Raw genomic sequence first — 121,475 nt, 5'->3', positions numbered from 1 at the left:
GATACGAATGTATAAGTGAAACCTACGCATAGGCAAAAAAAGTTACCCCTATTAGATGAGCACACTGCAACAAAACTTTGCCAATTAGTTCGAGGGTTTGCTGTGATAAGAAAAAAAAACTCTGAGTCACTCAGTAAGCGATTGAGAGCAAGAATTTCTCCATGCAATAAAGTCAATTGAATTTTCCAAAAAAATACAGTTCTCAGAAAAAAGTCCAATTACAGATTACTTACATTGGAAACAAATTTATGGATTTCTAATCTTCGTATCTTTTACGGCTAAAGTGGCTGCAATATAGATCCCTTATCAAAAATTCGCCCTTATATGTAACTTAGAGGTTATGTTGCAGTGTGCATTCATCTTAAATGTAAAATTAAGTGCCAATATAACACCATTAGTTAGTGCTTAAGTTTGTATATTGTGTACTGAAGTAATTCCACTGTTTTTCGTAAGTAATTTATGGATATTTTTTATGGATTATTGTAACAAAATAGTACTATAGTATTTAATATTTTTGAGTAATAGGTAACTATTATGCTATAGATAATAATAAGTAATTGGTTGTAAGTTAAATGTTTTAAGTTAGCAAAAACTTGATTGAGAGAACTACCTTTAGCAAATTTCTAGTAGCGTCGAAAACCACCCGGAGCTTTGTTATTTACGGAAAATTCCAGTTTGGTTGCTGATGCTGTCGATTGGTTCATGTTTTATGTACAACAGAACTTATTAATTTATTTAAAAATCAATTAATAGTTATAGGTATACCGTTTCACTGAGACGGCTCGTGAAGTAGGACGCGGCTTGCGAGAGGTTGACAGTTGACATAAAAATCAAAGAATTTAACTGGCGCTGTCAACCTTTCACAATCCGCAGCCTACCCCACGTGATATCTTAGTGTATTTTAATATTGGATTTGATTTAGCCCTAAAGGCATGTTTAGATAATATTACCTATAGTCCGTACAACATGACTCCTCACGCGCCATATTAACTCTATGGGTCAACTGTCATATCAAAAGTACGGTTCACCATTAAAATAAGGATTAAAAACGTACTTTTGACATGGAATTTGACATCAAAGTCAAAATGGCGCGTGAGGAATTAAATTTTACGCGTTATATAGACAATGAGTTAGTATGGTTGTGGCCGCGTATAATTTTTTTTTTGCTCACGTGTGCGGTGTTAGCGTGCGTTTCCACTCAATCGGAGCGGAGTGGAGATATGTTTTCGACCAATCAAATCATCGAGAGATGACGTGGTGAAATTATCTCGTCATCTAACAATAATCTGATTGGTCAATAGAAGGTGTTCAATAGAACGTGGAATTGTTGAACTCAGTTCCGCTTCAGTGGTAACGCACCCTGAATTGTAGTCTAATTAAGGCGTAACTGCTGTCACTAAATGTGGACAGCTACTATCTTAGGCCGACCGTATATTATCAGCTGTCAGAAATATTCAGACGCGTTAATATCGAGGTAATAGAGAGGGGAGTAAGTCGGATATTTCGATTTTTTAAACTACCTTTATGTAATGACATAAATAGAGCTCCGAGACGTGGTCGTTCACTATGGGCCTCATAAGGGGTTATTCCCGTTGAGTCACACCCCCGTGTGTAACACTGTGACACAAGGTGCCTAAAATTTCAAAACATTCCCGTTGAGTAACACTGTTACACAACGGGAATTAATTTGAACTTGTTGGCACCTTGTGTCACACCTACATAAATACATATTATTGCGCGTGTATCAAGTATTAACTGATTGTGCACTTTTCCGGGATGTTATTTATTTATAAATACAAGATGGCGGACATGAATTTTTTTACAAAAAATTGACATGGGTGTCGTTTTTAGGGTTTTCGAGGGTGCTGAATTTGATGATGACATTTATTCTGAAATCCAAGATGGCGGACATGATTTTTTTTACAAAAAATTGACATGGGTGTCGTTTTCAGGGTTTTAGAGGGTGCTGAATTTGATGATGACATTTATTCTGAAATCCAAGATGGCCGACATGGATTTTTTACAAAAAATTGACATGGGTGTCGTTTTCAGGGTTTTCAAGGGTGCTGAATTGGATGATGACATTTATTTTGAAATCCAAGATGGCCGACATGGATTTTTTTCAAAAAATAGACATGGGTGTCGTTTTCAGGGTTTTCGAGGGTGCTGAATTTGATGATGACATTTATTCTGAAATCCAAGATGGCGGACATGATTTTTTTTACAAAAAATAGACATGGGTGTCGTTTTCAGGGTTTTCGAGGGTGCTGAATTTGATGGTGACATTTATTTTGAAATCCAAGATGGCCGACATGGATTTTTTACAAAAAAATTGACATGGGGGTCGTTTTAGGGTTTTTGAGGGTGCTGAATTTGATGATGACATTTATTTTGAAATCCAAGATGGCTGACATGGATTTTTTTACAAAAAATAGACATGGGTGTCGTTTTCAGGGTTTTCTAGGGTGCTGAATTTGATGATGACATTTATTCTGAAATCCAAGATGGCGGACATGATTTTTTTTACAAAAATTTACAGGGGTGTCGTTTTCAGGGTTTTCGAGGGTGCTGAATTTGATGTTGACATTTATTTGAAATCCAAGATGGCCGACATGGATTTTTTACAAAAAATTGACATGGGTGTCGTTTTCAGGGTTTTCGAGGGTGCTGAATTGGATGATGACATTTATTTTGAAATCCAAGATGGCCGACATGGATTTTTTACAAAAAATAGACATGGGTGTCGTTTTCAGGGTTTTCGAGGGTGCTGAATTTGATGATGACATTTATTCTGAAATCCAAGATGGCCGACATGGATTTTTTACAAAAAATTGACATGGGTGTCGTTTTCAGGGTTTTCGAGGGTGCTGAATTGGATGATGACATTTATTTTGAAATCCAAGATGGCCGACATGGATTTTTTACAAAAAATAGACATGGGTGTCGTTTTCAGGGTTTTCGAGGGTGCTGAATTTGATGATGACATTTATTCTGAAATCCAAGATGGCCGACATGGATTTTTTACAAAAAATTGACATGGGTGTCGTTTTCAGGGTTTTCGAGGGTGCTGAATTTGATGATGACATTTATTCTGAAATCCAAGATGGCGGACATGATTTTTTTACAAAAAGTAGACATGGGTGTCGTTTTCAGGGTTGGATTTAAAATTAAATGTCATCATCAAACTCAGCACCCTGGAAAACCCTGAAAACGACACCCATGTCTATTTTTAAAAAAAAATCCATGTCGGCCATCTTGGATTTCAAAATAAATGTCATCATCCAATTCAGCACCCTCAAAAACCTTGAAAACGACACCCATGTCTATTTTTTGTAAAAAATCTATGTTGGCCATCTTGGATTTCAAAATAAATGTCACCATCAAATTCAACACCCTCGAAAACCCTGAAAACGACACCCATGTCTATTTTTTGTAAGAAATCCATTGTGGCCATCTTGGATTTGAAAATAAATGGTTCATCAAATTCAGCACGCTCAAAAACCCTAAAACGACACCCATGTCTATTTTTTGTAAAAAATCCATGTCGGCCATCTTGGATTTCAAAATAAATGTCACCATCGAATTCAGCACCCTCGAAAACCCTGAAAACGACACCCATGTCTATTTTTTGTAAAAAATCCATGTTGGCCATCTTGGATTTCAGAATAAATGTCATCATCAAATTCAGCACCCTCGAAAACCCTGAAAACGACACCCATGTCTATTTTTTGTAAAAAAATCCATGTCGGCCATCTTGGATTTCAGAATAAATGTCATCATCAAATTCAGCACCCTCGAAAACCCTGAAAACGACACCCATGTCTATTTTTTGTAAAAAATCCATGTCGGCCATCTTGGATTTCAAAATAAATGTCATCATCAAATTCAGCACCCTCGAAAACCCTGAAAACGACACCCATGTCTATTTTTTGTAAAAAATCCATGTCGGCTATCTTGGATTTAAAAATAAATGTCATCATCACATTCAGCACCCTCAAAAACCCTAAAACGACACCCATGTCAATTTTTTTGTAAAAAATCCATGTCGGCCATCTTGGATTTCAAAATAAATGTCACCATCAAATTCAGCACCCTCGAAAACCCTGAAAACGACACCCATGTCTATTTTTTGTAAAAAATCCATGTCGGCCATCTTGGATTTGAAAATAAATGTCATCATCAAATTCAGCACCCTCGAAAACCCTGAAAACGACACCCATGTCTATTTTTTGTAAAAAAATCCATGTCGGCCATCTTGGATTTCAGAATAAATGTCATCATCAAATTCAGCACCCTCGAATACCCTGAAAACGACACCCATGTCAATTTTTTGTAAAAAAAATCATGTCCGCCATCTTGGATTTCAGAATAAATGTCATCATCAAATTCAGCACCCTCGAAAACCCTGAAAACGACACCCATGTCTATTTTTTGTAAAAAATCCATGTCGGCCATCTTGGATTTCAAAATAAATGTCATCATCCAATTCAGCACCCTCGAAAACCCTGAAAACGAAACCCATGTCTATTTTTTGTAAAAAAATCCATGTCGGCCATCTTGGATTTCAGAATAAATGTCATCATCAAATTCAGCACCCTCGAAAACCCTGAAAACGACACCCATGTCAATTTTTGTAAAAAAATCATGTCCGCCATCTTGGATTTCAGTATAAATGTCATCATCAAATTCAGCACCCTCTAAAACCCTGAAAACGACACCCATGTCAATTTTTTGTAAAAAAAATCATGTCCGCCATCTTGGATTTCAGAATAAATGTCATCATCAAATTCAGCACCCTCGAAAACCCTAAAAACGACACCCATGTCAATTTTTTGTAAAAAAAATCATGTCCGCCATCTTGTATTTATAAATAAATAACATCCCGGAAAAGTGCACAATCAGTTAGTACTTGATACACGCGCAATAATATGTATTTATGTAGGTGTGACACAAGGTGCCAACAAGTTCAAATTAATTCCCGTTGTGTAACAGTGTTACTCAACGGGAATGTTTTGAAATTTTAGGCACCTTGTGTCACAGTGTTACACACGGGGGTGTGACTCAACGGGAATAACCCCTCATAAGAAAGCTCAAGGGCTTAGCGGGCCATGAAGAGAGCTATGCTTGGAGTTTCTTTACGTGATCAAATCAGAAATGCGGAGATCCACACGAGAACCAATGTACCCTACATAGCGCAGCGAGTTGCAAAGCTGAAGTAACAATAGACAGGCCACATAGTTCCAAAAACCGAGAGGTTTGGGTCCCAAGATGCAGGAATGGCGACCTCGCACCGGAAAGCACAGCATTGGAAGGACCCCCAGATGAACAGACGACATTAAACGAGTCGGAGAGAGTCGCTGGATTCAGACAGTGCAAGAGCATGGAAGTCCCAACAAGAGATCTGTGTCCAGCAGTGGACGACTATCGGTCGATGATGATGATGATGATAGAATGTGTGTTAAATGATCTTTCTTCATTCCATGAAACCCAGATAGGGTTTCATAAAATGAAATTGCCATATAACCCGATATAATCACAAACGCAAAACATAAAACAAAACTTTAAGCACCGTTTTTTGGAAACCGCTTTTACTGACTTATAAGCTATCTCGATTACCATTGCAGTATTACTATAAGCTCCTTAACTATACTCTATCCACAGAAAGAAGTTAGAATAGCGCGGTTCTCTGTTACGTAATCCCATACAAGTGATAGAGGCAAAAATCTCAGTAGGCTTTAACCATTTTGAGTCATCAACCAATCACAAACATGTTTTCGGAAACATTCGAAATTCAATTCGAAAATATTTTCAAAAAACATTCGACATTCAATTAGAAAACATAGTTTCGTTTGTGATTGGTTGGTATCTCAAAATGGTTAACGAGATTTTTGCCTCTATCATTTTATGGGACTAGATGATGCCCGCGACTACATCCGCGTGGATATAGATTTTTTATAAATCCTGTGGAAACTCTTTGATTTTCCGGGATCAAAAGTAGCCTATCCCTGGGATGCAAGCTATCTCTGTACCAAACTTCGCCATAATCGGTTGAACGGTTGAACGGATGGGCCGTGAAAGGCTAGCAGACAAACAGACAGACACACTTTCGCATTTATAATATTAGTATGGATTACGTGAGAGCGCTAAAGTAACTTCTGTCCGCGGATAGGGTATAGTAGAAAATTAGCGGCCCTGTAGTCTGAATGTCTAAAATATAATATTGTATTGTACTTAATTATTGTATCAAAACAATTATTGTTGTACCTGGCGTGTGTTTGTTACCATTTGTATTCGTTTTGGAGATCTTTGTGGAGTGTTAAGAATAAATGGATTTTTATAAAAATGTCGTCGAGTTTTATTATAGTCGAGCGACGCCGGGGCAGGCTAGCTATTCTCGAATATAATGTTATAAATGAAATCCCTTGCAAAATTATTAAATTCACATTATATTACTTAATAATAATAATTAAATTAAATACATACCTACAACTTAAAAATAAATATCACTAAATTGTTCTAAGTGTTTGCTAGGCGGTTAGGTTAGTTTTTCTTCTTCTTTTGGTCGTGTAGTAGACCCATCTCCTCTTGATACTTTCGTATTAACTGCTCCTGAACATCGGGCAGGCAGGGCGAGTAGCGACTGTATTCCATACTGAATTCCCCTTTGCCTTGCGTCATTGATCTGAAAATTAAACAACCATGATGAAACACGCTAACCAACAAGTGCGAGTTAGACTCGCGCACTGAGGATTCCGTACAGTCGTATTTTATCGACATTTTGCACGATTAATCAAAAACTATTATGCCTAAAAATAAATAAAAATCTGTTTTAGAATGTACAAGTAAAGCCCTTTCATATGATACCCCACTGGTATAGTAATCTTACTTTGAAAGTTGAAAATAGCAATATTTGTTCATGACCAAATTTAATTTTTTTGTGTGATGTAACCACAAATTCACGTTTTTCAGATTTTTCCCCGAATGTCTGCTATAAGACCTACCTACCAAATTTCATGATTCTAGCTCAACGGGAAGTACCCTGTAGGCTTCTTGACAGACAGACAGACAGACACCAAAGTGATCCTATAAGGGTTCCGTTTTTCCTTTTGAGGTACGGAACCCTAAAAATATGAGTGATATTGGTACAGATTCTGAGCACACCAAATTTTAGAGTATTCGCATCCTCTTCTTACTAATGTAATATGAAAAGGACAGACACAGTTTGACAGTTTGAAATTTAATTTAGGGCTATCAAACATCGTGACTTTAGCTGCCAGTCACGAGCCTACTGTTTAAATTTGTAGCGTGCACTAAAATTTAGCCTTGTAATATTCATATTGTCCTTTTTTAAAATCGATTAAAATGATTTAGATAACAGTAGTTTCTCCGAAATAGTTACGCAAAACATGATTTTTATACTATGCTAAGATCACATATAGAAAATCACCTCAATTCCCCAGCATATCCAAACATATTGTTCAAAGGTACTTCAGCATACAATGTGGTCCATCCTTCCAAACCTTCAGTGCCTGTGACGATGCCCCCTCGTTTGTTTAGCTGTCCCAATACTGTGCCGTGGAATTCCTCAGGGATTGTCACTTCTACAAACATTATGGGTTCTAAGATCTGCCATGCGCCATCTTCGAATACTAAAAGGCAGAAAAATTAATTTTTTTTTGAATGTTCAGATAATATTATCTCGAATTGTCATTTCCAAAAAGTCTGTAAATACATTACCTTCTTTAACTGCCCCTTACGCAGCAAGGAAGAAGCTCAATTCACTGTATTCCACGATATGATGCGCACCATCTTGCAACCAGAATTTTACGCCAGAAATCTCTCGACAGGTATTCTTTCTTAACGCCAGGCACGAATCGCTTTGGAATGCACCTATTGTTTCATCGTTTCCAAAAAATATGTAAATACATTACCTTCTTTAACTGCCCCTTTCGCAGCAAGGAAGAAGGCCAATTCACTGGAATCTGTAGCCGGAATTTAACGCCAGATATCTTATGTCCCGACAGGTATCCTTTCTGGCAAGTGTCGATGAATCCTTTCTCAACGCCAGGCACGAATTGCTTTGGAATGTACCTATTGTTTCGTTTCCAAAAAATATGTAGATACATTACCTTCTTTAACTGCTCCTTTCGCAGCAAGGAAGAAGGCCAATTCACTGGAATCTACGATATGATGCGCGCCATCTTGTAGCCGGAATTTAACGCCGGATATCTTATGTCCTGACAGGTATCCTTTCTGGCAAGTGTCGATGAATCCTTTTTCAACGCCTGGCACGAATTGCTTTGGAATGTTCGTACCTATTGTTTCATCTACGAATTCTAGCACTGAAAAGGGGACATAGATAGTTGTTACCACGGAGAATCCACTTTAGAGAATCAAGTTTGGTAGTTTGTCAAAAAAGTTGATGTCAAGCAAATATTGGATTGGTGTAACAAACCAACATAATATTCCGATATTTATGACAGCAAAATCGTTTTAATATAGTAACTATTTATTTTATTTAAGCCAACTTTGCCTACCTTCACCTTAATTAAACTTGCTCAAAAATTTACATTTGAGGTTCAGAACCTATGCTCGTATTACAAATGCGAAAGTATGTTTGTCTGTCTGTCTGTTAACTTTGTAGAGTCAATCGTCTTAGCCGATTTCGTTGAAATTTGGTACAGATAGCTTGCACCCCCGAGGGGGACATAGGCTACCTTTTCATCTCAGAAAATCAAAGGGATTTTTTAACTTAAATCCGAGTAGGAGTTGCGGGGATCATCTAGGAATAAAAAATAAAGTAAGAAAAGCTAACCTGTATTTTGGTGTGGCGGTAAAGGCTCCATGATTCCAGAAACTCGCGCGTATTGCCCCGCACCTCCAGACTGCTTCTTGTGAAGGTAGTCGAAAGGACACGGTGACATCATAGTTTCTCTGTTTGAAATAAACATCTGTTTTAGATAAATCAATAATTTCGATCGATATCTTTTTATCACCCAGAATGACGTTTTAATCATCCCTCTCTGCATCTTATTGCTCACTAGCTTATGCTCGCGACTTCATCCTTGTGGACTACACGAATTTCAAACCCCTATATTTCACCCCCTTCGAGGTTGAATTTTCAGAAATCCTTTCTTAGCGGATGCCTACGTCATAATAGCTATCTGCATGCCAAATTTCAGCCTGATCCATTTAGTAGTATCAGCTGTGAGTTGATAGATCAGTCAGTCAGTCAGTCAGTCAGTTGCCTTTTCCTTTTATATATTTAAGATTGCTAAGGGTCGTGACAAACGTGGGGTCTGACAAAAGCTCACAATCAGAAAATAAAGGTATGCCAACAAGGGATAGAGAGAAGCATGCTGCACATCAAACTGAAAGACAAGTGGAGACTGACCAAATTAGAAAGATCACAGGTGTGACAGATGTCTCAAAAAGAATCAAGAAACTTAAATGGCGTTGGGTAGGCCATGTGATCAGATCTCCAAGGGATAGATGGACCAAAGAGGTCACTTACTGGTACCCCAGAGATGGGAAGAGAGCGAGAGGACGGCCACAGAGGAGATGGGAGGACGACCTGCCAAAGGGTTGGCGCGGACTGGCGTTAGATAGGAAAAAATGGAGAAGTCTAGAGGAGGCCTATGTCCAAAGAGGACAACCTGATCTGTAAATTGCTGGTGTTACCAATTTTTAGAATAAATTATACAGGATAGGATAATTAAATAATAGGAAATAAGAAATTAGTAATACGGTTAGTTAGTAATATAAGATGTATAATTATTGTATCAGAGAATAAAGGCTATTTTATTTTATTTATTTATTTAAGGGTTGTGACCTCTTCCCATTAATCATATAATGGTAGGAGTTTTTTGGGGATAATAATGCAGTTAGCTCCTAGATCTTCCAGACTCAACTAACCGTACAGGATTATTTTATTAGTGAGTTATATAATGACCAGGACCGGCGGATTGTTGTTTCTGTAAGCCACGGAGGAAACGAATAGGTCATCTATCCAATTACCGACCTGAATCAACGTCGCCTTATCAGCGCAACCAACTGATATGCACAATACCTCTTTTCATCAGGAAAAGCGTAGTGATTTAACACAATCACCGGATGCAACTGTCTTCATAATATTCTCAATGGTGAATAAAGTCTGACTATCACACTTGGCCATCAGTGTGGTGAATTATGATCTCAACCCCTCATTTTGAGCGGAAACTAGTACTAAGTAGTGGGTCAACAATGGTTTGATGATTTTTAGTCTGACTTAGGCTGAGATCTATAGAGCGCACTTTGACTTTGCTCAGACTTAAGATTGAGTTAAAACGAGACAGATTTATGTTAGAGATATAGCTCTGTCTCGTTTTAACTCTGTCTTAAGTCTAAGCAAAGTCAGAGTGCGCTCTATACATCTCACCCTTATAGATTGAACCTACAACTCGAATGTATAAATCAAAATCAAAATGTTTTTTCCGTTCAATTAAACTTTTGAAAGTAGGTGGACGGACGACATCAGACGAGTCGCAGAGAGCCGCTCGATTCAGGCGGCGCAAGACCGTGGCGTGTGGAAGTCCCTACAAGAGACATATGTCCAGCAGTGGACGTCTATCGGTTGATTATGATGATGACGATAAAGTACTTTTAAACCGTCAAATGCATCTACAATACCTGAACGCAACTTTAGGTTTGCCCAACTCGACGGGGCAGTTGTATTCTCTCTCCATCCTCTGCGCGTAGATTTCTAGATGCAGTTCCCCCATACCGGACACAACTGTCTCTTTGTTGTCACCGTCGTAACGGAAGTGGAATGTCGGGTCTTCTTTTGTGAATCTGTTACAATTTCCAAAAAAAATAATTAACCAATTTTGGGAGTGAAGCTGCATTAACATATTATGCGCAAAGGCTAGTTTAAGATATACAGGGTGTAACCAGAACGCTGGCAAAAACGAAGACAGGTGATAGTAGGTTAGGTGGTTATGTTCAGTGATATGATACAACAAAAAAAAAACGCTGAAAAAAATCTATATTTTGTAAAATTTCACGATATATTGCAAATAAAACATCTGACTGACGCGACGGTAGAGGTCAACGGACGTTGCGTAAGTAGGCCACTCGGAGTCAATGCCGCGTCGCAGGCGGGACGTTGACCCGAGTTTTGCACGCTATACTTTGCGGGTTTGAAAAATATTAAATCACTAAACTACAAAATGAGGTGGATGGTTATTGGTATTGGATTGTGTTTAGGTAGTGTAACAATAACGCTAACTTTTTGCTAGCGTTCTGGTTACACCCTAATTATGGGTAATTATGCTGAACACAATCTTCAAACTAAATTAAAATATGTCTAAATGATACTACTCTCCCTTTCATAATGCTCCCTGCGGAAAAGGATAACACTAGATTTACACCTGTCAACTTAGTTTAGAAATTGTTTACAACAGAATTAGCCATATTAACCGTATTTGTAAAGTGACCTTAAAATTACAAAGATTACAAAGAAACATTTTGTGACACTGATTTATAAAATTACGCACCTTGCAACAGCTTTCGAAAAATTATCCCTATCCTTATTATTCTTTGGCTTAATAGACATGGAAACCACTGGATCTGGTATATGGATGGACTCCATTGACAGGTGTAGTTTGACATCATTCACAAACGTGTCCCCCGACGCGCAGTCTACGCCGAACAACGCGAATATATCGCCCGCTAGTACCTCGTTAACTTCTTCCATGTTGTTTGAATGCATCCGTACTAGACGGGAGATTTTGACCTGAGAAAAATTGGATTTTTATTGAAACTATTGCTTATTACCTGACTATGTCAACGCCAAAAGGAAGGGTTATGATTTTAGCAGTCTATATACGTATCTATGTATATTTGTATCTATGTGGGTTCCACCATAGCGCCCAAACTACTGAGCCGATTTTGATGAGTGAGCTGTCAATAGATTTGTTATTATGGTCCGGGTGGCGTAGGCTACAATGTATACGAACAAAATCAGCATGACAGATGTTACATCTAAAAAAGTCGGGTCTCTGAATTTTTTTTTGTTATCGTATCAAGTGAGATATCAAATGAAAGAGGAGGAAATTCTGAGTTCATAAATATAAATATAGTAGAATATTAAGAGAGCGACAGAAAAACATATTCAATGTTGCATATAACAAATATTCAACTAGCGCTGTCTATTTTCAGTTCTCGGGTACTTAGTAGTCTGGAAATTACTGTAAAACAAAATTCATACCTTCCTTTGAGTTCTGGCATTGAATATATTCTCTCCTCTTTTCAACATGCCCTGGTAACATCTCAAATATGTAAGCTGTCCAAACTTACTCAGCTCTAACTTAAATGCCAACCCCACAAATGGCTTCGAATCGTCTCTAGAAGGATCTAGAACTATCGTTTCACCTTCCGAACCTTTCCTTTCACCCAAAATGGCTGTGTTTTCTACTTGGCCCGGATGTGGCAAGTAATCTAATACAGCGTCCAATAAAGGTTGTACACCCTTGTTTTTTAGCGCAGTCCCCAATAGGATCGGTGTAAATGTACGTTTCAAAGTAGTTCGGCGTATTGCTTGTTTTATTTCTTCTACTGTGGGAGTTTTTTCTTCAAGAAATAACTCTCCTGAAAATGTTTTTTGTTTTGAGGTTTGTACAAAATAAGCTTGTATCCTTTCAGAGATTTAGGGGATTGGTAAGCTGACATAGAAAATGTCGAAAATTTAAAAATGCGCAATTTTTAATTCATCATCATCATCATGATCAACCCATTGCTGGCTCACTATTGAACACGGGTTTTCTCTCAGAATGCCATAGTCCACCATGCTAACTAAGTGCGAATTGGCAGACTTCACACACCTTTGAGAACATTATGAAGAAATCTTAGGCATGCAGGTTCCCCCACGATGTTCTCCAGTACAAATAAATTTACCTAAAGACTCGTCAACATTAGAGAGCTGCTCAATAAGCTCATGCCGTCTCTCCTTGACTTCAACTCTCTTGTTCTGAGGAACCTCATCCAACCGCACTACCTCGCCATAGTCGCCGTCGAAGTACACAGCTCTCTCCTCCACAAGGTCCAATATCCCTTGGCACTCTTTCTCTAAGCCTATGGGAAGGTGGAGGAATGCAGCGTTGTGTTTCATTTTGGATCGCATTTGTTTTAATACCCTGAAATATTATACATAAAACGTGTACTTAACCAACATACCCAATGTGATTTCCTATTGCCCCCTATTTAATGACCTTGGGATCGATTCACATTCGCGTGCATTCGCAATTTATTCTCGGTAAAAATTTGTCCTTATTTTGAAATTTTTGAATTTTGCGTCGATTTGCTGCCAAGGGAATCTTAAAATATGAATTTTGAAAAATTCTTTCTTAGTGAATACTAAAAAAGTTTTTTTACCAAGAAAATTTTAATATAAAAATAACTTTTATAGTATAAAGAGAAACACAGTAGTCCGACGCCTTTGATCTTTAAATGACGACCATGACGACTCTTCAACATAGGGCTCCAACTGCGTATAGTCCGCGACAGGTTAAGATGGCAATCGGGGTATTTGGCGGGGGTTGCCCCACACACCCGCACGTCACCCGCGCTCGCCCGCACCGGATCTCAACCTGTCGCGTACTATATGTAGCCCAATTCGGGCGCTCTTTCTTCCCACTTGCCGCACAATTGCACTGACAGCTTCGTCGAATCTCTGTATGTAATACCATATCCTTACTGTGCTTCTAGAGTCTAGACCCACTGGTTTAAACTCTGAATTGTCTATCAGTCAGTGTACGAATTCATTGAGTTGTCGTCGATCACGTAGAGAAACTCAAGGCAATATAGTTCTCTTCAAATACAGTAGATTATAAACTTTTAAACATTTTTGGACAAGGGATTTTGAATAGTCAAATTAATATTGAAATTCCACTGATTGTAAACTATAATTTACTGTTAGCAACTTCCTGCCGATTCCACAAAACTACCCTCAGTCGTATATAAAAACAAAGCGTTTGGGCGATTACAGGTGCTTGTAGCGAACAGATGTATAATTGAATCTGTGTTAGTCTTTATAAAGGTTATGTAAGCCATTTTTAAGTGTTCCCCTAAGTGTTGATTTTGTTAACTGAAATTATTAATTTGGTTGAGTAAAACACGTGAGTTCTTTTTGTACTCATTTCAAGTCCATTTGTATGTAATTAAACTGATTTCTTTTTCAAACTTGTTTTTTTAAGCAAATTCTGCTTTTGGTAGCCAATAATACTATACAACTTACCTATCAGGATTAGCCCCCAATCTATCCAGCTTGTTAATGAATCCTAAACAAGGCACATTATACCTCTTCATCTGCCTATTAACAGTTAATGTTTGACTCTGAACTCCACCAACTGCACATAACACTAAAACTGCTCCATCCAAAACCCTTAAAGCTCTCTCTACCTAGAAAAAAAAGATTAAATGGCACCTATAGTCATTTATACCTAGCACTAGCGTTTACGCTTCTTAGGTTATAATCGTCATATATTATAATTTAAGATATTTGTAGAGTTCCTTATACCTTGGTAAATAGATATTTTAAAATAATTATTAATTATCTGTTTGTTAAAAAGTTCTTCGAAAAAAACTTGTTAAAGTAATAATGACCGTTTTTAATACCTAGAAATAGAAATATTTTTTATTCAAGTATACATACTTTTACAAGTACTGTTGATCTTTTCTTAAACCTTCTTGTGAATCTTTTTTTAGCAATTAACAGGTCTACAGAACCCTACAAAGTTGTGACACGCACTTGACCACTTTTTTTCATATTAAGGGGTTTTTAATTACATTTATTTATTTACCTCTACAGTGAAGTCTACATGTCCAGGTGTGTCAATAATGTTGATATTATGGTCTTTCCATACAGTATAAGTGGCTGCAGACTGTATTGTGATGCCTCTCTGCCTCTCCAGTTCCATGGAGTCCATTACTGCACCTACATTGTCTTTGCCTTTTACCTGTTGAAAATTTTTATATTAATTTTTTACCTTGAAAAAATAAACATTGCTTTACATTTATACAGTTATACAGTGTGGCCCTAAAATGAGCCATAAAATGTTGATTTTTAAAGAAAAAAATGACTTTTTTGAAGAGCCAACAATTTTTATTTCTAATAATTGGAATCTACAAAACAAGCTGTTTTTTCCAAATTATTGGATTGGTTGGGGTGGTTTTTTTAGAATAAGCGGCAGTGTACTTGAAAGTACAACACCTATGCATAGGCACGCTCCTCTTGCATGCATGCTTATTCTAGTCGAAGTGTGCACAACAGCACTCGTCTGCCACAGTCTCTGTCCACTGCTCTTTTTAAGTGACAGCATTTGTATCATCATATTACCACCCTACTAACCTCATGCATTTGCTCTATTCTGCCTGTGTAAAACAATATTCTTTCTGTGAGTGTAGTTTTTCCGGAGTCTATATGAGCTGATATACCAATGTTCCTGATTTTTTCCAATGCCTTGTGTTCCGCATATTTGACATGTGATGCATAATTCTGAAAATCAAATAAAAGATTTGTTCTTTTAACAAATTGATATCTAACCTATTTCTTTGTATTTCTAGTATAAAAATATGAATTTACTAATTAATAATAAAGTTATCCTTATTGGATATTATTGTCCTTGTTTAATAATGACTTAAAAGGGGTTACGGAAGTCGGATCCGTGGAGTAAAAATAAGAAGCCGGTGAAATATTAATTAGAATAATAACCAGACACATAACCTACTCATAATATATTACTTACCAAGCTATATATCTACTCGATTTTTTTACGGCCTCTGTACTTAACTCTCTTACTGTTACCGAATACACCAATATTTATAATTTCATAATTGAATTACGTAAAATATTCATAAAGATTAATTGAAATCATGAATGAGCGAATACTACCTTGTTTACTTCAATTTGGAAACTGCTTGATTTCTTGAGTATGTTTGATACACTTCGTATTCGAACTATATTTAGAATCGTCATTTTGAGTGAATTTTGTTATTCTATCACACAAAATACATAAAAACCTTAATTATTGAATTTTTAGGTTAGGTTGGGGCTGGCTGTCAATTTCGTATGATTGACATTGACACTTGATCAATGTCACATCGAGATATCTATCATATTTATGGTTAGCAAGATTATCGTCATTCGTCATAGCTCACAGAGTGTAGGTACCTTGGATGAATATGGAGTGTAGGTACCTATTGCTATTTTTTTTTTTTTTTTTTAAATACAATAAAACTTAAAGCTAGCCTTATCTAATTACTATATAAATCATGACCGCGTGGAATGGTGCCAAGAATACTGGCTGCATTTCCGCGCTGGACAGCCAGGCTGATCCGCTGCGCAAAAAATGAGCCAGCCCTTCTGTCACCAGTTGAGGCTATTAATCGCGGTGAAATGTATTGTTAGATATATTATTTGCTATACTTACCTATTGCTTCATAATTTTAACATAGACAAAATAAAAATATAGTTCCGCTGCTCGATTGCGGTGGATTGACAGCTACAATGTCACCATCGCAATTACCTCTGATTGGTTGATGCTCGCTCACTATTGGCTACAATGCACAATTGCAACAAGAATCGCACAAATTCAGCCAATCACAATAATTGAAATTGTAATATTTACGAAATCGACCTACTCCGAAGAGAAATGCGAAGTTTCTTATAACCTGTGGTTTCTGTCAAATATAATGTCACATGAAATATGAATTGATGTATGGATAACTTCACGACTTTGAATTGTCAGTTTTGTTTCGTTTTTGAAAGAATATGGCCGTGTTAGGGCCAAATGTGAGTGTAAATATGAACGGTCATAATAATATTCATAGTCAGTTAACAAAATCACTTGAAAGAATTCTGGAGGATGCTTATTTGAGTGGTGAACTAAAATTGAGCGGACGTAAGTTGCGGGAGTTCCCGAAACCAGTGAAATATGATTTGAGTGATACAGTTGTGGCTGGTAAGTTCAAATTTATAAATAAATCGCGCTGCATTCGTATACGATTTGTGTTGAACACGAGGTTTCCGATGTATTCTATGTCAACTCGTAGCCGTTGCAGTGCTGGAGGATGTTATTTTTGTTTACCGATTTACCGGCAATTCGAGTCTCGGCTCGGGCGGCCGGCGTGGTTGTCACATCGATCGGGAAAGATAAAGTTCATAACTTCACGGTAACCGATTCCGGTCATGAATCATTCATTTTATTCTAATCTTTTCTCTTTTATACCTTGAGTTGATACCCTGATCGCGATGGAAATATTATTTAAGTTATCACATATATCAGAGATCCTAATGTTTTGATGAACTTTCTAAATTCATTAAAACCGCGTCTGGGCAATCGCTAAAGGTTATTTTGCATTATGAGCTTTTAAGCACCAGTGCTCCTAGACAAAATTAATAAAATGAACATTTAATCGAATGCAACAGTTTATATCATTATTTGATGAATTAGATTACCCTTTATGTAATAATATGTTATCTAAATATAAACTTTATAGTTAGGTACTTAACTACCTGTATCCTATCCTTAGTTTTGTAACTACCTACTTATTTGTATCTCACGGTCAAATACATAATCACAGAATAGTAAATAGTACTTACTCACCGATTTTGAATGTGTTTCGGTATATCTAACAAAAATACATCCATGTAGAGGTGGGAAGTGCTGGTTATTTTAGAGATAAAAGGAAAAGGTGACTGACTGACTGACTGATCTATCAACGCACAGCTCAAACTACTGGACGGATCGGGCTGAAATTTGGCATGCAGATAGCTATTATGACGTAGGCATCCGCTAACAAAAGATTTTTGAAAATTCAACTCCTAAGGGGATGAAATTTGTGTGGTCCACGAAGTCACGAGCATAAGCTAGTTTTATAGATAAGTAAGTACTTTTATCCCAAGAAAACACCTAGGTACCATTATGTGATTACATGGACGAGATTGCAACCTTCAGCGATGAGAAACATAGAAATAGATAATTTTAAATAGGTGTAGGTACATATAAAAATTGCGGACCGACAGGAATCGAACCCGCGTCTCCTGGGATCGCGCCCGATGCCTAGCTACGGCTTGCTTGCTGAGTAAAAATTATTTACAAATTTCCTTGAAGTGTAGGGAAACACTATAAAAATTATAAAATATGTACTTAGTTACCATCATTCTACTTTTACCTACGTAGTACCTACGTACCTACTAAAATTACAATTACCTGTCTGAAACATCCCCTTATATTAAAAACCGGCCAAGTGTGAGTTAGGCTCGCGCAAGGGGGGTTCCGTACTGCAATTTGTCGACATTTTGCACGATAATTCAAAAACTATAATGGATAAAAATAAATAAAAAATTGTTTTAGAATGCACAGGTGAAGCCCTTTCATATTATGATACCCCACTTGATATAGTTATCTTACTTCGAAATATGAAAATACTAATAATTATTAATTCATGACCACAATTTAATTTTTTTTGTGTGATATAACCACAAATTCACAGTTTTCAGATTTTTCCCCAAATACCAGCTATAAGACCCACCTACCTACCAAATTTCATGATTCTAGGTCAACAGGAAGTACCCTGTAGGTTTCTTGACAGACAGACGGACAGACAGACAGACAGACAGACAACAAAGTGATCCTATAAGGGTTCCGTTTTTCCATTTGAGGTACGGAACCCTAATAAAAAGCATCCCTGAAAGAGGCTTTTAACACACTTCAGGGTAGGATCAAAGGGGATGCTATACACTGATAGGTAGGAAAGTTACATGTTATTGCGGCTTTACCCTTTTTTATCTTATTGGAGTAGAAAGGGATAGGGGGATGGCTTCCGAGGCTGCCTTGTATGTACCACTATAAGTATGAGATTCAAGGGTTCTTGTAAGCGTGGTGTAATTAAGTGTCTTGAATTTCTTTGTGGATGTTGTTATAATAAAACTGTTTTGTGTAAGTACCTAATAATAAATTAATGAGTCAATATTTCAAAATGAAAATTACTTTTTAACTTTTTGACTTTTTACAGACACAAGAAAATTGTTTACAAATAATAATTGTAAATATAAACTTTTTTTTAAAAAGGTACTTAATTCTTGTGATTTACCTTATTATACAATAGAAATAGTTTTGGAGATCATAAGAAATAATATTTTATTCTTAAACTGAGTAACAATTGGGGGAGTAATTGCCTCTTTAGTTTTCAGTTAAATAAATGTCAAAAACAAAAATACTTAAGTAAGAAGTAAGTAAATGAAACTAAGTAAGTAAGTACCTATGTGACTAGCTAGTTTATTGTCTTCAATTAAAAAACGGGGAAATATGTACTAAACTGTTAGTCACAAATCCATTAGCTTTGTCATGGCACTCCCAAATTAATTGGGCCACCAACCTCATATAGACGGTTACTTATTATTGCAATATGAACTGAACAGCAACAACTGGCCACACCTTACAAGCAGATATCAGCTGGTAACTTATATTGCCTATTTGAGCCTATAAGTAAGTAGGTAGGCACTTAATTATCTTATTTTTATTCAATACTATGTACCTAGATGATGCCTGGAACTTCGCTCGCGTGGATTTTGATTTTTTTTTAATTCCTATGGGAACTCTTTTGAGTTACTTACTGGGATAAAAAGTAGCCCATGTCCATCCCCAGGTTGCAAGCTATGTCTATGCCAAATTTCGGTTAAATCAGTTGAACGAATAGACCTTGAAAAGCTAGCAGACAAGTAAGTTATAAAGTATTATTTTGGAATTTTTGTTACTTAATATCTAAAATGTTATTTCTTTTATAACACAAGATGTTACGAATTTGTTGATGTCATACCTAGCTGTTGATGTTGTTTGTTATTTCAAATTCTAATATCAATATGGTAATTTAAGCTGATAATTAATACCGGAATTCATAGTCAAGATAGGGGATTCTTTAGAGGAGGATTATTATTATTATTTATTAATATACCAAACTGTACACTGTCCTTACAGGGGAGTCCTAATGCGACAGACTCTAATCTATCTTATACCTATTAACAATTATTATATTTAAAAATAAATTATTCACAACGAGAAATGACTACTACTTAACAGCTATCTTATGTGTAGCTAATAATCCATATTGCTATCCTTGTGAGCTCACTCAGAGAGCAGCAAAAATATCTATTTTTTCGGCTATGGAGTTGAGGGTGCCGATTCAAACAACATGTATTGTGTCATACACAACCTTGCATTGCATAAAGTAATTTGAATCGTCCTCTAAAGAAGCCCCTATCTTGAGTGAATTCCAGTGTAAGTGAATACTTAATATTGTAATGTGATGCACCACTTTATCTGACCCAATATATTCGGACAACAATGATATCATATTTTTTATCTAAATATAATACAACCAATGCTTTCGCTTCAGTTCCGGGCTATATTTGGCGTTAATTATTAAACGACATGTGTCATACACACAACCTTGCCTTGCATAAAGTTTGAATAATTATGACACAATATGTCATTTGAATCTAAAGAAGCCCCGATCTTGACTATAAATTCCAGTTTTAGTGAATACTAAATATCATAATGTGAAGCTACTATCTGACCCAATATATTCGGACAATAAACAATGATAATATCATATTTGTTATCTTCATAATACAAGGAACGCTTCATATAATGTTCCTTTTAGGCATAAGAAAAACAAAAGTTTCTATTCACGGGCTAAAGTTTAAATAATGACACTATGTCATTTGAATCGTCCTCTAAAGAAGCCCTGATCTTGACTATGAATTCCAGTTTGAGTGAATACTTAATATCATAATGTGAAGCTACTATATCTGACCCAATATATTCGAACAATAAACAATGATAATATCATATTTTTTATCTCTATAATACAAGGAACGCTTCATATAATGTTCCTTTTAGGCGTAAGAAAAACAAAAGCTTCTATTCACAGGCTATATTCGGCGTTTATTATTATGGCGGGTGCTATAAAAATGCGGCTTTTAAATGGTTTTATTTACTTTTGCATAACTCTACCAGCTGCCGTTAAAATGGGAGCCATTTTAGAATTATTACTATAGTTACCTATAGCCTCAGTTAAACTAATCTTTTTTTTTAATCTCGTGATTTGCGATCGGTCCGAGGACATTTAGCAATTTAGGTGTAGATTCATGTTTTGTAGCGGCTGCTCCTCTTTAAGAGCTAGCACTCAACTCTTTATTTCCTATCAAGAAGCGAGGTCGAGAAAGTTTTTTATATGTACGTACATTTGCTATCATCATCGCGTGCCTTCTTCGAAATTAAGTTTGGAGGTCATCATGCGAAAAGCTTCTCTATTTAAAGCCGCCTCTTTTCGAGCTACTTTGCGTGCCAATTCAAAAATCGCTGGATAAGGAAAGCTGAGGGCTGAGTAACTTTGGTGACGCTCATTAGAAGGCCTATGTCCTTGATACCTGCTACCATATTTTGCACTGATTTCCTAGTACTAAGATACCTACTTAGTTATTATTATTAAATAAGGCAAACCAAAACAGATGCCTGGCTAGTTGAGATTGAGACTTGTGGGAACGTTATAAAGTAACCAAAAATACTTTATTCCATATTCGTGTATAATTTTAATGCAACTTTCAGCTTTGTATCAAGGAGTTGCTTAAAGATATTATGGAAGCTTGAAGATATTATTATACACAATGCATTATTATTATGCTGTCTACATTCACATTTATTTTCGCCACCACTTGGCTCCACAACTTCAAGTACATTTGTATGTTTTTGCACTTTAGTTCTTGTAAGCTTTACAATGCTATCGCCTGACAATGACTGCAGTTTTCATTTTTATGCAATTGCTTCATGGAAACTTTAAAACCGGAAATGATAATAGGTAAATATAGTACGGGGAGGTAACGCCCCGCACACCCGCACAATCCCCGCGCTATCCCGGTTCGGGCGAGTGCGGGTGACGTGCAGGTGTGTGACCAAATGTGGCCTTCTTTATAAAGTGCACAAGAACATAGTTTGTCGACTACAGACTTATATGCTCACGGTAAAAAACTAACAGACATACAAGAAAGCAAAGTTAATGTTGCTTTATTCAAACCTATGTTTAGAATTTTAATCCTCTAGCTCATCGGGAAGTAACTTAGTTTAAAATCAATTGCAAAAGTACTGGATAGACAAACAAACAAGCAGACGGACGCAGATTGGCGCATGACACTAAGGGCGTTTGTATACTTAACATGTCTATGGTGTTGTCATTGCTAACGGCTAATTGCAGAACACAGGCCTGAGTGGAATTAAGCTTGCGCATAATTGAAATAGAATAATAGCACCTATCCGAAACCACTGCATTCAGTAACTAGATCAAACAATGCTATACCTATCTGACTAGGTAAATCTCCGAAAAGCTAACTAGCCTATCTGCAATGCGCCAGATAGATAGACACGTGTTAAAGTGGCAGTGTAATTAAAATAGATTTGTAATGAGAGGGCTTCGTTTCAAATCTATTCCAATGCTCGGTATAAGGGCTTTAAGAGCTCTTTCACATAAGTGATCACAGCATCATTAGCTCTGCATTTTACTTGTACTTACTATTTTATTATTAAGTACTAACCTACCGTTTATTTTATCACACAGACTAGGCCAAGTATAAAGTATCTATAGACCCTGTATCAGACTTCAGACTTAGCGTACTAACATATCCGTAGGGCCTGTAGGTACAGTTAACTAGTAGGTAGGTATGGTGATTATTGTAAGGTAAACAATAACTATTTAGTCGGAATTAGACTCCCAAAACTTCTGCATCATCTCAACACTAGAATAATCTTCTAATTATATATAAAAGGAAAAGGTGGCTGACTGACTGACTGATCTATCAACGCATCGCTCAAACCACTGGACGAATCGGGCTGAAAGGCATACAGATAGCTATTATGACGTAGGCATCCGCTTAAAAAGTATTTTTTTTAATTCAACCGCTAAGGGGGTGAAATAGGGGTTTGATGTAGTCCACGCGGACGAAGTCGCGATCATAATCTAGTTATTTATTAGAGCAATATCACCAAGTTTCTTGCTGCTCAGCATGTAAAAAGATCATTGGGATCAGACAACTGAGACTTCCCTGGAATCCCTGTTAACTAGTCTTCTTTAACTAGACATAGGTCTGTACTTCAGTAGATTTGCTCTATTCAAGTTTTTTTTTTCCAAAACTATAAGTACTTAAAACTTTAATGTGAAAGGGCTCTAAGCTAAACAGCTGCACTCTCTCATAACATAACACACGTCATCGTTGGTAGTTGTTAAAACAGTACTTGTCTCAGTTTGGTTTAGACTCGAGTGCTACAAGTGAATTGTTTTTTTTTCAACTCCCGATTCTGTATGGAGAGTTATGACCTGTGATAATAAATGGTCTTCTTTATTTTGTGATCTGTTAAACATTGGTCGTAAATCATTTTGCATTTTGTTGTGACGCTAAATTACTTTAAGCAATGCCTAGCTCTTGTCTACCATACAAATGAACATTGTATGTAATTTTTCTGGGATTCTTACACATTAAGCTGCCCTACTCCCAAAATTCAAGCCTCTGATCTGAAACTATAGATAGATTTACCGCTTAGCTGAGACGGCTTGTGGGGGTAAAATGCAGGTTGCGGGAAGGTGACGGAGACGTTGAAAGTCTTGATTTTTATGTCAACTGTCAACCTCCCGCTAGGCCCATGCTCTACCTTACAAGCCGTCTCCGTGATATAATAAGTATATCAATACGTAAGTACAGATATACTCTTACAAACTAACTAGCACATTGGGTCAGATGTTGGTCATCGGCAGCAAACGAAGTAATCGTCTAATTCAGCGGTTTAGGTATTTTTTTGTCTGAAGAAGCAACGTATGCAGTCAGAAAGGCTATTCTTTTATAAACGTACGTAATCTACGTATCCCATACTACATATATATTAGAAACCCCATTTGTAGGTAAATGAAATTATGATGATCGGAAATGAGGGTAGCGTGCAATAAGTGAAATTAAGAGAAAGTAAAATGATATCACGATCCGCAGACGATCAAACATGGTGAGATATAGTTAGCGTGATTTATCTTACCTAGTTATTGGTACTCTCGAAAACAGCCGAGTGATTTATTTTCACGCGCAAAGCTTTACTTTCCAATATATTTCTAGCTCCAATGATCCCTAGTTTGGTATCCAAATATAGATTTTTTGTTGTTTTATCGATGACAGGTTTTTTGCTTGATTTATGGTTGAAATAAAATTGATAGCATATGAAATATGGGATACGGCATATCCACAGTCCACACATGCTACCGGCTTTCTCAGTGATTTATAGTCAAATATCCGTAACTGTCTGCATAAAACACCCACTAAAATTTACTAGCCAAAGAGTAGTTACTTAGTTATCGAAAGTGTTGCGATCCCACTTCTGATGTCGCTAAGAAAATTCCTTAATAACATTGAACTGTGCTGTGCTGTGATGCATTATAAATTTTAGAGTATACTTAATATACGATCCCTGGTGACATAACTACTGAAGATTCTAGGGCATAGATGATAACCTGGGGCATGAGGTCAAGTATTTCAGAATTAATTTCCCAATTAAATTAAGTATACCTGAAGCCGGCAGAGTGCAGACGTAAACTTTTTAGAGCAGTTCATTAAAACTTTTTAAAGTAACGAACGCTGAATGTAGCTATCCTCTCTCATAGTATTTAACTAACTAGTAACCGTGTCCCGCAGCTTTTCTATAGAAAAGCGTACAAAGCGACAGGTGTATAAGCGTGCGCGCTCGAGCGTCACACCGGATATAAGGGGGCGATCACAGCATTGTTAGTTTAAAACAAATATAACTATAAGTATGTGTAACGAATAGGTACGTTATCTAAAATTGCCCTAGGTAGGCAGTGGCAGGTCCCAATGGAAAATACAACCTTGAGATTTTACAAGTATTGTAAGCAGTGCTTTTGAAATTGACACCCTTAGATGATGATAACAATGATAAACGAAACTGTCATTTAACGGCCAAAATTAATTTAACAATATTAGTTAACCACATCAATGCTTATGATATTGATAAATAATTAGGTATAGGTATAAATCAAAGAAATCATTTTTCAAATTTGCTAAAATAATGATAACGTGTATGTGACTGCCACGATAAAGTCTTGAATCCAATTATTACAAAACAAGTACAAGTGTATCAAGTATTGTGTTCATCATATTATTATACGCACTTCAAAGTAAAAATGCCGTACTGTTTCCAGCTCAAAACTATGGCGCCGCGTCGAAAATCGAAATGATGCGCAGAGCAAAGACACAATTCCCATTGAGAACATGACACTGCGCAGGTATTCAAAACCTGTTTTATGTGTACGCGGCCAGTGGGTGTGCGCCAGAAAAAGTAAACAATATCGTGGATAATGCAGTCGCGTCGACAAATAAAACTCTAAACTGGCTCCATATTTTACTTGTAATGAAATATGCATACGTGCATTTTAGCTAGATAGATACCGTGGTTATGCTTTTTACCAATTTAACAAGAGCCATGAGAACACTGATAATTGAAGATTTTGCCAAACTGTGAATGAAATTTGGGTCATAAGTTACGAAAGTTGAACCCAGTGGGCAGATTGTGAAACTTTATTGTCATCTATACATAAATACGCGATATTAAGTAGATACTTATTGGATAACACTTTGAGACTATTGGCCGAATATACACTGTTCTGGCAAGTGTGGGTACCACCCACAAATCAAAAAAAAAATTTAATCCCACTCCTGATTTAAGTTCCAGTAACTACAAAGTAATACGTTCCTTACATTATAGTTAACAAGAATGAAATAGAACTTCTTCATAGCTTCTATGGTTATGTTAGACGCATATCCGGTGTCATGCGGCTTTCGTTAATCCGTCTTATCGGGTTGCCATTCCCTGTACCTTATGAACAGATTGTCTGTTTCTTAATATGGCTTCTCTTATCCGTTTAAATCATAGAATGGGACCAAGGGGCAAAACCTTGACACGCTGTGAGTTTTCCTCCTGTGGCACTAAGAATTGCTGACATACTTAGCAATGTTGTTGTATTTTCAACCTAGTTCGACGTATGCTCTGGAAACTCGGTCTGAATTAAATATAACCCTTTATTGAGATCCGGCGCACAGCCTCCTGTCCTGTATTTTTAACAGAGGTCTAAGGTCGGTGAAATAAAATTAAACCCTTTTAATTTTCCATTTTATCGCTTCGTTACCTTTCATACGAGGTATCAGCCGACCCACAAAGGGATGACAATATCTAGGCACGAGGACCAGAATATACTATAACTATAATGCAAATTTTGTGAGGGTACAATGGCTACACACTACCATACTTTAGCGAGGCTAGGCTTGACAATGGGTGCGTCATTTTTATTCGCCTCATAACCTGGTATGGTCCTCAGAATATTGATGATGTTAACCCGACCAGTGACATAGGTTGTAGATGATCATTAAAGCTTGACTGTCTGGATTCTTTTTCACTCGTTCAAGTTATATCATCAGTATTAAAATAAATTAGTATGCAAGTTGTATCCTTCCCCGGCGTCAGCGAAGTCTCGTCGTGTCCTATAGAATTTAAATACTCATAGGTCTATGTTTAAAATTAGACATGTTGTTAGTGGTATTATGTGAGATTTTTCTGCTGCATGTGAAAATCATGTGAAAGTGATTAGCGGTACCTAACGAAGCTTTTAAACAAAGAGGCAGAAAAATTGTAAAAAACAATAGATTCATATTTATTAGCCATTAGCTAGCTAAATGAACTATGCATCTACAACAAAACATACTTTATAAAGCCGCTTTCGATGCAAGTATAAATGACTAGTCTCTAACTAGTTAGATTGGAAATGAATATTCCGTGGGAGATCCATTAATTTAATTACTTCCTTTCGATAAATCTTCGCCGAGTACGTCTGCAGTTAATATCGTTAATAGCATTTGCAGAATCAGACCCTGTGTTTGTGCTGTGTAATTTTAACTTTAAAAATTGATATTCTCATCTAGTTGTTCATGCTAGGCACTCTTCGACTTTAAGCTCCATGCTCGAAGTTTTTATGTTCATATTATAGAAACATTCAAAATGTAGATGTAACGTCCACTTTTGCTATGTTCCACGAAGCTTGCTCGTCGAGTTTAATTTTATATGCGTAAGGAGTAAGGACACAATTTTAGTCATATTTAAGTAGTTCTTTTGTTTTCATGATGTTTTTTCTCTCTTATATTTGTACTTGCTTATGCTCGCGACTTCGTCCGCGTGGACTACAAAATTTCAAACCCCTATTTAACCCCCTTAGGAGTTGAATTTTGAAAAATCCTTTCTTAGCGGATGCCTACGTCATAATAGCTATCTGCATGCCAAATTTCAGCCCGATCCGTCCAGTAGTTTGAGCTGTGCGTTCATAGATCAGTCAGTCAGTCAGTCAGTCAGTCAGTCACCTTCTCCTTTTATATATATTTGTATAAAAGGAAAAGGTGACTCACTGATCTATCAACGCACAGCTCAAACTGCTGGACGGATTGGGCTGAAATTTGACATGCGCTAAGAAAGGATTTTTGGAAATTCCATCAAATCAGTGAAATAGGGGTTTGAAAATTGTATAGAACAATTGTATAGAAAATATATTTCGTCTAGAACGCTAAATCTATATCTAAGTAAGTAACTATGTACATTACTAGTTAGTCAATAGAAACCAATTCTGATTTCTATTGAAGTTAGAGAAAACTCGTTTCTGATTTCATCATTTTGCGTTATCCATAATTCAGCCTAACGAAAGCCGTCAGCAAATAGATCTAGATCAATACAGCAACGTGTGCTATTATAACCGGCCCTCTTATCTCGCCCTTTGCGTTTCACTCCATCGCCTACTTGCAGCCTTTGCATCGCCTGTGACCCACATTGTGCTTTAAACAACTGCATGTTACTTTAATACTTTATGTAGGGTTGCCGGATTAATACTTATAATAAAAAAAAAGTGTACTTTTGATGAATTTTCTAGATAATTTTGACTTCTTTGAATCCTGTGGTTATGGTTCCATAACTTGTTGAATCAGATTGTTATACTTTGAACGCTTGCAACGGAATTTATTTTAAAGTTAGGTCGTTATGAACATATTACTGTAATTTACCTTTGCTCACTCAACTGAATCATTTCAATTTCTTTTTTCAAGTAAGCTTTTGTTAAAATATGTAGCCCCTAAGGAAATTCGAGGACTAAAATAGTACCTGTCCATTTTATTTATACTTACCTATTTATTGATCTCCGTTGATTAAATCCATACTAATATTATAAATGCGAAAGAGTGTCTGTCTGCCTGTCTGTCTGCTAGCTTTTCACGGCTCAACCGTTCAACCGATTTTTACGAAATTTGGTACAGAGATAGCTTACATACCGGGGAAGGACATAGGCTACTTTTTATCCCGGAAAATTGAAGAGTTTCCACAGGATTTTTAAAAAGCTAAATCCACGCGGACGAAGTCGCGGGCATCATCTTGTTCTTTATAACTAAATATTACGTAATACATATATCTTGAGTGTATATAAACGAACAAGGGTGTTTGTTGTTTTGTAGCTCAGTGACTTCCGCGAATTGACTTATGTAATTAATACATAAAAAGAAGATATACATATTAATTAAAGTCCTTTACTGCAGCGCTGAAAGTGATTTCACACACGTAATCATTCCGATCTCAATGACACCGCTTGTGATACGTATCTATCAACAGCTCAATAGCTTTGTGATTGATTGCACTCGATGACTCTATAGTAAGTACTTCACTAGCTAACTACTGATACTAAAGTAGCTGATGTGTTTGATTTAAATATAAGAAAGTCTGCAGAAAAGATTTCACTCTGAATAATCTTTTTAGATCTATTATTTATAGAGATTCTTCGTTCCTCTTGCTAAGCTCAGTTTTAACCTACAAATAAATCTTCTTTGCTCATATTTGAGAATTCTCCATCTTTTCAAAGTAGGTAATTTATTCCTCTTGACACATAAAGGAGAGACTTAAAACAGCTTTCTCCAAACTCAAAAGTCCACTAAAATCAATGTCAACACTTCAGTGAAGCTGGTGTTAATATGTTTTGATGTCATTGTGTGCCTCCGCCCTCCAGTGAAAAGTCAATCATTAAAAAGTTCCACTCAACGCGCTGAATATGTTTACAATTTTTCTAAAACCATGAACTAACTCTATCAACACGAGCCCGGTGGTCTATCTATACCCCGATAGCTTTCCAAGCGTGTTGAGCTTTCATTGCCCTTTTATGTTCACAGCTGTTAGGCAATCTTCTGCTCGGTTCTGTTTTACGATCGTTAATTGCACTTATGTTCTTATAACAAGCCTTTTGAGGTTGCGTAGGTACTTCCCATATAAAATTGAAACCAGTTGCTATATCAATAGAACATAATATATTTTCGTTATCTCGAGCTATTTAGTAATTTAAGATACTTAACGTTCATTGTAACTATTGTAATATTTTGTATGAGTGCCGTGATTTTTATCTTCATGTATGCATTGTAAACCGTGTAGGCATTGTTTGACAAAAGATATATTTTCATTCATCAAATAAATATCCTTAAAACGGAAAAAAATTAACGACTAACTTTTTTGTTTAATATAAAATCATATTCATACGTAATTTACAAGTCCTTTACGGAGCGGTAGGCTACTGTAGAGGTTTTAAACTTTCAGTAGATCCCTTTGAGCTTTGCCTCTAAAAGGTCTACTAGGTACTTGAAAGCATATTTCATGTTTGAGTAACCGTAGAAGTTTCAAAGTAATGAAACATTCGTTACCGTGATTTATATTTCAAGGGTGTGTAAATTATTCAAACGGCTCCTCGTAAATAAGCACGCCCACATCACAGTAACTACAGTCTGTAGAAGGTGAATGTAAAGTCTAGATTGTAGAATAGAATAGAATAGAATGTTTTTTTATTCATGTAAACTTTTTTAAAGTGCTTATGAATAGTCAGGTAGTTTTAATTTACCACTGGTTCGGAATGCCGTTCCTACCGAGAAGAACCAGCAAGAAACTCGGCGGTTGCTCTTTTTAATTTTTCAATTTACAATGTTATTATACCGTACTATACAAGCCATTGCAGCCCCGTGCATTGCTGGAGCGAGTCAAATCCAAGCTTTTTTATCGTTTACATAGTCTGCGACTGTATAATATGCTTTTTTTAGGAGCATACTTTTAACACATTTTTTAAACTTGTGTAAAGGCAAGTCTAAAATTATATATATTATTATATTATTATGTATATTTATTATCCTTCATTTGACATTCAGGGACGGGCAGCATTGCAGACTGTAGTGTGAAATATTTCCTCGGCAAAACGTAACGAAAGTAAGTCGTGGGCTTAAACCCCTACGATAAGATTGGTAACGTCGTCAGATCATCGTGATCAGTGGTCTAGTTCATTCACTTCAATTCAAAGCGTTTCATCACTGATAAGCTGCGATTGTGGTGGCATACTTATACCTTCATTCGCCAGACATCTTTAGACAGACTATCCCGTCGTTCGCCAAAGCCCGCATTCAAGCTAAGATACTTCTACTTAGGACGCTCTATGCCTAGTTCCTATACCTATTAATGAAAATGTTTCGTCTAAAATGATTTATTTATTTCGATAAATCAATGATCAAACTTCAAAGTCTCTCAAACACAAGTTGAAGTTTTACTTGGACAATATGCAAGATATGAGGATAAATTACAAAAAACCCAAGTTCACCGTGAGGATGTCCCGTCGTAGGTACGTGAGACGGAACTCCGCTTCCTTCATTTTCCACTCGGTTGGTTTTTGCCTGAACCTTTGCTTGCATGACCGCGAGATAGCCATTGTTCAAAGGCATTACTCTTAAGCTATCTGTGGATATATTATTCTTATAGACACTTAACCTAACTGGTTTAGTAGCTTACAGAAAAATTATATTTTTGCTAGGAGGTAAGTATAACGAATTTCCAAATTGGTGGTAGGTAGATTCTAAACTGATAGCGAGACATTTAGAAGATTGAATAGAGCTTTCAAAGATTTTTGCGCATACTACGTACCTACTTGTAAAAATATTATATATATATATATATTTTTTTTTAAATAGATATAGCGAGCAAGCGAGCAGGCGGGTCACCTGATGTTAAGTGATTACCGCCGCCCATGAACATTTGCAGCACCAGAGGAGCCGCCGATGCGTTGCCGGCCTTTTAGGAATTTGTTGGTCCGCCCCTTGAATAACCCCATGTTATAATCTAGTGGGAACACCGCCGATGGGAGTTGGTTCCACAGTTTGCACCTGCGTGGAAAGAAGGATCTGGCGCAGCGGACGGTCGAAGTGCACCAGACACCCAGATGGTGAGGGTGAAATTCCTTACGGTGGCGCGCGGTGCGGTTATGCTATATATATATATGCATATTATGCTAGAAGCTAGATATTTTATCTTGTTACCTGCATGATTTTGACGACGATTTATTTCTATTTCTATATTTGTATACGACGATTTTATATTTTTCTCTTTATGGACAACGGGACTTAATACTATTTAATGTTGTATAATATTGGAGCAGTACAAGTCCTTCAATTTAATTGGCATGTTCGAGAGTCAAGAATTTAACGAAATGTTATTAATAGTACACTGAGTAATATTCAGGCATTATTCAGGTCAATTTCCGCACCATAGCTCCGTAATTAATTATTTATAAGTATGGAACTTGGTACTATGTATTATAAAACGATTTGGGTGTGAACACCGTTAGTTGGCTATTAAAGTATAAACACACAGTTGATGTTTCATTACCCATTGCTAAAACTGGCAGCCCGAATCACATTTAGGTCGCACATGAATGTATTAAGATTTTAGACTATTCGTCCAAATGCTTCACATGTTTGTGAAATGTGCCTACCTACTGCGTTGTTTTTAGGCTTGGAGTTATGACTTATGATTAACTGGCTCCATCTGACATCTGTCCAAAAGTTCAAAGACCTTATGTATATACTTAGTCGTATTTACGTACTTTTAATTCTGGAGCAATCAGTTTCAGTTTTGGAGTTAGTAACTAAACAAATTAAGTTATCTAGGGATGGGGATTTGTCAACACGACAAATTGTACACTTCGGCAATGATTGATGCATTACCACTGAAAAATATCTTAACTACTCTTGTGAATAGTTTTCTTGCAAACGATACTCAAAGTTCTGAAATGAATTTTCCTACGCCCGAAGTAGACTTAACTCTTATTAAGTATAATACGAGATAAACGATAGACCTTTTTGTCACAGTATGGCATTAGGATCTAAAAATAGACATGTCGTGTGCCCCCACTGTGTGTTCTTGTTATGTCCCCACTATGCGCCGGCGCATGTCGTGAGTGGAGCCCCTCGCACGTGCTTTATCACGGTTTTGTATCGGATGCAAATATGGTGTCAAAGATAAAAACAAATTGTTTGATTTACGACTTTTAAAACGGATGTTGCTCTTGTATTTTTTTGCTTTATCTCTTCTATAATATAAAAATGAATCACTAAATGTGTTGGGCATCGCAAATCTCGAGAACCGCTGAACCGATTTCGCTAATTCTTTTTTTATAATATTCCTATAAAGTACGAGAGAGATGGTTCTTACGGAGAAAAAAATTTAAAAAATTTGAATCGACTGCTAGGCGGAACGAAGTTCGCCAGGGTAGCTAGTTTTCAATAAATGATTACTTACGTCCTTTATATGTACCTATTCAATCTAACTGTAATCTGTCGTTATGTTATTTACTAGCAATGTGTAATAAATTGTTTAACTATATTCGATAAAATTTATTTACGTAAATGCGTTCTCCTTTAACATTTAGTTCATTACAATAACATTATGTTTGTATACAAATTAAAAGTCAATGAATTCTGATTCAAATCGGCAGTGTGACGACGGTAGTATCGGTTCTTCGTCGTAACGCTCGAAATTAGTGGTGTCTCCAGGATGCTTAAATTTAACAGTGTACGGAGGAGTCGACCGACAATTTAGTATAGCATCCCATTCTATACCTTTAAACCACCTGTGGTTTTTGAAATCCAGCACACCATTTCTCATTACTCCGAAACGTTTGCTGATATCAACTTGAAGAGTGTTCCTAATAAGATCTCTCAAGTCTCCGTTGAAATTTGAAGGGCAACGATATTTCCCAGATACAATTTTCTCGTAAGTTTTCATTGGATCATTGCCGTAAAAGGGGGGATAGCCTGCATTTATTTCAAATAATAAAACTCCGAAAGACCACCAGTCAACTGAGAAACCATAACCTTTGCTTAAAATTAATTCTGGAGCCAAATATTCTGGCGTTCCACATAAAGTCCATGTGCGTCCGTGTAATACTTTGCAAAATCCGAAATCGGTAATTTTGAGGTATCCATTCTTATCGATCAATATATTTTCGGGTTTTAAATCTCGGTACACAAGATCACAGAAATGAAGATATTCTAACGCCAATATTACTTGACTAGCATAGAACTTTGCAAGAGGCTCTTCGAACTTGTGCATTTTCCGTAGGTGGCTAAACATTTCACCTCCAGGTACAAATGGCATAACAAAATAAATGTAACTGTTATCTTTAAAACTACATTCCATCGATACTGTAAAAGGAAATCTTATAGCTTCAAGAATTCGCTTTTCGTACAGTGTGTGTTCTACTTGTTTCATCTTTACTATCGTTTGTTTCTCCAGAATCTTCATCGCATAATATTGGTTAGTCTTTGAATGTTTTAAAAGGACAACTCTGCCGAAAGCTCCGGTACCTAAAGTTTTAACACGCTCTAGTTCAGAGAAAATTATATTGGATTTAGGCGTGTTACACCATCGCTCATCGAATTCAGTTTTGAGTTGCTGCAGGTATTTTCTGTACTGTTGCTGCTGTTGTACAGTATACCCGTCCCTGACTACAGCGGACGTAGATTGATAAGCTTTATAAGACATTTCTTTGAATGCTCAATAGCTTTTACTGGGATTCATTTTAGTTTCGTTGTCAAATTGACATTCGCAATTGGTCCATTGCCAACTGGATTTTCGTGTTTGTGGAATGCCTTGCTGACGATAATTTTAGCAGAAAATTGCGATTTCCTTTTGCGTGTGTCGAGGGGCCGTTTGAATTCCCTTGCCAGCGGTATTTTCTGAGATCGAAAGTACGCGAGGGTATACAGAAGTGCGGGGTGAAGGGTGAACGAACCAGCTGTGGGGAAGGGTGGTAGGATCAGCTGTTTGGGGTGACATGCCGCGCCGGCCGGTCGGTGTTCCGACTGCCGTATTGATCAGACGGCACGTGGGACTTATTACCTATACGTACATTTCCCGAAACTTTTCCCCTTGCAAGAAATCAATAATAATATAATGATGTATCCCGCCCGTCTCACATGTTTTGAGGAGAACGGAACTGGAGGAAATAAAAGATCACTGAAGTAGTGTTATATATGCTTATAGTCAAAAATTTAACAATGTTCATAATTAATCTATGTATAAATAAAAGGAAACGGTGACTGATTGACTGACTGACTGACTGATCTATCAACGCACAGCTTGAACTACTGGACGGATCGTGCCTAAATTTGGCATGCAGATAGCTGTTATGACGTGGACGTCCGATAAAAAAGCATTTTTGAAAATTCAACCCCTTACGGGGTAAATAGGGGTTTGAAATTTGAGTAGTCTACGCGGACGAAGTCGCGAGCATAAGCTAGTATTATTAAAAATAAATAAATCGAGTGGGTTTGTATGAAAGCTTTAATTTTAAAATCCATTACAGAAGTCTTGTCTCTCTAAATGTACTGAATACCTATCATATTCATCGTACTGCAATCTGCATGCGTGCAGAGTGCAGACACCGCCGTTTGAGAGTGAAGGGCCCTTTGAACATTTACTTAACTACAACTTCAAATATTATATTTTATATTGCAACTAATATTACATTGCAACATGCATGAAGAAATTTTTTAAGGTTTTTTATTTACTGAACTTGAAAAAATAAAGTTAAGTATAATAAATTAAGTAACTAGAACATTCTTTATCGACGTACATTACCAAAATGCTTTCTTTGTAAATAAGTAGGTACCCACCTGAAACTTTACATAATAACACTTGTCCTTGAAGCCTGCTACATTTTTGTTCAGTTAGGTTTATTATCATTATAATTTTCAGTTTTCCTTATAACATTGAATTTCTATTTGAATTAAACATTATAACATATTTCTCTTCTTTTCTATGAAGCAATTACGAGTACATAATTATAACCAATAACGATTCGTTTAACATGTTAATGCCTCGTGAAAGGGATACTGTACTTTGAAGCTCCCAAGTAATCTAAGAAAAGCTAAGCCAAGATAACATTGCGGTCAACACAATTTAAAATTAAGTAATAGGTACGTACTACGTACAGTACGCGACCGAAAGTAATGTACATCGGCCTTTAAAAGGACATAACAGATTTGTAGAGCGTTGTCCCTGTCGTTGAGACCGACAAAATGTCTTACTCTTATAGGGCAGAGATAACGCTCTACAAAGCCGAAATGTCATTCTAAAGGTCGATGTACATTACTTTTGGCCGCGTACTGTAGTATTACATACTTAGTGGTAATAGTGTTTTTTCCTTGTTACTCGGCTCGCCCGCACCGGGTTAGCGCGGGGGCTGTGCGGGTGTGCGGGGCGTTCCCTCCGACCTGTCGCGTGCTATATACACTTCCTAGTCTAACAATATATGAACCCTTAGAGAATTATACTAGTTTAATTACTATAGAAATCTAGATAATACCTACTTACGACTTTGTAATAGACATAAAGTGATAATTAATTTATTTCATTTAGTAAAAGCTTAATAGTCAGTTAAACATAGATACAATAGAACATAATACTTAGTATAGTTAGTTACAATGGAACATAATAGTTTTCGATTTCTCAATATCAAATTAATCAGTGCAAAGAAACGAATAAAATAACAATTGGCACACGAGCCATCTCAAATAAAAAGTTGCTATGACTAACAGAGTACAGATGTGCGTTATAAAACCGTTACATACACACACATAAGCACTTATGAATACCTACATATAATATAGGATGTTCATGTCAATACGCTGGAACATATTGGGTGTAATGCTTGGTGACTCGTGAGATGAGAAATTTTTAGAATGATTGTATGGTCCTTCAATCCAGATGTTATCTTTATTAAAATTGTCACCGTCATCGTTTTTATCTGAAAGAATATTTTTTGCTAGAGACTTGATAAGAGATAGATTGCGTGTGAAAAGATTATGCCAATGTGTTGTAAATTGTAAATGCAAATTCGAATCTTTGTGGTTCTCAAATATTGGTAAGATTAATTAAATACATTGCATCTAATAAACCAATTGAGTTGCATTTAGAGAAACGTGTTTTATCGTATTTTCCATTTCAGTAGCGAATATTTCTAGTTTTTACCTAATCATTTCTTCTTTCATTTATTTTCGTTTATTTTCTTTGAAAATATTGCTATGCTTTACATTGCAAGATTATTTGACATAAGTACTTCTTGATAAGTTTGAATCCTCATAGAATGTACCTTATTTTTTAAATTAGCTAAATAAAAAATGTATCTAATATCGTTCGCCAAAGTCGGCTATGTGAATGCAGTTTTAGGATTAGTATCACTGTCGTGAATAGTTTAGCGATGTATTGTACTGAATTCGGTCATCGCAATTTAGAACAGTTATTACTCAATGGTATTGTTATTGTCTGCGAATAAATAGAATGGTTTGTGACCTCGTATAATATCTGTAACATAATGTTATTCAGATGGTATAAAGCTCAATAACACTACTGATCTCAATAACCAGGAGAAATTACTTTAAAAAAACTGTTATCAAAAGTAGGTGATTATGTCAAAGTACCTAATTAACATTATGTATTTAGCTCTTGTATGTAATAAATTAATAATATTAAATCTGCCTTCTAATCGGAGGTCGGGGGTTCGATCCCGGGCACCGGGTACTAAAATTTGTTTGTCGCCTGCCAGTGACCTCGAAGCCTCGGCGTTTTGTTAGAAGTTCCCTAACTGTGGTGAACTGTGACGTAATTTTAACAGCGTGTCATGCAACTGGGCGTTTGGAGAATGTTACGATTACGAACTCACGTCGGTCAAGGTTGCGGAGGCCCGCAGTCCGCAGTGGACTTGGCAACGGCTCCGATTGGCGCATTGATATCTCCTTGGAGACGATGCCGTAAGCTCCGTGTTATGTAAAACGCAAGGATGGCGGAATCGTTTCCGCTACCAGATGCTTTATACCTCGGGAATATTTTTGACTGTTGTTACATCATCATCTTAATCTAGTACATATCCAACCTTTTCTCGGGGCGGGTTCCTCACTTAAGGCTGGCCGCACACGAGCCACATGCGACAGTCACTGACGGTGCCACCTGAAGCTAGAAGCGGCTACAAAGGTGGCTGACGCGCGCTATAGCCACTTGTGGTCGGTGGTAGTCTTGCAGTCTGTGTCCGCTACTTTTTTTAACCCATGCTTGCAGTATCATAATAGACTGACGATGTAATTGCGCTGCTGCTGACAAAAAGTCGTAGAAGACGAAAATACTGCCGAAAATACGAAAGTAACTGACGCGACGGGAGAGAGGGGTGGGTTATCGCGCGGCGTGGCGCGGGTCTGTTGTGCGTAACACACACATGTCCAATATTTTTAAGTACGCGATAGGTCGAGATGGCAATCGGGGTGGGGACGCCCCGCACACCCGCGCTAACTCGCTGCGGAATAGCACGGGTGACGTGCGGGTGTGTGGGGCGTCCCCACCCCCCTCCTCCCTTATTCCTCGATTGCCATCTCGACCTGTCACGTTATAGAAGCTAGCGGCAGTGGTACCTAAGTGTACTTTTAACGTTGAAAAAAACTTGCTCATTAATTCCACGTGGTAACGGCGGTTACTTTTCGAGGACGATTCACGATACAAACGTAAAAAACTGGACCGCCGACATTTTTTCATACGTTGTTTTTTTTTTCGTTTGAACTTTAAGGCCAGATACGCTATTTAGCATTCGGTATTGCGAAGTGTATGTTAATTATATTATTAGACGAGAATGTTATATGATCACGTAAGGCATCATTAAGGACTTAGCATAATAATTACTTACTATGATGATTCTTAGAAGAGTTCGGGTTTCGTCTAACTTCTTGTTCTTTTCATAACTTTTATTTAAAAAGAATATTAGCCAAGTTAATTGCTGACAAATATTCCCCTTTCTCCTCCAATTAAGCGTAAAGCCTGTGCACGACAATAGTGCAACGGGTGGGATTTGAACCGGCAACCTTTCGGTTTTCAGTCCGCTCCTTTAACCGTTGAGCTATCGAGGCTCAAACTATTAATTATGACACGTTTTCAGACTTTATTTCTTTACCGTCTTGCCTGAATTAAGAGAAGGAACTACACAAAATTGCTTTTTGAATGAATGTCAGATGAATTTGTTTTTAACTTGCTCTTTATTGATACTACGGCATGATGTACATCATTACCTCTAAAAAATAATTAATAATCCAATTTTATCTAATGCTAGCATTATTAATACGGATTACGGAACTATGAAGGTATGTCTGGCATCTGTTTATGTTAGTAACCGACTCAATTCAACCGCATAACCGATCTTGCCGAAAGCTCAGCCGAAAGCCACAAAGATTACACATCCCACGTCGCGCGGTTGGACATAATATTAGGACATGTCGAGAAAACAAACGTTCCTACGTTACAGGCAAAGGTTCGTATAAATCATATAGGTACGTCATGAGGAGTCAAATCAATACCGCTATTCAGTATCTCTTTTTTCCCGTCTGGCCAATAGCGATTTGATGCTTCATTTTCAGAACAAACCACTTTGAGTGATAAATTACGAAATATCAAGCACAGTACAAAGACTATGAAGCAATCACGGAGACGTGAATGCAGTTATTGCCTTTCTAGTGATGTTTGCATACCGCTTGAACTAGATTTAAGCTCTTTCAGCATCGATATTTTTTGGCTGGAAATAAAATTCGTTCATCAATATCAATACGTCTTATCTGATAAAAGCGAATGCAAGCATTATGTCCTTATCAGTGACAAGTGTTCTGGGAAGCGCGTCAATTTTTTTTTAATCGTTTTAGGTCGTAACAGTAGGGCACAAATTGTTACGGTCATACAAATTTGTAGAATATTTTTGTGACTGTGGAATTATCGTAGAACCGTTTTACTATTCCTTACTTAAAATATTGGTAAAGCTCTATTATGTAGGATGTTACGAAGTGTATAGAGCCCTTATTGTTACTATCAATACCTAAAATAGCGAGCAAACGAGCAGGCGGGTCATCTGATGTTAAGTGATTACCGCCGCCCATGAACATTTGCAGCACCATTGGAACCGCTAATGCGTAGCGCGTCTTTCAGGAATTTGTTGGTGCGCTCCTTGAATAACTCCACGTTGTAATCTAATGGGAACACCGCCGAAGGGAGTTAATTCCACAGTTTGCTTTACGTGAAAAATATTGAATATGAAATGAAATAGGTTCTATATTAGCCTAGTAGCTATGATAATATACTGAACCTTTTATCGGGCCGATAGCTTGTTCATTGTCACCGCTTTGCCCTTTGCTGATCCCCTTCTGCCCTTCATCCAATTACTAAATATACCTCACCTCTACACGGTATTCAATAGGTGCTACTTTTTGTGCTATGAACACTTCACCTTTAAGCATCTGCAAAATCATGGGTTTATAATATGTTATATTTAATATTGTTGTCGTCCCTCATACAAGTAGAAATAGCTTCCTACTTTTGTCTTGGTCAAACTTGGTCGTACTTCGATTGATTGTAGTGACAGTAAATCTATATCTGTGTAACTATATAGTTACTTCAAAGCTACTTTATTCGACACTATTTATCCATTTGATACTTAATACAAAGAAAGTTAGGAGTAATTCAAATAAATACCTTATTTATTTAAATTAAGTCTAACTGAAGGATATATTTAATTTTCAATCAGACGTCTTTCCTGTTTGTGTATCTCCTATTTAGTTTGCTGAAGCTATGTTTACGTGATCTGGTTACGATGAACTATCTATCGAGCTTGGTTTCTTTACATCATCAAAAACTATAGCGTCGTTGTTTTATATTACTTCATCGTCCATAACACGTTTAGGCTATTTTAATGACGGGTTTTCCAATCAGATGTAGAGCCCCGTCTGTCTATTTTAGTGTTGTTTGATGTGTTATAATAGCTATCTGCATGCCAAATTTCAGTGCGATCCGTCCAGTAGTTTGAGCTGTGCGTTCATAGATCAGTCAGTCAGTCAATCAGTCACCTTTTCGTTTTATTTATTTAGACATAGAATGTAGTAACTACCATCTGTGGAATAAATACTTTTTCTTGCTTTCTCACGAATAAGTCAATACTTATTAACAGTTACGATGGTCACTAACTACTAGAGTTCTCTATTTGGTTAAGTAGTTAGGAGCATTTAGCCTTTCGCTATGATTTATCTATGCGTCGTGTTCCCCATTATTGAGGCTCGTGAGTCGTGATCCCTTTCACCAAGGATCCTCCTGTGGACGATGTCGTGCCATGTGCCTCAGTTCTTTGCGACATGCGCGGCTTCGTGGACCTTGCATTGAGAGTGGTGCGGATTTGAGCCGACCAAGCATCGGTCTACGTCCCTGAGATCTCTTTTCATGTGCTTTGCCAGTACTTAGTCACAATATTTTCAAGGTGTAGATAGCTTCAATATGATTTTGGACCATATCAATTTTAGCGTTTAAACAACGGGCTGTGCGGGCAGCGGCGCGTAGTCTTGCGTGCGCGAACTTACTCCCTTGAAAAAGGACCCCGGATGAGTTTGAAACTCGTCGGGCTAACGTCGACTAAACACGTGAGTATAGCCGGGTGAGAGATATTACATATCAATTTTAATAATGAAAGAAGCTTGAGTTGGTCGTAACCAAACTATTTTACATTCTTCTGGTTATTATAGTAGGTAAAACTCAGAAGTAGGGCTTTGGCATATCATTTACTCAGCTCAGCTCTCTGAGTCACGCATCCCGCAGCACTGCGTTATATTTACGATACGCAGCGGAAATTGTGGTATGTAATTATTGTGAGCCGAGGTCTCTGATGGAGTCCTGCCCGTTACTTGGAATTAATCTGAATTGCCACAAATAACTAGGTACTAAATTGTTACGCGAATTTTGCATAACACAAGTAGGTATGTATAATATAACTAAAACATAGAGCCGTCCATTTTACAAGGATTTCTACACAGAGATCGACTTGATTATATTGACCTGTACAATTTAGTCTTTATTCATCTATCAGTAAGGTCAAGGACAGTCGTATCAAATCCGGTATTTGCCAACTAGTCAAATCAGTAACTTTTTATCAAACGTCAAAACGCGCGCTTAGTAGTACCTCTGGGAAATTCTATGAAATGCCGGTATGTGACGTCACAATCATTTGACGTGCTTTTTTAGTTCAATCGATAATTTAAAATTGTTGTCACACATAAAACTAACAAAGGATGTGGAATTTACGTATTTTGGAAGACGCTCTATTTAATAATCACTGAGAAATAATTTATTTTTGACATAGTCAATTATACCGTATTGAAAAGTTTGCCAAATTGCCACGTCTGACCCTGACCTATGATATTACCGGGCTTGAATCAGCTTGGAATGGCCCGGGAATCAACTGGGAATTGTGATGCTTGAATGAAAATTGGGTTACTTGTATTTTATACTGATATATACCATAGATCAGTCGTCGTATTAAGTAATATTTGCGGTTACATTTAGTAATATAATCTCACCACAACAAACCCTCAGCTGAGGCGATGCCAACGAACCTATTAACCGGTTTTTGTAAGAATAACCGACGTTTGTAGAACTTCTAAGTTATCTTTTGATTTGAACTTGAACACACACGCCGTAATAGTAATAATAAACATTTATTTCAGATATTTCATCCATAATGTGTTAGTAACAGTGGAGGTTATTAACTATGTTATAACTAAATTAGATTGCAGTTATTATTAACTAATTTAAATTATCTTAGTTCATGTACCCCCTTGACCACTTGATGTTCATGTGTATGTACACCCAGTGCTTCATAAAAGGGTGTTCCCACTTCGCAGCCGATGTTCTCAGAATACTGTTGGAGCTCCCGCGCACTCTGCTCGTCACAGATGCTGCTCTTTTTCTCATAGTGGCGTAAAAATCATCAGTGTGAGCAAATATCTGTGACGCACTGCACAAGCGCGGCAGCCCCATCAGTACTCCACAATAACGCCTACCTACTTTAAATTCTGCTGCCTACTAAGATTTTGATGCGAAATAAACTTTTTAAAATATTTGGATGTTAATCTAAAATGTTATGTCTGAATACCTCTTTAAATGTGCCAATTGCCAAGTCATAAAAAAGAGAGTAGTAAGGGGTTACCGTCCCACATGTTCTAGCTTTAGCAGTTTGGGCTGGGTGAATAAGGTCATGGTTTTATTTATATAGATGGCAGTAGCTCTGGTTCACTGTACATATAAATTATCTTCCATTAAGATAATGTGATCGTGTAGTTAATTCACTCGTCGAGACCATCAAGGTCATGATGATTGTAACACGCATAATCAAGTCGGTCACGAAATAATTATATCTTCTTCCTATTCCGAAATTTGATTCTGTGGTAATTTATTTTAATACCTCCGTAATTAGGGTTCCGTACCTCAAAAGGAAAAACGGAACCCTTATAGGATCACTTTGTTGTCTGTCTGTCTGTCTGTCTGTCTGTCTGTCTGGGTACTTCCCGTTGACCTAGAATCATGAAATTTGGCAGGTAGGTAGATCTTATAGCTGACATTTGGGGAAAAATCTGAAAACCGTGAATTTAGGGTTAGATCACACAAAAAAAATTAAATTGTGGTCATGAACTAATAATTCTAATAAGACTATATCAAGTGGGGTATCATATGAAAGGTCTTCACCTGTACATTCTAAAACAGATTTTTATTTATTTTTATGCATCATAGTTTTTGAATTATCGTGCAAAATGTCGAAAAATACGACTGTAGTACGGAACCCTCATTGCGCGAGCCTGACTCGCGCTTGGCCGGTTTTTTTTATTGTAAGATAGGCTTGTGTCTGACCACAAGGTCTAGGTTGGAGCTCGCTTGCCTAAAATATGCCTATTCACTCTGCGTCATGGACTTATATATCACTTCGTAAGGACAGGATTATTGAACAAACAAAATGGCACCGACTCTTGAGCCAGCGATGGATTGATCATGATGATGATGATATAGATAAACTCATCATTGAATCTGGTGCCCAAAGTTCAGTTATTGTTTTAAATTGCTGATAAACGAAACTCGTTCGATACATACATCCAACTAGCTTACGCTCGCGACTTTGTCCGCGTGGACTACACAAATTTCAAACCTCTATTTCACCCCCTTAGAGGTTGAATTTTCAAAAATCCTTTCTCGCCTACATGCCTACGTCATAAAAGCTATCTGCATGCCAAATTTCAGCCCGATCCGTCCAGTAGTTTGAGCTGTGCGTTGATAGATCAATCAGTCAGTCAGTCACCTTTTTTTCCTTTTATATATTTAGATTTGTATGTAAATCTGTAGGACGATTGTCTAAAACCTGCATCAATCATTATTACAATCTCAATTATTGTGATTGGCTGAATTTGTGCGATTCTTGTTGCAACAATGCATTGTAGCCAATAGTGAGCGAGCATCAACCAATCAGAGATGATTGCGATCGTAACATTGTAGCTGTCATTCTCCCGCCTGAACTGTGCGGGCGGCGGCTTAATAGATGGGCTGTTTATAGTTGTTCGTTCTTCATGATGGCTTGAAGTGTCATTTCGATTTCTTGTTTGTGTCGATCCTTATTCTGGCTCTGAGTAATTCTTTACACATTCCGTATTACGATCCGTTTTTATGGCAAACCATTACTTGCATCGTAAAGCCTCATGCGCTAATGAAAGGAAATATTGTTTTCCCTTATTTATGTTTGCGCCCCCTTCGTTTATTTTAGCGCTATTAAATTTCACCGCGCGACCCTACTGGTTATAGCTTAAAAGGACCGGAATCCTTATTAAGGTTGGCGGATTCTAATTCCAACCCAATACCTACGTCTTTGTTTTCTTTGTAAAAACTTGTAACAACTAACTACGTAGAAATGAAATACATAAATCATCATCAACCCATCAGCGGCTCACTACAGAGCACGGGTCTCCTCTCAGAGTGAGAAGGGTTTGGCCATAGTCTCCAACGCTGGCCATGTGCGGATTGGTAGACTTCACACACCTTTGAGAACATTATGGAGAACTCTCAGGCATGCAGGTTTCCTCACGATGTTTTCCTTCGCCGTTAAAGCAAGTGATAATTTATTAATTAAAACGCACATAACTCCGAAAAGTTATAGGTGCGTGCCCGGGATCGAGCCCCCGACCTCTGATTAGAAGGCGGACGACCTAACCACTAGGCTATCACAGGTTCATAAAACATAAATACAACTCGTTAAATAATTAGTTATTTTATCATTATATGCTTACTTTTAAATGGGTTAAGTTATAAAAACTCGAATATAACATAAACACACACGACTGATTTGGAAATGTCGTCACCTTATCTTGTTTTAATTTGTCTTGAGTTCCAAGCTGAATTAGGTCACCCAAATATTTTACTATAGGTAACTCGTAAATCGTAATTTATGATGAACAATGTTTTTAGTTTGTTCCAATACAGACGAACTAAGATATCAAAATTATTTAGTCTCTGTTAGGCAACTAAGTACCTACAGAACGCGGCCAAAAGTGATGGAACATCGATCTTTAGAAGATGACAGCAGATTTGTAGAGCACTGTCTCGTTCGTCAAGACCGACAAAGCGTCATATGGGTATGAGTGACAGAGACAACGCTTTTCGTCACTTTTGACCGCCTACTGTACTAATCTAGTTTTGTTAGATGTTGTTGTTTGTGCTATAAAAGGATCTCTCTTTGTTTCAGATTTATCAAAGAACCGCTTCAGTGAAGTGCCTGATGAAGTGACCACGTATATTTATTTAGAAAAATTGTTACTGTCACAAAATATTATAAGAAGTGTGCCAGACGGTGTCGGTGGACTGCAGTCACTTACATACTTAGATCTTAGGTAAGTGAATAGAAACACTGCATTTTATAAATGTAACGAAGTATATTTTTAACTTATTCAACGAAATTAAGTTTGGTAAGTCTTACTAACTTGTAAATATAACTAAAAACCGGCAGAACCCTGGATAGGATAGAATCTAGTCGAACTTGCTTCGACTTATCACGTGAGTTCAGCCGGTTTTTAGTTGTATTTACAATATATATATATATATCACTCTTTTTAAACGCTCATTATAATATTATAAAGTTCCTAAGAGCGGGATTAGACGGTCCATTTTCGACTATTTACTCAAATAAAACATCTAAACGTTTTTATTGATTGATGATCTGATAGCCGATTAATCATCTTTTAGTTTAAAATAATTCACTTTAGATAAACTGTCTAAATAGGTTCCTAGAAAATATACAAAAACGGAATGTAAAATATAACTTCACTCAACTAAATATTATGTTAGTAAGTAGTTAAGTACCTAATATGTAAACTAAACGCAACAGGTTATTCCACTATGACACTGTTATTGTTATTTACTTAGTTACTTAACCATTGTGCCCAAACAAGATAAGCCTTCGATCCCTGCTGTTATCCTTTAATTTATTGAACAACGGAAATCGAATGGCTAACACTGTTGAATTTAAATCAGCTAAGTACCTAATATCGATTTCTGAACAATTTCTTGATTTGGATCATAATTCAAACAGAGATACTGAGGCTGATTCTCTTGAACACAATCTCTAAACTAAACTAGATTAACAGGTCTAAATCTAGTGCTATCATTTTCCGCAAGCAACATTATGAAAGGGATAGCAATAGATTTAGATGTGTCATTTTAGTTTAGTTTAGAGATTGTGTACAACGGAATTAGCCACGATATCATCAAAAAAATATAAGTAATCCGCTTTCATCAAACCGCGGTAAATTTTTTTGTAGCTCATAAATATACGGTCCTTCGTCGGATTATTTATATTTGCATTTCAAAGTAAGTATGTACAATTAATATTCAATCACCAATTATATTCGTAAATATAACACGGTTCATCCTTATTGATAAAGCTAAACTAAGTAAGTATGCATACTTAATTGAATAAACATAACAGTCTTTAAATCTTTGTTTCTACTATAGTCCAAGAATCTTTCCTCACATGTCTACAAAACTTATTCACATTTTACATCACAAAAACTTAATAACCTACATTATTTTGTGATCCATCGTCGCGTGGTAATGACCGTTTCTCAATACTTGCATCATTTCCATTTTAACGTTGAGACGATATTCGTCTGGTATAGATTTCAGATGCGGTAACAGCGATAGGAGGAACAATTTGTCAGGATCCTCTGGTTCGTTCCTGCTATGGTTATTATCTACGCTTGCGAATGCGAATTCATCGATTTGTTTGTTGATAGTGCTTTTGATTGGCAATTCGATTGGTGCGTCATCGTTTGATCTGTAATCGTCGTTATCATCGTTATCGTCATCAGAACTCTGCTTGGTAAGTCGCAATCTCTTTTTAGGTTTCCACACTCTCTTCGTCCGTCGTCCGTCCTCCGAATCGCTTGACGCCACCTCCTGTGAGGTGTCTTGATTGTTCATTTTCAGTTTGAGGAATTGTAGCTGTTTGGCGTATAAATAAGGGCGTTTAGTTCTATTTGGATGCGAGATGTATTTCTGGAAGCAGTCCCTGATGCTTTTCCATTTCTTCTGGAGTTGGAGCTCTGCGAATTGAAAATAAGAAAAGTTAAGTAAATAAAATACATGAATACTTGTTGCTATTTTTCTCAAGTCGACTAAAAATCGCATTATAACAAACACAGCTACCACCTAATGGCTAAAGGCCACGGTAATATTTAGTACCTACTCTACTACCTACCAATGAAATGAGCTGAGTTTTATTAACAACGTAAATCTCGGCTTTATTTATTTTAACAATGAAAACAAAACATGAAGGAAATTGTTTCCAAATTGCCCCAATCGGTAATCAAACCAGGAACCTCTCATACGACACCACACCTCAGCGCTCACCATTGCGCTTGGGAGGTCATCATACTACCATGTAGGTATGTAGACGTACCTATATTAGAATAGAATAGAATAAAATAGAATAATGTTTATTGCACGTTGCACTTAAAGTATAGGTAGGTACATAAAATACAAAACTGCAATAATAATAATATTTATGCCGATACAATGACAATGTAGTTTTCCTATAGGTAAATGATACATCAATGCAAGACATAATATTCAAAACGGTCCATAGTGTAAAAACGTATACCTACCTACCTACTTAACTAACTTAATAGGTATAACAAAGCGTTTACCTAGTTCCCGCATCTCGCTCTTGGAAATCTTGACGTCGCTCGTCATGAGTGTGCTCACGACCTCGGCCCACAATAGGTGCCTTTTATTCTTCGCCCTATAGTCGACGTGCTCGAAGTCCCATATACCCGGGCGTTTCTTCACCTCCTCGATGAGCCGTTCCGGATCGTACTCAAACTGGACAGTGTTGCTCATTTTGAAGATTTTTTCGGCTAGTTGTTATTGAACGTTTAAATCTGCGACCAGCGTGTAAACGCGGCTAACAACACGGGCGGCGGGCGCCGGGCGACTGACGCGCAGCGTGGGAACGCGCGGCGCGGTTTCAAAATGGCGGTGCGGTACGACTAGGTTGGCCACCGTGATTAAATTTTGTAACAGGATATTTAGCGTTTTTTTTTATTGAAATTGAAATAATAGGTATTGGTCGTAGCGATTGACCGTGTTTTCAGTATTTTGATCAATATAACATGTCACGTGTCTTTATATCATAGTATTTAGTTTCATATTTTGTGTTGGTATTGTTCGTTTTCTTTTAATGAATTTTTTGGTCATGAAATTTTCACCTTTTTGCGTAAGTATACTTATTTAACTTCAAGTTTGAAGTTACCGCTTAAGTAGTTTATTTCTTTTAATAACATTAATTATTTATAAAATGAGTAACTGACATTCTAACATACATAAATGTACAGCTTCAACCGGTGGATCTAGAAACTTGAAATTTAATATGGAGGTTTTCTCTATGACTCAGATCATAGCGCGAAACTAAGAAAAGGAATTTGGAAATTCCAATAAGATCCTTAAAACCCTAAATCCACGTTGTCGTAGTCACTAGTTTAAAATCACTACCCATAATATTATTAATGCTACTTTTGCGAAAGTGTATTAATTTGATGGTTTGTCCTTCAATCACGCTGCAACGGAGCAATAGATTGACGCGATTTTTTGGATAATTCTCTAAGGATATATTTAAAGATCAGGAAAGTGACACGGCAGTCTCCACGCCAACAGCAAACGCTGTATTACCTCGCGCGCTGGACTTTGCGTTCCTTATGTTACACTTCATAGATTACCACGTGTACTCGACGTAGGTAATGTTGCAGTAATAGCAATAATTCCTGCCCCGTTAACACTAAAGTCGAGATTATTAAATCAATTTGATTGAGAAATTATTAGACATAAACGCGCAGGAGTATGTACCTAAATAGTAGTCACCCTACTCGTAACTGCGTATCTCTATCAGTGTTTCCATGTACACGGTAATTACCGTAGATGCACCGTAATTCAGCCCTAATCTACCGTCAAGGTAATATAGCCATTACCTTGACCGTGTCACCGTAATACATAATCACGTTAAAAATTCAGAATATACTGCGTAATACGAGTACGAATCTCAGTCACCTAAGCATATTTCGTAATGGCAACATTTCTCTTGCTCTCGGTTTAAGCATCAAATCTCAGCAATCTATTTTCATCCTTATTCAAGCAATTAGGAAGGAGTAAAATGTAAAACTAATGAGATTTAACAAAATATTAATATGAATAAATCCGTATATGAAAAAGATATTGCTATGCTAGGAGACTCAGAATAATATTAATAGTTGATTAAAAAGCAAATTCGTGACGTTTTTTCTTTTAAAAATGACACGGTAATTTACACGGTATTCTTTTAGCTAATCCACCGTAATTTAATCTAGAAACACCGTAATTTTAACCCTTGAACACGGTAATTCTCGATTTACTTATGGAAACACTGATCTCTATCGAGCGAGGTGACCCTGCCCGGAGAGGGGACGCGCGGGCACGCGGCGGGCGCCGGCCGCGTCCGCCGCTCCGCGCCGCGGGAACACGCCACCCGGAGGGCACCGGCACTCGGCAGTCTCCACGCCAGCCACGCCAACAACAAACGCTGTAATTGCCTCGCGCGCTGGACGCACGCTGTCCTTACGTCACGCTTCACACTTTACCAAGCGTAAACAACGTAATGTTACGTTGCAAAAATAGCCTATCATTCCTGCTCCGATTTTTTTTAATAATAATGATCTAATTACTATTGTAGTACTTCTTTAGTATGGAGGAGATTAGGGTCGTCACAATTTTATTGCTACAATTTACTTGCTTGCTGTTTGGCTAAATTTATGGTAGGTAGGTAATAGGTATTCTTGCTGCAACTCGGTGCATTTAAGCCAGTAGACGCTTGTAACAAACTTGCGTATATGAAAATACTAATTATTAGTTCATGACCACAATTTTTTTTTTTTTTGTGTGATATAACCACGGTTTTCAGATTTTTTTCCCGTAATACCAGCTATAAGACCCACCTACCTATCAAACATGATTCTAGGTCAACGGGAAGTACCCTGTAGGTTTCTTGCCAGACAGACGGACAGACAGACAGACAACAAAGTGATCCTATAAGGGTTCCGTTTTTCCTTTTGAGGTACGGAATCCTAAAAAAGTTGTCAAACAGCGGCGGTATTGATTGACATTGTCAATATGTAGCATGTGCATTGCCGCATTTGTTTTTTTGGCTAAATTCTTCCTAACATGGTCTATTTTAAGCGTTGCCGATGAACATTGTAATCTAACTACTTAAGTATAATGCCTAAAAATACTTCTCACGCGCCATTTTAACAGTCATTTATTTATTTTTAGTTTTCATGTACTTACCAAAATTGTAGTTACAAAGTATCTAATAATAAATTAAGTTACATTGGAAATGCTTATCTCTAAATAGAGATTTCTTTCAGCTTCCCATTCAAGTGTCAAAAGTTTTATGTGTCAAATATTATGTCAAAAGTACGATTTTAGTCCTTATTTTAAAGACGTATTTTTGACATGACAGTTGATCCATAGGGTTAAAATGGCGCGTGAGAAGTCATTTTCTACGGATTATAAATTAGGTATAAGGATTAAAAGTAGGGAGTAGTGACGACAGTGACTATCTTTCTGCGGCAGATGATTTTGATCGTAGTTAAGTCGTATGCATACTGGTAGAGTAGATATAATCTAGCTGGGATATAGAGGCCTAGGCGTTAGGCCGGTTTCGCAACCATCTCTTATTGATATTTTTATGTTATACAAATTATAAAGTGGAAAAACCTGCCAGGACTCGTTGTCCTCAAACGGACACTGACTTTTTTATGAATTAAACTGCACGTTGAAGATAAAACGAAATGGATTCCTGAGCCTTCAGTGAAGCTTTGAGCGTCAAAGATAGTTAGGGATCTTGTAACAAAACATCAAAGTTTCGACGTCAGTAGTAGTGCGGGTCTTCTCCGTTTGGCCGGAACGGCCAGACGGGGGTACGGGCCTCGAGGCTTGGCCTCTCTACCCGGGTGTGGCACAGGGCAACTTCGTGCCCCGGTGTCGCTCTTCAAGCCGGGATTTCACCGGCTAGGGCCCGCCATCTTGGCTTATGGCCCTGGTGACTTGTATCTCTTCCGTTAATTCTCCGCGCAGCGGGTGACTCGAGCCACTTCGCCGCGCGCGCATAAATTGTAAGCCCGTGTGTGTCTCTTTTCGGGATGGGTCTCCGCACGACCGACGCCAGGCTCGTCAAATGTTACCTACATTTGACGCTAGGACTAAGTAAGCTATAAAAAAACTATATTTCTTTGATTTCACGTCAAAATATTTGACACATCTTCGATTTAGGATCAAACCGAAAATTCCCTCACTCAGTACACTCTGGTTTAAGGGTGGAAACCCACGGACGCGGAGCTGTGGGGATTGTAGCGGAGCGGAGCACACAGTTTCCACTCATGATTGTGGGGATTTCTACCACTGTGATTGGCCAATTCACGGTCCGCTCCGCCCATCTCCGCGTCAGTGGAAACGCACCCTTACGACGGTTATGCACTCATCCGATTCCGTGAAAATAAGTTCCGAAGTAGTCACAGAAATATTTTTATGGTAGGTCACTTTTGACATATTATTATGACATGACGTAGATATTTTTATATCCGTATTTTCACGAATTCGGATCGGATGAGTGCGTGATCGCTCTTACTGTGAGCGTAACCACCTGTCATGCAACTAGACTTTGGTGCATCTATTCACAATACTTTATTTCACGGCTTCCCTGCGCGTGATTTTTGAATGATCACCAGATAAATCCATCACTTTCACTCGACTCGAACCAATCGTGCGTTCAGTAATAATATGTAACCAGTACAAACAAATGTTGTGCCACAGCTAGGGTTGCCAACTTTTATTAGAAGAAATAGAGTAGGTATATCTAATTTCAAAGGAGGTAAATAAAGAGTACGGACTTCCAAAAAAGAGTATCATTTATTTTATACTTTTGAAAAGGTACACAATGAAAAATTCGTGTTTCGTGTTAACGTAACCTCAAAACAACTTGTGACATGACATTGACATAATGATATTAGTGGCTGCGTTCAGAAACGTCTAAATTCGGGATATCAACGTATTAACAGTAAATAGTTGACTTTTTTGGTTATGAATTATGATAATAGGTTAGCATAATATTACATGACTGACACTACTAGTGTCAGTCATGTCAGTAAACATTTTGTAAAAAAGAGTATTTTAGCATACTCTATTAGTGTTATAGATTATAGAGTACGCGTACATGATATAGAGTACAATACTCTATTTTAGAGTACGGTTGGCAACCCTAGCCACAGCCTAAACAGCGGCGGCATGTCACTGGTGACCGAATTTCGTCACTTTGTCGTAATATTTTGTTTCAATTTGTAGTTGGTAGGTAACTATTGCAGATATCGCTTGCATGAGTCTTTAAATCAATCACCTGTTCCATAAACTGCCTTATCTAAGCTTCACACGAACAATCTTCATGTTTTCATGGCATTGGCAAAGGATGTCGAATAGGAATGCAAATAGGCATGTCTTCAATCGAAGAATTGTGAATTATATCTACAACGTTTTATAGCTATAGTTCGTGACAGGACGAGATGGCAATCGGGGTATGAGGCGGGGGGACGCCCCGCACACCCGCACGTCATCCTCGCTATCCCGCATCGCGTTAGCGCGAGGGTTGTGCCGGTGTACGTGGCGTCCCGATTGCCATCGCACCCTGTTGCGTACCTACTTATAATACCAGATACTCAATAAATATTAATTATAGTACGCGACAGGCCGAAATGGCAATCGGGGTATGAGGCGGGGGGACGCCCCGCACACCCACACCACGTCACCCGCGCAATCCTGTGGCCCTACCGCGGTTGTTTGACAGCTACAATGTCACGATCGCAATCATCTCTGATTGGTTAATGCTCGCTCACTATTGGCCAGAATGCATTGTAGCAACAAGAATCGCACAAATTCAGCCAATCAGAACAATTGAGATTGTAATAATGATTGATGCAGGTTTTAGACAATCGCCCTACAGCACCCGGTCAGCGCGGAGGCTGTGTGGGTGTGCGGGGCGTCTCCACCGCGATTGCCATCTCGACCTGTCTCGTACTATAGATACTTAATATAATATATCGTACTTTAGTACTTAACTCAGGAAAGATATAGTAGGTAGGTAGTAGGTATCAGGTATGGCTTATATGCAAAATATGGTAGGTATTTCAAAATGTTTACGGTAAAGGCATGATCTACGGTAAAAACCGATACGTACCTATATTACATGTTCTGCAAACTGTGGGCCTACCGCGGTAGTTTGACAGCTACAGTGTGACGATCGCAATCACCTCCGATTGGTTGACGCTCGCTCTCTATTGGCTACAATGCATTGTTGCAACAAGAATCGCACAAATTCAGCCAATCAGAACAATTGAGATTGTAATAATGATTGATGCAGGTTTTAGACAATCGCCCTACTGATGAGTGTTCAGTAGCGATAATTCGGTAGTGGTTTTTTTTTTTTTTAAAGAATATTAGCCATGTTGAATGACTAATATTCCCCTTTTCTCTCCAACTAAGCGTCAAGCTTGTGCTAGGAGTAGGTACGACAATAGTGCAACGGGCGGGGTTTGAACCGTCGACCTTTCGGTTTTCAGTCCACTCCTTTACTGGTTGAGCTATTGAAGCTCTGAACACAATACACAGTTGTACACAATATAGGTATTAGTTAAACTTTACCTAACTTTTTTTTAAAGTACCTACTCTGTATAGTATGTGACAGGTCGAGATGGCAATCGGGGTGGGGACGCCCCGCACAACCGCACAGCCCCCGCACTATTAGCGTCCGTCCGCCTCATACCCCGGTTACCATCTCGATCTGTCGCATACTATGCTTATTATTTTTCAGTCCATCTTCGATTTTCTATGTTTTCCATGTTCCTTGTTCCTCGCGTGTTACTCAGACATTTTTTATTAAATTAGCTAGAGACGAATTCGATGGTGTTTTAAAAATAGTCGACAAAACGATTGTCGACTAAAAGCCATTGCCCTTTTATACAGAAATAACTACGAGACTGGCAAATTTCAAACGATGGCACTTATGATTGGACGAAACTTTATACACATAGTATATATCTTCTACTGTGTTTTGATCGCGAATTGTGTCGCTTATTAAATCTTTAAAAAGTGCAACCGTCGAATTTCTTGCTGGTTCTTCTCAGTAGGAAAGGCATTCCGAACCAGTGGTAGATGCATTTGACGATTCGAAAGTAGCTAGGTATTTGTAAATATTTATTTGAATAAAAATATTTTCCCCTTCTAGTCATCTAGTGCCTCATCGTCACATCAAAGTACCTATATCCGATCTAAAGACTGGATTGATTTATACTAGTACCCACTTAAATGTTGAGTGCTGTGCTAAAGCTAAAAAACCGGCCAAGTGCGAGTCCAGACACGCGCACTGAGGGTTCCGTACTACAATCGTATTTTATCGACATTTTGCACGATAATTCAAAAACTATGATGCATAAAAATAAATAAAAATCTGTTTTAGAATGCACAGGTAAAAGCCCTTTCATATGATACCCCACTTAATATAGTTATCTTAGAAAATTGAAAATACTAATTATTAGTTTATGACCACAATTTTTTTTTGTGTAATGTAACCACAAATTCACGGTTTTCAGATTTTCCCCCTAATGCCAGCTATAAGACCTACCTACCTGCCAAATTTCATGATTCTAGGTCAACGGGAAGTACCCTGTAGGTTTCTTGACAGACAGACAACAAAGTTCGGATCCTATAAGGGTTCCGTTTTTCCTTTTGAGGTACGGAACCCAAAAAACTAAAGCTCATTTCTCATTACGGGTTATAATCCGGTCAAAATAGACATTCAAGGTTACAATAATTCGCATGAAGCTAAAAATTGGTACGAATGTTGAGAACATCAATATAAATGAATTGTGATAAGTCTCGATCCATCGATTGGTGTTGATGATGATGATAGTACGCGACAGGTTGAAATGGCAATCGGGGAGGGAACGCCCCGCACACCCGCACAGCCCCCGCGCTAACCCAGTGCGGGCGAGCGCGGGTGACATGCGGGTGTGTCCCCCCGCCTCATACCCGATTGCTATCTCAACTTGTTACGGACTATTTTCCCTAAGTTTTGGTCGTAAAACCAAAAATGTCGTAACCCGGTAACTATCTTGTTTGCGTACGTCGTATAACGTTGTCACACACCGTAATTCCTGTAACAAAAAAGAACCGGTCAAGTGCGAGTTGAACTCGCATACAAGGGCTCCGTACCATCGTACAAGATTACGGACAGCTCAATCTATTATGTGATTTAGTACACTAATTACTAACAAGTACTAAATGTGATGTTTTTGTGATTTTGTTTTGAACTATTTAACTACATATTCACGGTTTTAAGATTATTTGATTTCCTTTCTTTCATGCTTTCAGCCCTTCATGATTGTAGGTCACCGGGAAGTACCCGGGTTTTGATTCACATGGGAGACAGACAAACAGACAACGAAGTGACCGTATAAGTGTTCCTTTTGAGGTACGGAACCCTAAAAAAACGCATTGTGATAACGCTAACAGTGAAGCGGTTTGTAGGTCGGTATAAAGATCAGTGGGCGGGGTGAACGACCGGGGATGTCACTGGTCACGGTCCCATGTTATATGTAGAATAGAATAGAATGAATGGCATGTGCATGACGTTCCAAGGTGTTGTGGTCTAGTTGCGGACGTGTATATCTATTTAAAATTAATTGCGCACGCCCTGGCTTCGCACGGGTAGCTTATTACAATTTTCGTAAGGATCTCTAATTTTTTTAAATAAATTAATATAGCCTGTGTCACTCAGGAATAATGTAGCCTTCCGATATTAAAGAATTTTCAAAATCGGTTCATTAGTTCCAAAGATTACCCCCTACAAACCAAATTACATTCTTTACCACTACTGCGAAAGTATGATTGTTTGTTGGTTTGTCCTTCAATCACATCGCAACGGAACAACGGATTGACGCGATTTTTTGCACGAGTATAGATAAAGAGGGCCTAACGTGCGCCCCGCGGGAAAATTTTGTCTACGCATTTTCATACGCATAAATGCGTAGACAAAATTTTCTCGTGGGCGTCTGTACGCACCTGACGTGCTGGATAGTACACAATGTCTGCGATATCAATATGGGCCGCCAATTACTCGATTGAAGAGTTTGATATATATAATACTAGCTGATCCCCGCGGCTTCGCCCGCGTAGATTTAGGTTTTTAAAGATCCCGTATAGCCTATGTCACTCAGGAATAATGTAGCTTTCTACTGGTGAAAGAATTTTTAAAATCGGTTCAGTAGTTCTAAAGATTACCCCCTACAAACAAACTTAACGACATTACCTCTTTATATAATATACAACGGGCCGTGCAGCAGAAATCGTAATATTTTAATTTCGCCATAACTTCAAAACCAAACGTCCAATTTTAATCATTCAAAGACCAAATATTATCTCCATAAACTGTTCTTAGTGATGAAATCATTTATTTTGATAAGGATTAATAGCATGAGTAAAATAAACGCGTTTAAATGTAGTCCAAAAAAAATTCAAGATTTTTAAATAAAAAAATGGTTGCTGTGCCTCACTCGACATAAATGGGTATAGTGTGTCGCGGACTTTTTTGTAGATATTTATAAGATCTACAATTAATTAGAACATTTTATGGTTCTATCTTTTATAGTTTAGGCAGCGTACGCAAAATAAGTAACTTTTCTGGTTGATTTTTTACACCTTGTGTCCGAAAAACCCAAATATCTTACGGAACCCTATTTTTTTCCAAAATAAAATATAGCCTATGTTACTCGTGGATAATGTAGCTTTCGAATGGTGAAAGAATTTTTAAAATCGGTCCAGTAGTTTTTGAGCCTATTCAGTACAAACAAACAATCATACAAACAAAGTTTTCCTCTTTATAATATTAGTAATATATATGTACTTTACAATCCTCAGTTGTATTTGTAGGTGATTAAGTAGGTAACCATGATTAGGTACATTAGTTAGTGTTGTGATTAGAAATTAGAATATGTTGATTATGTAGCAGGTCCAAGTTGCTCGTCACCTTACAACAGTTGCAGGAACCGTTACGTCTTAGAACTCTACGTAGAGTCGGTTAGATTATGCTTTTTCTGTAAATAGGTAGGTATAGTTACCAATTACCATGCAATGGAAACGTACATGTTATTAATAAGTAGGTACTGTCATTATATTATCCATTATGTTATTTCCCAAAGCCACCATGATCCAAACAAGCATCCAAACAAACGTTCCTCCCAGTGTTGGGGACGCATATATACGCAGAGAAACTTTCAGTTTTTATAAAATAAGGAAAGTCTGGCACGCGCTGGCTCTTAGGCCATAATTGGATTTTGAATGTACCTATGTGTCCGCGTAGCGACAGAAGGAAACTGTAAACGCTGTATATCGATTTTCGATGGATCCATTTAGAAAACTACTTTTACCCTAATTAGGTAAGGTAGTTACTTCTACTAGCAGTATTGAATTGGTCCTCGGAAAATCTCGATTGACCTTTCTGTTTCTGTAATATCTACTGTAGATATGTGATGATTTTCAATTACACAATTCCTTTTATGAATTATGATACTTCTGGCACGCGTTCCATTTTCAAAATGGATTTATTCTGCAGCAGTAAATAGTAATGGCGCGGGCGTCATTGTTTGCGTAAGCGACAATGCGCGCGCGCACGGCCGACTTTTTGTGTTATATACCCATTTCGTGTGTGTTAATCGTGTTTTGATTGAAGGGTATAGCGCTACATGGCTTTTGTGGTCGCGCTCTGTAAATTTTAGTTGGTAGGTTTTATCTAAAAATTCGTTTGTAGTTTATTGGGGCTTGTTGGTGTTTAAATCGCCCTAGTCCGTGGCCAAAAAAAAGTTGTTTGAAGTTGGCTTCAACTTCAAAGCCCTTGCTTGTATCACAGAGTTCCTTGCCCTCTTGAAGCTTGAGCTCTCGAATCTTAGCTCATCTTCAGTTTGTAATGAATACGCTAAACTGATTCGAAAGAAGAGGGTACTTATCAAAATTCTATTAAGAAAAAGCAAAAAAAAAAAACAGTTTTATTTTTAGTACTAAAGTTTACTACAGAATGACATGAATTATACATACCCATGCGGCCACCGATTTGTTATATTTACGAAACGTACGAAAATCTAGTATAGGTAGTGGGTACCTACGCTGACTGGTGACACACGTGCCTTGCACCGCGCGCCCTTTTCTATTTTACAAATGTAGGAAAAGCAAATAACCTGCAGTTAGAATGTCGCATGTCATGCCGTTAGCACACCAGCGCACTTCGCCTAACGCAAATGTCGACGTTTTACGTAAAGCGCATAAAGACGTTAGTTTCGCTACTGCATGCGAATGCATCGATGTGCTAAAGGCGTCAATCCATCAAAAGTCAATACAGATCATCTCTGTCGTAGACTATCTCCTAAGGTGGTGTTTATATACCTACAGTGCGACAAGGCTATCTTGGAGCGTGGCGAAAATCGGAACTAACGTTGCCATCAAGTGTGGGGACACTTGACGGCAACGTTACTTGACTTTGTTCTTGTTTAAATATTCTAAGCATTTCTAAGCCTTTCTCCAACAGCGCGGCAGCGCCCCTCTGTTAATGTCATTCAAGTGCCAAGAGAGCCTTGTCGCACTGTAAGTACTGTTTATGATAAGATGGCAACAAATATAAACTCCCCCACGTCCACGTGGATCCCGACCCTAAAGTGGAAATAGTTAATCGATATTAGATTGAACCTTGATTCACCCGCCTGGAACGATGGAACAATTTGCCAGAGGGGCGCGAATTAATGTCAACGCTGTTCTATAGAAATTAGAAACGGCACAGACTAAAGACAGGCGATAGATAGAGTGGGACCGGCATTTTTGGAACATGTTCACAGAAGCATATTTTAGAAAAAGATCGATTACTCTATAAAGGCTCCAGGGACAACGGACAACCCTCGACCTTTTGGATTTGGGCCGAATCGCGGAAGGGAGCCCGTTCGTTACCTACTTGCTCCGTTTTCCCGGGCCTTCTTGACTCCCTACAAATTAATACTATAAAAGCTCATTTACCTACTTAAATATTTCTTTTACATATCACTCGTTAATGAAATAGACAATACAAAAATAGCAAGTTTTCGAGCGAGCCAAGCATTCTTATTTTAGTGAAATGATGGTGATATCCGTCTGTCCGTCTTTTCGGTATCATCAACTTTTAGGTATAAGCCACCTTTCAATGGAGTTTTATGGAGTTGAAAGGTGTCGTATACCTAAAAGATTTGTTATGAAAATTAAAGGTATCCTATACTACACTTTACTAATATAAAGCTTATACATGTAGAACTGGTTTCATTTTCATGACGTCAATAATTACGGAGGCATCTGCGTAACTATTTTGTTAAGTCTGTGAGCGGATATGCCGACAGTATATCCCCTCTCTACAGTGACAATATGGTACTCAAAAGCAGCTTTTGCGATCTTTTCATGTAAACAAAAGTTGCAGAGTATTTTTTACTAAAAGCAGTAAAAAACCAAATGAGAAACGAGAGTAAAAGTGAATAATGCTCAAAACGAACTGTTTGCACTTTCTTGTATGTAGTTTATTTCGTTCCAAAGTATTCATGTTTTCTTTATTTAAGTGTAAAAAGAACCAAAAAAAAAATACAAGTTGTAAACTACCACTTTTACTTTCTTTTAGTTGAAACTCGAAATAATAAAATGGTTGTGCAAAATGTAAAGTAGGTAACTATTTAATTTTTTTAATTAATGATGTGTACCTAAGCTATGACAAATTAGCATAATTAAAATAAAAGAAACAACAATTTAATAACCATGAAAATGAACTAACAAACAAGGAGACCAAAAACAAAGGGCTCCCAATTAAAACATCAAATAAGTAAGTGATTTAGTATGGACCCTTTTCGCTTCAGGGCGCGACCCTTCATAAAGTCATCATCTGTAAGTCTCAAGTGTTAGGTACTTGTTAGTTAAGTGACATAAGTTAAATGTCAATAAAATTAACTCAAGATTTCTGTTTGCTTCCTTCACTTTTTATTTGATAGAAGATGAATGTATCATTCTTCGTGTGATATGGGCATCACACCACAAGAATGTAAATTGTAAATGAACAATAGAAGAAAAATCGGAATCACGGTTCCGCTTTTTATATTTAAATAACGCATTTCCACATGACTTCTCTAATCATGTTGACTACACTGTGGCCGCTATTTTTTAACGAACAATTAATGTTACTTTCTGCCTTTTTTTGTAAAATATCTCCGATCTTTCGAAATTCGCCAAACTAATTGATTCTTATTTATCTTTTTCTTTTGTGAACAGATTTTTTCCGCCAAATCACGTCTGATTTTTATCAGCTTAGGCTTTTACCGATATGCCGTGCTCAACTCGAACGTCAAAACTGAAGTATAAGCTTACCTGCCGAAGAAAAGCTTGGGCTTTTTCTTTAGAAACTATGACTGCAAGAGAAGCTAAACATTCAGGCGATACTAGTCAATGGTGGTGCACAATCTCTAACCTAAATTAAAATGACAGGTTTAAATATATTTTTATCCCTTTTCACAATGCTCCGTGCGAAAAAATAACATTAGCGGTTTGGACCTGTCCAATTTAGTTTATAGCTTGAATACAATAGATTAAACACCAATATGCGCCTAAGCCTAAAGCCGAAATTTCACTTCAAATTCCTACTGCAATAATTAGTAGAAAGTTGAAATTACCTTAAATAGTATCAAATATTAATTATAATATGAATAAACACCTTTGTTTTAATAAACGCATGCTTATGAACATTTTTATAACTCAACTTTTTGAAAGTCCTGTATGTTGTATGTATGCAATTCTAAGGTAAGTTATAATCATGCGAGTGAAGCTACGCGAGGGCGAACGTCTGAATGCTCAACTTGAGGTCATGGCATAAAACCTCAGTAAGTATATAAAAAAAGTTTAATGGAATGTACAGGTGTAGAGACTACGTAATTCCATTTCCATTTGCAGAGTAATGCGTAATGCACAACTATTAATGTGTGCGGTATATTTTAATGGCTTGATTGTGTTTCCTACGATCCATAGAGTTCCGGTCTGTTGAGCGGTTACCGTTAGATACCTTCTTTTATATCGTTATACAGGCACTTTATAATATTATCGAGTTCTCTACGTAATGTATAATTTCGTATTATGTGAAATGTCTCTGTATCTCTAATACTGGTATGTTATAATGACTTATTTCATATCTCTTAATTTTTGTAACTAACCTTATTATGCGTGAGGTATCTACGAGTAACCACCTGATACTTTAACTACTTTAACTACTTAAGTAATATATACGAGTATAATATGTCTTATTTCGTCATGTGTCTTCAATCTTCTTTAAGGCAGTTTATTATCTTATTATGCGTGGTTACCTCACACGTACATATATGACACACAATTCTGTACCAATTTGGTTTTTTAAAAACTCCGTGGGAACTGTTCGATTTTCCGGGATAAAAAGTAGCCTATGTCACTCTCCAGGTCTTTATCTATACCCATGCAAAAAATCGCGTCAATCCGTTGTACCGTTGCGACGTGATTGAAGGACAAACTAACAAACCCACAAACAAACACACTTTCGCATTTATAATAAGGGTACTTATATGTTCCAATGATGTACAAATTGGCACTGCCCGAGCAAAATTTAATTGATAACGAAATCTCAGGAACTGTAAAGCCTACAAACTTGAAATTTTGAAGGTAGTTTCCTTCTATGGCGTAGGCATCAGCTGAGAAACTGTTTTGAGAAAATCCATTTCTGAGGAGGTGAAATTAGGGTTGGAAGGTTATATGAAAGTCTTATGTTTTTGAAGTTAGAGTCGTGAAAATCGGCATTAAGGTTATTAGTTTTATATAATAAAAATCTGTGTAAACTATGTTAGGACATTATCCTTTAAGGGTGGTTAAATAGGGGATGGAAATCTGTATGGGAAAACACTAATTATTATATTAATTCTACTTATTATCAACTTAAAGGTAGATTCAACGTCTAAATGTAAGATTCAGAGTCCTAATGTCTGTTCTGCTTGGGCAATTTAGAGCACATGCTATATCTTCGCTTGTAACATACTTTAAATAATATGAGTAAATGCACAAAGCAATTGGGACATAACGTTCATCTTGAGATTCTGGCGAAACTTCATTGTTGGTGCCAAATATGGAAGCCTCGCTAACGGTCGGTCGCAATCATTTTATAAGTAGCGTCATACCAGTTTAATTGAGACTTTTTACTATGGTATGAGACAACAATCCGTATGTCTTGAACTGTTGTGCGTCAAACTAATACTGATAACTTTACCCTGAGCGAGATGAGTAACATCACGATTCACGACTCATCATCATAATACTAATATATCATGACTTACTGAGCTTTGAAACTACAATACACGGCCGAAAGTAATGTACGACCTTTAGAAGGAGATAGACGATTTGTAGAGCACTGTCTCTGTCGTTGAGACGGACAAAACGTCATACATAGGTATGAGTGACAGAGACAACGCTTTACAAAGCCGAAATATCATTCTAAAGGCCGATGTACATTACTTTCGGCTGCGTATTGTTGATAAATTCGTCACAGAAGTTGGATATTTAGGGTGTGGAATGTTGATTTAACGGCGAAGCAAAACACCGTGAGGAAACCTGCATGTCTGCGAGTTCTCCATAATGTTCTTGGCGTTAGGAATAAGTCTGCCAATCCGCGCTTGGCCAGATTGGTGGATTATGGTTTAGTTAAACCTTTCTCATTCTGAGAGGAGACCCGTATTCTGTAGTGAGCTGGCGATGTATTGATGATGATAATGATGTAAAAAAAAATTTTACAAAAAAAATATAAACCGACTTCGTTACACAAACACTAAAAATTGAAAAATAATTTAATTTATTACCGAATATATTATGTATACAAGAGTTAATATAGTTCCATAATAATACTTTTTGGTTCCGGTGCCAATTAGCTTTAGCTGCGCGAATCGTCTAGACTTCATATTTTTATGGGACTCCACAATGGCACCTCATTGGCACCGACCCCAAAAAATATTATTATGGAACTATATTAACTCTTGTATACATAATATATTCGGTAATAAATTAAATTATTTTTCAATTTTTAGTGTTTGTGTAACGAAGTCGGTTTTTATTTTTTTTGTAAAAAATTTTTATTTCACAATTTTTAGTGGCCCCATGGAATTATGCTATGACTGGTTAAAAGTCTACTGTTTACTAAGCTATTACACTGATCGCGAGCAATTTACTCTTATCCGTTGAGGAGTTCCAGTATCTATCTTCGAAGATATTCATCAGATCTTCACCAAATTGAAATGGGACCAACTTTGAAGTATACCCTTTCAAACAAAAAAATAATTTTCAAAATCGGTCTAGGCGTTTTCGAGTTATCGGGGAACATACATTAAAAAAAAAAAAAAAAAAAAAAAAAAAAATCCGACGAATTGAGAACCTCCTCCTTTTTTTGAAGTCGGTTAATGAGGAAGGGGGAGGTCTTTCAGCTCTTAGGCTGAAATCTATAGAGCGCACTTTGACTTAGCTCAGCCTTAAGTTTCAATTAAAACGAGACAAATTTTTGCCAGCGATATAACGCTGTCTCATTTTAACAGTGTCTTAAGTAAGTCTGAGCATAGTCAAAGTGCGCTCTATACTAGATCTCACCATCAGTCTATTGAAACCACAACAGAAAGGTGACACAAAACACTCTTGGGGCTCCTGCTCTTGTTTTTAAAGAAAGATGTAGCAGAGAAGGTAGGTCAGATTTTTAACTATACTTTGGAAAAGGTGCATTTAAAGGCTTTACATTCACTTCTTTCAAATCTTTACCAAGTTCTAAAAAACTGGGTCGTTAAATTTCGCTGCAATGAATCGTTAGTCTCAAAGGCGTTACAAGTTTTAAGTTTATTACATGAAAGCTGAGAAGGTATCATGGTTTTTACAACTTTTTAAAATACTTTTTGGTGCGTCGCAAAAAGTGCGATTTTTAATTTTTTTACTCACTACAAGTTAATTACTTATCGGTTTCCTTCAATCCACAGTCCATCGAACCCTATCTATTAATAAAAGTGGTATATACAGTAGTGCTGAATCCAGTTTCAAAGAACGTCTATGCGTCTAGACGAGTCCCTGCAAAAAAGGCCAGCTAAATAGCTAGACGTGTACCTATGTGCGTATTGTCGAGATAGCTTTTTGAAGTCGAAAAATTCTTGAAATCAAGGACCTTTTGAGTTTCAAGATTATGATCTGATTACTTTGCTGAACAAAGTTGCTTGAAGAAATCAATACGTTCGACAGAGAATAAAGTCCAATAGAAATAAAAGAGCGGAGTTTACTGGGACAAGAATTATTCTGTAACACGAAGAGCCTTAATAATTAATTTTGTCATTACTTGTGACAACGTGACAAGGGTGATCTACTATGATAAAATTAACACGTTGTCTAGATATTCCAGTCCATTTACTGGTATTTCTAACCCAAGACTTCCTTCTTCAACCGACGAGCATTTTATTATCAATTTTTCAAATTAGATGATGTGGAGAAGATGATAGCCGTTACCTTATATATCAGTAGGTACATGCCCCAGGTAGTTTACCTTTGTTCTTTCGATGTATACAATTATCTTCTCTCACTTTATTTAAGCAAAGCGTCGTAAGATTGTCTACAGAAGAGTGCAGGAGTAGTCTACATCGTTTATTATTTTTTGATTATACTTAGTTCGCCAGTAACTTAAAACTTTAAATTAGACGGTCCAAACTCCAAACGTTACTAACATTCAAAAGAACTACTGACAGACCTGACAGACTGATTCTATTAACTTTTCAACCGAAACTAGTTCTGTGTGAAACGGTTTAATCTATTAAAGTGGGTAGATTGATATTTACGACCAAATCATGAAATGTAATAACTACGCATTAATATATTATTTTCTTCGCTCTAGTTAATGTTTCTTACATAAACATGGCGGTGATACTTAAAATGTGAAAGCGCTTTGATGTTGTCTTCAACGTAAAAACTGAGGAACTGAACATATCTGAGTTACGTCGGGAAATTGCTTATTAACATCGCAATTCGCACATCAACGATTGACTGCGTAGCATAGAACTGAAGCACAGTTCACGACAGCTATAGTCGATGCATTTTAAACTGAGTCGTCAAGTTATCTGTCTGTTTCGCTCGCACTTACAGGTCGTAGGTGTCAGCGAAACAGACAGATAACTCAACGACTTAGTTTAAAATGCATCGACTATAAGGAACTTATAACAAATCGTCGAGGCTTCGACGTCACTGGCAGCCATCAAATTTTAGTACAGTTGACGCGGTAGCTCTAAAGTAGCCCTATTTTTCTTTGATTTCACCTTACCATAGCCTAATATTAATTGACATATTATCGTCGATTCAGCTACGCGATTGCGGTAGAATGACAGCTACATTGTCACGATCGCAATCACCTCTGATTGGTTAACGCTCGCTTACATTGGCACACAATCGCACAAATTCAGCCAATCAGAACAATTGAGATTGTAATGATGATTGATGCAGGTTTTACGAAATCGACCTACAGAGTCAAACCGAGAGTTTCCTCACTCTTGTTCACTCTAACTGAAGTGGACAGGACTTAATAGAAAGGCATTTTTTCCGCAGGGAACATTTTTATAAGGAGTTGCTACTTAAGAGTAAAGTTTTAACAAAGACCGAGCAAGAGCTTGCCCGAGTTTCGCTTCGTCTTGGAAATTAATTTTCCGAAAGATTTTCGCTCAAAAATAATATATATGCCTTTATATTATGGGAAATCATTTAAAAAATGCTAAGAATTTCTTTTTAATTCAGGATAGAATTGTGCTTGATGATAATCTTGGCTGCTAAAAAGTTATAATGAGGTCTAAAGTTGGAGAGTTCTTGTCTAAAAGCCGCCTTTTTACTGTTGTCTCGTCTTGTTTTGTTCTTATTTCAAGGCCTGTTGGCCCATTCCGGGAATGCAACAATAATTGCTGTGACTGGCTGAATTCATGTTATTGATACTGCAACAATGCATTTCAGCTAATAGTGAGAGAGTGTCGGCCAATCAGAAGTCATTATAATCGTCAAATTGTACCTGTAAAACTTCGGTGGTACGCCCTCAGGTCATAATGCTAAGCGCTGCAATTTTTTATGAGCTTGCGTCACATTACTGTAGTCCTCACAGTTTGATAGCTTTATACATGGAATCATGGTGTATGAATAATGTGTAAATGTTGTAAAGCTCTAAAAGTACACTTTTAATTCCGTTCTAGTTCATGTGAGCTCATAATATCAATATTTACACTAACGGCACCAGCCGCCAGAACTATTAGGTTAGGCGCAGAACGATTTACGGTTCAACGTCGTATAATATGCAATCGTATTTTAGTGTAGGTCTGTAAAGCAAAAATAGTCTGAAGATTTGAAAAGTTAGTACCTATCTTTACTTCGACCATATCTCTACGTAGTATAAAATAAAGTCCCTTCCCGCGTCTGTAAGTTTGTATGTATGTATGAACGCGTAGATCTTTTAAACTATGCAACGGATTTTAATGCGGTTTTCACCAATAGATAGAGTAATTCAAGAGGAAGGTTTATAGGTATAGTTTAATTCTCAAAAAATTAGAGATCCCTAGGGAAATTGCAATAATGTGAATCAGGTCGGAAAAAATCCTCTCATTTGAGCGTATCAGAGGCGCGCGCTGCCTAAATGGTCAAGGTTACACGAAGGGGTTCTCCCAACTCTGATTCTATAAATAGTTCGTCCGTACTCCGTAATCATCACTATTTTATATAGGTAATTTTTGTTCACAATCAAATTCCTCCAGAATCTACCCTCAATTCTCAATTTTATTAATAAAACATACAATTCTAATTCTAGTCTTTTTTGTTCACAGTTCAAACCAGCTCACGGAGCTTCCTCGAGAGGTATGCCTCATGCCACTACAAGTTCTCCTAGTGCCAGATAACGTACTCACAAGTCTACCAAAGGAAATAGGCAAGATGACCACATTAGCCGAACTAGATGCATCAAACAATAGGCTTACACAAGTCCCAATGACGCTTGGGGACTGTACTGGGCTAAGGTGTTTGGACCTTAGTAATAATCAATTAGGACTATTGCCATTACGTAAGTCACTACTTTTTTATGCCGATCCAAGCTTTCAACAACAACCGTTACTTCTGTTAGATGATTTTCTATTTTTAGCCCAAATTGATTTGAACTTTTTTCAATCTGCCATGTACAAAGCCTACTAAAATTAAATTGGTCCCCACTTATTGATTCCTAGACTCTATATTCTCGGTAGCATCACGGATATTAATGTTTATATTACGTCTAATTTCTTGACTTGTATTGAATTCTTTGTACGCAACTAACTGCACTATTTTCCTTAATATTATTTCATGTATTTTACTTAATTATTTATTGATCAAGCTTTCCTCAGAGAATTAATTTTAAAAAATCCCTACAATCCGCTTTTGAATTGCAAAAATTATTTTTGTTCTGTTCAAAACCATTACAAATTGGAAGTATTTTTACCACAACTGTAATATTATTTATAAACAGTCTACCGTCTAACCACAAAAATTTTAGACTGATGTTAAACTCACGTGTTGTATGGGACACACTGGTATGTCTGTTTGAACAGTACCTAAAGTTTTTGTAATAAGACGATTTTTATTTTATTTTCCAGAGATCACATACCTTCGATTGGAACACCTGGACGTGAGCTGTAACTGCATATCCTCTCTTCCACTCGAGCTTCGCAACATGAGCACTATTATTACATTAAACCTAGATAACAATCCACTCGTCTCACCACCTACTACAGTAAGTATACTCTGAAGTCTGAATACACAAGGTGTAACCAGCACGCTGGCAAAAACGAAGACGGGTGATAGTACTGATATTATACCATAAAAAACCGGCCAAGTGCGAGTCAGCCTCGCGCAATGAGGGTTCCGTACTACAGTCGTATTTTTTCGACATTTTGTACGATAATTCAAAAACATACAAATGATGCATAATAAAAATAAATAAATTTTTTTTTTAGAATGTATAAGTGAAGACCTTTCATATGATACCCACTTGATATAGTCACTCACTTCGAAAGTTGAAAATACTAATTATTAGTTCATGACCACAATTTAATTTTTTTTCTAAATTCACGGTTTTCAGATTTTTCCCCAAATGTCAGCTATAAGATCTACCTACCTGCCAAATTTAATGATTCTAGGTCAACGGGATGTACGCTGTAGGTTTCTTGACAGACAGACAGACAACAAAGTGATCCTATAAGGGTTCCGTTTTTCCTTTTGAGGTACGGAACCCTAAAAAACGCGAATAATAGCCATGTTTATCATGACTAATATTCCGCTCCCCCTCCAACTGAGCGTAGAGTTTGAGTGAGTTTATGGAATTGTGATACAAAACACAATATGTAGGTATTTTTCTGCCTACATAGCTAATATCGTTATCAGTGAGTGAAAGGCGAGCCCAAATATAGCCTCATTCAATTAACCCACTATAACTACTTTTGTTACTTTGGCGTAAACACCCGTACGCGTCATTCACTTCTGTTTATTATTACCTTGTATTTCTAATCGTATTTTTGGCAGTTGATTTTGTATCTTACAAATAGGTCATGGGGTACATTTGAGTGTACTGGCTCGCGCCTAGAAACTTTAACGACCGAAAACAGCATCAAATTTTTTTTTACCCATCCACTTAATCAGTTTTAATATAGCAGAGATAGCTTGAATTCAGGAAACGGTCATAGGTTACTTTTGTCCCGGCAAATCAAAGATGCTCCACGGATTTTTTAAAAATCTGAACCACCACGCGAAGGCATTATTTAGCCCTCACCGAATACTTCTTTTGTTAAAATAATCTAATAGGTATCCATCTACCTATATCTAAAATTCGTGTCATATCTTTCTCCAACAGATATGCATGCGCGGGCGCGTGCACATATTTAAGTACCTAGAAAACATGGCCAACAAGGACTCTCTCCCTGCACACAGACGAGTCGACGAGACCAGGCGGTCTACCAAACACAGTTCATACATCAGCTCCCCAAACAGCGCCCATATCACGTCAGGAAATGCCACTATTGACTGCTTGAGGCATAAGCCCAGACATGTGGTGGATAGTGGGTACTGCACGGATGGCGTTGATAAGAGGTGGTCAAATGATGGTGAGTTTCTCTTGCTGTTCTTCAAACACGCATTGTTTAAGTGTTCAAAGATGAGTCGACGAGAGCAGGCGGTCTACCAAACACAGTTCATACATCAGCTCCTCAAACAGCGCCCATATCACGTCAGGAAAGGCACGGATGGCGTTGATAAGAAGTGGTCAAATGATGGTGAGTTTGTCTTGCTGTTCTTCAAACACGCATTAGTTAAGTGTTCATAGAGGAGTCAACGAAACCAAATGGTCTACCAAACACAGTTCATACATCAGCTCCCCAAACAGCGCCCATATCACGTCAGGAAATGCCACTATTGACTGCTTGAGGCATAAGCCCAGACATGTGGTGGATAGTGGGTACTGCACGGATGGCGTTGATAAGAGGTGGTCAAATGATGGTGAGTTTCTCTTGCTGTTCTTCAAACACGCATTAGTTAAGTGTTCATAGATGAGTCAACGAAACCAAATGGTCTACCAAACACAGTTCATACATCAGCTCCCCAAACAGCGCCCATATCACGTCAGGAAATGCCACTATTGACTGCTTGAGGCATAAGCCCAGACATGTGGTGGATAGTGGGTACTGCACGGATGGCGTTGATAAGAGGTGGTCAAATGATGGTGAGTTTCTCTTGCTGTTCTTCAAACACGCATTAGTTAAGTGTTCATAGATGAGTCAACGAAACCAAATGGTCTACCAAACACAGTTCATACATCAGCTCCCCAAACAGCGCCCATATCACGTCAGGAAATGCCACTATTGACTGCTTGAGGCATAAGCCCAGACATGTGGTGGATAGTGGGTACTGCACGGATGGCGTTGATAAGAGGTGGTCAAATGATGGTGAGTTTCTCTTGCTGTACAATAAAAAGCATTCACACATCGACTCACCAAAATAGCGCCCATATCACTTGGAAATGCTGCTTGAAGCATAAGCTAAAGTGTTGGATGGTAGGTATTGCACGGATGGTGTTGATAAGAGATAGTCGAATGATGGTAAGTTTTTCTGTATATTATGTCTAAGTTCTTAGAACTTTTACCAAATTTAACCTAATTATACTTAATTTAACCTAATTTATCAAAAGAAACAGAATTCATATATGAACTCTCCATGCGAATTTACGAAAATTCTTGTTTAAAATTGTTGCATAACAATTTCGCCATATAGCCATGGAAACTTTGAAAAACTGTTGGTCACGAACTAAATGAAGGGAACAAGACAGGAGGACGCAGCCCAGTTCGTTGGTCCTAACAGGGCAGCACCGCATTCAACCTTTCACCTACTGCTCAAACTCAAAATATGCCTGCCCATCAATTCTCCCTAACGAATATATTATAATTCTTATATTTTGCATACATCGGAAATATATACATAATAACATTGTAAATTGAAAAATTAAAAAGAGCCACCGCCGAGTTTCTTGCTGGTTCTTCTCGGTAGGAACGGCCTTCCGAACCAGTGGTAAATTAAAACTACCTGACTATTCATAAGCACTTGTACAAAGTTTACATGAATAAAAAAACATTCTATTCTATTCTATTCTATTCTATAATAGGGTAGGGTTACTCAGAAATTGCTCAAGAGACATTTACTTTAAAATCGTCTGAATAGTTCTAAAAGACCTATTTTCCATTCCACAGCGGGCGGCGAAGCTGGTGGAGGGTCGGGAAGATCTACTCCAAGTACGCCGTCGACCCTGTCTCCAGGCGCCGCGCTCTCGCGCACACAATCTCTCTCCAGTGAAACCCCTTTAGCACCCCTCACGCCTATACTCACTGGGTATGTAGGATATTCTAGAAAAACAATAATTTTACTTTTGAACTAGGATATTTTTATGTTTGAAGTTAGTTACGTATGAGATCAGCAGACTATCTTCAAACAGCAGAATAACACAGCTGAATTTAATTATACTGTATCCAAGGAAAGAAGTTAGTATTGCATTCTCTCTGTTACGTAATCTCATACAAATGACAGAGCCAAAAAATCTCAGTGTTAACCATTTTGAGGCACCAACCAATCACAAACAGGCTTTCTAAAACATTCGAAATTCAATCAGAAAATGTTTTCAAAAAACATTTGAAATTCAATTTGAAAAAATTGTTTCCTTTGTGATTAGTTGGTGACACAAAATGGTTAACGTCCACTAAGATTATTGGCTCTATCATTTGTATGGGGTATGTAAGATAGTGCTATACTAACTTATTTCAGTGGATAGAGTATAATTTTTATTCGTGATGATTCCACAAAATGTAGATAATGTTGATTCTAATCGTGCACTTAGGCAGGCATAACATTATTCATTTTAATTTACAAAAAAAGATTCTCGATTGGTGCAATTCTATTGTTCATTTTACTTATTCTTGATTGCTGATCTTCTACGCCATTTGGTGTTCACTTTCAGGATGTTTTAGAAAACACACGTTTTGAAATCTTAGTAGATTCACTGGAGCAGTTGATGATGATCTATTTTTCTAATATAGTATTGTTTAGACGTGTGTAGTTGTCGGACCATGTCATGATCGCAGAGATTGTATTGCCTTTATAAGCCAGTATTGCGTAGACTTTTGAATAAGTACCTCATTAAGCATTAAATATAACTTTCACGCATAATATGATCAACACATGGTCCTATAAAACAAACATTTTTTTACTTATTTAAAAGTAAGTAATGTTTTGAATATTTAAAAGCAAATTATCTTTGCACAAGATCCCTCTATAATCTCAATTTAGATTTAGTATTTAGACGATGTTTTTGATTGTTATTTACCATCAAGTGTTACAAATCATCTTCAAAAAGTAAAGTCATGTAAAAAAACAAAATAATTTAATTTTGTAATTTTCTCCAATAACCCAGATATTTAGTAACGCTTCCAGTTTGATAGATTCTCTTAGTATTTAAGTCTATAATAGCTGATATCTTGTAGTATTATCTAATAGATGCTTTATTTTTCTTAACATTTATTTCTTACGATCGATGGCCGATGCAGAGGTAATACCAGCAGTTTGGCTCGCTCATCACCATCCTCGCCCCTTCATCATCCGCCCCCCTATTTTATTAACCCCTTGGTGTTGTCCCTTTCAGCCTCCGTATATCACCCGAAGGGACCATTTCGAATGGCGACGATAAGAGTAAATTAGCTCATCAACAAACCTACAGGTACATTATGCCAAGGTTCAGATGGTTGCGCGTTACAGCGACCTCTAGAAACGTAAATATTTTATGGGGCCACAAAATAATATCACTACATGAGGTGCTTGTGTGCGGACAACATACGTATGTGCATGCTAGCGTGCGGGCAAGCGTGCGTACAATACATGTGTCCTTTTGTGCTGATGGGCGTGTGTACGTGCGTGCTTGTGTGAGGGAAGTGTGCGTACTTGCGTGCTTGTATGCGGATTGGTGTGTGTGTGTGTGTGTGTGTGTATGTGTGTGTGTGTGTGTGTGTGTGTGTGTGTGTGTGTGTGTGTGTGTGTGTGTGTGTGTTAAGGATAGCGGCCACAGCCCAATCTATAATAAACCAAAATAATAATTATGTTCAGCTAAACTATAAGCGTCTCACCAGAAAAATTTTAACAAGATTTAAAATGCTTAAAGTAAGCATCTGCGTTGGTATAGTTTACATAGGTCATCTCCTTCTTCGGTCTTGGGTTTCTTTTCCGGTCTTGGACCCTAGTTGTCCGTTGTACGGTAGACCGCTGGTGCGGCTAGAACGTTTGTATAAACCTCGCTTACAGTTTTTCTGGTGATCTAGTTATTGAGTAAATTTTCGGTCTCGGAACAGGGAACGGAATAGACGATAAAATTATTTTTTTAAATCATAGTGTGGCTGATTCTCTTGTACGCAATCTCTAAACTAAACTAAATTAACAGGTCTAAATCTAGTGTTATCCTTTTTCGCAAGCAACATTATGAAAGGGATAGCAATAGATTTAGACGTGCCATTTTAGTTTAGAGATTGTGTGCAACGAAATAAGCCACAATGTAGCTTGCAGTAGGTACACCGCTTATGCCTCTCTACAGGTGTGTATCAAAAAAGTGAGAGTGAATAAAATAAAAATAGCGAATTGTGGACGGAAATAATGATCATTTTGTAGATACGCGTACGCAGCCTGTACAATGTAGAAGCGTTATCGAACGCGCGATCATCTGAACCTGGCCTCATACACAAATCACTGGCATAATAATGGCACTTCTTTTATATTACTGTATTGTAATTGTTTTGTGGATTTGGCATGGTTTTTATAGTTTTAATTAACATTAAACAAGTCCTTGATGTGATCTCATTGAATAATATTTTAACTTTAACGCAACATTTCATTATTTGAACCATAAATTAAAGAGTGAAGTTAACCCTTAGTATGAACTAAAAGAATGCCAAAGAGAATTTGGATTTTCACTAAACAGTTCATATAAAAATCCTACTAAATAATTCTAACTTTCTTTCTTGCTGGTTCTTCTCGGTAGGAAAGGCATTCCGAACCAGTAGTAGATGCAACCGTATTCGAAAGTACTTGTAAAAGTTTATTTGAATAAAAAAGATTTTTATTTATTTAACATAATTATTTTTTTCCATTGGAACTTTACTAAAACCGTCACCTTATCTTAAGGTTTAATTAATATATTATGTTTATGGTTGGGCTTTATTGAACTTGAGGAAAATAATACTAAATCACAATAAACTAATGCACAAGTAACGCTATTTGTTATACTTAAGATGATAACAAACTAACAATAACCTACTTACAATAACAACAAACTTATCACAGTACAATAACAAATAAGCCACAGAACTAATTAAACAATTATATGTATATGACTAGCTTATTTCACAACAAAAATTTCAAACCCCTATTTCATCCCCTTAGGGGTTGAATTTTCAAAAATTCTTTTTTAGCGGATGCCGGATGTCTTAATAGCTATCTGCATGCCAAATTTCAGCCCGATCCGTCCAGTAGTTTGAGCTGTGCGTTGATAGATCAGTCAGTCAGTCAGTCACCTTTTCCTTTTATATGTTTAGACTAATTCGAAGTGTTTGGCATTACAGACAATACAAAGAAGCCTTAAGACAGCAGCGTCAACAGGACGTCTACAGACCCCGAACGGACCAACCTTCTCCAGAGCTGGATTCCTCACCTCACTCCCAAAGCCCGGTCCACTTCAAGTCCCCACATTCACCAATCAACGGCTACAGTAACGTATCACCTTACAACCGTTCCTTATCCAACCCCGTCTCATCCAATACTAATTCCCCAAACATACCAAGTTCACCCATCCTCCATTCCACCCCAAGAAGATTTCAGTCCCAAAATGGTAACCCTGAAAAACCGGAGGAAACAAAACGGCCCGTCCAAAAAGTCGTACCGTCGCGAAACGTCAACAAAATGCATTCATCAGTCAACGGCAACGTAGATTATACTAGAGTTAACGGTTCAGACATGTACACGAAACCTACATCACCGACCAAATCACCAACAAATACTCTCGGATACAGTAGTCTAAAGTCAAGTATACCTAGAACAGTGAACGATGCTAAATTGTTAACGACAACGGTTTCGTACTTAAAAGGTACCGGTGCTACTAAGCCTACGGGGAAGCTCGCGTGGAATAAGGACGGCCCGGTAGATAAACTCAGCTTCACTATGAAGAGGGAATTCGATAAGCAAAAGGAAGAGACGGAATTGTTGCTACAGTTGAGATCGGTAAGACCCCGGTCCATTTTTTCGCTATCTTTTCAACGTTTTCTTTTATTTAATACAGAGTTTTTTGACACCAAAAATATATCAAGTGTAATGTATGAAAACATGATACAGTATGCTTGTCAATTACAGGCGCACTTCTAAGAGAAACTATACTAATATGCACTAAGTTAAAGTTACTTAAAGTTATACAAAGTTTTAAACATTGAAGTTGGCCGCCATAATTGGAGAATCTGCATTGCTGAGAGACTAAAAATTTTAGAATGAGCAGGAGCAAGTAACATCTATAAAAATATATCTTTTCTTCTTCTTTTTTTTAAATAGAGATAGCGAGCAAACGAGCAGGCGGGTCACCTGATGTTAAGTGATTACCGCCGCCCATGAACATTTGCAGCACCAGAGGAACCGCCGATGCGTTGCCGGCCTTTTAGGAATTTGTTGGTCCGCCCCTTGAATAACCCCATGTTGTAATCTAGTGGGAACACCGCCGATGGGGGTTGGTTCCACAGTTTGCATGTATGTGGAAAGAAGGATCTGGCACAGCGGACGGTCGAAGTGCACCAGACACCCAGGTGGTGAGGGTGAAATTCCTTACGGGCTTACGGGAATACTTTTGGGCTATGCAGGTTCTTGATATCCCTGTATCACTGCGACCGTCTCCGATCTATTGTGTTTGCATCCACTTCATACTTCCTTGTCAAATCCTGTGGCCGCCAAATACAGCAGCACTTTTTTGACTGGAACTGAAGTAAAATCCTCAGGGTAAACGATATGTATAATATATCTTTAACGTTGCAGATAATAGAGTCTCGGCTAAAGATGTCGTTACCAGAGCAGCTGTCGCCAGTGTTAGCGGACGGAGTAGTGTTGTGCCATCTCGCCAATCACGTCCGGCCGCGCTCGGTCGCCTCCGTTCACGTGCCGTCGCCTGCGCAGGTACTCGTATTATAATATTATTCTCATATCTTCCTTCTGGGATTTTTTAAAGACCGACAATTCTGCGTTCATTTAGGTTGCTTAAAAATCCCGTGGGAAGTCTTCCAGGACAAAAAGTAATCTATATCCAAATACGGGATGCAAACGATTTCTGTACCAAATAGATGATTCCAGCGACTTCGTCGGTGTAGAATTAGGTTTTTATAAATCCCGTAGGAACTTCTTGTCTTTGCTGATCATTAGCCTATATCAGTAGATACTCGTATATGAGATGCAAGCAAGATATGTATCAAATATCATAAACAGACAGACTTCTCTTATATTCATAATGGGGTTTTGTTATTTTTTGCAGCCCAAATTAACAATGGCGAGATGCAGACGGAACGTGGACAACTTCTTAGAGGCGTGTCGGAAAATTGGCGTTGAAGAGGTGAGTTGTCATTTATTTCTTAACTTTACTATGGTTTACTTGTTCTTTTACCGACACTGGCTAATTCCGTTGTACACAATCTCTAAATTAAACTAAAATGGCACGTCTAAATTTATTGCTATCCCTTTCATGATGTTGCTAGCGGAAAAGGATAGCATTAGATTTAGACCTGTTAATTTAGTTTAGTTGAGAGATTGTGTACAAGAGAATCGATCCCATTGCCAAACGTTTTCTTTGAAACTATAATTTGACTATTCGTTAGCGTAGTTAATTTCTATTCTGTATTTATTGTGAATTTTCTCGCGCTATATTTCGTAACATTGACAATATTTTCTAGTGAGATTTGTGTCCATTTTTTCCGCGATTTCTTCGAGATACTTGCACCAGCTCGTGATGTTATAGCACACTATGTTTTAACCAAACCAGCATGCGTTTCGAGTGTTGCAGGGCTTGTTAGATATCCTTTTGCGAGCGAAACTATAATGTGAAACTAAGAGACGGATGGCGTGTGTTCCAGGAAGACATCTGCTCTCCCGACGACATTCTGGGCGAAGCCACGGGACAGAGTCTAGCTGCCGTCGCTACCACCATATTCGCGCTACTGGAACATACGCGCCGCTCGCCAAAGGATATCCAACCAGACCCGTACACCCAACACCGCGAAATCCACGAAACCCACGAAATCTACACGCCAAATGACTCCATTGAACCGGATTCCATCGAACTCAACTACAACCAACAACCCTACCAAGTGAAAGCAAGATACAACGAGGACAGGTACATAAGCAATTTCAATTTCGACAACCAAAACTATACATTCGACGAATCAGAGGAGTACCAGTTGAACTACGAAAATAATAACACTGAACTACAAAATCTGCAGTACTCTCCAGTATATAACAATGAGCTGAGGATCCGAGGACCTTATTACCAGAACAATAGGATTCAATTTGTTACGCCGTTTTGCAAGCGTGATGGGGTTTTCAGAAACGAGAATTTCGAAATCTACGACACTGATGAGGTAGATTTTCCTGTAGATTCAATAAATGAGGTAGATTCGGTGTTGAACGAAAATGTAGATTCAAAGAGGTACGATAGAGGAAAGATGAGTCTGGATATACAAGCGAATTATAATAATGATTTGCCAATGCGAGTTGAGACTGCGACAGAGAGAGAAAATAGGATTTTCTACACGTGTCTATGCCTCGGCAGTTTCGTTCTGTCGGCCATCTTACTAATTTTATATCCTTTGTAAACTGGTTATGGTACTTCCAAGAATTTAAACTTAAGAATTTTCGTAGAATTACTTTGTAATATTTTTAATGGATTTAAATTGCATTTATTATCAATCTCGAAAATAATAAAAGGTATTTGGAGTAAGAATTTCGAAACGGTCTAGATGAAAAATTAAAAATAATACAGATTACAAAAATCTGAAGGCAACATGGCATCTATTTTAGAGAAGTTTCAAAAATCGATAAAATCTAATTTGTTTTTGCCTCACTGACCGTTTCAAAAATTCATACAGTAAATGCGATTTGAATTCGAAAAAAATGATATGACAAACTATGTATAATAGTTCATAGATTCATGTATGAAGTAGGAATTAGCGGTTATTCGGTAGTTGTTATGTAATTGGAATACACTGTTTTCAATTTAGTGCACACATTGCCTTATGATGTAACAGTCAAACTGTGATTGATATCTAATTGAGGCTGCTGTTTAAAAACAAAAGGAAACCGGCACTTTAGAATTTAATAATAAATAATGAGGCGGTTTCCAGGCAACGTTCGAGAAAATTTTCATAGATGGCGCTGAATACTACCACCACTAAAGATGAAAAATAATACCCATATTGATATGATCTATGCTTTAATTTTTTTAATTTAAAACAGATGCGAAATTAATTAATTACTTTTATTATAGTTTACAGATTTTGTGGGAAAGAAACGTAAGGAAAATTGCTGTGCACGCCAGTGCATCTTTAGTGGTAGTAGTATTTAGCGCCATCTATGAAAATTTTCTCGAACGTTGCCTGGAAACCTCCTTATTAAAATCGATGATTAATTTAAAATATTCTAAACTTACATTTTACCACATCTAACGCACAAAATAAATTTATATAATTCGTACCAATTTAAATACATCAGAAAAGACAGCTGTATTTTTATGGATGCACAGAAAAAACGGAAAATATACAATTCTTTAGTTTGAAGACGTTGCCTCTTTCTAATATAACCTCCTAAAGTTAAAACTTTAAAAAAACTCCTAAGGAGTAAACCTCCTAACAAACCTAAGAGGTTATTTTGTCTTGTGAAACCATACGAAAATTCGATTGAGAACCGCATTTGTTAGAAATAGAGATATAAAACAAGCACGAAAATGATTTGATATAATATGATAATACGATTCTCGTAAGAAAGGACAGTTTTAGATTCATTCCCACGCAATACATTATCTATTTTTATATTTACATACATTTTTATGCATTATCAAGTGTTTTCAAATAGATAAGAAAGTGCCGCTTTTCTTTTCGATTGTTGAGACTGATAAAAGGAAATTGATAGTATTGAACGGAGGAATTGTTTTCCCGAATAAAATATTCAACTATTTTGTTGGTATGTTGATGAAGTAGGTATGTATGTAATTAATGTATGTACTATGAAAATGAGTAAGCAGTAAAACTCATCGTATAACTAATACAAGATGTTTTTTTTTTAAATCAGTGCCATCAAGTTTTTTGAATAACATGAAGTAAGAAATGGATTAAAATGTAAAAACAAAACTGAAAGCTATTACAAAATAATGTAATTATGACCTCTATAAATAGTTTTAAGAAAATATTCGCCTAACCTAGCTGCAAAATAAAACTAATTTGTTGTCAATGAATTGTTGTGCATAATATTTGGTTGTTCACATAAGTTTAGGGATTTCTCTAAACTGAATTGAATAATACTATCCTTTTAACGAAATACTGTTTAACAACGGTATGTCAGTGACAGAGATTTGGATAGAACCGAATAGGCACCAACCAATATCAGTTTACAATCGGCAATCCCATCAGCGTCCCTCCCGTCCCATCCCTCTGAACATAGCTGCGCTTCGATGCGTAGAACTCGGCGGGTACTTCCGTTGCTTGGAGACTGAAACTGTCCAGATTTAATAGAAAAAGATCTCTTATATTAGTTATACGTTGACCAAGGACCAAGAGTGTATCAAAATTGGTACAATAGAATTTGATGTATACCTTGCCCAGCCATTCAAGTGTTCTTGCTTATTTATTGTGCTGACTAGTATATGTATTATGTCATAGTATGTGGTACCAGTGAATATGAATACTTTGATATAATATATTACTTCCCATAAATCGTAAAATACTAAATCCTTCTAGTTTCCAGTCCTAATAAAAAATTTGAAGTGCATAACGTATAATTACTTACCTATTTAAATATTTTGATAGGATATGGCGCTATATTATAAGTAAGAGAAAAATTTGAAACGTTCGTGAATTTAACTTCTTCATAATATCGTTAAATTCATACTTTGGTCTTTTGCCTTTTTATCAACATGGTTTTATCAGAATTTAAAATTTATTATAAGATCCTTATAATATAAATTGCCCTTTAAAATGAATATTCGCGTATTATCTAGCAAATAAGTATCAACTTTTTCTGTTTGCAAAACATGAAATGGGCTATGATAATTCTTGGAGATTATTGCGTTGCGCCAAAAATTACAATTGTCTCGAATATAATACCTATGAGTGTGATTTGTGACAACTGGCAATACAACACAGTGGAATTATCATTATGAAATTAATTAATGATTATTATTATTGGGCAGATTATAAGTTGTATTAATAAGTTGATTGCAGTGCGATGCGCAACTATTCGATAGGTTGTGGATAATGATTTTATATGGTCGATTTTATTTTTTATTTCACGAGATGTCAGCTTTATTTTGAATGGAATTAGGTTTGTATTTGTCCTTGTTTTTGATACTTGAATTTATTAAACAAGCGATTTCTTCGTATGTTTCTCACTACTACATTCCTACAACTACTTTTTAAAGATGATAATACTCTTAATAAGATTCAACAAAAAGTCTTTCCATATAAACGTGCTAATCTTCCTTGGTCACTTTAAATAAAGATTTAATTCGTATATTTTTTACTCAATGGTGCCAAGAAAAGAAAAAGTGAAATTCCGTGCTATAAGTCCCGCAAATTGCTAATGCGCGTGGTCGCCATTTTAGCGACGACAGACTGAATTTTCGAGCTGATGGTATGTTTTTATTTCGGCTGACGTCAAAATGACGTCATTTCGATGTTAATGAGACATGGTTCCAGCGCAATAGCGATTTCCGAGACTTATAACCAATTACCAAAAGTGAGTTGCAGGTATATTGTCGTTGAAAATGCATAAGTGTAAAGCACCTACTAGAGCATCACAATGTTTTAAATATTTTGCACAAGTCGAATAAAATAAGAAGGTTGCTATTTAGAAAGTTTACTTCAAACGGTAATTGCCAGCTTTTTTTGCATAAAAAGCTTAACATTTCCGGGTGGCTTAATTTTTCTCCACTATAGTTGCGCCCGTAAAATGACAGCTGAAATAGTAATTCGTTACCTACCTATCATATTTTTATGATTACAACGAACTATGGGTGTTGATTATTATTATGAAAAGGTGCGTAGATTAACTTTAATTGCTATAAAAAAAATTGAATTATACAAACGAAGATTTTGAATTGAACGCGCCCCATACAAACGAAGTTTGATTCTTATTTTATTAACCAATCAAACTGAATGAAAATCTGACAAACGAAAGATATTATAGTATCTAGCTAGAACATGCAGATACTCGTTGTTTGGTTGGAAGAAACAAACCTCGTTTGTATAGAACGCGCTCGGAAGACTGCAAGGTTGACTAACATGCTTATCTTGTTCAAAGAGCTACATATCACAAAGTTATCATACATAATAATATACTCCAGCATGCTTGCATAAACTTTCGTTTTAATAGAGGCTTGTCAAGACTAGGAAAGTTATGTGAGATTGCACAAAATGATTTTTCATGCAGGCTTGACAGTTCAAAAACATTTTATAATATAGTAACATGGTGCACTGTGTTTTTGGCAAAACAATTTTCTATGCCGAGCAAGTATAGTACGCGATAGGTCGGGGCAGGGAACGCGCCGCACATCCGCACAGGCCGGTGCGGGTGGGCGTGGGTGACGTGCGGGGCGTCCCCCGTCTTATAACCCGATTGCTATCTCAACCTGTCGCGGCCTATAGGTAAATTCTTGAGGCTGGTCTGTGTTACCTTAAGTACTTTTTTGTGGACGTGATAATAATAAAAGTTTGAAAGTACAATATCTGACAAAATATTGGTGCATAGTTTTTATCGACATGTATGATGGGTAGTTCGATCTATTAGCTATATATCATACGATTAATTAAATCATACGTTTTACTCAGTCGAATATTTCTTATATGATAAGAATTGTATGCCTTAATCGAAACTTCATATCGTTATTGTATTTATAATGCAAACGAGTAATCTTATTACATATTTGAAGTCCGTTTACACGCCTACAATTAGTTTTTACGTTTTTAAACACCTTGTTCCCCCAACATTTTAGTAAATAAATATGGAAAATAATTTGTTAATTTGATCATCACAGAAACTCATTATGTATGTATGTATGTAACAATGTACTTTTTTTTAGATCTGTTTTTGTAGGCGGCAAACGGTATAAGTATAGAAATTAGTGATATAGGAATAGGTATAGATTTTTAGGTTAATATTTTGAGGCTTTTCGTATATAACTATTGGATAAAAGATTTATTAAATAGAAGTTTTATATAATAATATTATTAATCGATATTATTAACATGTATTCCTAACAAAGCCAACTTAGTGTGTTGCCAACTAATTCAATGAAGTTTGCATTTATATTATTAAAAAGAAAGCAACTACTTAATATTTTGCGACTGGGCGCTGACGGTCGATAAAAATATGATACAAATTATGTTTTTTTTATATACATAGTTATTGATAACGTAATTATAGAAATTGTTCTTTTCTAATTTACTTAGGTGTTTTAGTATGTCTTCTGACATTGCAAATTCACTTATAATGGTTTCGTAATAAGATTCATTTTTGATTGTCAAAATTTTCTAACAATCGCCAATAAACTAACGTAATATTATAAGCATTCCAAAGATGTATTTATATTGAAGACTGTAGAACTATTATGTTCAATATTATGTACACATTTCGAATATTTTTTTGTTTATATTCATAAGTATTTCTTGAATTGTTTGTATGGATGTACGTTTTGCGGGTCTTTTTTCTCTAAGATGTGATCTTATTTCTAGTTTTTGCTTGATACTAATGCATTTAATATTTTATTGAGTATTACTAGCTTACAATAATTTATTTTTGATTGTTTTTTCTATGGTTGTGTGTGTGTTTACTTCCAGCATACTTAAAACTAACAAGTTTTTGTTCTTGTAAAAAAGTTTGTTGTTCGTAACAATGTTGTAGATACGTATATATTTAGAAATATGTTTGAGTAAAATCTCAACCTCAGATGTAAGAATACGACATACTTAAAACAGTCGAGCCAAATGCATTACCCGGCAGGAAATATTGTACATCGACCTATAGAAAGAGATTTCGTAGAGCGCTGTCTCTGTCGTTGAGACCGACAAAATGTCACATCGGTATGAATGACAGAAACAACGCTCTACGAAGTCGAAATCTCTTTCTGAATGTCGATGTACAATATTTCCTGCCGGCTACTGCACATATAATCTGCAACTATTTACTATCAGCAGTATTTGGTAACTAATTGTTACATCATAATTCCAGTTTGAAACTTGATCATTTTCTGATTATTATATATATTTTCTGGGTCTACCACCATATCACACTGCCTATATCTTCATTCTAATATATATTCTTTACTAAAGCACGATAAAACGTACAATTTATATTATAGCAGTTTCGTAGTTTAGGTTCACTTTACAGATTAGGGAACCATCACGTTTCGCCTTCGTATTTTTCTATATCGTTGTATTTTCGACAGATTTTTGGAGATTTTCGCATTATTTTTGAGCTTTAAATTTGCAAGTACAACAATTCATATACTTAAGTACAAGTTAAGATATAGATTAATATATAATTTATTCATAAATATTACAAAATATTAGTAATTGGCTTGTGGTGCTTGGGTATTTGTTTAGTTTATGACTGGTTTTAATGATTTCGTGATTTTCTTTATATTATTGTATTATGTTTGCTCAAAATTGGTTACTTGTTGGAGCGTATACGAAAGTTAATCACATGATTGTTCGCCTCAAAATTGTTCCTTTGCATGCGGCAATATTTTCACGCGAAAAAAAACGCGCTGCGATCGCCATATACAATCGAGGCCTATTCCCTTAGTGGATGTTTACGTTAACGTGTCAAACTCATATTAAAAGACAAAAAGGACCCCATGGGACATTGGTTGTTGTATTCGCTTTATGATTAAATTATAATTTCTATGTTTCTTGCCGATTGGAGATAGGCATTAAAACCAGTCTGCCAATCTATTCCATTTCGAATTATTAAGATGTTTTTTTTTAAAATATAAATTAGAGATTATTTCTGTTACTTGATTGGTTTCATTAGGATAAGTTTGATTTTGTAATGTGCTACTTTTTTACGATGAGTTTCAAAGAGTTTGCCAATTTTTTTTCTGATGATTAGGTAGGTATATAACGTTTTGATTTTTTGTATGAACGAGTTTGAACTGTTTTTCGGCTAACAGGTTAACGAAATGTACTTTTTTTTGTATGTACTTACTATGATGATTTTTCTCTACTTAAAATTAAATTTCTTATTGGCAATTCTTGTATTTTATTTAACCTTTTCTCAAAAGTATTTACTCAAGCCGCACTCAAAAGGTTATCTTATGAGGAAAGACAAACAAACACCGTGATCAAAAACTGCCATTAGTAAATCTTCAGGTTGGACTCAGCATCAAAGAGGCCATCATCTTTAACTATGGAACTGAAATGCTTATATAACGCGAAAAATTTAACTCCTCACGCGCCATTTTAACTTTTTGTGTCAAATTTCATGTCAAAAGTACGATTCTAGTCCTTATGTTAAAGACGAACTACACTTACTACTAACTTACTACTTTTGACATGACAGTGAGTTAAAATGATGCGTGAGGAGTCATTTAGTACGGACTATACAGAGTTTTGATTTATTATTGAATAAGGTCACCATACCTTTAAAGATTATGTTTTCTAAATATACAAAAGGAAAAGGTGACGGACTGATCTATGAACGCACAGCTCAAACTACTGGACGGATCGGGCTGAAATTTGGCATGTATTTAGCTGTTATGACGTAGGCATCCGCTAAGAAAGGATTTTTTAAAAATTCAACCCGTAATAGGGGTTTGAAATTTGTGTAGTCCACGCGGACGAAGTCGCGAGCATAAGCTAGTCTACTATATTTAAATCATTCTCACGTAAGTGAACTTTTGTTAGTTTTGAGAAAAAAACTCTTTAAACCAATTTCTTTTTTAGAAGCTGATGTGCTGTGCAGCGGACGTTCTGGAAGGGAAAGGCACCGTTCAAGTGGCAATCACAGTAACGGAGCTTCTACGAAGACATACAGCCCTACGGGATTCCCCGGCGATGTCCCCCACGCCCGTACCAGTCCAAACCGCCGCTCAAGCCACCTAGCGTCCAAAGCTAGCTTTGGCGCCTCAGTCTACATTATCTCTTTAAAAGGAACCAAAGGAAAGAAGGTGAACAAAGACTTTGTATTCGAGGGTTTATCCATAAATAATGTATCTCGTTAAAAGAGAAAAGAACGTTTTAGAGTAAGTGTAAAGTTCACGTTAACTTGCGGATGCAATTAGAAATAAATAAATAAAAGTTTATTCAGCTCACAAAACAAGAGAATCAAAATATATAAACCAAACGTTAAAATTAAAAAAATAAAACTAGATAAACTTAAAACTACGAGCTCGACAGTACTAAGAACAAAAATTATGTCTTGTTTGAGCTGAGAGGGCTACTGCTTCAGTATGATGCTGCAGTGGCACCGATTCCGTTGTCTTTCTCTAAACTATATTTAGAGTGTCTGCATGCTTTTCTTTATAACAATGCTAAAAAGGGACAGAACATGAACTTTACATTTAAAGATTCAAAATTTTAGTGCACGCTATAAATTTAAACAGTAGGCTCGCGACTGTGCGCTAAAATCACGGGTTTTACCATCTAAAAATTAAATTTAAATCTGTCAAACTGCGTCTGTCCTTTTCATATTACATTAGTAAGAAGAGGATGTGATAATAAAATTAGGTTGTGCTCAGAATCAGTCCCATTATTTGACTACTGCACCGATGATTTTCAGGCGTTAGGAAGTTATATGCGAGTGTTTGTGTACAAATCGCATTCGCTTCTATACAAGAGTTCATGCGCCCGCGAGTTCTGCGTGAACATGTACTAAGTGAGATGGTTTGTTAAAATATTACTTTACATTAGAAGTGTATTGAAGATACCAGCAGAGGTTTGTCAAACTTAGATCAAGCGTACCTAAGATATTGTTATCTGTTTAGAAGGTCAGGTGATTGAGTAAGTACTAAATATGTATCGAAGACCAATGATTTATCTGGCTAATTGGTCATATATGTGTCGGTCAGTGGAACATTTTTAAGTGTTTTAAAGTTTAAAAGTGTACCAATCGTTTAAAAGACTTGAAAGTCTAGGAGAACAGAATACTTATTAGTTAAAAGGCCCACGATTGTTTCTATATACTTACGAGTTTTTCTTATGTATATTTAGATAATCTCAAAATGAATTCGATTTTTCTTGAAAGTCTTGATTTTTTGCTACAATGTTCTCAAAAATAAAAACTTTTGGGTGTTGGCGTTTACAAAGTTTTTGTATAGAACAAAACTCCTGAAGGTTTTAATTTCTACATAGCATACACACCGTGTACGTAGCGAACAAGTTTTATTCGTGAGAACGTACATATGATAGCCATTGTTATCCAGTATGCGTATAATGAAAAGTAGTAAGTATATTGGTACAGTAATTGCTAGTCAATAGGAGTACTTTTAATGTATTTTGTACTAAGATGCATTTATCGAACAAAATGTTTACCATCTTTGTTTTTCTGCTAGCCATTTGGCTTTAATGATATCGAGGCGCCGATTTGAATGATTTAGTTTCTTGATTTAAAATGATTAATTTGTACTTACTTAAACCATTTCTGAAATTTTTTTCTTCGCCAATAGCCATTAGGCTTGTATGATATCGAAACGGTGATCTTCTTCAGAATCTATACAATGATTTAGTTAAATAAATGATTTGTATTATGTCATTTCTGACAAAATGTTCTTCCCCTACAGCAATGCTTGTATGATATTGTGACTCTACTGTTCTTCAAATTCTATCCAATGATTTAGTTCAATAAATAAATAATTAAAGTGAATCATTTGTTCTATATGTCATTTCTGACAAAAGGTTCTTCCCCAATAGCCGTTAGGTTTGTATGATATCGAGACGGTGGTCTTCTTCAAAAGCTATAAAATGATTTAGTTGAATAAACTAAAGTGAATGATAAAATGTTCTTCCCCAATAGCAATGCTTGTATGATATCGAAACTGTACTGTTCTTGAAATTCTATCCAACGATTTAGTTCAATAAAAAATTAAAGCGATTAAATTAAAATGATTTGTACTATGTCATTTTTGACAAAATGATCTTCCCCAGTAGCCATAATAGGCTTATATGATATCGAGACGGTGCTCTTCTTCAAATTACATCCAATGATTAAGAAATTTTAGTTCGATTTAATTCAATCCAAGAGCTTAAAACTTTAGATATAGGTATTATAGGTAGTTCATATAGTTCGTATGTGTCATCTAGATTTCAATTCTTGTAGGATAGCCCTATTTTTCAAAACATAAAAGAGTTTTTACTTGATCTCTGTTTATAACATGAAAAATTCTAAATTTAAAAGGTGTTTATTTTAATGGTTTTTTTGCGTGTCTTATCGTTTCAGTTCACGATTTAAGAGTTACTTTTTGCTCATGTCGTTTTCATACGCGGATTTGTGAACGTCTATAGAAGTACGTATTATGCGTCCGAATTTACAATGGGAAAGCCATATTGTCGTTTAAAATCTGTCAACTGTCACTTGAAAATTACTTAAATTACGGTTAAGTAAGTAGTTAACTTTGCTTAGTCATTAATGTATTTCTACAGTAACCGCCTAACTCTCAGTCCTACAACTCCATTGAAAATATATTAAAAATATATTGAATCAAAGTATATTTCTAGCTACACAATACGTCGCAAAGTGGCGGAAACTTTTTCACATTCTTAGTTCGGACGCATTATTTGCCATGCTACTTTTTGCAGCTCGTTTTAGTTTCATCTGACGTGGTTCAACTGTGAAAACTGTTTAAAATATTGTCGCGGTGTGCAAAGGCTCTTTATAAGACTATAAAGCGATCCATGACATAACTGCCATCATAAATAGTTCCTGTTTTGTCTACTTAACTTATTGCAATTAGTTAGAATATTATTACAGTACGCGGCCGAAAGTAATGTACATCGATATCTAGAGGGAGATAGCAGATTTGTATAGCGTTATCCCTGTCATTGAGACCAACAAAACGTAATATAGGTATGAGTGACAGAGACAACGCTCTACAAAGCCGAAATGTCATTCTAAAGGCCGATGTACATTACTTTCTGCCTCGTACTATACTATAAAGTGTGATTTTTTACTGCTACTGCTCCTATATTACAAAACTTGAAGATGACAGGACATTACGATTGTCGCAATAATTATTGCCATTGTTATTGAATCGGTTATTTTGATTCGTAGTATTCAAACTCTTAATTAAATTAACAAGTATTTAGATCACAATGTTCCCTGCCAAAAAGGATAGCACTATTTTTAGACTCGTTACTAATTCAGTTTTTGTACAACTACAACTAAACTGGTACCGCGTTGACACGACTTCAAGTTATACCCATAGGCATTAAGCATTATAATTATTGTTCTTTTTGGTAGGAACATTGTGTAAAATGGTAGATACATTTATACCTGTCAATGTGTTTTATAAGTTTGTATATAATATAGGTCTGATCCACAAAACTTTACATAAAGTTGTAGTATAAATGCCACTTACTTATTTGTTGTGTTAATACTGGGACCACGCGTCACCCAATGGGATAAATTGCGATCGTCGCAATCCTCTTGCAATGAAGTTTCGTAACGGAGACAGTTTTTGTATCGTATCGTCAGCGCATTTTTGGTCTTTTCGTGTTTTAGAAATTTAGAGGGTGTAGTGATATTTTTGATAAATTTAAAATAGGTGTTGTAAATTAGATGTGTTTTTAATTAGATAATAATCGTTCTTAATATTGGTTCGACGCACGTCTAAAATTAGATAAGGTTTTTGTGCCTCGAAAATGTTATCGCACAATATAACTATTATATAGCTGTTATATAAAAAAATCCTGATTGTCACGTTTAGCATTGTAATTATTAGGATGATTGTGTGGTTTTATAAAGCACAGTCACAATACCAAAAACTGTTGCTGAGCTAGTTACCACGCTCGAGTAACCCTATCGCTAAATTCTCCCTTTCGTAACAAAGCCTTATAATAAACACAAGCATACGTCATAGTAAACTTAAAGGTCCCCTTCACACTAGCGTTTCTCCAGCGTAGCCGTACACCAAACGTATGCGCAGCACAGTCGCTGCGACAACGCGTTGCACGCGCCGCGTTAAGCCTGCGCAGCTGCAGATCCATTCGCTAATTCAATGATCATCACTAAATGAAACTTATTTGACATTGGTTGATTTTACATTGCTGCTTCACTGAGCGATTTAAAAGTAATATTTCGTAGCAAACTTTCAATAGATTAAAAATAAATATCAAATGAGCTTTAAGTGACTACACTGCGCTAGCTCAGCAATCAGTCGTTAAATCAAGTCGCGTCGTCATACGTTTGACAAACGCCTACCCTGGAGGAACGCTAGTTAGTGTGAAGAGGCCTTAAGGATTAATAATCAAAGTCACCATCAAGTGCTTTACACTAATAACGAATTTACTATTAGTGAGTTTTCGGTACATTTACACACGTTAATATATAATTAAATACGTAGTTTGAACGTTCTCTAAAAAATTCTTGAGGCGCTAATAAACGGGCAATTTCTATAGTTGCTCTGAGCTGCTGAGCTGTAATTGCAATATTTACGGCAATTTTATAGCCCGTTTATAGACCACATCGCGATGCCTTCTATTCGTATGAAACTAGATCTATTAGATGTATGGATTGTGGACCACATTTTGTGCTACAAATTAATGAACAAAACTTTTCGCACAAAATTTGCTTTGAACACCCATTGTTAACCGATTTCCAATAAAAAAGGGGTTTTAAATTCGTCGCATATCTATGGAAAGAACCGTGACTTCGTCTGTATGGATTTAGGTTTTTCAAAATCCCCTTGATTTATCTCAAAAAGTAGCCAATGTCACCCTCCAAGTCATGTATCCATGTAAAAATCGCGTGGATCCGTTGCTGTATTATGGCGTTATTGAAGGACAATCCAACAGACAAACACGCGTTCGCATTTATAATATGGGTAACTATAGTGATTTATTATGAGACGCATATTTATGTGTGCGTGTGTTTACATCCGCGAATGTTTTCAACACAACTTATGTGTGCGTGTCAAACCATTTCATATTTTTCAACCTCACACTTACAAAGAATTAAAGAATGTGGGAAGTATCTCTAAAAGTACGCTTAGACGGGCAATTGAAATCCGCAATTCCAGCGGGCTCGTGCTGACGTACTCACTTGATACAGTATCAGATACGTTACATGCTACACGGCTAGGTGAGTAACCTGATATAGATGTAACAAGGATAAATGGTTGGATTCATAATTATTCATATTGACAGAACCTAACCCAGTCGTGGCATAACCTGTTCACGGCGTGGCATGAAACTATACTCTATCCGCGGAACGAAGTTAGTATAGCGCACTCTCAGTTACGAATCCCATACAAAAGATACAGACAAAAATCTCTGTGGCCCCTGGCCTGGGTGGTGACACAAAATGGTTAGCATTTTGAGTCACCAACCAATCACAAACGAAACTAGGTTTCTAATTGAATTGAGAATACTTTTGAAAAGATTTTCTAGTTGAATTTCGAAATTCTGAATGATTGGTTGGTGGCTCAAAATGGTTTTACGTCCACTGAGATTTTTGTCTCTATCATTTGTATGGGATTACATAACAGAGAGAGCGCTATGCTAACTTCTTTCTACGGATAGAGTATAGGTACCCTCAATGTTGTGGTCATTGATTTATGTAATATTTGAAGGCTGTGCTTGACCTATAGGCTTTTGTTTTTACCGATAACTGTTCTGATTTTAACTTTGTTAATATAACAGAGATAAAATTCCTTGAACTATTGATAGATATTTTACAATCGATGTTTACTTAATCGAGTTTATTAAATATTGATAGTGAAATTAAGTTTCAAGATACTTATCAACTTAATGTTCGTACTTAATTGAATGAGTGATCAAATTGATTTATAAGTAGGTACCTAAATTATAATATGGATTATTATTATAAAATATAATGTTAGTATGTATTTCTTAACAATTTATAGTATTTTCTGTCTTTAGTTGTAATACTTATCGTATTTTTTTTAAATAAATTGTAATGTCCTTATTATTTACCACCGAATACGGAAAAATGTTAATAAATATAATACTCGTAATTTCTATTTGATATAAATTAATTAGGATAAATACTCTCGTCATATAAATTATAGTCAATTCGTCTAAAATTACAATAATTCGTATGAAAAATATTTGAATAGTTTTTTTTGTGTTATTATGTGATTAATTACATTATTTATAAGTTGAGAAAGAGTGCTCTTAGTTTTTTAATGTTTAATTAAGTCAATGATTTTTTATCACAACGATTTCATTTTATATCACAAAAATCATAATGATATTATATGAATGTTTTAGTGTTACCATAGAGATCAAGAAATATTCGTAATTATTTTGTTATTACACCACTACACTTTTCAATGTAATAAATACTAAGATAATATTATAATTTTTCACGTAAAATAAGGAATTTCTAAAAATAGAAAAAAAAAATTATAGTAGACCTACTATAATTATTTTCGTTTAACGTAATGTACTTAATTTTTATTTCGAAATATAGGTAGGTAATTACAAATGCCTGCCTATTTTATAGTCGCAATAACAGTTTTATTTAATGGAGGTAAAGTACGCGACACTTTGAAATTGCAATCGGGGAGGGAACAACCCGCACAGCCCCCACGCTAACCCGGTGCGGGTGAACGCAAGTGACGTGCGGGTGTGGAGGAGGTTGCCCCGCCTCATACCCTGATTACCATCTCAACCTGTCGCGGACTAAACATAATATTTAAAAAGTCCCTTTTTTGTAAAGTAAATGTTTCAACATTATCTAATATTGGTATCTACTGCGCGATTGCGGGAGAATGACAGCTACAATGTTACGATCGCAATCACCTCTGATTGGTTGACGCTCGCTCACTATTGGCTACAATGCATTGTTGCAACAAGAATCGCACAAATTCAGCCAATCAGAACAATAATTGAGTAATAATGATTGATGCCGGTTTTAGACAATCGCCGTACAGAATCCACACTGTTCTGATAATTTTGTAATATTCTGAAGGTGTTTGGTTGGCCAGCACTCATCGAATGAAATCAACTTTAAAATGAGCTAACGTAAATGACAAAAATAGCCAGGTCTAGTGTCAACCAGTCGGAAGATTTGCGTTCAAATTATTCATCAAAATTGCTGTCAAATGGGGGCTAGCCTTCTAGCCTATCAGAAAATGTGAAAATACATACCTAACAATAGTGCTTATTCGTTTGTACACGTCTAAACTTAAATTAGTCGACGAAAATATGTAATAACTAGCTCTTTCACAATATTCCCTGCAGAAAATGAAGATAGCATTAGGCTGCCTGTCCACTGGTGCGGAGCTAGGTAGCGGAGCGGAGTGAGAAAGTGATGCGGAATGGAGTTGCGGCCTGTATCTGTCCATAGACGCGGAGCTAGGTAGCGGAGCGGAGCGAGAAAGTAATGCGGAGTGGAGTTGCAGACTGTGTTTTGTGTTTTTCCATACGCGGAGCAGGCCCGCTCCGCTTCCATTTTTAAATTAGTCCGCAAATCCTTGTCCACTGAAGCGCATAGCTCCGCTCCTCTCTTCTCCGCACCAGTGGACAGGCACCCTTAGACCTGTCAGTTTAGATTTTGCACCGAATTGGCACTATTATATAGAAATCATTGGTGTGTATAAATTAGTTAGGGAAAAAAGAACTGAATGTAGAAACGAGTCTTTGCCCTGTTCAAAGATAATGTGCCAAAGACTATGGTGGAAGGTTTTGATTTTTTTTTTTTGTGTAAAATAGCAAATTCTGTGTACTGCACTGGTCTCTAGTTGGTAAGAATGATGTAGCAATATCTTATCATACCCACGTGTTTATATGTAGATACAAATAAAAGTATACTTATACATTTTCGAAATGTGTTTTTTATTTTATCAATTAGGTGCCTACCTAAAACTACTCCTAACCTACCAAATAATATGGGTAAGAAAATTATGATTTCTAATATACCTACCTATGCCTAGTACGCGACAGCTCGAGATGTCAATCGGGATATGAGGCGAGGGGACGCCCCGCACACCAGCACGTCACCCGCGCTCGCCCGCAACGGGTTAGCGGGGGCAGTCCCTGATTCCTATCTCGACCCTTCGCATACTTATACCTACGAGTTGTAGAAAATTTATGCACGAACATTTTCCTTAGAAAGACTCATTTTCGTACGTAACCTGACAGATTCCAATCGACGCTGTGACTAAACAATGGGGCCGATTTTCTTGTACACAATCTCTAAATTAACAGGTCTAAATCTAGTGCCATCCTTTTCCGCAAGCAACATTATGAAAGGGATAGCAAAAGATTTAGGCGTGACATTTTAGTTTAGTTTAGAGATTGTGTACAATGGAATTAGCCACTAGCATTTATCCTAATACTTTCAACTGTTTTGAGAATACAATATTTAAATACATTCGAATATAGAACAGTTCCAAATTCAAAATTGCCGGGAAATATGGAAACGACAGAACTTATACCTATTAGGTAGGTGTTTTTGTTAGCCAAGTAGGTACCAAGTGAGAAATTAAATACAAAAGTGCATGTAATCCTGCATTAGGGGCCATGATCGGGGTCCACTGTCTAGTACGGGCGGGGCGCGCCTAATCGCTGGAAGCTGACTAGCAAGTCGGCGCCCCGCCCCGAACATGAGGCAATTACGTGTGGCGCCAGGTGCTTTTGTCTGTGAAAGTGTACGAGAGCGGATAGTATGCGTGTTTAGGGCTTTCTGAAAACTTGTAGATGTAGAGATGGGCTCCGTCAAAGAGAAATAATGTTTTGTCTCTTGGACTAGTTACCAACGCCCAGTCCAAATTCTTTAACCTACTTAAACAGACAGACAGACAACAAAGTGATGCTATAAGAGTTCCGTTTTTCCTTTTGAGGTACGGAACCCTAAAAAGCGGAAATTTTCCACAGAGGTTTATTCATAACTAGATGATGCCCGCGACTTCGTCCGCGTGGATTTAGGTTTTTGAAATCCCGTGAGAACTCTCAAAGAGCTCCCACGGGATTTCACCGGGACCCGATTTGACCGGGATAAAAGTAGCCTATGTCCTTCCCTGGGATGCAAGCTATCGCTGTACTAATTTGCGTCAAAATCGGTTGAATGGATGGGCCGTGAAAGGCTAGCAGACAGACAGACAGACACACTTTCGCATTTTTAATATTAGTATGGATAAGTCTGTATACAAGGTGGCTTTTTCACTATTCCTACGGGATAGGGAATAAAATGATTTTTAAAAAATTGCCTTGTCTAAGCGGCGGGCTGTCGCTAGTTACTTGTAACTTTATAAGCTAATCATCATCATGATCAACCCATCGCTAGCCCACTACTGAGGACGGGTTTAAGGCATAGTCTGCCACATTGCCCCATTTCGGATTAGCAGACTTCACACACCTTTGAGAACATTATGGAGATCTCAGGCATGCAGGTTTCCTTACAATGTTTTCCTTCACCGTTAAAGCAAGTGATATTCAGTTGCTTAAAACGCACATATCTCCGAAAAGTGCGTGCCTGGAATCGAACCCCTGACCTCCCGAAAAGCAGGCCGACGTCCTAACCACTAGACTATCACCACTCTCATAAGTTAATATCTCTTCCGAATCAAAAGGAAACGTCGCGTTACCAAAATGGAGCAACTACGCCCGTGCACAATCGAGGCCAAAAAGGCGTAGCATCAACTCCCATTGTTACTGCGATACCGGCTAGCTTTCTACGATTATTATTTACTTTTCGAAAATCATCGCCCTTGTTTACAAGTAATTAATTAAACACAATGAGGCGCGGGTAGGAATCGACCGGGCTTTTTCGACCGTGACGAGGTGCTTCTCGATGGGGTCTGGGGTATACAAGTTTTTAGTAAATCGAGCGGAAAATTACCTATTTTTTGAATGCAGTCGAACTTAGGGCGAAGTAAATTTTATGGACGACCGTAATTATTTTTGTCTAATGAGCATGTTTTAACGATGTGTTGGTAATTAGATAGTTAGTTACTTTATGACTAAGCTGTTTTAGGAAATTGAAAAAAAATCTGTCTCCTATACCTACCTACATATTATAATGTTAACCTGACGAAATTCTGGCTACCACGGCCTTTCTCATCGGAGACTAAGACTAAAATCTATAGAGCGCACTTGGACTGTGCTTAGACTACACTGTTAAAACGCGACAGCGGTATATAACCGACATAAATCTGTCTCGTTTTAACTGAAACTTAAGGCAGAGCAAAGTCAAAGTAGATCTCAGCCTAAGTGCACAATTAGTGTATGCGCAGAGCAGGTGCATTCTCTGTTCCTTTACTCTCATAATCCGATATGACCGCCGGTCTGACAAGACCGGAGAGAAATCAGGCGCAAGACCGGCTTTCTTGTGTCTGATCTCTCTCCAGTGTAATAATGCCAGAGGTAAAATAATAATTCCATTTGCTGCTTAATTATTGCAAAATTATATCATTAGGTAGGTACGTACAATAGTCAATAGGGGATTGTTCTGTAGGCTCTATAATTAATTAATTATTAGTTCACCTCCATAGACGCCTACCTAAATAGGTATTCAAACTACTTATTTAACCTACTAATTTTACTGCTACTGTAAAATAACAATTCCATTTGTAAAGTAACATCATGCAAAATAATATCAGTACAATATGGGATTGTACTGTCGACTCTATAATTTTATTAGTCCACCTCTATAGATGCACTGTGCGCGGAAATTATACGAGCAATAAATTTGTAAAATTATAATATTACTGTGCGTAAATAAATTCGTTCCCGCAAACACGGCCGCTTATACAATTGATATGTATCGAGATAAAGGGACAAGTCTCGCTTGTTGTCACTCTATGGTTTACCGAGATAGGGTTACCATGATTCAGCCGGTTTTTATAGGACAATAAAATACAATAATAGAGGTACTTACTAGCTGATGCCCGAATGATGAATTAGGTTTTTAAAAATCCCGTGGGAACTCTTGCATTTTCCGGGATAAAAAGTAACCTATATCACTCTCCAGGTCTTCGAATATACCGCATGCAAAAAATCACGTCTATCCGTTCTCCGTTGTGACGTGATTGAAGGACAAACCAACAAACAAACACACTTTCGCATTTATAATATGGGTAGAGAACTAGGGATTGTGAAGATGATCTATATTATACAGCTTCTTGGGTTTCTACACACCAACTTCTGATACTAACTTACCTACGGTGTAGGTACTTACTGAGTAGATTAGTACGCTTTAGTAAATAAAGTTTCAACTATTCACCTGTTTTTAGGCACAGGTAGGTACAAAATTTACGTTATTTGCAGATTTGGATAAATGAGTAGGTCCCTACTACTTATCTGGGGCAGAGTTTTCTGCGGAATTCAGCCTGTTTTTGAATTAACGACTACTAGTTTACTCTTAGAAATCATGATGATCATGATGAATACTGCGGTTTTTTATCAGCGGAACATTGTTCTTCTATCAAGCCGCAACGAGAGTGACGTGACTAAGCTTAATTTTATCCTGGAAATTTTCAGGATGAATTTTTGAATCGAAAAATTGAAGAATTCCCACGGGATGAAGAAAACCTAAATCCATGCGGTTGACGTCGCTAGTCCATGATTTGATCCTTCATTATTTGTCCACCTACCTGGCCGGGCTCTAGAAATGGCATTCATTTACTTTGTCCCGATAATCCATACTAATATTATAAATGCAAAAGTTTGTCTGACTGCCTGTCCGTCCGTCTGTCTGTCTGTCTGCTAGCCTTTCATGGCTCATTCATTCAACTGTATTTGACGAAATTTGGTACAGCGATAGCTTGCATTCCGGGGAGAGACATCCGCTACTTTTTATCCCGGATAATCAAAGAGTTTTCACGGGATTTTAAAAGCCTAACACCACGCGGACGAAGTCGCTGGCATCATCTAGTACAAAATATAAACACAATTTGTTGGTATTTGAAAATGTAGACCTACTTGTAGGTAATGCTAATTAAATTGTATAATTTATGGTGCACCTACAAAAGGAAATAACTTCCCGGATCGGCACGCGCACAGCATGGCGTCGCGCGCGACTCTATTGTCGCATTAACATGCGTGGGTCGCGACATTTAAGTTAAATTCTATTTTCATTCAACTTGTCCGGCGATTTTACTGAATGTGTTAATGCTAATAAATACATGACTTAATATTAAGGGTACATTAGAGTATTCTTAAGAAAGAAAACTTATTTAGATAAGGAATAAAATCTGTTAACATAAAAATGAATCGCTGAATGTCTTGCTGAGCGCAAATCTCGAGAACAGCTGAACCGATTTCGCTAATTCTTCTTTTATAATATACCTTGAAGTACGAGATTCGTTCTTACGGAGAGAAAAAATTAAAAAATTAGAATCGACTGTTAGGCGGTATGAAGTTCGGCGGGTCAGCTAGTAGTTTATAATCGTTATTAAATTACATAATTTATGGTGCACCTACAAAAGGACATAACTTCCTTTATTAGGTTTCCTATTTAGGCTTCCGTACCCAAAGGGTAAAAACGGGCTGTCCGCTGTCCGTCCGTCTGTCTGTCCGTCTGCCACCTGGCTGTATCTCATGATCTGTATCCGATAGGTAGTATATTTTTGTTGCCTCGTTTTTGCTCGTTTTTGTACATACCTAATGGTACGGAACCCTTCGTGCGCGAGTTCGACTTGCACTTGGCCGGTTTTTTTTTTCCTTTTGAGGCACGTAACCCTAATAAGAACATAAAGACACCATACTAACAGCATTAGACCCATTTGCATCTGCTGATTGTTCGTGTGTTTGTTCCCGTGTCCGCGCCTGACGTATGGCGCCATAAATAACGGGCCTCGGGCCTTTTCCATTACCTTTACCACTTGAAACGCACCGTCGGCAAATAAAATCGAATTTGTACACCAATCAAACTCGGAAGATTTACATATTTAATTAAAATAAGTACTTATCAGGGGTCTCATTATAGAATAGAGTTCATTGTTTTTGTCACAGTATTTTTTTCGGTGATACTGCCCCCCAATTCTGTAACAATAACGATTTCATCGTTATCGTAATCGTCAATAAATTCTGCCCTTTGATTGGTTGATTGGCTGTTTACATTTTTTCACAGCCAATCAAAGTGTAGAATTTGTTGACGATTACGATAACGATGAAATCGTTATTCTTGTACAATTGGGGGGCTAAAAAGGACCAAACCTTTTGAGTTAGTGTATAGTGGTAAGTGATAGTGTACAATATAGTGTAAGTGCTGAAAGAACACGTAAACAAAATGTATCTCAAATCAAGAAAGACTAAGATGCGTCAATGGACAATTTCTTAGTAGGTATATAAGATAATTAAATAAGTTTAGGTTAAAATAAAATTACTTACTTATTAGTCATAAATTAGGCTATAATAATTGAGTAGTTAATTGGTACTCAACAATAAGGAAAAAAAAAACAGTTGGGGGGCTGATAGCACTCTGGTGATAGCCTGGTGGTTAAGACGTCGGTCTTATTCGGAGAGTCGGGGTTTCGATTCCGGGTACGCACCTCTAACTTTTCGAAGTTATGTGTATGTGTGTTTTAAGAAATTAAATAGGTACCTAGGTTAACGTTAAAGCAAGTGATTAGGGGAGCAAACCTTGGTTAGGTGGTGGTGAACACTACATATCATTTAATAATTGGCCGGTTATCCAATAATCGGCAATTTTAAAAGTCGGCGAACTCCATCCTATGTAGGTATCACTCGCTTTAACGGTGAAAGAAAATATCGCGAGGAAACCTGCATGCCTGCGAGTTCTCCGTAATGTTCTTGAGGTATGTTAAGTCTTCTAATCCGCACTTGGCCAGCGTGGTAGACTGTTGATTTAAAGATAGGACTCTTATTATTTTTAATCATCATGACTGATCCTTTAACTAATTGATAGCTTGACTAATGGTTAAAAATACAGTTAAAAAATAAACTAGCTCTTAGCATGCGGTTTCGGTTAACCCTAATTGAGTAGAAGGTAAGAGGTAAATTTTTTATACAGATAAATTATTGTTCTTTTATGCAAATGAGGCCCGTTGCCTTCGAAAATAATTAAACAAGCGCCTCGAGCGGATTGTTCGAATACTATTTGTAAATGTTTTATGTGATTAGGAAGTTAGCTTTTTTAGGATTCCGTACCCGGCGGGCTGTATCTCGTGATAGGTAGTACCGTAATAGGTAGAAAGTTGAAATTTTCACGAATGTGTATTTCTCTGCTGAAACAACAAATAATAAAAATTTCAAAATGACTGCCCTGAAAATTAGTGTTTTTTTCTTGTATCTACGGAACCCTTCGTGTGGGAGTCCGACTCTCACTTGACCGATTTTTTTAAATCTTTCTTATAACCCGCAACGAATTTACTTTTAGTTATTTCTATGTTTAGGTATTTTAATGGCTCTATAGGTTATTTACCCCTGATGAGTAGGCAGCGAGCCTGCTTTAGCGGTGAAGGGAAACATTGCGAGGAAACCTGCATGCCAGCGTGTTCCCCACAATGTTTTTACATGTGTGTAAATTCTGCACTTGGCCAGCGTAGTGGACAATAACCAAAATCTGCGGCAGACGTGGCCTGCTCACTGTCACTTCAGCCGGCTAATTCGTTAAGCTATGTCGGTGACTCCGGCGCGGCGCGGCGGGGTGATTACGTATCTCGCGACAGGTTTTATCTCGCAATCATTGCTGTCAAACGTCCGGCTAGAGAGAGACAGTAATAGCCACAAAGCAAAATAAGAAGAAGAAGAAGAGAGACAGCAAATGAACTGTCGGATTGCTACTGCTGTCGCGTTGCTGTCGCTACAGCAACGTTTTACGTTATCACCCCCGCGCCGTTCTCTTACGGATTTCTTCGTTACGGATTTTGTCTCTCAGAGAGATACACAACATTGGGCATGTGTTAGCTCACAATGAAAAATAATTACTTAACTAAATTCGTATAAAAGGCCGCGGGCTGTGAAGGTTCATCGAAAGCAGCGCATCTTTCACAATCAGAGAATTTATTCGACTCGCGGGCGCCGATACAATAAAACATGTCCGTGAATACAACGAACCCCATTTAGCAATTAACTTAACAAACAAACGTAATATATTGTGGTTCAATTTCAATACGAGTATGGCGTCTGCCTGGACGGCTAATAACTTATTCCGTTTACGGTATCGCCTTAAATGTGGGGTGTCCCTCCACGAGGCGTATACAGGATTCTCCCCGTTCTAAATATTCCCACTATTTTTAACCAACTTCCAAAAAGGAGGAGATTCTTAATTTGGTGCGATTTTTTGGTAATACAATATTGTTCAGATGGTGATGGTTATTATTGTTTTTATTGGTTGACAAGATAATTCCTTGACTTTGACCTCGTAAGCTACGGTCATCTTACGGTAGAAGCACTTTAGTACTTGGTTATACCGGTTGTCGGTCCGAGAAGACTTTTAACCATAATTTCATACATAAAATATATTAAGTATAATACTTACCTACCTACATACATTTTCATTCCTTTATTATTACAGGTTCGATTTCAGTAAAACAACTTTGACCCCTAGATTTCTCAGTGCAATTCATTACGGATTTCATTGTCACTGGGAAGGTTTATATATTGTTCCATGTAGTAATAAGTAATCCCATAAGGGCTAAAGAAAAACTAATTCTCCACATAGTATTCACTAGCTTGCACAAATTTCATACACCTATTTTAGCCCTTTAAGGTTTGAATTTTCAAAAATCCTTTCTCAGTGGATGCCTACGTCATAATATCTATCTGCATGCCAAATTTCAGCTCGATCCGTCCAGTAGTTTGAGCTGTGCGTTGATAGATCAGTCAGTCAGTCAGATAGATTAAGAGATATCCCAGTTTATATAAACTGAGCATGGTGACCACACCTCCATGAACACATGTCATTTTAAAGAGTTATCGAGTTTGCCCTTTTAAATATTATTTGTTTGGTATTACCACGTCATTAATTAAAATTGTTATTGACAGGTTTTATTACCAAGTAAAGAAGACCCTATCCTAGTGCTGTTAGTCGAGTTTCTAGAAATTTATTTTGCATTTGGCACGTTCTGCGCGAGTCGATTTCACAGTTCACTACCTTAAATAAACTAGCTTTTGCCCTCGGCTTCGCCAACATGCAACTGTATTCAGGATTATAAATATAATGGATTATGTATACTTAAGTACAATATATTATTAAGTAATTATTTTGATCAAAGTTTTGATTTAATGATCTAATTGCATTTTTAGCCAAAAAAATCTAGGTATTGAGTTTTAGAATTTAGTAACGGTGTTACACTGCTGTGATACTGCGACTGATTCGTCTCCGATCGTGTCGGATTGTTGTCCCATCGTACTGTGAGGGAATAAAAAGTGCACTTGTGTTTGCAGTATATTATTATAGGTAAAGTATTTATACATTTGTGTACCTACTAAGTAGCTTATATTCGTATAATATCTCTTACGTAATTGGCTAGTCTTCATCTGCCGTGGCCCGTGGCCTAAGTTCCGTCAGAAGAACAAACTTATCTAAATATCTACCTACTCCAACTGTTCCATAATCTTCGCTATTGTGTTTACATTACATACCTACTTACATTTTTACAGCAAAAGTGAGTCATGCGTTAGTAGGTAAGTGTGTATATATCAGAGATGCAATTGGTGCGCGCAGCGGGTCGCCGGAGATTAATAATTGTTTAATAAGCACCTCATTAACCGGCCACAATCACAATCAGACAAGAGGAGTTATGGCCGCGGCACCTTGGTACAGTGGAGCAGAAAACTTAGACTGAATTTTTTTCCATTTAATTGTTCCACGTTTTGTAAAGATGAATAAAGGCAAATAATTTGGCTAATTCCGTTGTACACAATATCTAAACTAAACTAAAATGGCACGTCTAAATCTATTGCTATCCTTTTCGTGCCATCCGGCGCGGCGTCTGTGTTTCCTGCTAATTTTAATTTGAATACCTTCAAGGCAAGAGTGCATAGGCATCTTCTAGGCTAGCGCTTCAACATAGGCCTCATCATTGCTCTGTTAGCCCATCTCACGATAAAAAATTAAAATAGATGAAGTAGGTTAATGTTATTTCCTAAATCAACTCATTTCATTTCCTGTCAATTAGTACCTATACCTATATTTAAATATCCCTTGCCTTCACAGTGAAGAATAACATTGTAGGAAAACCTGCATGCTTTAATCACTTTTGTACATAGCAGTACTTGTGTAAATTAATAAAATGAATCGCTGAAGGCGGTGGGCGGCTGGGCTGGGCGGCGAGTTGGGCGGACCGCCTCTCTTTTGGTCAATTCATTCACCCACCAAAATTTATTACATTAACACAATTATTACTTACTGTAATCTTTAAGACTCTTACATATAGTATGTATTTATGTATATTAAGTTTAGTAAATATGCTCAAATTCTAGCAACTCAAGTATCTTAATTTTTAATAGGTAGGTACCAACCACGGAGTACAAACTTACATTTTCTACTTTCTATAGGTAGGTACCACCTACCTTTAAATCAACACATACCTGGGTACTTACATACTTCTGAGGACGTCGCCACAAATCGATATAAACGGACCACATTTTTGTTTTGTTGATATAAGAAGCATATCAAAGAAAGGTAGGTACAGTACGCGGCCTAAAGTGCATCGACATTGAGAAGGATATAGCAGAATTTGTAGAGCGTTATCCTTGTCATTGAGAACGACAAAACGTCATAATATATAGGTATTTATTTTATTTTATTTTATTTTATGAGTGACCGAGACAGCCGAAAGTCATTCTAAAGGCCGATGTACTACAATTACTTAGGTATTAGACTTTTCAGAGAGTTCTATTTTGTTTTCGATAAGTAGCTAAGAGTAAGCTTAGCTGGCTTTCTCAACACTTAGGTCAAACGGACAAACCTATATGCCATCGAAGTTCGAAAATATAAAAACGTGAATATCTAGCAATACCTATGATTGAATTTACTCGTCCTTGTTTACTTTATAATATTAGATAGATAACTAATGTTGTTTATTTTTTGTATAGGGCTCAATTTAAGGGTAACATAACAAGAAACTAATATCAAAAATATCATAACATCAAAACGATTGACATCAACAAAGCAACCGTTTCATCCAATTAGGAGACCATAAAACTAATGATAAACTACGACTCCATTTGCTTTTTCTATTCCAATACCGCCTAGAGATTTTATGTCTAACAAAATAGAGTTTAGAATTGTCTGTATAAATGTTTTTGGGCTGTAAATAAGGGGTTGTAGTATGTAATAGTGAGACGAAACATAGTTCTCATTAGAGAAAACAAATCAAAATAATTAGGCAATAAAAGCGGCCATGTTCCCATTGTGATATAATTTCCTAGATTGAGTTTTATTACCGATTTGATTGTTACAAATTTGTTTATGGGCAGGGGTTTTTTTAATTCCATGTTATTTTGGTGTTCTGCGTACTAGGTATCTATACCCTAGTCCACAGAACACACATATTTTTACTTTCACAGTCAAAAATATCTTATAATTAATAATGAGCTTTTCAAAAACTATCTGAATGCAAAAGTAAGTAAGTACCGTCGGCGTGAATTTATACGTTTTTCAAAATCCCGTGGGAACTCTTTTATTTCCCGGGATAAAAAGTAACCTATGTGTTAATCCAGGGTATAATGTATTTTCATTATAAATTTCAGCCAAATCCATTCAGTAGTTTTTCACACACACACACACACACACAGACCGTACTAACCAATAAATAAATTATTGTGTTAGTGTGAGTTACTTAACGATAGTTAAAGATTAACTAAAAATATATAATGTAGATACCTATTACCTAGTCAAAATTGAGCAATTTATTCTTCCCTAATTACCAATATCACAATATCAGGTTCCATAATTATTTTATTCCATTAGATTACCATGGCCACTTAATAAAATTTGTTCCTTCATTTATATAATTAAACGATTTCCTTCGTTAAGCCATCGAGTGGACGTTGGGCATGAATTATGGGATATCATGGATTTTCATGGTGCATTAGGCTGTAATTATATCAATCTGTGATTCTGTGAAGCTAGGCGCCAGACAATTAATGGAGTCGAAATGATATATAAGTACTCTACCTACCATTAGTTTTGTTATACCTAGCGTAAATGTACAAATACATTTAAAAATATGTGTAAGTATAGTTGATTTCGATCTTACCTACTTAAAATATACTTATGGAGCTATCAGAATCTAGCTCTAGATTTAAAAACCGGCCAAGTGCGAGTCAGGCTCGCGCAATGAGTGTTCCGTACTACAGTCGTATTTTTCCGACATTTTGCACGATAATTCAAAAACTATGATGCATAAAAATAAATAAAAATCTGTTTTAGAATGTACAAGTGAAGACCTTTCATATGATACCCCACTTGGTATAGTCACTCACTTCAAAAGTTGAAAATACTAATTATTAATTCATGACCACAATTTAATTTTTTTTTGTGTGATCTAACCCTAAATTCACGGTTTTCAGATTTTTCCCCAAATGTCAGCTATAAGATCTACCTACCTGCCAAATTTCATGATTTTAGGTCAACGGGAAGTACCCTGTAGGTTTCTTGACAGACAGACAGACAGACAGACAGACAGACGGACAGACAGACAGACAGACAGACAGACAGACAGACAGACAGACAGACATCAAAGTGATCCTATAAGGGTTTCGTTTTTCCTTTTGAGGTACGGAACCCTAAAAACGAACATGAAAATTCTTCAGTAAATCTTATTTGGTAAGTACAAAAATAATTATAAGTACGTACCTAGGTAATTAATTATTATGTACATCATGGTAGTAATAGTACGTCTATAGTAGGTAAATTATTAAAATACATCACGAAACAAACTAAATCTTAGTTCCTATCACTATAGGTAGCGTCCTTGCAACATGCGGCCTAATATTGGAATTATTATTCTTCAAATGCTAAGGACTGTTTATTATTGACATTTTGAATATAATTAATTTTATAATTAATTAATAGCAAAAATCAGACACTAAAATTACTAACGTCCATAACATTGAGTATTCGGCCGCTAGCTAGTCGCCTACTACGCTAGCTAATTTATACGAACAATCCTGACGATAGGTGGCGCTGTATTACTTTTCACTGCGCTACAAGATATCGCTGTCTGGGAGTCTATATGGTTTTAAGGCCTTAATTATCTTTGTCAAGCGCAAACTAAAGCGCGTTCCATCTTAGACTGCAATTTTTGATACACATTCGTACTATGTACGACAGTGTTGTATAAATGTATAACTTAACTTATTGTAATGTATGTACAATAATTATTATATTATGTTACGTATTACTAGGTGAAACCCGCGACTTCGTTCACGTGGATTTTTTTTAAAAACCTGTGGGTACTCTACTCTTTGTTTTCCGAGATAAAAAGTAACCATTGTGTTAATCCAGGGTTATGACCATTCCAAATTTCAGCCAAATCCGTTCAGTAGTTTTTGCGTGAAAGAGTAACAAACATACATACACATACACACACACAAACCTTCGCCTTTATAATATTAGTGTGATCATGAAAACAACAAAATAAAACTGAAAACATTATTTCATTAATTTCTAATCAATTTATCAATCTGAAATTCTGATTTCTGATGCTAAATTATTCTTTAAGAATCTCTAGAAAATAGGTCTAAAATATTATTATTATGTTTATTCGTACAAGGTAGATAAGTTTATATCGGTTTAAAAATAAAATAGTTTATTTTGATAATAATTAATTAATACTTATTACATTTTGTATTAAATTGGTAAGTCCTTACATTGTAAGTACCTACCTATCTAGAAACAATTTTATTTAGCACTAATACCTTTACCACTAGTAACTTTTAAAAGCTGAAGACCTTTATATTCACTGGTCTACCTGGAATCAAATCGGTTGTACTCGTTAGCGTGGGGGTGAGCGAGTGTGCGGGGCGTTATACCTCCCCGATTGCCATCTCGACAATCGTGTACTATACCTGTCGTACTGAGGTAAACTCAAAGCGTAGTAAGTAAGTATAAGCAAGAAGTCGACCACCATTGTAGACAACGATGGCATATTGCATTCAAAATAAACTGCCGTGTCTCCACTTGAGACCGTCATTAGGTAACAATAAGAATAGTTTTAACTCGTGGCGGGTGAATTCAAAAGTATTAAGGCTCCTTTAAAAATGAGTGGGCTCTATGAGTTTATGGTTTATTACCCCTATTGTTTACGTGGCATGACGAATGTAATCCTATTGTTATTGCTAATGACGGTCTCAAGTGGAAACACGCCAGTTTATTTTGAATGCACTTTAATGTAGATACATCATCATTAATATCTACTGATGATTGCTTGACTTTCATCAGAATTAAACTATCATTATACAAAGTGTCAGTTAATAAGGCGGCAATATAACTTTTAATTGAAGATCATTAAGCGCTGTTACTCCTTTATCGATGCTGCGAAGCGGTATTTTGAATTCGCAAGTGTGTATCCCAATCATTAAGGTAAAAGCAATGTCGTAACGATAAAGCGAAGCTAAGTAAATGCTTTTATATTCCTAAGGGCGGCTAAATGTCCCCGAGTTGGTTTGCAAATGTTATGCATTTTTTCTTTATTATGAGCCTTTTATTTCCAAGGTTATCGCTATTAAAGCGACAAGGCCTTATCTACGAACTGTATAATATTATCTAGGTACATAAACTCAACGTAAAGTCTTTTTCGTATAATGCGACTCAAAATGAACTTGTAATAAATACAGTTTTATTTATAAACCTTTTAATAATAATTTATAGCCGACCTTTCAAAATACGCTCTACAAAATCTATAAATGAGCTTTAATGAAGAAGCACTAAATTTTTATAATTTTTATGCTAGTGTTTTTTACCTATATTCAAGAAAAATTTTAAACATTTTTAAATACATATCAAAAATTGCGTGCACCGTCGCGTCGGCAGGATTCGAACTTGTGTCTCCCTGGTCTGAGTCTCACGAACCCATCACGCGAATATACTCCTTTAGCACTTTGTAAAATTACTTACTATTCACTCCCTTATACAGGATGTAACCAGAACGCTAGCGAAACGTTATTGTTATACTACCTAAACACAATCCAATACCAATAACCATTTGCCTCATTTTGTAGTTTTAGTGATTTAGTATTTTTCAAACCCGCAATGTATAGCGTAAGTACAAAGCTCGGGTCAATGCCTCACCACGCGGCATTGACTCCGAGTGGCCTACTTACGCAACGTTCGTTGACTTTTAGCGTCAGTCAGATGTTTTATTTGCATTATTATCTTTATTTATGCTATTATACTTATACAAAATTATAGGATTTTTTATACATTTTTTTTTTGCGTTATCAGTAGGTAATCATCAATACTATCAGTCTCACCTGTCTTCTTTTTTGCCAGCATTCTGGTTACATCCTGTATATGTAGTGTAGTTTATGCAAAAGATAATTATTTTTATCGCTTAGCTCATGAGTTGGAACACAAGGCTATATCAACGTTGCGTGGCAAAGTTTCAAACAACATTATTACTTGACGTAAGGGCGCTTTCAGTGCATTCTGGCCCTCAGGCGTTTACTATTTTTATTGAATACGACTATTACATGTTTAATTTGTACATAATTTTAATAGTTTACTCGATAAAATGTCGCATTAGCATATTAATTAAGTACCTATTAAGAATAAAGTAATAGGTACATAGTTATGTTATTTAAATGACGATGATGAACTCGTACCTAGCTAGCTACCTATTTATTCGGTTATAGATATTGTATATGATATCATCTGAAATTATCAGATGTGATATCATCTGAAATTTGAGCAATATCGACCTACCGATTTATTGAATTCCTACGGGAAGATTTGTAAAATCTAATTTAGTACTTGGTATCCTCAGATTATTTGGCGGTTGACAATAATATCGAGCGTTTACAAAATAGAACCAAAAAGTTCACCGATACTCGCGCCCGCGTACGACTTTCGCCAAAGAATGTAATTAACAGAACACCAATAAAAATAATTGGGAACAAAAAGCGATCCGCTCTCGCCGCCATTTATTATTATGATTGCCCTTGTTATTGTTATGACTATGGCGGCGCCTCGGACCTCGGCTCAGTTCGACACAGTGTCGCACTGTGCTTGATGCCCCTTGATTATAGTGCCACTTTTCACATGAAAAGTATATCGTGTTCGCGTAGCTGGAAAACGGGTTATATTGTTATCACTTTATGAAGCCGTTTGGATACCGGCATTTTCGCCCCTAAAGGTGATCGTATACCATGAGATGCTCAAAGATATTAAAATATCCACAAAAAGCTAGAGGATGAAACGCATTTTTCAGTACTGAAAATGCGCAGCAGCAAGATTCAGCTGCATCGGATTCGGAAACAATGACCTACCTACTGAGCACGGGTCTCTTCCCAGAGTGAGAAGGGCTCCATCGGTAAGCTCCAGGGTAAGGATTGGGAGACTTCACACTGCACCTTTTTTTATAAAGAATATTAGCCATGTTAAATGACTAATATCCCCCTTTCCTCTCCAATTAAGCGTAAAGCTTGTGCTAGGAGTAGGTACGACAATAGTGCAACGGGCGGGGTTCGAACCTCGACCTTTCGGTTTTCAGTCCACTCCTTCACCCGTTGAGCTATTGAGGCTCTAAACCTTACCTTACCTTTGAAAACATTATGGAAAACTTTCAAGCAAGCAGGGGTCTTAGTATTTAATATCATCTACATCGCTTAAAGTAGTAATGTTTCAATATTCATAGATATTCAGTTATCTAACTCGCACACAACTCCGAAAACTTAGAGACGCGTGCCCGTGATCAAACCCCGCATCCTCGAATTAAAGGCTAAGGCCAACCTCTTAACTACTAAGATATACGCCGCTTTTATATTTGCTTACGCAAGCAGTTTCACGGCGCACCCGTTAGGTTGGTACTGCTGAGTTCACTCGATTTTCGGTACTGAAAATGCACCACTTGCGCTCTTCGCCTCTTAGCCCCGCCGCACATGCTCACACTCGCACTTGTTCACGATACTGCGTACCTGCACTGACACGTGCGAGCAAATGCCGAGTTTGGTACTGTGCCATAGGTTATAAATACGACCACTCGCACGCGGCTCGTGAAGACCAATCCGAGTGGGTGCATGTGCGGCGGGCTTACGGCTTTTGCAACCATGTGCGATCACCTTTATGAAGCCATTTGGATACCGGCGTTTTCGCCCTTTAGGTGACGTGTTCGTTCCAAGACCTTTGTACTAAAAAGTGATGTTCTCTTTTATTACGCCATATAATATGATGATTGTTTATATTTTATTAACAAGGCCCATAACCGTCTGGATTCAGGTCCTTATACGATTTTATGACGGGATAATAATTATATTACTATTATTATGTATTTTATAAATTAACGGCTCAAGAAATGAATTAAGTTTCTTTTATCGTGATAATATTACAAGAGGTATTACAAGATTTAAAAAAAAAGAATTCTTTTTCCGTTATGTGGCTAGTGACTACGAATATCTTTTTACAAAAATGGCATACACCTAATCATAATATAGTAATATACTGTGTCTATCTGTCAGGTCTCAAAAAATGACTTTCAAAATAAATGCAGGCCCCGGCGAGATTCGAACTCGCGATCTCCTGTTTACTAGACAGGCGCTTTAACCAACTAAGCCACGGCGCCGGTGGTCAGATCGGCGAAAATTGTCACTTCACCAAGAAAGTAGAAACTATCGCATCGTGGCGTGCGGAAACTTGCATGTCTGAGAGTTCAATAGCTAATGTTCTCGAAGCTGTGTGAGGTCTATGCCAATCCGAACTTGGCCAGCGTGGTGGACCTTCTGAAAGGGGACTCGTTCTCAGTAGTGATGATGATAATGACGAATCATATAACTAGTTACTACTGCTACCCTATCTAGGTAGGTTTTGTATTTTTATCACTTAATAATTTTCTAACACTCGACGATTATTTTAATAGTTCGTTATTTTAAAAAGATAACACTTTTCCTTGAGTCATTAGCCCACTTAAACGAAACTTTAACTTGTATAAGATAAGAAAATTACCTACCTAACTCAGAAAATAACCTATAGATAAACTAATATATATACTTATCTACATACTTACATATTCTTTGCATAATTATTATTGCTTATTTTAGCTTTTGCCCGCGATATTGTCCGGGTGATATAATATTGTATAGATTGATGACATTACAATATCACTAAAACCAGGCCGTTAAATTGTAAGAAATGAAGTCGATTGACAATCTACCGTTTAATTATAATATCACTAGTGAAATTGTAATATCACGGCTTTGACAATATACCTGCGACATATATATTGAGAACACGTCATGTTACACCTTAAAATCTTTTTATATAAGTAGGTACATATTCCTTCGCTTAAGTTTATTTGGCGATTGAAAACAAATAACAATAATTATTATCAACAGGAACTTTCAAAAAAGTTTGAAAAGAAAATTATACTTTGGTACCTAATTTTACGACATAATTTATCTTAGAGTGTTTTGTTCACAAAGAACAGAAATTACGTATTAACTAATTTCTGAAATTGCCCTTTTACACGCAATCCGCCAGTTAAATAGGACTTAATAGTTCTTTGTCTTTACCGAATAAATTAAATTTGCTTGCTGTACTTTTGCGTTTGCAAAATAATGCAAAATAATTTAATTTTATTCATGTATTACGATACTCGGTAACTAAAAACCTCATTAATACAATAAGTTACAATAATTACATGATTGAGTACTTTTTCTCGTCATACTTAGGTAGATACTACAATAACTAACAACAAAAGTTTGACATGTCTATAGTTTTTTCTCAATTTCGTACAATAATTTCTAAATTACAACTGCTTAGAAAACTTATAGTTTTCTAAGCAGATCATTCATCAGATCGAGAATACCGATGAACATAATAGGAATATTTTTATTAGGTAGGTACATATACTTACCTAATAATAAACTCTAATCTAACCCACAATGAGAGGCCTAGTACTTAGTAGTAGAGAGAGAGCCCGCGAGGGCCAGACCTTCGTTATTTTATAAAAGCTGAAAGTTTCTCTGCACATTGTCCCCAAACTGGGATAACAGGTACCTAACAAAAGTAAAAAAAATGTTATGTCAAAGTATAAAGTAAATTTTTTATTATTATTTTCTCCGGAATAGTAGGTATGTATTGCCGAAAACTTAATATCGTGGCAAGCAGGGACCGCCTTCGTTCTCTTGTCTTACATCGAATCTTATCCTTTAGAGAAACTCTTAACATCTCTAGCTCTCTCTCTGTCTCTCTCTCTCTCTCTCGCTCTCGTTATTTCTCTCCTTTAAATTGGTGAATAAAACTTTGTCAGGTGATAATCTTTTTCTAAATATATTTATAAAAGGAAAAGGCGACTGACTGACTGACTGACTGATCGGGCTGAAATTTGGCATGCAGATAGCTATTATGACATAGGCATCTGTTAAGAAAGAATTTTTGAAAATTCAACCCCTAAGGGTGAAATAGGGGTTTGAAATTTGTGAAGTCCACGCGGACGAAGTCGCGAGCATAAGGTAGTTTTACATAAAAATAATAATTAAAAAATTAGTTCCATTAACCAATGAATTAGCAATAAAACAAGCACGATAAGTAGAGTCGTTTACCCAAGCTTTCCCTAACACAATCAACTAAAGTTGCGTGTGTCCCACCATTAGGCGGCGTCGTAGCGGGCGCCCCCAGGATGTTATCTTATCATCTTTGAACGCGCTACGTGATGTCTCACTTTGTGTGATAGTGCGTGTCTCGTGCGTAATCGGTAATCATGTGATAAATGATTTGGGGTTTTTTCTTTTATGTGCAGTAGCTACTTTGTGGCTAGATTTTGTCACTGCTATCTTACGATGTGATGTCTCACTTTGACACTTTGTGCGCGATTGCCGTAGAATGATAACATAGCATAAAAGTCGGCCCACGCCCGTAATTCGGTACCCTCATTCCGCACATTGTCTTGATTACGTGACTTTTGAGTCCACCAATCACAACAAAGCATTCTCCCCTGTCCCCCACCAACATTTTAAGATTTTGTTTTCATGTAAAACCTTGTATAGGCATACCTACTCTTGAGGTTGAATTATCTATGGCCTAATATAATGATTTGGAATTTTTATGGTTCCGTACCTCAAAAGGAAAAAAGGAACCCTTATAGGATCACTTTGTTGTCTGTCTGTCCGCCTGTCCGTCGTCTTGGCTGTCAAGTAGACCGGGTACTTCCCGTGGACCTAGAATCATAAAATTTGGCAGGTAGGTAGATCTTATAACACAAATAATGAAAAAAGTCCGAAAACCGTGAATTTGTGATCACATCGCAAAAAATTATGTTCATGAAAAAATTAATGTAAATTAATATACATGTAAAGCACGTATAGATGAGTCTGTCTTTAACTTGCAGTATTTCGACAGAAAAGTTCTAGGTATATCTTGAGCAATGGTATGTACGGAACCTCTCGTGTGCGAGTTAAGATTTCGAATCTACGCTACTCAGCCATCACTGCATCATTTGCCAGTCATTTAATATTAAAGTAAAAAAATCAATTTATTATAAGGTCGTTTGTTGTCGGGTAATTTGGCGCCAAGCGAGCGCGCTTCCTGTCGTCGCTAGGTATAACAATTTACACCTCTCGCGGATGTGGACCGTTTTACCGATTTCTTTGTATTTCGGCACCATTATATTGTCACGATTCACGGAGTAGAACATCGGAACCAAGCAAAGCTGTAGGGCTATTTTGAGCGTTCCGATCGTTCACTCGCTAAGAGGAGTTTATTCGTAGCGCGATCCAAACGAACGTAGTTTGGTTCTCATTTGAATATCTCCAGCGCTCTCCACATTTGTATGGGGAGCGCTGCGATAGCGAGTGCAATAGGGAAAATAATTGTCCTAAAGTCTGCATAAACTAAGTATAGAAATGCGTCTTAGATCCAGTTCCACACGGTTATAGTCTTAAACAGCGGTTAAAGTCTTAACAGGTGGTTAAAGTTACGTTATTATTAATGTTAAACTTTAAACTTGGACCGTCATTAAAAAAATAGATAGGTAGGTACACAGTCAAGTCAGAATTTGCTAACTTTGGACCAATTGACTTTTAAATTTTAATCGAAAATAAAATAAAGTGTTATTTCGTTGTTTCGTAGTGTACGTTGTTCAGATGGTACGGAACTCTTACGGAGTCCGACTCGCACTTGAGCGGTTTTTATGGGTGGTCAATTCAACGGTATCCGTAATATAACTTTAACCGCCTGTCATGCAACTGGACAAAAAAGAAAAATCTCTTACCACTTATAACCTTCAATAAAATTTGACTGTCTGAATGTACTCGTAGGTACCTACCAAATAAGCGTTGTTCGCCCAGAATTATTTTTATTATCTTTTGTGGCCATTTTGTGTCATTTTACTTAACCTATTATCGACATAAGACCGCTGGGCCCACATTACTAAAAACATTTACAAAAGTATCCAAAAATTAACATTGAAACAAAAATCATTACGTTTTGAAGTTTAGTGATGCGCAACAAGGTGCAATATCGATTGTAGATAAAAAAGGTAGATTCAAATTATAGCATTGTGGCATCGCACAAAATGTTATTGTAATAACTTATAATAAACAGACCCGATCGTTTACTCAATTTCCTAATGTGTGGATACCCATTGATCGGACGTGAGTTTTACTCAAATTGCTTTGGTAGTCGTTATAAAGGCTATGCCGCTGGTTGTAACAATGTAGCCGTAGAATATAAAATTATAATGATAATTGAGTACCTACTTACACATTATATAGGAGAATAAATAGGTAATTTTTGTAAAAAATTTATGATTTAAAAAGAACAGGTTTTAAGCGCGTACAACTTATATTTAAAATTATCGTATCTTTATATAGTTTAAAACTATATTCCGCACTATTAGTACCTTGTTTCTCCAATTTCCTCGACATCGATACATATCAACATCATTTTCAATCAAATATTAGAGTTATTGAAAGAAACACGTACGTATCATACGGCAACACGATACGATTTGAAATTGAAATCGAAAATCGCAACGTGAAATGAGAGTACAGCCTACGTGCCGCTATTTAGCACCCAAACGGAGCAAGCGCAAATTGGAAATCAAAACAACCATCCACGATCAAGACTAATCGAATCTTTAACGTCGTGATCGATAACATACCATCTGAGTATCGAAATCACGATTATTTGCGTACAGTGCGTCACATCGATACTTTTACTGGCACCACTATAACGTGTTTCGTTTTTCGTAAAATGAACCGTATGTTCTAGTAATAGAGCCTTATTTTATTCGTTTCGTTCGGATAGTCATGAGCCGCAAAGAGATGCTATAATACTAGAGGTGGGGATTTTTGTTGGCTCAAACTTGACTGGTGAACAAGAGGACCAGTTGCACCTGCGATAAATTGAAATTCTACGATTGGTTAAGTAGGGGACTCAAGTCTGTTATTTTTCAAGTTAAGTAGGTATATTGTAAATAGTATTTGGGCTCCCCGTCTAGAATGAAGAAGAAGGTATGGTTTCAGGATTTTTGAAAATTCCATACCACCATCGTTTTCAAAAACACCGGAGCTAAATAATATATTTATTAGGTAGTTCCATTACGTCTCAGAAAACTTTTAGACGCTAGTCGTGGCATGCGCATAGTTTTTTTTTAAGAATATTTGCCATGTATTAGCGTCAGGCTTGTGCTAGGAGTAGGTATGACAATAGTGCAACGGGCGGCGTTTGAACCGTCCGTCGTCGCGTGTCGATCGACCTTTCGGTTTTCAGTCCACTCCTTTACCGGTTAAGCTATTGAGGCTCTAAGTTTGAAGCAATGGCGGGCATAAGTTAGAAGGTACCTAATTTCACTAGCGAATGCCCACGACTTCAACCGGGTTGAATTTAGAATTTTAAAAACTAGTGGGAACTCTTTAGGAACGGGAATCTCTCTAGGAACGGGATTTTCCGGGATAAAAAGTAGCCTGTCATGTCGTCTTTAATTACCTGAAGACACACCAACAAACACACTTTAAATGCGGTACTGCAAAAGTCCTGTATAAGTCCCGCAAATTGCTAATGCGCGTGGCCGCCACTTTAGTGACGTCACTACTAGAGTGAAGTTTCGAACTGATGGTATATTTTTATTTCGGCTGACGTCAAAATGACGTCATTTCGATGTTAATGAGACATGGTTCCAGCGCAATAGCAATTTGCGGAACTTATATATGAGGTTTGCATCTCTATATAGTCAGTCGCTCAGTGGCCTCAATCGACGATATCGACTTTGTTGCTCGTTGTAAGGAGTTGTCGAGTGCACCTATTTCTTTGGATTATATTAAATTATAGCTAGGAGTGAAAATCGTCCCGTAATGTGTTGGCAGGCCCAGCGCGCGGCGTGGGATTGCGCGAAGGTATAATTTGCCTCGATTTGTTCGACGCGAACGCATGAATGCCGATAATGGGCCGTAATCCTTGAATTAGTGTTACTTTTTTATGTCTTCTTGAAATCAATCACCTTTGTATTTGTTGAATGGGTCTAAATCTAACGTATTTTCCTTAGTTATCTACCTTAAAAATATATGCGTATGAGCGTAGGTTTATAGATCTTCTGAGACAAACTAATCTTTGGCCACAAGGAGATGGGCTACTTTTTACTCGCTTCCTGAAAATAGAAAATTTAATAAAACATAATAATATTATTTTCCACGCAGATAAATTTTAGGTAGGTACCAACAAGCTAGGTACCTACCTATATGAACAGAGACGACTGTACCTAGTACCTACTCATTTCTGATTATAAATAAGTACCGCCTAGATTGCATGAAGAGAGCTTCAGGAAGAGGTCTTTTCAGTTCTCAGACTATCAAATACCAATAATGAACAATCCAAGAGGTAGGTAATAGGTATCATAGAAAATATTAGAGCAGGAATAGAGGAAAAAGTGTTCTTCCCGTCCTCACCTATGGTGCTGAAACGTGGACGCTGACAAACGGCCTTGTTCACAAATTCAAAGTCGCTCAGCGAGCTATGGAGAGGGCTATGTTAGGAGTTTCCCTGAGGGATAAGATCCGAAATGACGAGATCCGCAGGAGAACCAGGGTCACTGACATAGCCCAAACTATTAGCAAGCTGAAGTGGCAGTGGGCAGGTCATGCCTGTCGTAAAGGCGATGGCCGTTGGAGCCGGAAAGCCCTTGAGTGGAGACCGCGTTTAAGCAAGCGTAGTGTGGGACGCCCTCCAGCACGATGGACCGACGATATAAAGAGGCTGGTGGGAAGTGGCTGGATGAGGAAGGTTGAGGACCGGGTGTGGTGGCGCTCTTTAGGGAAGGCCTATGTCCAACAGTGGACGTCCACAGGCTGATGATGATGATGATGATGAGAGGAAAAAGGGTGTATTTCCACATTGACTATGTCACAGTTTCATGCCAGTGTCACCGTAATTTGTTTTATCTACATAATTTCGTTAATGCAAGCTCATCTAATCCATTTTCCACGGAGACGGTTGGGCCGAGCATTAGCATCTGTTAAAACCACATTACGGCCGCACGCTCGCTGCCTCGCTTACAACCTTAATGTTATGAAGTTTCCATCATTAAATTTATTGTGGGAAATGTAGAACGACCTTTTGGAAGAAGGGGTTCTTCACGTTTATGAAGAAGTTTCTCGATATTCTTGTTGACAATACGTTATACGTTTACGGTGCGTTTACGAGTTTGAAATTAGCTTATTTGAATAATTAATTAGATATTAGCATAGATTATAACTTCTCTAATCTGTGGATATTAGTGTAGGTACCTAGTGTACCTCATACACGGAATAGGGAATCAGTTAAGTGAGCTACCTAAGTAGGAACGTAGCAGAAAGTAGGTACCTAATGTACAGTGGCGTGCACAGGGTTTGAAACCAGGGTAGGCATTAGTTAGGTAGGAACCTGTTTACTGGCAGGTCATTATGTGCATGTGAAAAATATGCATTGAGCTATTACAACTGGGGTAAGCAGTGCATTTATGCCTCTATGACCTGCACGCCACTGCTAATGTACCTACATACCTACATCGGCCTTTAGATGACATTTCGGCTTTGTAGAGCGTTGTCTCTGTCACTCATACCTATATGACGTTTTGTCGGTCTCAACGACAGAGACAATGCTCTACAAATCTCCTTTTATAGGCCGATGTACATTATACTGTGCTCGTACTAGGATAGACTTAAACCTTTTTGGGGATATGGATGCTAACTTTGTACTACGATCTTAGCAGACTGTAATGGGTATCTAAAACCGAAATGCATTATAACATAAATGTACCTAAAGGAAAGGATTTAGTAATTTTTAAGACCCATACTCCCAAAATAGAGGGTAAACTTAGTTAAGTATATCGGAGGAAAAATCTTTGGAGTTCACGGGTTTTTCAAAAGCAGTTGAGACAACATAGTGCTATATTTTTATATGACCGGACCCAGTGACGTGCACAGGGATTGAAGCCAGGGTAGGCACTAGTTAAGTAGGAGCCTGTTTACTGGCAGGTCATTATGAAAAATATGCATTGAGCTATTCAACTGCGGTAAGCAGTGCATTTATGCCTCTATGACCTGCACGCCACTGACCGGACCATAATTTCCTTATCTGATCCAAATAAACATGGAACTTACACCATATTTAGGTAGATTGCACCTAATTCGTGAATTTCTCCACTACCCTATAAAGATTTTCTTCAGGTTTTTATAATAGTCATGCGGAACTCTAAACAATTTATGAAAAAAACAACCTGGAGTTGGCACAACTAATGTTAGTGTAATGAGCTCTTATCTAAATAATTAAAAGTCGATTTGGTGCGCTTTCTGCCTTCACGATAATCTTTGTGGGTACATCTACCGCCACACCACAGTGACATGGCTAACTGGGCGAATCCTTATTTAGGCAGTGATTAATGACATTATGACAGGTATGCGTCATGTGAGGATGTCATTAATTGGGTGAAAACCATGTGAAAACGGTCAAACTACGACGAATATCCATACTAATATTATAAATACGAAAGTGTGTCTGTCTGTCTATCTGTCTGCCCGTCTGCTAGCCTTTTACGGCCCATCCATTCAACCGATTTTGACGAAATTAGGTACAACGATAGTGCATCCCGAGGAAGGATATAACAAAGGTTAATTTTTATCCCGGAAAATCAAGGAGTTCGCGGGTATCACCTAGTTTTTAATAATTTATCAGTAGTGTGACGTTGTAAATTTTGAACTACTAACTAGCGTTTCGTTTTTAATAAAAATCAATTTTGTTCAAAGTATGTTGGTGCCACCTAGCATCAAGGTGCAGAACTACGCGTGGGTCGATGTTCAGAGTTCATTCGAGCCACAATAGATGGCGTTTGCTTCGTTGTCAATTGTCGTAAAAATAAAACAAAATAATTAAATAAAACCATAATATCATTTGTTTATTGTTAAGTCATTAACAAAACGGTTCTTATAATATATCCTTAGGTTCCGCAAATATTCAAAAATGAATTGGCTTCATGATCAAACTAAATGAGAGCGGCCACACTCGGGTTGCGTCTGGCAACACCGATTGGTGAGATTTAGAATTTTTCTGGAGTCAACATGTGAAGACGAATTTTTTCGTTCCAGGAAAATCTCATTCTTTTTCGCCCATGGCTTCGCCTGGGAAAATACAATAGTTATAAATTTAGTCATCCTAACGTATTTCAATGTTTCATCAATTATGTTCCAGTTATTTTACCTTCCCAAATAAATGAGGATAATGGGTTGTGGGTGGACTCCTGAAAACCATTGGTGGCCAGGAGTTCAATAGGGTTTCCGTTTGCGTTTCCGTTTTTAGTTTTCGGTTTTCGTATTTATTTCTTTTGCACATTCACGTTGGCAACTTAATTCTATGGAATAGATTTGGTGAAAATCTTTGTAATGAAACATTTCGGTTGTGAAGAATCAAGTTAAATTGAGTTTTGGATCTTGGCCGATGCCGTCCAGCTACATTGCAGTCTTCGCACCTACAAGTAAGCAAATGTTTGTATCCTGGAACAGTTTAGTGAACCTTCTTAGTGTATGTGTACAGTAAGAACCCTGTCTTTACTACTGAGCTTTTTATTTTGAAACAATTTTATGAATTTTACTGTGTCATTGTCTATTCCATGCCAATGGCATCTTAAATTTAAAACATAGATTTTATGTACTATCTACCTAAGGCATTCTAATGTATCTAAATTAAGTCTTGGCATTAAGCTAGAATAACTAAGCATTATTAGCCATCACTATGTATTAAGCGACCCCGGTAAAAGTTACATTAAAAACAATTTTGCCTAACATCTAGCAAATTTCATTTATAACACCTCATATACATTACAAGGGAGTCGACGGCTAGCTTCTATTCTTTACTAGGTAGATAGATCAAGTAAATTATTTTTTTTTCCTCTAATCTTTGTAAGGTGGTAGATTATTCCGTATCCGGGTATATTTCTATTCCGCCCAATTTACCACCCTTACAAATGGCGCCCGAACGTTTTTTTATATAGTTATTTCAGTATATTTTGAGAAATTTTGTGAATTTTATGAAATGTACTCCGCTGATTGTACAATTTTCTAAGTAGTGACACATTGCAAAGAGCACTAAGCTGTTTTTTATGGTTAACTAACTAAATAATAACTATAAGTTAGAAATTTTGTTTGATAGTTTAAGTAATTTTCTGAGTATAGTCCAACAGTGGTTTTTTCTTATTTAATTAACACATTATAAATGGTGTTTATGCCGTTCAATTATGTTATTTGACTTACCTTGGAGGTGTATAAGTGAATGTTTGCCTTCAGTTTAGTAATAAACATTGCTTAACTGAGTTGTTGTTGGGTATTGCTTTCAATAGTAAGTACATCTTATGTTTGAAAATTCCGGTAACTTAGTATAATTAAAGTTTTGAAACGCTATGTGCCGTTAACTAGTTACACACATACATTTATAAATACTAAGAGTTACAACTTGTGAAACTAAATATATAAACTATATTCAGAGATTACATTAAGTTCAAGTATGAAGTTATGAACAATTTTTTTTCAGTGACTTGATACTTCATTATTTTGTTGAAATTTTGTTTAGAGCTGTGTTAAGGTTATGATAAAAGCTACTTCACACACAAAACATGTTAAGTTTAATTGAATGCTGGTAGTTTAAAGTGACATTTAGAAACAGATTTTGTTGTATTTTAGGTTATGTGTTAAAAGTGTAAAGTAACAGCCATCAAACCATTGCACAATCTCTTTGTTTTTTTTGAAAGATAATATGCTAGTCAGAGTTCATTGCAACTTTGTTGCCTGTTTACTTTTGTAATTGTAAAGGTTGTAACACACTGTGTACTCATAAAGGTGATACTGCACCTTACAATCATTTATTCAATTTTGGGAAGTTTTATTTTGTTATATTTTGTTTACTATAGTAATAATATGTGCTTGTATTATTAACAATATTTTGGAATAGGAACATAATTGATAAAATAGGTTAGGATAGACTTAAGAATATTGTTTTTGTTGTGTATTTTGCTTGTGTATATTTAATAGTTTAAATAACTTCTTTTGTGTTTGTGTTTAACCAATTTGTATAAGGCTAAACATAGACAGTTACACAAGCTCGATATTTTGTTAAATGTGTTTTGACTTAACACAATGGAACAGACTTTTGCCCAGTTTCATTCACTTTTGAAGGACGAATTGTGTTATGAGGTATCCATTCGTTCCGAAACTCCAGCACCTACAGTGCTAGGTTTAAAGAAACAGTTAAAACAATTAATTCAGGAAATTCCTTCTGAATCAATTTTAGAGACAGATTTCTCTTCTGAAAGTGAGTTAGGGGTTATTACTAAAAAACTTCAAGACTTAGAAGATTTATTAAAAAAGTGTTCTGACACTAAAGATAGACATGCCCTCTGTAGGTCTAAAGCTTTAGCTTCACATTTGTACTTTAGAATTTTGAGAATACAGTGTTCCGAACTCTGCTTAATAAGTAGGAAGAGTGAATTACATACAAAGTTGCAGAGTTTGATTTCCAGATTAGATGCTGACAATGAGTCGTCTCACGACGAATCACTGGATTCCGAGAGTACCGCCGTTGACTGCACTGGTGATAAAAATGTGGCCAAGTGGAAGTTAAATTTCAACGGACAGGGTGATCCGCGCAGTTTCATCGAACGCGTTGAGGAATATAAAAGATCTTATGGCGTTTCAGATGGAAAATTATTTGTTTCTGCATTTCATCTTTTTACAGGCCGAGCATTGTTATGGTACAGAGGCAACAAATGTCAAGTTTCGTCTTGGTCAGAAT

The 121,475-nt window shown here is 36.9% G+C and overlaps 3 protein-coding genes, 1 non-coding gene and 1 pseudogene across 4 annotated transcripts; 1 reads left to right on the top strand and 4 right to left on the bottom strand.

Annotated features, from left to right (window-relative positions):
* Positions 1-6,426: 6,426 nt before the first annotated feature.
* On the bottom strand, positions 6,427-16,100 carry mEFG1 (mitochondrial translation elongation factor G 1). Its single transcript, XM_034984277.2, has 12 exons — positions 15,929-16,100; positions 15,386-15,532; positions 14,838-14,993; positions 14,273-14,436; positions 12,934-13,172; positions 12,248-12,627; positions 11,535-11,773; positions 10,669-10,830; positions 8,816-8,934; positions 8,130-8,342; positions 7,448-7,649; positions 6,427-6,682 (listed from the first exon to the last, which is right to left on the bottom strand). The coding sequence occupies exons 1-12, from the start codon at positions 16,010-16,012 to the stop codon at positions 6,541-6,543; spliced, it is 2,247 nt and encodes a 748-aa protein (XP_034840168.1). The 5' UTR covers positions 16,013-16,100; the 3' UTR covers positions 6,427-6,540.
* A 690-nt stretch (positions 16,101-16,790) lies between these two features.
* Positions 16,791-84,166, top strand: Lrch (Leucine-rich-repeats and calponin homology domain protein). Its single transcript, XM_034984178.2, has 11 exons — positions 16,791-16,997; positions 45,097-45,241; positions 66,908-67,140; positions 67,706-67,842; positions 68,959-69,208; positions 70,844-70,982; positions 72,286-72,360; positions 74,249-74,903; positions 75,699-75,836; positions 76,189-76,266; positions 76,784-84,166. The coding sequence occupies exons 1-11, from the start codon at positions 16,808-16,810 to the stop codon at positions 77,519-77,521; spliced, it is 2,778 nt and encodes a 925-aa protein (XP_034840069.1). The 5' UTR covers positions 16,791-16,807; the 3' UTR covers positions 77,522-84,166.
* LOC117996186 (cAMP-dependent protein kinase catalytic subunit alpha pseudogene) lies at positions 32,928-34,131 on the bottom strand (annotated as a pseudogene).
* LOC117996193 (uncharacterized) lies at positions 46,357-47,852 on the bottom strand. Its single transcript, XM_034984229.2, has 2 exons — positions 47,555-47,852; positions 46,357-46,951 (listed from the first exon to the last, which is right to left on the bottom strand). The coding sequence occupies exons 1-2, from the start codon at positions 47,745-47,747 to the stop codon at positions 46,428-46,430; spliced, it is 717 nt and encodes a 238-aa protein (XP_034840120.1). The 5' UTR covers positions 47,748-47,852; the 3' UTR covers positions 46,357-46,427.
* Positions 84,167-109,714: 25,548 nt separating the features above from the next.
* On the bottom strand, positions 109,715-109,788 carry TRNAT-AGU (transfer RNA threonine (anticodon AGU)). Its single transcript has one exon. It is a non-coding gene; the product is annotated as a tRNA-Thr (tRNA).
* Between the last annotated feature and the right edge of the window lie 11,687 nt (positions 109,789-121,475).

Source organism: Maniola hyperantus, chromosome 1, assembly GCF_902806685.2.
Source record: "Maniola hyperantus chromosome 1, iAphHyp1.2, whole genome shotgun sequence".
Taxonomy (NCBI): domain Eukaryota; kingdom Metazoa; phylum Arthropoda; class Insecta; order Lepidoptera; family Nymphalidae; genus Maniola; species Maniola hyperantus.
Note: the sequence above shows the minus strand (reverse complement) of the source record. Positions and strands in the feature narration are given on the sequence as shown.

Excerpts from the sequence above, each read along its gene's own strand:
- Lrch (XM_034984178.2), top strand. The coding sequence starts at position 16,808 with ATGGCCGTGTTAGGGCCAAATGTGAGTGTAAATATGAACGGTCATAAT. Across the intron at positions 45,242-66,907 it reads CTTACATACTTAGATCTTAG|TTCAAACCAGCTCACGGAGC; the intron begins GTAAGTGAATAG and ends TTTTGTTCACAG. Across the intron at positions 67,141-67,705 it reads ATTAGGACTATTGCCATTAC|AGATCACATACCTTCGATTG; the intron begins GTAAGTCACTAC and ends TTTATTTTCCAG.
- mEFG1 (XM_034984277.2), bottom strand. The coding sequence starts at position 16,012 with ATGACGATTCTAAATATAGTTCGAATACGAAGTGTATCAAACATACTC. Across the intron at positions 14,994-15,385 it reads GAATAGAGCAAATGCATGAG|GTAAAAGGCAAAGACAATGT; the intron begins GTTAGTAGGGTG and ends AATTTTCAACAG. Across the intron at positions 12,628-12,933 it reads TAATGTTGACGAGTCTTTAG|GAGAGTTATTTCTTGAAGAA; the intron begins GTAAATTTATTT and ends AAACATTTTCAG.
- LOC117996193 (XM_034984229.2), bottom strand. The coding sequence starts at position 47,747 with ATGAGCAACACTGTCCAGTTTGAGTACGATCCGGAACGGCTCATCGAG. Across the intron at positions 46,952-47,554 it reads GAGCGAGATGCGGGAACTAG|AGCTCCAACTCCAGAAGAAA; the intron begins GTAAACGCTTTG and ends TTCAATTCGCAG.